The sequence below is a fragment of the Mauremys reevesii genome, linkage group 1 (genome assembly GCF_016161935.1).
Source record: "Mauremys reevesii isolate NIE-2019 linkage group 1, ASM1616193v1, whole genome shotgun sequence".
In the NCBI taxonomy this organism is placed as follows: Eukaryota; Metazoa; Chordata; order Testudines; family Geoemydidae; genus Mauremys; species Mauremys reevesii.
Genome location: NC_052623.1, coordinates 277,464,506 through 277,586,401, shown reverse-complemented (window position 1 = coordinate 277,586,401; position 121,896 = coordinate 277,464,506). Strand labels below are relative to the sequence as shown.

Sequence of the window (121,896 nt, the reverse complement as noted above, 5' to 3'; positions counted from 1 at the left end):
GGATTGCATTTTTGCAACTGTTTTTTTGCCTCTCAGTCTAGCCCAGGGGTGGGTGGCCACTGACTCTGCCCGGCCAGGTCCCCCCCCCCCCCCAGCCCTGACCCAGCTCCCCTCCCCCCCCCCCCCCGCCTATCCCCGCTCCGCAGCCTCAGCCTCCACTCTGGCCGCCGGGGGCGGCTCGCCTGGGCTGGGGGGCTGGAGCTCCTGGGGCAGCAAGCCGCGGTCCTGGCTGCCCCTGCCCTGGCGTGCTGGGCGTGCGCGCCAGCCAGCTGCCAGCCAGCGCCAGCCAGGGCCAGGCAGGGTGGGGTGGGGGGGGACAGGGAGTGAGGGGGGAGCAGGAGGGGGGGGGGGGGGTGTGAGGTGGGGGGAGGGGGGTGGGAGTGGGGAGGTGGGGGGGGATCGCGAGCCACATCTGGGCCATCTGGCCCAGCCCCTGCCCCTGCTCCTGCTCCCCCCTCCCCTGGCCCCCCTCCCCCCCTCCCTCCTCCCGCTGTGCTGGCAGGCTCGGCAGCTGCGGCCTGGCTGGGGCTGGGGCGGCTGGGCGCGGGGTGCAGGGCAGTGGGGGACAGGACACAGGGTGCCTGGCAAAGGCACAACACACAGGGCAGGGGGGGGGGCACAGGACTCAACACTGGCTGCACTGAAAAATCATATGCAGGGGGGGGCGGCAGATGGGCGGGAGCGCAGGGCAGCGGCGGGGAGAGGAGGGGGGGGGAGGGGGGAGAGGGCAGCGGCGGCCAGAGAGAAGCGGGAAGACGAAGGCCTTCTCTCTGGCTCTCTGCCGCTGCCCCTGCTCCCCTCCTGTCCTCCGCCCTGTTGAGTCCTCCCGCCACGGGGGGAAAGGGGTGGTGGGGGGAAGATGGGGAAGGGGGGGGGGTCAGGGGGGGGGGGGCAAGGGGGGGGGTCCTGGGGGGGTGGTCAGGGTGGGGGGGGGGGGGAGGGGGGGGGGGGGGGAGCAGAGGAGGTTGGGTGGGGGTGGGTGTTTAGGGGGCAGGGGGGTCAGGGGGCAGGGGGTGGGGGGAGGGGTGGGGGGCAGGCTGTGGGGGGGGGGGGGGGGTCTTCCTACCTGGCCCCCTCCACATGTTTTTTAACCCCCAATGGCCCCTTGGGCCAAAAAGTTTGCCCACCCCTGGTCTAGCCCTTAGTGTTTTTCCATATGCCATAGTGTACAACTTGATTCTCAAATATTCAATGAAGGCAGTATAGTATCTCCCATAATGTCTTTCTCCCTGCAAAAAAATGTATGGTAATTTTTGCAGAAAATTAGAACTGCCATCGTGGGTCAGACCAATAGTCCGCCTAATCTAGTATCCTGTCTTGTGACAGTGGCCAGTACCAGGTACTTCTAAGGCAGTGATTTACACACACACACACACACACACACACACACACACACACACACCCCGATTTCCCCGACACCCTCGTCAGTTTTGTGAACTAGTTACATGCCAATTTAGTGACTGTTTGGAAATTTGAATTGAAATGGAAACATTACTACACACTTTAAAAGCATATACAGTGTATGATAAAATACATGTATCTGAAAAAGAATAATAGATTTGAAAAGTATGAACATAGACTAGCTTCCTTATACAGCTGTTGTTTTTTATGACAATGTCAGTGCATTCATTTCGGTGATGTTGGCTAACCTAATAATTTCAAATGATGATTTGTAAGCCAAGTCTAAATAAGCTCTCCCTGACAGCTAGTGATGAGCTGGGCTGGGGGGAAAGGCTTCAGGACCAGATTGTATTTACATTCACACCTAATCTACCTAGGTAGCCAGCGAACAGCTGTGTTGCCCAAGTGATAGATTTTGGCTGGGGTTGGGTAACAAATCACTTGAATGCAGGGGTGGGGGAGGGGCGGGAATGAAATGTTGTTGTTCTTATTGAATGAGTAAAGGGCAGTAGAACTGTACTTAGCCTGTGCTGATTGAGGGCATCAAGAGACAGGGTGGGGACCTGTCCCTCTCCACTGTTTAAAGACAGAGCTGATTAGGCTCCATAGATAGTCTTTTGTTCTGTTAAGTGACCACTGCAGCTGAAATCACTGATAATCAGGTCTAAGTGCTTAGTCCTGCTGTGGGGACAGTGTTTCTGTGGAAGAGACAGCCCAGACTGTTGGTCTCTTGAAGTTCCCCCACTGAGAGCTCAGCTGAAATCACTGAGAGCTGGTGGAACCTCAAGAGACCAACTCGCAGAGGTCACAGTGGCCAGGTGGCAGCAGAAGGTGACTGCGCAGGGCCATTGGCAACAGAGTGGTGGAGTGAACGGTGGCACAACAAACAGCAGTGGCCAGAGCAAACAGTGAGCAACTGGAGGAACGAGCAAGGTGCCTTCTTGCCCCCCACCTGGGAGTTGTACTTGTGTGAAAGCACCTCTGAACTCTGAGTCTTCACTGACCAAGGACAACACCGGTGAGTGGGGTGCAGTGGAAGGAAAAGTGAGGGGCACGTTACATAAACATTTGTTTGTTGGACTATATTTTAGTGACTTTGCTCCAGAATGCTAGATTTGTGACTGGGAATGGAAACTTATATAAATATGTTTCCTAGTAGGCCAAGATTTTTAAAATGCATTATTTGCCAAGGTTGTTATCTCACATTGTTGCTATCTTGAGAGGTCATTATGTTGGGGAGTTTCTGTACTGAACATTTTTATTATTATAATTAATTTTTACATAAGAATGGTCATACTGGGTCAGACCAATGGTCCATATAGCCCAGTATCCTGTTTTCCGACAGTGGTCAAGGCCAGGTTCTTCAGAGGGAATTAACAGAACAGGTAATCATCAAGTGATCCATCCCGTTGCCCATTCCCAGCTTCTGGCAAACAGGCTAGGGACACTCAGAGCATGGTGTTGCATCCCTTCCCATTCTGGCTAATAGCTACTGATGGACCTATTCTCCAGGAATTTATCTAGTTCTTTTTTTAATCCTGTTATAGTTATGGTCTTCACAGCATCCCCTGGCAAAGAGTTCCATGGGTTAACTTTATGTTGTGTGAAGAAATACTTCCTTTTGTTTTTTTTAAAACCTGCTGCCTATTAATTTCATTGAGTGACTGCTAGTTCTTGTCTTATATGACAGATTAAATAACAAAAAAAAATACAACAATTTTTCCACTCAAAGGCCTCAAAAACTAACCATGCTGAAGAACAAATCAAGAACCAAGAATATATGAACATGTCATCTGAAGGTTCAAGTGGTATATCTACATCCGACCAGCCTGAAGCACAAATACAACTACGTACTAAAGAAAGAGTGTCTCCAAAACCTAAAGGCAGTTCCCGATGTTTGTCAGTCAAAGTGTTCCCATTTATTGAAGTTACAAAAGATGGCTACTGGTGCACCTCTTGCAAAAAAACTTACGAAGAAGGAAAGCTTCCCAATGCTATAATTGGTAAAAATGGAGGAGCTTAATTTGTCAGACCGATCAGCAAAGCCAATGCTGACAAACTACGTGAAAAGGCTGCAAAACACCAGGCCTCTGGAGTGCATCAACATGCAGAAAGCCTTATAAGCCCACTTTCAAAGCCAATTTTAGAAGTACTTAATGAGGCTGTTAAGAATGCTGGAGACACAACACAGTTCATGCGAACAAACATGGCTGTGGCATCCTACTTTCTATTTAAGCAAGAGATACCACACACTACAAACTGGAGGCCAATGTTAAGTGCATTGCCACTTGTTCATCCTGAAGTTGAACACTGGTTCCGAACAAGACCAGCAAATGCTCACTATCTTTCTGCAAGAAACTCAACTGACTGGCTAGAAGTGTGCGGTGCAACAGTGAAAGACTCAACAGTTGAAAAAGTGAAGAACTCTCTCACCACATTCAAAAAATTTGCATACATGGCTGATGAATGCACCGATGCAAATGGCCATCAAATATTAAGTGATTGTGTACGTTATCTTGATGTCAGGGGTACGCCAGGAGATGCATTTCTAGATGTTCAAGTTTATAAAAGACACATCGGCTGCATCTGTGACAACCCGCATCTTAGAAGAGTTAAATGCTTGTCAATTGGACCGCAAACAGATGGCTGCTTGTGCATTTGATGGAGCTGCAAACTTCTCTGGAAGACATGGTGGAGTACAAGCTTTGCTCAGAGAAAAGTGTAACCCTAATCTCTCCTATACACACTGTAGAGGCCATCTATTCCAACTAGCACTAGTACGAGCTGCAGAATCTTCAAAAGACATTTAAAAAGCTATAAATTTAATGTCTTCGTTATATTCTTTTTTCAGCAAGAGTCCAAAAAGACTGAATATCTTGGAAAATATAGAAGATACACTGGGACTGAAGTTCAAATTAGTCCAACCTGGGAAAACTTGCTGGCTTTCTCATGTGCGATCCTTGGCTGTTGTCTTAAAATTACTCCAGTCGTTGTTACTGGCTTTGGAAAGTATCTACCAAGATGGGATGGATCTAAGTAATGAGGCTGGTGGATTACTTTTGGTACTAGGTTCAGAGAAGACTATTGCCATGCTCTCTTTCGTAAGTCTACTGTTGAAACCACTTGGGTCATTAAACAATGCCATCCAGGCATCTGCTACAATAGTAGTAGATCTTTGTCCAGCAATAGAAGCTACATTTGGATCAATCAGAGAGCTATCCATTGAAAAAGTACTGGAAGAAGCAAAGACTTCAGTCTAGAAGTTGACCAATGAAGACATTTATATTGAATCCTTAAGTGAAGAAGACAAGAAGTGTTTCTTAAGACAACTGAAAAAGTACACAGACTTGATTCTTAAAAATCTACAACAGTGACTTCTAGATTCTACTCAACCTCTATGTAGCTTTTACAGATGGCTGTCCTATAAAACACCAACTGTTGAGTGGAGTGAGGAGGCACTACCAGCAATGAGGCTGCCATGTGATCAGGACAGAATAGAGAATTTGAACACAGAGTGGAATATCATACGATGAATGAATGAAGATTTGACTTCAACTTCTTTTTTTATCATCACTAGTGGCTTGACCCAATCTTTGTGTTATCTTTCCTGGGATGAAAGAAGTAGGAATTCATCTCTTGCTACTCCCAGTCACAACAGCTACAGTTGAGTGTTCTTTTTCATCATTGAATAGAATTTTGTGTTCTGAAGGAAGTCGCCTTCTGCCTGATCATGTGAATGAACTAATGACCATATCAATTGAAGGAATGGAAGTACTGGACACATGAGAAGCCCCAAAGATGAACACATTGCATTCAAGAAGTTCATTAACAGAGTTGTGCAAAATTATAACAAGAAACCAAGAAGGATGTCTACGTAGTGCTTCACAGAAGGCTTGAGTAACCAACTTTAATTTGTGTGATGATTTTAAAACATGAGTTAAATCTAATAAAATGGTCATGAAACATTTTTCAGTTTTTACTATGGTGCCATACAGCCCACCTTCACCCTCACAGTCTCACCCCTCATTGGCCCTGACACCCCCCACCACTGTAAATTCGAACACCCTCCCTAATTTCAATTCCTGGGGAAACCACTGTTCTAAGGGAACAATCAGACCAGGCAGTGACTCAGTGAACCACCCCATTGTCCACTCCCAGCATATGCCAGTCGAAGGATGGTTTAGGGACATGTAGCGCATGGGCCTGCATCCCTGATTATCTTGGCTAATAGCCAAGGTACTTATCCTGAGGGACTGAGCTAATTCTTTGTTCAACTCATTCATAGTTTTGCCTTTCAAAATATAATGAACACACATCTACAACCCCAAGATACCTTTACAACCGCAAGAATTCTAAAATCATGAGTTATACACCCTTGAGTCAAGACATTTTAATAAATAAATGATTTTTTATGTGCCTCTTTGTTCCTGAGCCTGTAGGGTGCAGTAAGGCCAGTTCCAATGCCTTGAGGCTAAACACCTGAATGAATCTTAGTCTACCCTCATATTGTTCCTGTTACCTCTCCCAAACATTTCATGCACCTAAGGCCATATCTACACTTTAAGTGTGGGTTAACTCAAGTTATGTCAGCACAGAGTCACTACGGTTACTATGTCACTTGTGTGCATCCCTCCTCAACTCCTGGTCTCAGCAGTCAGGGTACTCACCAGAAGCACTTGTATAGATTCAAAGTGAGGTGCACCATGAATAGATATCCCACTGCCCACCCACTGTATTTTGGGAAGCTTTGGTTTGGCAGTGTATGCTGGGTACCAAACAGGTCAGACAGGGGTGGTTGTGGCCATGGGATCCAACTTCCTATAACGCATTGTTAACCATCCACTAATTTTATATGTATCCCATACATAAACGTATAATGTTTACACCTTTTTTTTCTAAACCTACAAACCTGCCTGGCTCTCCTCACTGTCTGCCATCTCACACAGAATTATCGAGCTTGCATAGCTCTGCCTATTGTCATGAGCATTTCAACCCAAAGGTGCATGCTCCTTTACTATTTGCAGATCAGCAAACATGCATGTGGGGTGTGACATTATACTCTATTCTTTATGAAAATATGCTTATGATATGGATATGACATAGCTAATATGTACTTTATGCAAGAGGCTGATGTGGGGTATCATTGCAAAACTTAAGACCTATTGACTTATGCATGTAATGTTTGTATCTGAGGCTAGAAATATTGACCATGTCTCTGTATTTCAAATGTGCTCTGTTGGATGAGGCCAGACAACGTTAGTGGCTTATTGAAGGAATGCACAAACACATAAAGATTACCCCAGGAATCTACAGGTTGCAAATTGCTAGAGATAGCAGTCTCACATCCCTCTGGTGTGAGACACTGCTATCTGTAGGAATTAACTTAATCAGACAGCAGTGTTACAGGTAGCACATCCCTACAGTTTGCAATTTCTTACACATATATCTGTGTGAAAATGCTATCTGTAGGACTGTGCTACCTGCAGCAGCAACCAGGGCTGGCTCCAGACCCCAGCGCGCCAAGTGCGTGCTTGGGGCGGCATGCCGCGGGGGGCGCTCTACCGGTTGCCGGGAGGGCGGCAGGCGGCTCCGGTGGACCTCCCGCAGGTGTGCCTGCGGAGGGTCCGCCAGTCCCGCGGCTCCGGTGGGGCATCCGCAGGCATGCCTGCGGGAGGTCCACTGGAGCCGCGGCACCTGCGAGCGGCAGAGCGCTCCCCGCGGCGTGCCGCCGTGCTTGGGGCGGCAAAATTGCTAGAGCCGGCCCTGGCAGCAACAGGTCCTACTTTGCTAAAAAAGGCCATCTGGTGTAGCTAATTCAAGCAGCCTCACATGTAAAACCAACCTGATAGTTTTGTTTAACAATGTAACAAGCCTTGTGGATGAGGGGAATGCCTTTAGTAAGACTTTTGATACTGTCTCCCATGACTTTCTTATAAACAAACTATGGAAATGCAACCTAGATGGAGCTAAAATAAGATGGGTGCAAAACTAGTTGGAAAACAGTTCCGACAGTAGTTAACAATGATTCACAGGCTCAGAGGGCTGAGTCATGCTGAAAGGGCATAACGAGTGGGGATCTCCAGGGATCAGTTCTGGATATGTTTCTATTCAAAATCTTAATCAATGATTGAGATAATGGCATAGAGAGTACACTTACAAAGTTTGTGAATGATAACCTAGGAAGAAGTACTGTGGAAAGGGATCTAGGGGTCCTAGTGGACCACAAGTTGAATATGAGCATAACACTGCTGCAAAAAAACAGACCATCACTCTGTGATGTCTGCTCTACTCTGCGCTGATTAGGCCTCAGATGGAGTATTGTGTCCAGTTCTGGGCACTGCATTTCAGGAAAGATGTGGACAAATTGGAGAAAGTCCAGAGAAGAGAAAAAAATGTATGGTCTAGAAAACATGACCTATGAGTATGAGGGAAGATTGAAACATAACAGTTTTCAAGTATGTAAAAATTAAGCAGCATCTTTTTACAAAAGCTGTTTCCTACAATCTATACCAGGGGTAGGCAACCTGTGGTTTTCAGTGGCACTCACACTGCCTGGGTCCTGGCCACCGGTCCGGGAGCTCTGCATTTTAATTTAGTTTTAAATGAAGCTTCTTAAACATTTTGAAACCTTATATACAACAATAGTTTAGTTATATGTTATAGACTTATAGAAAGAGACCTGCTAAAAACATTAAATTGTATTACTGGCACACGAGACCTTAAATTCGAGTGAATAAATGAAGACTCGGCACAGCACTGCTGAAAGGTTACCGACCCCTGATCTATACGTATCAATAACTGCTACAGGGAGTTACACTTTTCAATCAGTAGCAATTTCACATATATCAAAGTGCAAGAAACTGCTACCTGTAGGCACTTGCTACATCCGGTAGCAGTTTACTACCATAGCAGTTTCTTACACTCTACACGTATCAATAACTGCTACCGGTAGCACATTCCCAGGCGGAGCAGTTTACTACACTGCATCCCGCCAGGCGCCGCCCCGCTGCCGGAGCGCTAAGGGGAGGCGAACGCGCTCTATCCCTTTTGCCCTCTCTGGGCCGCCGTACACGGAGTCGGCGGGGGGAGGGGGCTCGCGGTGGTTGTTGGGACGGGCTGTTAAGTTGCAAGAGGCGCGGAAACTCCGCTGTCGCCGCCCCGCGCCTCGGGAGAAGGGGCGGGCAGGCGCCAGCCGGTAAGTGCCTCGCGGGGCCCGCTGCCGCTAGCAACGCTCATTGGCTGGAACCATGAGTCGGACCCTGAAGAGGACTCCGAGTCGGGGTGCCGCAGCCAATCGGAGAGGGCCGCGGGGCGGGGTCTGAGCGCTGTCGGGCCAGGCGCCTGTTACCTGGGCAGCGGCTCCCTCCCGCTGAGCCGGGCGAGCCGGCTCCCCCTGGCCAGTCCCCTCCGCGGTCCGCACTGGCCATCGGTTCGCCGGCAGGTGAAAGCCCCAGGGGGCGGGGGAGCGCGAACGAAGTTCCCGGCAGCCCCGGGGCCGACCCATGTGGAGCCGGGAGGGAGCAGCTGGGGCGGGGGGGCTGCCGCCTTGTTTAACCCTGAAACCCCCACGCCGCGCGCCGCTCTGCGACCGGGATCCGGGTGCCCTCGCCCGGGGCGTGCTAGAAACCAGCCCCAGGCCCGGGGGGGGGGGGGAGCGAGACTTGCACTCGGGGGGCGTCGCTGAAATGTCACGGCGCGGGGAGTTTGCAGCCATTGAAAACTGGCACCGTTCAGCATTAACCCGGGTTAACTTTCTGTAAAGCTGGTGAAAGGCCGGAGCCAACTGGGTTGAGATTTAGGCCTGATCTACAGCTAAAAATTATATCAACCTACTTACATCGCTGAGGCTGTGAAAAATGTCAGACCTAACTCCTGATGTAGATAGACTCAGCTAAGGTAATGGAAGAATTCTTCCATGGACCTAGCGACTGCTGCGCTGAGGGAGAAATCCTTCCCTGGGATGTAGGAAGCGTCTACACCACTATGGTGCTACAGCTGCTGTGGTGCTTTAGCATTAACCTACCCTTAGATTGTGAGAGTTTGGTTCTGGTGTTCCAGGTGGGTGCATCTCTAGTAGACATTAGAAGAGGAACTTGATCTAATCGGTAAAACTCAACAGGGAATATTGCCATGGCAGGGATAACTGAAGGAAAATGCACGCTAGTTATCATTTACAACCAAAAGCGTTGAGATCTCTGTTGACTAACAGGAGTAGTAACTTGCTTTTATAGCATCTTTCATCTAGAAAGACCAAATAGCAGTTTGCACGCTTAACAGATATACACAATTTCCAGTATTAAGAAGACCACCACTCTCCCTTTCTTATGAGGAAGCGCAGCCCCCTATTGGGTGAAATCCAGCAGCTGTTAAACAATACACAGCAACACTCCATTACACATATACAAGTTTAGGCTAATTAGGGGGAAAGGATTTGAAACTCAGTTAAAAGTACAGGGAAAATTTTAGGTAGACAGAGTATGTCTGTTGCCAATTTGTTGTGCCATAGACTCTTAAATGAATACAAGTGTCATAGGCCTTGAGTCTTATGTCTAACTTTTTTTTTTTTTCATATTTTGCACGTGTGGATTTTCTTACTTGAATTTGATTCAAATTATTTTATCAGTTTGTTTAGGCACAACAACCAAAGAGCATATGGAAATATTTCTATAAAAAATCAAAAAAGAAAATGCTATTGCATAAGTTGCTGAAAAGGAAACTGATTATAAACAAAAGTGAAACCAAGTAGTCTGTTTTTATTGGGGAAGTTAAATGTAGTACAAACCAAACAGCATTGGTAGTGACAGTAAATTAGAAACTTCAAATTCTTTTGAATGATCTGTGTCATTAAAACCACAGATTAAGATTTTCCCCCATCTCTTTATATGATCTGGGATGGGGGAGGCACTGGAGTGCTTACAGTTCAAACTTCCAATCCTTGCAGGAACAACTATTTTATTTTAGCCTGAATAGCTCCATCTGCTGTTTCTCAAAACAGGTCTCTGAAAATACTCATGGTTCAGAATGAAGCTGTTATGAACTCAAAGAATTAAGCATTTAAAAGAGGGTGGGTGGGTGGCAGGCAATGGGGGGTGGTGGTGGTGGCAATTTACCATCTGTAGTGCTTCAACCTGAACAGTTATGAGTTATCAGCCAGTCAGATTTAATATCATAGGCTACAAATTCCATCTCTTTGACTGTTTGTATAATGTCAGCTTGATGCTTTAATTTGTCATTTTATCAAGGAAATCTTGTAAGTAATAGTGGATGGAATCCTTCCCTTTAATTTACAAGGTGAACTGGAGCTGACTTTTCTCCCCCCCCCCCCCCCATGCTTTTTTTAGGCCTATAGGTGCAGCCATGCAGGAAAGCATCCGTTTTGCTTCATCAGGAGATGATATTAAAATATGGGACTCCTCATCTATAACAGTGGTGGAACAGTTCAACCCACATACTTCGCATTCAGTCAACTCACTATGTTGGGGCAATAATAATATCCTTTACTGTGTCTGTATTTCTGCAAAACTCGATTGAACTTCTGGATGAAAGTATATGTAAATATCAGTTTTCATTTAGTCTTGATTTGAAGAACTGCTTTTTTAGTTTTAGGCAAAGGTTTTGTACACTGATGCAGAAAATATTTAGAGTTGAGTGATAAAATATGAGATTACATGGGAGACTAAGCTGTTTAAATCAGTGATACTCAGACTGAGGCCTGCGAGCCACAAATGGCTCTTTAATGTGTATCCTGTGGCTCTTTGCAGCACGTGATATTAAAACACAGTGTGATTTTAATTATTAACCAATCAGGATACTTTTATTATGTTGACCAATTATAGTTGATAAAATAATACTTGGTCAGTCATTTTGCTGTGAAAATAATATATACACATTTAATAAAAACAAAATATTTTCCGTCATACTGTTTAAATATAAATATACAGTACTATAGTAAATGAAACAATGAATTCACACTACTGTGGCTCCTTTGGGTCCTGAACCCCTGAAGTTTTAACTGTGCATGAGAGAGAGATGAGGCAAAGGTTACAGTAACAAAGGTGTGGATGAGGATTTTAGTAGTGGAGATTGAGGAAAAGACTGACTAAAATAGTGCAAATACTAACCCAGAGCTCTGAAGGGATATAGTCAACTTGAATTCTAGACAGTTTAAAACAAAACTAAAGTATTTTAAAAGCGGCAAAAAGTTCTGTGGCACCTTATAGACTAACAAATGTATTGGAGCATGAGCTTTCATGGGTGAATACCTGCTTCGTCGGCTCCAATACATTCGTTAGTCTACAAGGTGCCACAGAACTCTTTGCTGCTTTTACAGATCTAGACTAACACGGCTACCCCTCTGATACTAAAGTATTTTAGTTACTACACTTGCCTCTGAATCCCTCTTCCAATCTTTGTGGGATTTTACAACCAGGTTTTCCTAATTTTTTAAAAATAATATTTTTGTCCTTTGTTTCTGTGTGAAAAGTAGATATAAGCAAAAAGGGAAATTGTGGGAAATCATGGAACTGCTTGTGTGCAACTGCTATCAAATACACAGTGCAAACTGGAAAAAATATTTAAGTTGTCTCTTAATCAAAGGTGGTGTTTGTGACAATAATACATGGCAAAAATCATACTTCTGTGTGCAAGTTTAAGCTGAGTTAACTCGGTGTCAGAACTAGGGAATTACTTGTCCCCCTTCTTCCCCCACCCCCAATGCCATATGTGTGCGCTTTTTCAGATGGCAGAGGGCTGCTTCACTATTTTAAGAGGAGAGATTTAATTTTCTTGGGTTACAAATCCAGCTAACTAGATTTGTATTTGTTTACTTCAGTTACTAATCCTCATATCCACTGCCCTGGAGATGGCTATAAGAGGGACATGTGTCTCAGAAGGGATAGTTACTCTGGTTATTTCAAGTTTGGGGAGTGGGGCACTCTGCACTCCTTGGGCTGGGGTGGAGGGGAAAAGATGTTATACTTCTCCCATTTACACCCACCTTGATCCTGTGTATTTTATCCCTCTATTATCTTCTCTGCAAACACTCTGTGAGAGGAGAGCATAGTGGTGAATGCCATCTTATATATCTGTTTTATGTCAAAGGCTGTTCTTACTATTTTGTATGCCTGAGCTGTTAAAAAGAGTTTTGTTATGCTACAGCTAGTGAAGATAATCCTTGCATCTTTGTTATTTGCTCCAGACTATATTTTGTCCTTAAGCTACTTTGGGTGACGACTTCTTGGCATTGTGGTCATGATAACTGCAACAGTTGCTAATGTACTCTGGTGTTAGTTAAGTCCCCCAAAGGGCTCTATTCTGAGTTTTCTCTTCATTCAAAAGGTTTAGGTAAAGCTTATATCGTATTATAATTAACTGTGGGATAATGATAAATCTCCCTTTCACAGTACTTGTACTGTAATCTGATTCTGCTTATTATGAATGCAACAGATACCTAAAATACTCATTTTCATAATTCTAAACACAAAATAACTTATTAGAAGTATTGCATGGTTTCCCTATCCAGAAGGAGACCACTGGAAACTAAACCACGGTAACCAGTGTGCTGTTCCTAGAATATAGCACAGAATTGGATTAATGATTGTCATGAATAGGGGTTTTCTCTAGATTTCTAGGCTTACTAACGGTAACAAACATTGCTTGGAATTTTGTTTAATGGTAACTAGAGTTGTGATGAAGGCTAAAAGAAGTGAGGGGGGAAATGTTGTAGGGATAGATGGGAGAGAAATATTGATGGGTAGGCAGCCTAGCAGGGTGGAGCTTTAACCAATAAAAATAATCCAAAAACCCTTCTCCTCCCCCCCACCCCCAATTTTCCTTGGTTTTTTTTGTTAGGGTTGGGAGGCAATGGCATCACATAGGAGAATCTACTTCAGGAAAAGGCAAACTGTTTACATAACAGCTGCTTAATGAAATTCCCTAAAAGAGAATCAAGAGCAAGAAACCTCACTCCATATCTTTTTATTTCCCCCCCTCAAAGAGCAATGTTTCAAAGCAGCTATGTCATTTCAAGGTATAGTACTTTAAGCCAATCTATTGAACAGGTACAATAATGGGTAGTACCTACACTTGCTTGCCAGCAGCTGTACAAAGTTTCATGATCTATATTCTATGGTCCTTAACTTCCAATTCAGATAATTTCCTGGTCACTGCGTCTACCATCGGTGATAAAATAGTTGTTTCAAGCTGTAAGGGTAAACCTGTTCCACTTTTTGAACTAGCTGAAGGGGTAAGTATAACTTGTGGCTTTGTTTTTTCTCTCTCGTATTTGCATTATGTCTGCTCTGCTCACTTCTTTTATTTAGATACCACTTATAATTAAGTACTGTTAAGGTTATTACACACAATGCCAAGTATCAGAAAATTGAGCAACGTATATAGTGTTTAGCTTGTTACCACTTTATTAACTTGAGTTCAGTGGGAGAAGACAATGTATCGTTGGGTTACATTAGGCCAGTAACTGCTACCTAGTTGCAGGAGCAGAAAATGAGGCTTAAACTTTGTTCTTAAATTTTTGCTGGGTTGTCATGACTATAGGCTCTTTTAAGTAAATGTGTGTGTGTGTAATCACTCGATTTTTGTAACAACGGTTAGGTCCCATCCCATATACATTATAAAACTTACTATGCCGGAGAGAGGGACCCACTTATAGAGTAATACTCTGACATGGCTGCTTGAGTAAACTGCTGGAGTGCTAACTTGTTATAATTGGGTTCTGCACTACTGTAGCTCTTGTAATCATAGGACTGGAAGGGACCTCGAGAGGTCCCTGACAGGTGCTCTTAAAAACCTCCGATGATGAAGATTCCACAATTACCCTAGGAAATTTATTCCAGTGTTTAACTACCTGGATGGGAAGTTTTTCCTAATGTCCAACTTAAACCGCCCTTGCTGCAATTGAAGACAGTTACAATCCTCACAGGTTAAAGAGAACAATTTTTTCCTGTCGTCCTTGTAACAACCTTTTACGTACTTGAAAACTGTTATCGTATTTCCCGCCCCCCCCCTCAGTTTTCTCTTCTCCAGACTAAACAAATCCAAGTTTTTCAATCTTTCCTCATTGGTCATGTTTTCTAGACCTTTAATAATTTTTGTTGATCTCCTCTGGACTTTCTCCAATTCGTCCACATCTTTCCTGAAATGTTGCACCCAGAATTGGACACAGTATTCCAGTTGAGGCCTTATTAGTATGGAGTAGAGCGGAAGAATTCTGGTATCTTGATTACAACACTCCTGCTAATACATCCCAGAATGATTTTGCTTTTTTTGCAACAGTATTATACTGTTGACTCATTTTTAGCTTGTGATCCCCTATGACCCCCACATCCCTTTCTGCAGTACTCCTTCCTAGGCAGTCATTTCCCATTTTGTATGTGTGCAACTGGTTGTCCCTTCCTAAGTGGAACACTTTGCATTTGTCCTTATTGAATTTCATCCTGTTTACTTCAGACTATTTCTCCAGTTTGTCCAGATCATTTGGAATTTTAATCCTATCCTCCAAAGCATTTGCAACCCCTCCCAGCTTGGTATTGTCCACAAACTTTATAAGTGTCCTCTCTAGGCTATTATCTAAATCATTGATGGATCACTGATCGCTGTGGGACCCCACTCAATATGGCCTTCCAGCTTGACTGTGAACCACTGATAACTACTCTCTGGGAATGGGTTTTTCACCCAGTTATTCACTCACCTTATAGTAGCTCCATCTAGATCAGAGGCAACCAAGGCCCATGGGCCACATCTGGCCCGCGGGACTGTCCTGTCCAGCCCCTGAGCTACTGACCTGGGAGTCTAGCCCCTGGCCCCCCCTCCGCAGCCTCAGCGCCCCCCGCCGCCAGCGCAATGCTCTTGGCAGCGGAGCAGCGAGCTCCTGGGGCAGCACCACTGCAGAGCCGGGACCTGACCCAATGCTGTGTGCTGCATGGCGCAGCTGCCTGTCCTGGTGCAGCCACACCACTAGCCACCGGTGCTCTAGGCAGCGTGGTATGGGGGCAGGGTGCGGGGGGGGGGGAGGGGATTGATTAGAGGGTAGGGGAGTTTGGGGGATGGTCAGAGGCCAGGGATGTGGATAGGGGTTGGGGTGGTCAGAGGGTGGGGAACAGGGGGGTTGAATGGGAGCAGGGGTCCTGGGGGGGCAGTCAGAAAGGAGAGGGAGGGTTGTATGGGGTGGCAGGGGGCAGTTAGGGGTGGGGTGTCTGTGGGCAGTCAGGCAGAAGGGGTGGTTGGATGGGGCAGGAGTCTTAGGGAGGCAGTCAGGAAGGAGAGGAGGGGTTGGATGGGTCGGTGGCGGGCAGTTAGGGGCAGGGTGGTCAGGGAGAAGGGGTGGTTGGATGAGGAGGGGTGTCCGGGGATGGGGGGACAGAGCAGGTGGGGCTGTCAAGGAATGGGGGGGTTGGATGGAGTAGGAGTCCCGGGGGGGCTGTCAGGAGGCAAGAAGCGGGGTGGGGGGGCAGATGGGGGGGGGGGGCTGGGCCATGCTTGGCTGTTTGGAGACGTACAGCCTTCCCTAACTGGCCTTCCATACAATTTCACAAACCCGATGTGGCCCTCAGGCCAAAAAGTTTGCCCGCCCTGATCTAGATTGTATTTTCCTAGTTTGTTTATGAGATGGTCATACAAACCAGCATCAAAAGCCTTACTAAATCCTGATGGAAACTAAAATAATGGTACAGAAGTGTATAAAGGCTGGGCTCTTACTTATTTGGGGGAATACTGGTGAAATAACAGTGAAAATGTCTGGTTTTTAGACATCCAAATACAGTATAGCTATTTTTAACTCCTTGATGCCAATGATTAGAATGAGTCTGATGGAAAATAAATGGACTCTTCTTAGTGTTCCCAGACCCAAGAACTTCAAAGTGAATCTTTAATAATAATAATAATAATAATACATTTCTGTCTTCAGTGTAGGTGTGTCATTAATTTTGCCCCCCCCCCCCCCCCCCCCCCCGAATTCAGTGCTGCAGTGATTATTTTTAAAAAGAAGCATTTTGTGGAATTGGAAGGCTTGCTACTATAATATTCTCTGTAATGTTTAAAGAATATGAACTTGGAGACCTAGACAGCTTTGCAATGTCTTTTAAAGGAATTTGTTTTTGAAATTCTTATCCCATTTGTGCACAGTAGCTATTGTGTGAGATGAGAGATGTATAGCATCACTTCTGGGAGCTATACTGCATAGGGAAAATGCATATTGAAATAAAGGAAACCAAGGTGGAGGCAACATAAATGGGAAGGGGGAAAAGGTGGAGTGAGAGGTTTGAGTCCATATGATAGGTTTAATATTTGTTAATTAACATACATAAGTATAAGTAATCACATAATTAATCATTGGGTGCACCAATAGTTTCATTTAAGTCAGTGGGACCGCTTGTATTGGTAAAGATTAAGCCCTTGAGTATTTGTATGATATATAGTCTGCAATAATAAACATTTCTTATGCCTATTTTCTTTACCAGGCAAAACAGACATGTGTGAGCTTAAATTCCAGTTCTATGCATATTGTCAGTGGAGGCCTTGATAACACTGTTAAAATCTGGGATTTAAAGTCTAGAAGACTTCATCGATGCCTTAAGGTAACTATTTTTTCTTTTGGCTCTGATAGTTAACAGGGGGGAAAAAAAAGTAGATCCCATATTTTCTAGCTTTTGTTAACCATCTTGAATGTATACTTTCTAGCTAGCAAACAAGATACAATTTACCACTCTGATCCTGCGAAGACTCTGACATGCTTAATTTCATGCTCTATAAGCAGCTCTGTTGAAATCAGGGACGCTACTCATAGGGCCTAAAGTTAAGCACATATGTAAGTCTCTGCAAGATCAAGCTCGGAATAACAAACTTTTTGTGATTTCAAAATGTTTTAAGCAGGATTTTCATATTGGAAGAAACTGGCAAGTAGCCAAGTCCTAAAACAAATCATTTCAAGAACTGCACTTTCTATTATTCCTGCCTTATTACAGCCTTGACCCTACAAATACAGAAGGACATACATAACTTCCGATATGTGCTTAACTTTAAGCATGTATGGAAGTGTCAGGTTTGGCATCTTAATGAGAAAAGGTGTGTGTTAAAGCGAGGTCATTTTTTTTTTCCCCCGTTACCAGTCCATTTTGGTTTCTCAATCCTACAGTGAAGCCATAATGCAAAAAAACCCTGTGATAGTCTCATTTATTTCCATGACATCTTATGAAGCTGCAGTAGTACAAACTTCATAATTAAGGATGTAACCTGCTTGTTTGTTTTTACCAAAGTTGCCTTCCCTTTTCCTACCCTCTCCACTGTCCAAAAAAAAAAAAAAAAAGTCAGCTTAATCAACTAAGATGTTTTGTCATTGTGAATGTTTTTGAAAATGAGTTTTTATTTTGTGGAATTAAAGAAAAGCCACTGCTCAAAAAAACCTCATTCTACCAACTTCAAATTTGTTTTATTTATCTATACTTTTGTTTGCAGCTAGAGCCTTGGTGCAGTGGAGCTTGACAAGGAAAAAGGCTGTATGGCTGGCTGCTGAAGTCACTTGCTAAGGGCTTTATAATATCTGTAGAGTCTAAAGTCCGCACTTTTCTTGAAAACCTTTGTCTCTTCAGGCTAGTCTCCATGCATCATAAAGTCTGTCCAGGCAGACATATCTTAAATCTGTGAACATAATTTTTGAAGTAACTTTGGCTTGGGTCTTGCAGATGGGAAGCCAAGATAAAAGACACAACCTATGTTGTAATCTTAAATTCTGTAAAGGGGGGGAGGTTCCCCACATTAGGAATATTAATAGCTTTTTATTATCAGCTATAAAATTAAATTCAGACATATGGTATTAAGATTGTCATGGTTTTTCTTAATTAAAATCAGGGAAAATTTTGCCAGATTTTCAAATCATAGTTAAGGTTCTGCTGCATCCTTAACTCTAATCCCATATCAGTGCCAGTCATCCATCTACCAAGCCCTTTAAAATGTACTGCTATAGCTGTGAACCTCAGCTATGATTTTTTCCTGACTTTCAGACTTTTATATCTGCAGTATTGTAAAAAGTTTTTCTTTCCAGGTAGTGGATACATGTTACAAACTTATACTTTTTGGGCTGGGAATATGTTACCTGGACATTTTAGTTTAATGTACAAAGACAGGATGATGCCTTCACTACCAAAGAGAGAGCTGTTGAGCAAATATGTTCAATAACAGAAAAGCTACTGAAGGGGGAAATCTGGCAAAAGTAGACTGCTCTTAATATAACTCTGTTAATCTGGCAGTTGTCACTGAAAGATTTTACTTTGATATTTGTGTCCTAGAGATCTTTACATTATATAATTAACATACTATTGATACTCTAGTGAAGAACGTGTTGGGTTTTATAAAAGAACCTTCTGAAAAATCTAATCAGGTGTCGGGTAAATCAATGTCCAAGTTAAACCTGAAATAATTTTGCAAAAAGTCACCTTTGTTACAGAAGAGGCAAAACAAAAGCCTGAGGCTGATGTGTTTCTATAATAGCATGGAAAAAACGTTTTGTCTTCTGCTAGAACATTCATCGGCACTCTGTTTTAGTTTTGTTTCTTTCTCTTTCAGGATCATAAAGATGAAGTAACTTGTGTAACATTTAATTGGAATGATTGCTACATTGCTTCTGGATCTATGAGTGGTGAAATTATTCTACATAATGTTACTACCAATTTATCCAGCACTCCCTTTGGTCATGGTAGCAGTCAGGTACAGTATATGTATAGTGCAGTAGTAACTGTCTTGGGTTTGGTGTTTAATCTTAGATTTATTGAATATTTTACACTATCATAAAATGGTGAACTTTTGTTCTGTAAAGTTTTAGGTTTGTAAGTCATAAATATGAATTTAAAAATGTGTTAAGAACTCTTGTTGCTTATTAATCAGCATAGCCTCTAGTAGTAGTAGTAATATTTTAAAAGATTAAATTACTAACCTACTGTTTCCTTTCTGGAAATTTATAAATGTATTGACAGGGATGAGAATGGAGGCTTTTAGCTCTATTCCAGTTCGCAGTGGATGGCAGTAGAATATGAAGAGTCAAAACTGAACAAGTTTGAAGTACATTTCTACTCAATGATTTGTTTGGTTTTTTTTTTTAAAACCCAAAGTTATTTTGGGTTTCTGTATTGGCTTCAGTACCTCCAGATTAAATTTGCTCAATTTGTAAGACATGTAGAAAAAACATCAGCCAGATGGGGCAGAATATAACTCTGTATTTTGAATTTAGCTAACATTCTGATACTCAAGTCCAAATAGAATTTCATTCAATCTGCATAGCTCTTCAAAAGGAGTAAAAATAAAATCTGTTTCTTATGTGTGTAGATAGGACTGGATACACACGAAGTGAAGTTCATCCCTGTGCAAAGAGCCAGTGCAAAGCCTATGCGCCACTTAAAGAACCCAGCTGTAGACTCTCCTTTCTGCAAGCTTGCAGAAATTGGGAAAACTGGGAGATTTCCTTGGGGAAATCCCCCTCTTGTAAATTTCTCCTGTGGAAAAATAACCAGCAGAATGCCCCTTCGCCACCCGCAATGTAGCCTTTGGTATAGCGATGAATTAGGCGCATAGCCAGGAATTGGAAGGAGCAGTTGTGGAGAGGCAGGAGTCGTAGCTGGAGCACATCCCGAGAATAAAGATAGAGCCTACTTAGGGCAGTAATTTTCAAATTGTGGGTCGTGACCCAGTACTGGGTCGCGGATTGGAAGGCACTGGGTTGCGGTGGCTAAAAGTCCCGTTGGCGGTGCTGCCCGGCTAAGGCAGGCTAGTTCCTACCGTTTTTTGACACCGTGCTGTGCCCTGGAAGTGGCCAGCAGCAGGTCCAGCTCCTAGGCGGGGAGGGTCTGGGACTCTGCGCGGTGCTCCCACCCTGAGCACTGGCTCCACACTCCTATTGGCCAGGAACTGCCAATGGGAGCTGGGAGGGTCTGTACCTGCGGGTGAGAGCCACGCAGAGCTGCTTGCACGCCTCCACCTAGGTGCCGGACCTGCTGCTGGCCGCTTCTGGGCGCAGCATGCTCCACGGTCCCAGGGCAAGCAGGAAGTCTGGCTTAGCACCCCTGCAGTACCACTGAACAGGAGTCACCCGAGGTAACCCGTGCCCCAATCCCCTGCCCCAGCCCTAAGCCCCCTCCCAAACCTGGAGCCCCTTCCTGCACCCCAAACTCCTCATCCCTGACCCCACCCTAGAGCCTGCACCCTCAGCCCAGATCCCTGACCCCCAACCACACCCTGGACCACTCATTTCCTGCCCCACCCCACAGCCCTCACCCCTGTATTCGGACCCTCTGCCCCAGCCCTGAGCCTCTCCCACACCCCAAACCCCTCATCTCCAGCTCCGTTGGGTCACAGGCATTAACAATTTTCTATAATTGGGTTGCCAGAAAAAAAGTTTGAAAACCACTGGCCTGGGAGATGGGCAAAGTTGGCACTTCTGCCAAGCTGCCCTATTCATGACCATTTGCTGAATCCCAGTGTGTCTGCAGCACCAGTGAAGTGGTGGCATGGCTGCTTTCAGCTGTTGTAGCTGGCATTTCACCTCCCTTTTGTGCTGGCATAGAGCTGGAAGTGGTCCTCTTGTCTAACACTGAACTTGTATCACTTAATGAAGATCTAGTAAGATTTTTCATGGGGAAAAAAGATAGTGTTTTATAAACATTGGGGTGAAGGAAACTACATAAAATCATTTAAAAAAAGTTCAGTTTCTAGTGTTGTAGTTTCTTCAATGCATCATTATCTACCATTTATATGTATGCAGAATTGTCCTTAATACTCAGTTTGCTTTTTAAAAAAGCAATCCATTTATAAAGCTAGTAAATTTGTCATATTTGCACTGTCTAGATGGCTCATCTTGGGGATTATCTTTGGCGGTTATTTATGGACAGTGTGTGGTCATTAAGACTATAACAGTTAAAACAACAGGAAATGTGGATTTGAGAACCAGCGACAAGGAGCTGAAAAACTTTCAGCTGGGTTACACTGTTCAAGTGGTGTTTTCAGTAGGTGCCAAATTGATACGCCTCTATTGTAGCGGCTATTTATTCAGGTATATTTTAACTTTTCACTGAAGAGAGATCAGATTGCTTTTCCGGTGCTTGAGGATGATTAGCAATAATACAGTGAATAGCCATTTTCTTGATAGAGATGAAATCAAGAGGTCAGACAACTAGACAGGAAGATGGCTAAAGATATTGTAGGTGTTACATGAAGGTAATTGCATACATATAGCTAGTACTCTTTCTCACTAAGGGGCCTATGATATTTTCTGAGGTACTGTGATGGGTACTTGATTGCTGTGTTTTTGTGTCAAAATGGAATTGTTTGGGAATTATGTAACATGGTAGCTATTTAGATTTCCAGTTTATCTACATATAGTGCATCTTTTAAAATCGTTTTGCACCTATACCGATATAGTTTTATTTTTGGTTTGGATTTTAATTGGAATTTGTAGAAAATTGCAGGATTATACAGTTATATTAGTATCTAAACATACATATAGTGCTGTTACAGAGCTTAAAAAAGACAGTGCCTACTCCAAGAATTTGTAGTCTAAAGGTCTAATTCTGTAAGGGTGAAGTTTCCAGGGCAAACAATGTATTGTACCTCTTGATTCTGGCACAGGTTCTTTGGCTTAGCTAAGGAGGGATGACGCTTTTTCAGGCGGAAAAACTGCAGAAAGTTAAGCATTTTTGTTGTGAAGCTGAGGCTGGACTATATAAAAGTGTCAAGTATTAGAGGGGTAGCCGTGTTAGTCTGGATCTGTAAAAGCAGCAAAGAATTCTGTGGCACCTTATAGACTAACAGACGTTTTAGAGCATGAGCTTTCGTGGGTGAATACCCACTTCGTCGGATGCAAGTAGTAGAAATTTCCAGGGGCAGGTATATATATGCAAGCAAGAAGCAAGCTAGAGATAATGAGGTTAGTTCAATCGGGGAGGATGAGGCCCTGTTCTAGCAGTTGAGGTGTGAAAACCAAGGGAGGAGAAACTGGTTTTGTAGTTGGCAAGCCATTCACAGTCTTTGTTTAATCCTGAGCTGATGGTGTCAAATTTGCAGATGAACTGAAGCTCAGCAGTTTCTCTCTGAAGTCTGGTCCTGAAGTTTTTTTGCTGCAGGATCTCGGGCATTGGCACTCTCACTGAAGGACTGTCTGGATATGTGGACTCTCTACTCAGACCCTATGCCACCAGCACTCCCAGTTATCTCCGTGACACCACTGATTTCCTGAGGAAACTACAATGCATTGGTGACCTTCCAAAAAAACACCATCCTAGCCACCATGGATGTAGAGGCTCTCTACACAAACATCCCACACACTGATGGAATACAAGTTGTCAGGAACAGTATCCCTGATCATGCCACAGCACAACTGGTTGCTGAGGTCTGTGCCTTTATCCTCACACACAACTATTTCAAATTTAATGACAATATATATCTCCAGATTAGTGGCACCGCTATGGGCACCCGTATGGCCCCACAATATGCCAATATTTTTATGGCCGACATGGAACAACGCTTCCTCAGCTCTCGTCCACTCACGCCCCTTCTCTACCTACGCTACACTGATGACATCTTCATCATCTGGACCCATGGGAAGGAGACTTTGGAAAAATTCCACCACGATTTCAACAGCTTCCACCCCGCCGTCAACCTCAGCCTGGACCAATCTACACGGGAGGTCCACTAGACACCACGGTGCAAATAAGTGATGGTCACATTACCACCACCCTATACCGAAAACCTACTGACCGCTATGCCTACCTTCATGCCTCCAGCTTCCATCCCGGGCACACCACACGATCCATTGTCTACAGCCAAGCACTGAGGTACAACCGCATCTGCTCTAACCCCTCAGACAGAGACCAACACCTACAAAATCTCCACCAAGCATTCTCAAAACTACAGTACCCGCACGAAGAAATAAGGAAACAGATCAACAGAGCCAGACGTGTACCCAGAAGCCTCCTACTGCAAGACAAACCCAAGAAAGAAACCAACAGGACTCCACTGGCCATCACATACAGTCCCCAGCTAAAACTCCTCCAACGCATCATCAGGGATCTACAACCCATCCTGGACAATGATCCCACACTTTCACAGGCCTTGGGTGGCAGGCCAGTCCTCGCCCACAGACAACCTGCCAACCTGAAGCATATTCTCACCAGTAACTGCACACCGCACCATAGTAACTCTAGCTCAGGAACCAATCCATGCAACAAACCTCGATGCCAACTCTGCCCACATATCTACACCAGCGACACCATCACAGGACCTAACCAGATCTGCCACACCATCACCGGTTCATTCACCTGCACGTCCACCAATGTAATATACGCCATCACGTCCACCAATGTAATATACGCCATCATATGCCAGCAATGCCCCTCTGCTATGTACATCGGCCAAACTGGACAGTCTCTACGGAAAAGGATAAATGGACACAAATCAGATATTAGGAATGGCAATATACAAAAACCTGTAGGAGAACACTTCAACCTCCCTGGCCACACAATAGCAGATCTTAAGGTGGCCATCCTGCAGCAAAAAAACTTCAGGACCAGACTTCAAAGAGAAACTGCTGAGCTTCAGTTCATCTGCAAATTTGACACCATCAGCTCAGGATTAAACAAAGACTGCGAATGGCTTGCCAACTACAAAACGAGTTTCTCCTCCCTTGGTTTTCACACCTCAACTGCTAGAACAGGGCCTCATCCTCCCTGACTGAACTAACCTTGTTATCTCTAGCTTGCTTCTTGCTTGTGTGTGTGTGTGTGTGTGTGTGTGTGTGTGTGTATATATATATATACATATATACACACACACACACACACACACCTGCCCCTGGAAATTTCCACTACTTGCATCCGACGAAGTGGGTATTCACCCACGAAAGCTCATGCTCTAAAACGTCTGTTAGTCTATAAGGTGCCACAGGATTCTTTGCTGCTTTATAAAAGTGGCTTGTCTTCACCTGATTCAGCAAAATGGAATGTAATCTCTTGACCAGTTAATATCTGAAACTGTATAGGCTCTACGTTTAGTAGCGTAGCCCATGGTCATAGTGCTTTCAGTGATATGAAAAAATTGTATTTCACCTAAGAAGAATTGTCCTGTTAGATGTGAATTTACGGTCACAATTATGTGCATTATTAGAATTAAGTTCTTGCACTGAGCTGTATGTAGACCATCTAATCCTAAAGTCTTCAATTGCTTTTTTTAGATTTTATTAACGCTACTAGATTTTATTTGTTTGCTGTGTGAGAATGTATTGAAGTCTGTTTCAAAAGAAAACATTTGTTCAAATCTTGAATGCCTAGCACTGTTCTCCCAGCAACAGGGTTAGTTTAGCTGTTTGAGCAGCTGGTGATCTGTGAAGATATGTGATGGCTTCTGTTCTTTTCATACAGTGAAACGATAATCATGAGCTCCACAGACACTTACTTTATCTACCTTATTTGTCCCCTTTATGATGCTGTCCATTGGGATATGGAAGAGATTAGCCTTATGCAGTTACACAATGTCAGTGAATAAACTAATCAATGAGGCTAGAATGGTTTTGGCTTTGGGATATTTTTTCTCCCCTAACTATTGTTTGCATTTTTTATTTTACTTTTTTGCCTTTGGTATGTTTTCTTCCAAGATTGACTAATTCTACCAAGAGGTGAGGTTTTTGTTTTGTTTTTAATCTGTATACTAAACTCTTGCATTACGGTTAAGGTGGGTTGTTTTTTGGTAGTGGATTATGAGCCAGCATTTTTCTAACATACACGTTCCCCACTGGCTGCCTTGGCAAAGAGTCCAGAGATAAAATGTGTTTGGGCTTGAATGACCCTCTCTTCCAATCAGAGCTGGGGCGTAATGGTGTGGGGAAGCTTGTGCTGTGACAACCTGTATTGCATTGTTTTTTGTGACTCAATAAAGGACTTCATTTTCCATTTCTACCAGTCTAGTGCCTTGCACTAGACATACATTTTTGCAAGCCCTCCATGTACAGAGCTCCCTAAAGTCAGTGGGAATTGCGTCCACCCAGATACTAAAATCTACTTCATACTTCACTTTTTTTTTAAGTGTTCAGTTTTGTTGCTTGACCCTCTTCTATGCATGCTAACTGCATACGTGTTTTTTCCAAGGGGGAGCTGCTGGGTGCTCAGCACTCTTGAAATCATTACACTTCTGAATAAGCGGCTAAACTGGGCACTCTGGCCCCAGTTCAGCAAGTTGCTTAAACACTTGCCTAACTTGACTTAATGTTAGGCACATGGTTATTATTTATAAGTGTCTTCATAGATTTTAAGGCTAGATGGAACCATTAAGACTAGTGTCACTTCCTGTATAAAAAAAGTCCACAGAATTTCACCAGGTGATTTCTGCATGGAAGCCCATAACTTGTTGTTGAGCTCAAGTATATCTTTTTAGAAAGATGTTTAAAGTCTTCAAGTGATGGAGAATCTACTACATCCTTAGCTGAACTCTAATTACCCTGTTTATTAAAAATTTGTGCCTTGTTTCTAGACTGAATTTGTCTATCTTCAACCTCCAGCCATTGGATCTTACGTTTTTGTCTGCTACATTAAAGAAGTTTTACTATCAGGGCTGAATTGGGTCAGTAGTTTTTTTTAAGTCTTGGCAGTAGAACTTTATACTTGCCATCACTTGCTACCTTAGGGCTTGGCAAGTGAAGTTCATTGCTGATAAATACAAAGTAATGCACATTGGAGAGAAAAATGAAACTATTCACATAACTGACGAGTTTATATTAATTGTATCAACTGAGGAAGGGGACTTGAACATCACTGTAGACAGCTTACTGAAGGACCGCAGCTCTCAATGTACATCTGCACCCTCCAAAAAAATAACAATAATAATAATTAAGCAAGATGCTAGTATGTATAAGAAATGGGATGGAGAATGCTGTTTTATATAAATCTGTGGTGCAGCCTCTCCTGGAATACTATGTGCAGTATTGGGCACCCTATCTTAAAAACAAGATCGTAGAGTTAGTAAGGGTTCTGATAAGGGGTTACAAATAATCACGGGTATGGAAAAACTCTCTTGTGAAGAGAGACTGAAAAGATTGAAATTCTGTATCTTAGAAAGGAAACGAATAAGAGGGGATATGATAAAGGCATATAAAATAACTGGTATAGAGAAAGGTAGGTTGGGAGTATCGATTCTTCCTTGTCTCATAACATGAAAACAAGGGATATTCAATGTAACAAATTTAAAACCAATAAAATAAATTAATGTTTTTTTCCACACAATACATAACTAAAATTAATGTGAAACTCATTGACACAGAAATATTGCTGCTAAAAACCTAGCAAGATTCTAAAAAAGATTTGATATTTTTGCTATCCATATAAAACATTCAAAGTTACAATAATTAATGATAAATGACGAGTATTAGGGAGAGAAGATCTAGTGCTTCAGAGGGTTTAGGCCAGTGGTTTTCAACCCACAGGTCATTTGCAGCCCAATCAGCACACAGCTGCGGCCCATGTGCCATCCTCAGAGCCATACAGGTAGTACATCTATTGTGTGAATGCAGCCCATGTAATACAGAGAGATCTGCATATATGGCTCACAATGGAAAACAGATACTGGTTTAGGCTAATTTCAGTTATTGGAGATTAGGAGGTGAGCTAAAAAGGGGGTCAGGTTATTCCACATCTTTTCTGCTGTGGGGTGTCTTGAACCTTCCTCAGAAGAATTTGGTGCTGAGCACTGTTGGAGACAGGACACCAGATTAGATGATCTGCAGCTCTGATCCAGTATGGCAATTCCTGTGTTCCGATACACTAAATCTAATGGCCTGTATAGCTTCCAATTCATTTAAAATAAAAAACAAGCACCATTCTTTCTGCAGACATGCCTGTTTTGATAAGGTTCTTAAATTCTAATTGTATGTCGTCACTGCAGAGAGTCCTGGACAACAGCTCTGCAAACTGTTCAATATCTGAAAGACTTTTCTTGTAATAAAGCTATAATGGAATGCCAAAACTTGAAATGTAAGGGGTTTCTAGTGTTACTTTTATTGGCCCTTTCTCATTCCAAGATACGGTGTTGAATTTAATCTTTGCCGTGTTAGGAATTATAAGTAAAGTGTTGATAGCTAGGATGCATCATATGTGGTGCAGGCTGTACCACCTTAATTAAGATTATGTCATGATTAAGACCTCTCTTCAGTTGCTTATAACTTTGCCAGACTGTAACTGTTAGGGTGAAATTTTCCATGTCGGGTGTCTGCCACGGGCTGAATACTTTGGGAAAGTTTCAGATAAAATTGTTCAGCTGTTTCAGAGAATGATTAGGAGAAAATACACTGCTTTTGCCCATGCTTGAAACTAAAAATCTCTTGAGCACGGGTGTGCACAGGAATAAAAATTTGCCTGCTTTTGGAGAGGCACTTTCTGTGCCCCCCAGGGCCAGAGGAGCTGGCTCTGCCCCCTTCTCCTGTGGTCTCAGGGCTGGTTGGTGGAGCTCGCTCTTTCCTGGCAGGTGGAGCTGGATCTCCCTGCCCTGGAGGATTTCTGTGCCCCTGCTGATTTGTGGGGGGGGCTTGCTCACTCTTGCACATGCCCCTGCTCCTGTGACTTCCTACTGTCTCATTGAAAATCTCTTGTACCTCTGTGCTTTGGAGCAGGAACTTGAACTTTGACTTGGTGGGGAGGTCACACTAGTGTCAGGGATGTGTCTTTTGCTGTTTGAAGGAAAACTTGTCCAGATTAGAGCTTCTGAAAAATGAGTTCACACATGCTTAGAGACTTGTTGGTATCTTTGGCCAATTTAACTGCTTAACTATGCCTGCATTAAATATGCTTGAGCCCAGGGCTGTAGGGGCTAAGCAGAACTTCCCTGTAATTGCTCCTCTTGGTTGCTGTGAGGCCAGGAGACAGGGATGTCTATGCTTTCCCTGCTAGTGCCTAAGCAGGAAGCTGCCTAACTCAGTAGCAGATGGGTGAGGAACAGAAGGAGGGGGAAGAGTTGTACTGAGAAGGGAGGGTGGAAGGATAGGAGCAGGAGGGCAGAAGGACAGGAGCAGAATGAAACAAGATGAAGGGAGATGAGTTGTGCAAAGGTAGAGGATAGAAGTGTGGGAAGGATGAACATAGGCAGGAGCATAGGGGTATGGGGGCAGGCGCTGGAGAGGGAGGGATAGGAGCAGAAGGGCACAGGAAGGGGCTGGAGGGATGGGGCAGAATGGTCTAACCACTAGAACACCCTTCCCTACAGAACCTAGAATGAATCATAGTATATTTGAGTCCCACATTCTTTTGCTGTCTAGCAAATAGCTGTGAATCCCACTGACAAAGTGTCTCACCCCATCCCTGTGTCGTGGCAGGTCAACACAGAAGTTAACCCAAGGCTTTATGTGGCCCTGCTACCACTAGAGGGGCATAGAGCACCACATGAGTCACTGTGAATTACACACTTTCCCCAGGAGCACTCAAATCCCAAGCTTTGTTTCCATAAGAAAGACACACTCTGAGTGACTTCTGCATCTGAACACAAAATGGCAACTGGCTTTGCAGCAGTGAAATGAGTTCTCTCCATTTTAAAGAGAGAGTACTCAGAAAGCTGATGGAAGTCACATTCACCACTCACTTCAGAGCAAAGACTTAAAATCATGCACTAACTCATCTATTTATGAGGTCACTGGCTGTGGGGTGGAACTTAGCATGCAAATTTAAAAGACAAACAGGATATGCCTTGGTCAACTTAATTTCCTCAGTTACTGTATTTACACTAATGTATAGTGCCCACATTGTGTCCTTGGACATCAATAGTAAAAATATACAGCCAAGTCTTCTCCCCCTAGGTTACAAATGCTATATCACATGCTAGTTATAACTTCCTCCTCCTTCATGTTTTACCAAATTACGTTCACATCACTGTGGTGTATTTAAAAAAGTTCCACACTCTTGGTAAGGTAGCAATTAGTAAAATTATAATATTGCTTTTCACTTGTCTAGACACAGGCTCCATAGACCAACTGATGCCTTATAGTTAACTTTATGATACAGGCATTTTTTAAAGTTTCCTTTAATTATAAGAGATATTGGCATAAAATCAGGAATTTTTTCTCAGGAGTTTCTGTTGCTGCTTCCTTAACCCTCACTTTTTGACTGTGGTGTAAGCTGAGCAGCATAGTGGTCAGGAAGGAATTTTCACTTCACACATACTGCATTACGATACCGGCCAAATGCATTATGAGTGGTTTTTTGTTTTGTTTTGTTTTTTAAGCCACCTTCCTCTGAAGCATCATGTCTAAGAAACGTGATGCCAATCTATTGATTTATGGCCTGTTGAATTATTTCAGCTTTTGCGATTCTAATTCAGATTACTTTTTTTGGTCTGAATGATTTAGACTTGTTTAACCTTAACTTTATATACAGATATATTGTATGCATTTAATTTTGTAATAATTTTTAAGTTAAGAGTGCATTTTGCATGTTTGGTTTATTTTACAGCCTATTCGACACTTGAAATATTCTTCCTTTAAGAAGTCTCTATTGGGCAGTGTGTCTGACAGTGGAACTGTAACGCTGTGGGATGTAAATAGTCAAAATCCATACCATAACTTTGAAAATGCTCACAAAGCTCCAGCCTCAGAAATCTGCTTTTCTCCTGTCAATGAGTTGCTACTTGTCACCATAGGTTTGGATAAAAGAATCATTCTCTATGACACGTCAAGTAAAAAGTAAGGCTTATGTAACTTTTGGTAAGCATTATCTATCAGTGGATTGGGAATTTGACTCAATTCTTGTAACTCCAAGAAGTACATTTATCTGTGATTAGAGGTTGTTAGTGTTTATTTTAAAGTCAGACCACATTAAGAATGATAACTTCTAGATTGAATTCTCTAGAAAATAGTGGTTGTGCTCCAGTTAAATTCCTTTTTAGGGTGTGTATATATAATATTTTGATAATGTGTAAGTGTACAAGCTTCACTAAAGGCTTGATCCAGTGCCCACTGAAGTCAATGGGAGCCTTTCCACTGACTTAAGTAGGTATTTATCAGTCCTTAGAAGAAGAAATATATTGCAAATCTGTAGCTGAATTACAAAAATCTGTAGTATATAGTTTGCTGTAATTCTTCAGTGCTGTTGGGGAAAGTCTAATTAAAAATACTTTATTTTTATTTTTAATTATAACATCTTCCTATATTTCTCCTGTCTGAAGACTACTGAGAACTCTGGTAGCTGAATCTCCTCTGACAGCAGTAGATTTTATGCCCGATGGCACTACCCTGGCTATTGGCTCTTCCCGTGGAAAAATTTACCATTATGATCTAAGAAAGCTGACATCACCAGTAAAAACAGTCAGTGCTCACAAAACCTCTGTGAAGTGTATACGCCTTCAGTACAGTAGCACTTGTTCAAAGGTAAAACATTTCCTTCTTTATTACTCAGACTTAGGTTAATAAAAGGAAAACATTAACTTTAAGTCTTCTAAAGAAATGTGTATACTGAACTGTCAATGTATTACAGGTGTCAACATAAAGGAGAATCAGATTTGTCAACACACCAAGAGAAATTGTATAGAAAACAAACATGAATTGTAGACATTATCCATTTAATTTTCTTCTCATTTTTAAGTACAGCTTCAGCATTGCTAGTTGTCTTGTGTAACATGAGCGAAGTTTAGTCTTAAACTCCTTTTGTGTGTGGCTATAGTGCTGTTCTGGGCCTCAACTTCACCCAAAGGGGAGTCTTGTGACACATCAATGTCTCTCTTAGGGCATGTCTACACTTGGAGTGGGATGTGTGATTTCCATCTTGCATAGACATAGTCATGTTAGCTCTCACTGAGCTAGCATGCTGAAAATAAAAGTGTAGCTGGGATAGCATGGTGAGTGGTTGCACGGGCTAGCCATCTTGAGTTCAAACCCCACTGAATCCCATGGGTGCGTACATGGCATGCCTAGCCCATGCCACCAATCACTGCTGCCCATGTTACCATGGCTACACGATTACTTTTAGTGCTCTAGCATGATGAGAGCTATGGCAAGTATGTCCATGTGACATGGGAATCACTCCCCCAGCTCCTAGTGTAAACATACCCTTAGACTGAGTCTCCAGGCTTCAGCATCCCAGTTTCTCACTGTGACTCTCCTAGCAGGGCTTGTTCAGTTTGCTCCCTGCAGAAGTTTTCTCTCCAGGGAGCTTTATAATCAGAAAATGTTTGCAGCAACACAAGTCAACCTTTACCAAACAAAGTGGTGTTTATTAGTCAACGGGAACAGTGTATTGGGGAAATAAGGTAAATTAACAGAGAAGGCCTAGTCTCATGAATCTAACCTAAACTTTATTCTCTCCTTGCAAGTTTTGGATAAGTTCCACACAGGCCAGATCTCTCTGTTCCTGGCCTGGCCTGCAACATTGTTCTCATTGTACCTCAGTCCGAGACTTATCTCCAGCTGCTCCTGCCCACTTACCCCGGCCCGCTCTCTCTGCTGGGGTCTTTAATGGTTTTGTGTTTTGTTGAGCCTAGTCTTAGGCCTCGGAAAAATAAACCCACAACTCTGACTGGAGCTAGGCTGTGGGCATTTCCCTATTTAAATGGCTTCTCAGTAAGGACCCTCAGTATTCTCTCTGGAGGTATTTTATCTCTGCTATTGTTCTATTTCCTGTTAGTGGGAAACAAACAAACAGCCTCCTTTGATTTAACTCCATGCAGTCAAGCAGAGTAATAGCAAGCAGGTAAAATGAGGCACACACGATATTAATAGAAATAGTACAAAATCTCCCATGTTTGCTTGAAGACATCTGACTCCCTACTTGTAATCAGAAACTGAGAGGTTGCATTTGTTTAGACCAATTTCTTGCAATTTAAACATTTTGTGAAACTTGTCCATGTTTTGAACAGGAAAAAAGAATTTGCGTATTTTTTTCCTTTAAGTTGGAGCACTAATAACTTCTTAAATTTGCTATTTCTCTTCAGTCCAGCTTTAATAAATGTTCTTCAAATAAACCAGCATCCAAAAGAACAGATGTTAAAGCAAGTAGTAATGTTGGAGGAATTCAGAATACTGGCATAATCAAAAATCTTACCTCTAACACACCAATTACAGTTTCACCCCAGCCCATGTCAACAATTGAGAGTAAAGGAGCAGATGTTGTTCAGGACAAAACAGGTAAGGAATCTGGTTTTTAGGATAGGAAATTATCAGAGTTTGTGAAAAAAGATCTGGGAGCAATACTTCACATGCTTTGGCCAGCCTTGCAGAATATCATTATGTCACTGTGAAATATTATTTGTATACGTTTGTGTATATAATTGGATTCAGCTGCCTTAACCATGAGACTATCCTTTCTCTTCCCACAGTTCCCTACCTCATTCACCACAGGCCTTCAAACTGCTGCAACAAATCAGGAAGGTATTGACCAACAACAGCCCCATTGCTAGATAACCTTAATTCAATCCCAAACTGGGTCCATCCTGTGCACTGAATGAGGCAGGCTTCCTGTGGGGAAAAAACCAGTATGAGATCATGTAATTAAAGGCTGTATCCTATTGCATACACACAAGGGGGCCAAATTAAGGCCACAGGCAACATTAATTCTAACATTTTGTAAGTTTTTGACTTCACAACCTTAATTTTCTTTTTAATGTAGTGGTTTTTTTTTTAATTGTAATATTTAGCTTAGTACAGGAAGTGGCCGTTTTGCTTATTTACATTGTTATTGATACAGGCAGTGTCAAACCCCAAAACAAAAGAATGTAAAAGTTTCTAGCCTACTTAGGGCTTGTCTAGACTAACAGTTAGTTCATGGCAAGCTGGGTTGTAAATCTACCTCTCACTGTCTATGTAGACCCTGCTGCTGCTCACTAAAAGTTCCCTCGTGCGCTTTGATGTACATCTCCTTGAAACGAGAATAGATCAAAACAAGCTAGGGAATTTTTAGTGCACAGCAGCAGGGACCCTGTGGACAATTAGAGAGGTAGATTTACATCCCAGCTTGCTGCGCACTAACAGCTATCTAGATAAACCCGCAGTGTAATAGGTAAGGCGCTATTTGTTTTTTCCATAAAATTGGGAGCAGCCACAATTTAATCACCATTGTGTCAACCTTGCACCCTAAAACTGCATGTGCATATGATAGAATAGCTATGTATGAGCTGAAGGAACTGAGAAAGTCACTGGGTCCATGTGACATTACCCAAGATACAATCTGGACAGTTGAACAGCTGTCTCCTTAATTCTCTAGCCAGGGGTGCCTTTTACACTGCTTTGCTGTCAGAACATCCACTCTTTCCCTGTTCTCACAGCATTTAGCATGCAAATTCACTCCCAGCTAAAATACATGAGCACTCTGACCAGTCACTCATGAATAACATACAGTGCAACACCCACAAATTCTTAGTCCTAGCTGTGTCACCCCAGAAATGTGCGTCTTGTATTGTCCAGGACACTACTGAACAATGCAGGCTCATAAAAAGTCGCCATCATTTCATCAAAGGAAAATGCTATATGTACTAGTTTTATCCCAAATGGAGTTTTCCACAAACTTTAATCCAAACACACTGGTTAAGATAAAACAATATAAGTTTATTAACTACAAGATTTTAAGTGATTGCAAGTGATGATGCATAAAAGTCTGGAGTGGTTACAAATAAAAAAGTAATACACAAGCTAATACCTAACTTAGCTTGTTAAGTGAACTTAAGATCAAAGATATTATATTTTTTTTGGTCTCACCACATGCTTCTATAAATTTCACAGGCTGGGTCTCGTTTCAGCCTGAGACCACTCCCCCTTAGCTGAGCTCTTTGAGAGTTGTTGATGTCAGGACAGAGAGCTGGGAGGAGGAGAGGTGCAATCAAGTGTTTTCCTTCCTCTTCAGAATTCAGTTTCTTCAGCTAGAAACCTCCTTGCTGAGTCATGGTGACATGCAGTTCTCTGTGAATGTGAGGTTGAAATCATGCCTGGGGTGAAATGTAAACTTCTTGTTTACACCTTCCCCCCCGCTGCTGGAGGATGGCCGCCAAAGTAGGTGATGTCCCTTTAACACCTGTCTGGGGTGATAGTGTGTCTTTTTGTCTCTGAAAAACTGATTTGTGGTGTTACCCCAAATTACAACATATTTCAGTAACAATCATACAGTAGAATCTTATAACTTTGCATTTAGTGTCGCTACACATAATTTAGCAGGTTAACGATATTCAGCAGATTATGACTTTTTTTCAAATACCACCTCACAAGGCATACTTTGTGCAAAATTTATCATTAGTCTTTTAAAAGTGGTGACCATAATAGTAGCCCATCACAGTCCATTTTATATAATTAATCTTGTTGAGTTTAATTGTGTTAGAGTGATATAAAAGATTTAGATTACCTGTAGACTGTTTAGGTTCTGCATGAAATTATAAAAACATAAGAATGGCCATACTGGGTCAGACTAATGGTTCATCTAGCCCAGTATCCTGTTTTCCAATGGTGGCTTGTGCCAGGTGCTTCGGAAGAAACGAACAGAACAGGGCAATTATCAAATGGTCCAATCCCTGTTGTCCAGTCCCAGCTTCTGGCAGTGAGCAATTTCGGGACACCCAGAGCATGGAGTTGAGTCCCTGACCATCTTGGCAAATAGCCATTGATGAACTTATCCTCCATTAACTTATCTAATTCTTTTTCGAACACAGTTATGCTTTTGGCCTTCACAACATCCCCTGGCAATGGGTTCCACGGGTTGACTGTGTTTTTGTGAAGAAGTACTTCCTTATGTTTGTCTATTAATTGTGTATTAATTTCATTGAGTGACCCCTAGTTCTTGTGTTATGTGAAGGAATAAAATAACATTTCCTTATTTACTTTCTCCAGTCCATTCAAGATTTTATACACCTTTATCATATCTATCTGTCCCGTGTCCGTCCATCCATCACCATTAGCCATCTCTTCTCTAAGCCTAGCTTAGAGGGCTCCGTGGAAAGGCATTTCTCTGAGCTTTTTATTGTTAGTAGGGTTTTGTTCTAGGTGCAGTTTTTGTCCAAGCGGCTTAAAACATGGAATGCTTTGCAGGCTAGTTTTGGGGGGGAGGGGTTTGTCCCCCGACCCCTTTTCTAGCTCTCACTAGAAAGATAGCTGGGGACTATAGGATGAGAGTTAGGTTAGTTAAATCTACCAGGGACTTTTGGAGATCTTTGCCTTTTACTCAAGAATTCAGATTATATTATATATATATATATATATATATATATATATATATATATATATATATATATATATATATATATATATATATATATATATATATATATTATATATATGCCTGATGCTAACAAAACAGAAGAAGAAAATTATGGTGCAGCATATTTTGTGATATTTGTTTTAAAGGTATGCTCCAGTTTTTTGGGTTTTGTTGTTTTGTTTTTTAACTTTTGCATGAATAGTGTTAAGCAGTTCCAAGTCTCTTGCTTTTCATGCCACAGTATTTGTAGTGAAGAGAAGGCTAAATTGGTTTTCTCATTCCTCTGGAGTTTATGCATCATACCTTGTACTTTGGCTGAGAGAAGTACTTACAGTTAGCGCTTAAATGTGCAGGAAGTTCTTTACATTTTTCTTCTTTTAAAATAGAGCTCACCACAAAGGCAGTTAATTCATGTGCCCTTGTTGCATTTTTTTTTTTAACATTGTACATTGATTTGACAGAGGAGATGATGCTAACTAAACACAGCACTTTTAATTAGCTGCTGTTTTGTAGAAGTTCTGACCCTTACTCTGCAAGGAGGTAAATGCCATTGCTGTCTGAGGTATAACTTATTGAAATTTAACTTGAGCAAATTCAGTTCTGAAAAAATATTCTCAAGTCTATTGAGCAAGTCTTTGAGGGGTTTCAAGATTCAGAAGAAATTTTTTAATGATTTTTTTATGCTGCTAAACTTTCCCTCTTTTTAAATTAGGAGAAATATGTTTAACAACATTTATTAAGCAATAAGCCCCTGCAGTCTATAGGGACACTGATTAATTAACCCTCTTGTGCATGCAGTGCAGTATGAAGTGAAGTAGAATGCTTCCTGTGTACCCAAGAAGTGTCACTAACATTACTGCACTGTCTGGAGAGTCTTCCTTCAGTTACAACATGCACTTATTAAAAGCATTCATCTTTCCTATTTAAAAACAATTAATTTTTTTTTATGATTGAGTCCTAGCATACAAACAAGACCAGTTAAATATTTAAAGAGTGCATGCTTGAAATTGGCATCTGGGTAATGCTATAAAATAGCATATTTTCTTGTATATGAGCCCAAAACCCTGTGCTTAGGTTTTATGGATACTCCTTTGGGTGTTGGTGAGAGTAAGCCTAGTAGGTGAAATAGTACACTTTTATCGCAGTATTACATGTAGGATAGAGTGGAAAGGAATCTAAGCTCAGAGAGAACACTATATGTCAAAATATATCAAACTGAAATTCAGAATGTGATCCAAATTACAGGTTTATGGATCTGATTATGCAAACGTACACGCGTATGAGTAACTTCACACACATGCATAGTTACACTGAGTTTAGTTGGACCACTTGCATAATTGAAGTTACTGGTGCGTAAATGTTTGCAGGACTAGGCCCTGTGAATGGATTTCACCCTGATTTGTGATAGATTCGTAGGCATATGCATTGTTGTAGTCATGTTGGTCCCAGGATATTAGAGACGCAATGTGGGTGAGCTGCCTTATTTCAACTGTGATACTCAAACCTGAAGAAGAGCGCTATGTGAGCTCAAAAGCTTATTTCTAACCAAGAAAAGTTGGTCCAATAAAAGATACATCATTCACCTTGTCTCATAGACTTTAAGGCCAGAAAGGACCATCATGATCATGTAGTCTGACCTCCTGCACATTGCAGAACCTCACCCACCTGCTTAACCTCTGGCTGAGTTACTGAGTTCAAACCATTAAGTGACCTGTGCCCTATGCTGCAGAGGGGCACAACCACCACCACCCGCAGCATCTCTGTCAATCTGCCACGTTTAGGGTTGGGAAGGAATTTCCCCTCAGGTCAATCAGTTAGATACTAAGCATCTTGGTAAGATCCACCAGCTAGACACCTGGAAAAGAATTCTCTGTAGTAACTTAGAGCCCTTCCCATCTAGTGTCCAGTCTCTGGCCATTGGAAATATTTGCTACTAGCAGTCGCAGATGGGTCACCATGCCATTGTATCAAGTATCAGAGGGGTAGCCGTGTTAGTCTGGATCTGTAAAAGCAGCAAAGAGTCACCCATGAAAGCTCATGCTCCAATACGTCTGTTAGTCTATAACATGCCATTGTAGGTAGTCTCATCATACCATCCCCTCCATAAACTTATCAAGGTCAATCTTGAAACCAGTTAGATTTTTTTTGCCCCCACTGCTCCACTTGGAACACTGTTCCAGAACCTTATTCCTCTGACAGTTAGAAACAGTCATCTAATTTCAAGCCTAAACGTGTTGGTGACCAGTTTATATCCACTTGTTCTTGTGCTAACATTGTCCCTTAATTTAAATAACTCCTCTGCTTCCTTGGTATTTGTCCCTGTGATGTATTTATAGAGAGCAATCCTATCTTTCCTCAGCCTTCGCTTGGTTAGTCTAAACAAGCCAAGCTCCTTGAGTCTCCTGTCATAGGGTAGGTTCTCCGTGGCTCTGATCATCCTAGTAGTCCTTCTCTGCATCTGTTCTAGTTTGAATTCATCTTTCGTAAACATGGGAGATCAGAATTGCACTCAGTATTCCAGACGAGGTCTCATCAGTGCTTGGTATAATGGTAATAACACTTCCCAGTGTCTACTGAAAATATCTCACCTGATGCATCCTATGGTTACATCCTATGGTTACATTTTATCACAGCTGCATCACATTGACGGCTCATAGTTGCCCTGTGGTCAATACACCCATGTCCTTCTCTTCCTCTGTCACTTCTAACTGATACATCCCCAGCTTATAGCAGAAATTCTTGTTGTTAGTCCCCAAGTACAGGACCATGACTATTAAATATCATTCCATTTCTGTTGTTCCAGTTTTTAAGGTTCTCCAAATCTTCTTTTATAATATTCCGGTCTTCCTCCATATTGGCATTACCTTCCAACTTTTGTGTCATCCACAAATTTTATTAGCACATTTCCACGTTTTGTGCCACGGTCATTAATGAAAATGTTAAATAAGACTGGTCCCAAAATTGATCTTTGTACTCCCACTAACAGCTGCTCTCTAGCCTGACAGTTCATCTTTCAGACCTGCTATAGTCTCCTCTTTAACTAGTTCCTTACCCACCTTTCAGTTGTCATATTAATCTCCATCTTTTCCAATTTAACTAATAATTTCCCATGTGGAACTGCATCAGGTGCTTTACTGAAATTCAGGTAGATTAGATTTACTGCATTTCCTTTGTCTAGAAAATCTTATCTTCTCAGAGAAAGAGATCAGGTTGGCCTGGCATGATCTACCTTTTATAAAACCATGATGTATTTTATCCCAAAATACCTCTGTCTTTAATCAGAATTTGTTCCAAGACTTTACATACAATTGATGTCAAACTAACGGGCCTGTAGTTTTCTGGATCTTTTCCCACCCCTCTCCCCTTTTCTTAAAAATAGGTGTAGTATATTAGCAATTCTCCAGTCATGGGGTATGACAGCCCAGTTTATAGATGCATGAAAAATCCTTGCTATTGGATTTACAATTTCATGTGCCAGTTCCTTTAATATTCTTGGATGGAGATTATTCAAGTCCCCCAATTTGGTCCCATTAAGCTTTTTTAATTTGACTTTCACCTCGGATGCGGTCATTTCTACTTCCATATCCTCGTTTCCATTATCCACCCTGTCACTACCCTTAAACTCCTCATTGCCCTTATTAAAAACTGAGGCAAAGTATTTGTTTAGGTGTTGAGTCATGCCTAGATTATCTTTAATCTCCACCCCATCCTCAGTGCTTAGCAGTTTCATTTCTTTTTTCCTTGTTTTCTTTTTATTTGTATGTCTAAACAACTTCTTGCTATTGGTTTTAATTTCCTTTGCAAGGTCCATCAAGTCAAGCTTTTCTGTTTGGTTTCGAAAGGTCTGCTTGTATATTGAGTAGCTAATTATAGGCAGGGCTGGCAGAGGTCTGTATGGTAGATCTAAAGGTTCCAAGTCTGCTGACGACCATATGGATATCATTATGATGCCACATGATGGAATTCCTGTTTTTCAGTTTGCTTTTTTGGAAACCTAGGCAATTACACACATACAAAAAAGTTAAAAGAACACTAAAAAAAATTGCAGTGTTAAGTACTCAGAAGTTTGGAAATGCCAGAATTAAGGTTTCAAGCCAACATTAATTTGCCCCCTTTAATTACATGATCAATACTATTTTTTCCACAGGACCCCAGCCTCATTCAGTGTTCAGGATGGGCCAGCTCTAGGCACTCATAATTAGTGGAATAGGGGTATGGAATTCAGACGCTCAAGACACTCCTAATTCAGTCTGTAAACTTATTTCCCAAAAGTGGGCTTCCCATTCCATGGAGGATGTGTTTTCTTTTGATACAAGTCTTAAAATTTGCAGCCCAACCCTCCCCCAAAAAAACAAAAACCAAAGATGATTTGCAATGGGAATTTCAGCCGGGACGGAAAGAGACCTGTTTGAAGGGATGAAGATAGGATCAAAATTGGAAATGTCTCCTCCTTCACATAGAGTCCCTGTGGGCATTCCCTTCACATGCGCATGCATCCATGTGCCTTTGATTGGAAATTTTTATTTGGAGTGCTAGTTTGGCCTGCACTTTCGCTCTAGTCCTCCTTGTGCTGTGGTCCAAAGATATAGAGAGAGTTATCTGGGCAAGCTGCCCTCTGTTCCGTCTCAATTCCCCTTGGCCTGAGATGGAGCATCTAGTGTGCCTGCATCTTGCTTAGTCTCTAGTTTAGCATTACTGTTTTTGTTTTAACCCATTAGTTTTAGTATATTTCAGTTTTTTTGGTATGGTAGTTATTACACAGAACCCCCCTGTAAAATATTTCCTCCCTCACCAGGGGAGCTTCGGTGGCGGGGTGACTTTTTTTTGCTGGGGTGTTCTGGGATCCTCATGATTAAAACGTTGGCTCTTCTGTGGGAATCCATCCTGGTTAGTGACAGACACTGTTGGTGAATCCACTCTTTAGGAGATACTCACATAATTTGCAGAGTGCAAGATCTGCACCTCATTTAACAATAGATTAAATCAAGTTTCAGCTCCTAATGATGGGAACAGGCTTTGTGACCAGCCTCAGGCCCAGGGAATCTCTCTGTACATTGGCATCTGAGTACTCTTTACTGCCCTGTTGACCTCCATTTCTTGGTCAATCCTTGACAGAAAAGACTGCAGAAGGTACCCCCCAGGCTCCTAAGAAAAGAAGTTCCAGTTCTCCTAGTAGAGAGCCTTCATCAAAAGGAGTCCGGTCATCTCAGAGACTGTTTGCCCCAGAGACCTCCGGTCCCAAAAGGTGTTCCATGAAGGCTCCAAACTACTCTGGTACTGGAAATTCTTTGAAGACTTCCAGTTCTTCAAAACACCATGGTACCAGTCATACCTTGATACTGAAACCAACCCAGGTACTATTAAAGCATGATAGATCTAGCAGAGGCTCCAAGCACTCTACTTCACAGAAGCCTGTGCCATCTTCAGACTCTTCAGTGCTGGTATCTGAGTATCCCAGATGTTGATACCCATAGAAGAGAGGCTATCTTCATCCTTGGTACCAGTCTCATCTAACAGGAATGTGTCTCAAATGTCAGTGCCGTCAGTATCTGCCCCATCTTCCAAGCTGAGATCACAGAAGCAGGTAATTCTCTTGGTACCAACACCAATTTCTGCAGAGCCTTTATCTATTTTGGCTCATTTACACTTGGTACTGCAAGAATTTAGATATTCTAGAGCCTTGGTCATATAAGACAAGCCATAATCCCTCTTGTTAATGGGTTCCAAGTGTTTGTCTTCACCAAGATCCACTTGGTCTCCAAGACAATATCTTTCACTGATATATCATAGATCTCCAGTACCAATTGCAACAGACAGGCAGTTGCATTTGCTTCAGGTGTCCTCTCCACCTTTGGACTAAATCAAGGATTCTCTGTATAGGGATCCCCTGACTGTTCTACAAGAGGCATTCCTCCATCTTTCTATCCTGCAGGGAAATCTCAGAGGACAGATAATCTTATGCCCCTCTTTACCTGCATGACCAACATTGCATCCTCCTTCCTTTGCCTTATGGTCAACCTCAGTGGCCATACTGGAACCTCCGGGCTGTCTGCTATCACCAGTTCTTGAAGCCTCCCAGCTTCTCCCATGGAGATGGTTTAGGGACACTCTGCCCTGTCCTCACTCCCTCCTTAAAATCCTCAGAAGGAGTCTTTTGAAGACCATGAAGCTAGAGCAGACAAGGAGGTGACATCACAAACTAATATTTCATAAACCTCATCAAACAAGGCCATAGTGCCACTTTCACCATCTCTTGCTGAATACTTTAAGCAGTTTTAGGAATTGATTAAATGTATTTCTGAATCATTATAGATTCTGCCAGAAGAGGTCCAGGAGTCCCAACATAAGTTTTTTTACTTTTTATGTACATCAACTTCTGGCAGAGAGGCTCTACCAGTGAATGAAACAAAACTGGACCCTAACAAAACCATCTGGCAAACTCCAGCCACTGCATACCTGCTTGCAAATGGGAGGACAAAAAATATTGCATACTGGTGAAAAATTCAGAATTCGTATTCATTCACCCAGGCAGTGAGCATAACACACAACATCAGATGAAGTCAACACACTGTGTCAAGGAACAAAAGCATCTTGACCTATTTGGACTTGAGCTACTTGTCAGTGACTCTACAATTACCAAGTCCTGATGGCAAAATACGACTACATCAATTATGATAAATTCAACAATTGTATTGATCATATCCCAGTAGAACACACTCACTCCATCTCTACTGCAGTCATTATGCATAGAACACCGGGCTACAACTGTTTAGCTTTTCTAGGGAGGTCCAAAATACTGTAGTGGATCTTCCTTTCTGTGAGCTTAAGCTCTTTTCTCAAATGGACCTCTACTCACTTGAAAAGATTCTAGGGCCATGCTCGTAAGTAAGAGAAATTTAGTAAGTTGTACTCGGCATAGAGAGCTCATCTGGTTCAATACTCTTTCTCCCATAGATCCACCGAACCACCTAAAAGAAACCTAGCTATCAAAAGAAGACTATCCACTGTGACTATTGTAACCTTCATTACCTAGCAGTCCTTGTCCTCCAAACATCGATAGAATGGTGCAGCTGAAGATTCCGATCTGCCTCCCTCCCTTTGAAAACTGATTCTCCCATTTCCAACCAGCCTGGGACCAAATCGTATCCAGCAAGTGGGTTTTGGAAGCCATAACACTGAGTTATTTCATTCAGTTCACCTCCATCCTCACCTTCTCCATCCCTTTTCAGGGACCCTTTCACAAGCACCTGCTGAGACAGGAAGTCCAACTCTCTCCTACGTATAGGGCCATAGAAACAGTTTCAGCTAAACACAGAGGGAAAGGTTTGAATTCCAAGTTTTTATTCTGGTCCCATAAAAGAACAGAGGATGGAGACCAATATTAGCTCTTTGGCTCCTAAACACCTTCATGAAATCACAAAAATTCAGGATGGTGACTCTCAGCTATAATTCCATTGTTAGATTCTGGGAATTGATTCTTAGCCCTCAATCTTCCATGTTTCAATTCACCCCTCTGACAGGAGGCTTCTTCGCTTTCTAGTCAGCAAGTTTCTTTCAGTATGAAGTATTCCCTTTTGATCTTTCCTCTGCTCCAAGAGTGTCTTCAAACATCATAGCAGTGGTAGCTGCTCATTTGCGTTATCTGGGAATAATAGTCTTCCCTTACTTTGGTTGGTTGCTGACAAAACTCAGTGTCTCTGCCATCCATCTGATAACGTCTGTCTTCCATAGCTTAGGATTTCAACTCAGTATTGACAAGTTCACCTTGACTCTGGTTTAGCAAATAGATTTCATAGGGGCTTCTTTGAATTACATAACAGCCAGAGTTTATCTTCTGAGGGGCAGATTTATAACTCTAACAAACCTAATTTCCAAGCTGCAAGTAGGTCCCCAGACTTCAGCAAGAAATTGTCTTCCTATGTTAGTTCTTATGGCAGCATGTATTTTTGTAATACACTACACCAGATTATGCCTTCGCTCCTTTCAAGGATGTCTCAAACAGTCTATATTCTGAACATACAGTCTAGACAAGCTCCTGTGATTCCCTCACAATGAATTGGACTGACTCAGTGGATGGAAGGACCCCTCTAAAGTCTGTGCAGGAGTCCCATTCTTTCCATTTCCTCCCACTGTCAGTATAACATCAGATGCATCCCTTCTGGGATGGGCAGTGCACCTAGGGGATCTTACTAAGTGAGGGCAAGTGGTCTGCCCAAGAATCTTTTCTACACATTAACATTCTGGAACTGAGAATAGTCAGGAATGCCTGTATCTACTTCCTTCCTTTAATCAAGCACAAGTCTATCAAAATCATAACAATATGTCCTGCTTGTTTTACATCAGTGGGGAAGTGAGATCCCCTTTTCTTTGGGCTGAAGCCATAAAGCCATGGAACTGGCACACAGGCAGTCACATCCTGATGTCAACATCTTACCTACTAGGCATACAGAACACCAGAGTTGACAATCTCAGCAGGCATTTCTCCCAAGATTACAAGAGGGAACTGGACTCGAGAACTCTCCATTGTGTCTTTCTAACATTCAGTGTCCGAGAAGTGGATCTCTTTTTTTCTACCACTCTCAACAAAAAGGGCAGGAACTTTTGTTTGAAAGGAAGTCTGGGTCCCCATTTTTTAAGTGATGTCATCCTTATTCTGTGAACGACTGCACATATCCTTCAATACCATTGCTTCTGAGAGTGCTCATAGAGCAACAAAAAGCCAGAGTCATTTTAGTTGTACCAACTTGGCCCAGACAAGTCTGGTACCCTTACCTGATTTGCCTCTCTTCTTGTTCACCTGTTCCCTATGTGCTGTGCCAGGACCCTGGCTGCTGTCTTCAGCCCAGCTCCTCGGTGATTCTTGGGGATAGAGACTTCCTCTTCTACAGAAGTACAGCAGAAAGACATCTATGAAAAATGCTTACCTTCAGAAGTGGAAGAGATTTCATCATTCCTGTGTCTGATGACAGACTTTTTCTGTTTACTCTTCCCTTTCTGCTGTCCTTGACTATCTGTTGGAATAAAATAAATCAGATCTTGTCATGGTTCCGTCATGGTTCACTTGGTGGCTATGACAGCCTTTCATTTGTCCATGGAGGTTTTTCAGTTTTTGCTCACTTCACGATGACAACATTTCTCAAAGGACTGATGAATTTTTTCTTATGCAGATTAAGGAAGCCACCCCCAGTATGGGGTGGGAACTTGGTCCTTAACTGTCTAATGAAGCTGCCTTTTGCACTTCTGGCTACCTGTGCACTACTCCACCTGTCTATGAAGTCAGCCTTCCTGGTAGCCATCACTTCTGCCTGAAGGGTTGGATAAATGGGTGTTCTAAAGGCAGACCTCCCCACTCACCATGTTCTTCAGGGACAAAGTTTCATTACAACCACATCCTAGATTTCTACCTAAAGTTTCTTCTGAATTCCTTATTAACCAGGTTTTCACCTGGCATGGCTTTTGAAAGAAAACTGGACCAGAAAGGAAGCAGCCTTACATTCTTTAGATGTCAGAAGGACACTGATGTTCTATTTAGATAGAACCAAGCATTTCAGGAAGGGTACGTCTATACTACCCGCCGGATCGGCGGGTAGCAATCGACTTCTCGGAGTTCGATATATCGCGTCTCATCTAGATGCGATATATCGAACTCCGAACGCATTCCCGTCGGCTCCGGAACTCCACCGCCGCGAACGGCGGTGGCGGAGTCGACGGGGGAGCCGCGGACTTCGATCCCACGCCGTGAGGACGGGTAGGTACTTCGAACTAAGGTAGTTCGACTAGCGTAGCTGAAGTTGCGTACCTTAGTTCGACACCCCCTCCCCCCCGCCCAGTGTAGACCAGGCCGAAGTCTCCTAGACTTTTTGTGTCAGTTGCTGACAGATTCAGGCCTGGTCTACACTAGGCGTTTAAACCGGTTTTAGGAGCGTAAAACGGATTTAACGCCACACCCGTCCACACTGAGAGGCCCTTTATATCGGTATAAAGGGCTCTTTAAACCGGTTTCTGTACTCCTCCCTAACGAGAGGAGTAGCGCTAATATCGGTATTACCATATCGGATTAGGGTTAGTGTGGCCGCAGATCGACGGTATTGGCCTCCGGGCGGTATCCCACAGTGCACCACTGACCACTCTGGACAGCAATCTGAACTCGGATGCAGTGGCCAGGTAGACAGGAAAAGCCCCGCGAACTTTTGAATATTTCCTGTTTGCCTAGCGTGGAGCTCAGATCAGCACGTGTGGCGATGCAGTTAAAAATCAAAATAAAGAAAGAGCTCCTGCATGGACCATGCGGATGTGATTGCTGTAAGGGCAGGCAAATCTGTTCTATCAGCGCTCCGTTACAGAAGATGAAATTCAAAATCATTTAAAAAAAATCTCCAGACAGACGCCATAGCAGGGGCTCAGCGCACTGCTGCGTGACAAGCGTAATGGAAAGCCAAAGAATCAAATGGATGCTCATGGACTGGAGAACTCAAACTATCCCACAGTTCCTGCAGTCTCCGAAAAGTATTTGCATTCTTGGCTGAGCTCCAAATGCTTCTAGGGTCAAACACAGTGTCCGCGGTGGGTCAGGGCATAGCTCGGCAATTTACGCCCCCCCCCCTCCCCACAGAAGTGAAAGGGAAAAAAATCCTCTCTTGACTCTTTAACATGTCACCCTATCTTTACTGAATGCTGCAGATAGATGCGATGCTGCAGCACTCAACACCAACATCCTTGCTCCCCCCGCCATGGGTGGCTGATGGTGCAATATGACTGGTACCCGTCCTCATCATCAGCCTATTGGCACATGGGGCAGTGCAAAAGGACTGGTAACCATGCCGACTAGCATCAGTTAGGTCAATCAAGGGTGCCTGGCCCTAATTTTTCCTGGTAGATGGTGCAGTATGGCTGAGAACCATCGTCATCATAGCAACAGGGGGCTGAGCTCCATCAGCCCCCACCCTTCATGTGTAAAGAAAAGATTCAATTGCCCCTGGACTAGCAGAGGGATGCTGGGCTCCTCTCCTCCACACTCCTTACTGTCCTGTCTGGACTATCATAGCAGCTGGAGGCTGCCTTCCACTCATTTCTCACTAACAAGTCACTGTGTCTTATTCCTGCATTCTTTATTACTTCATCACACAAGTGGGGGGACAATGCTATGGTAGCCCAGGAAGGCTGGGGGAAGAACGGAATCAACAGGTGGGGTTGTTGCAGGAGCACCCCCTGTGAGTAGCATACAGCTCATAATTTCTGTGGGATCTGACACAGAGCAGCTGTGCTCTCTGGTTCTATGATACAGTGGTTCTCTCGTACACTTGCCCATATTCTAGGCAGGACTGATTCTATTTTTAGATACCAAAAAGGAGGGTTTGACTCAGGGAGTCATTCCCAATTTTGGCTTTTGCGCCCCTGGCTGATCAGCCAGGGGCACTTATGACAGCAGCAAATGGTACAGTGCAAAAGGATTGGTAACCACGATCATCTTATTACCAATTTATGGTATGGTAGATGGTACAGTATGGCTAGTAACCATCTCTGCTGTCATGCAAAAGCATGCTGCTGTGTAGCGCTGCTGAATCGCCTCTGTGAGCGGCATCTAGTACACATACGGTGATAGTCACAAAAGGCAAAACAGGCTCCATGATTGCCATGCTATGGCATCTGCAAGGGCAATCCAGGGAAAAAAGGCGTGAAATGCTTGTCTGCCGTTGCTTTCCCAGAGGAAGGAGTGACTGACAACATTTACCCAGAACCACCCGCGACAGTGATTTTTGCCCCATCGGGCACTGGGATCTCAACCCGGAAATTCCAAGGGGCGGGGGAGGCTGTGGGAACTATGGGATAGCTACGGAATAGCTACCCACAGTGCAACGCTCCAGAAATCAACGCTAGCCTCGGACCGTGGACGCACACCACCAATTTAATGTGTTTAGTGTGGCTGCGCGCACTCGATTTTATACAGATCTCAGTTCCACTTTGAGAGTCTTCAGGATGAATTATCTCTTATTAAGACAATGTTCTCCCAGTCTACTTCTGTGGCTTTCATTTAATGATATTCTACACCTTTTCCAAACATTATGCTCTGATTCATTCTTCTAAAGCAAATGCTGTGGTTGGCAATGCAGTCTTCAGTGTTACATTCATCTCTATCAAGGGATACTGCTTGGATAAATCGATCCCCAATAGATCGATCACTATCCGCCGATCCAGCGGGTAGTGTAGATGTACCCTTAGGGACACTACTTGTAGAAGGAGAAGTTACTCACCCTGTGCAGTAACTGGAGTTTAAGATGTGTATCCCTGTGGGTGCTCCTCAATCAGCTAGAGATCAATAAAGATCAGTTCCCAAGCCATTATGGACAGAGACCCTTTATATTACTGCAAGTGATCTAAAGTTATATTTAGCTTTGTTTTTCTATGCTGCTTTTCTAGGTTTAAAAGAAATGTAGAGGCTGACAGGCTTAGCCCATCCGTAACTCTATATAAAGTCTGAGTTGGATCAATCTTGGAATATCCACCTTTTTACTTCCAGTGAAAAATGACCACCTTTGGAATAGAGGAGACTTCAAGAATAGTTATCCTTTCTTTTATGTCTGTATCTTTCATTTCTTCTTCATTCTTGTAGAATTTTCAATTGAGACTCTTTTTTTGGTTAAACTTTAAGATGACATAAGAATGGCCATACTGGGTCAGACCAAAGGTCTATCTAGCCCTGTATCCTGTCTTCCGACAGTGACCAATGCCAGGTGCCCCAGAGGGAATGAACAGAACTGGTAATCACCAAGTGATCCGTCCCCTGTGCCCATTCCTAGCTTCTGACAAACAAAGGCTAGGGACACCTAGCTAACTGCTCATTTTCTAAACACTAGTTTTAGAGCTGGGGGTGGGGAGCAGCTTGAAGATACACACGCATATATTTATATATAATTTTAAATTGAACATTTAACAACTGTATATTTAAGCAGAGACTGCTTTTATTGCTGGATAACGTTGATAGGTGACTTTTCTCCTCCAAGCTTATAAAAGTACTTTACTTTTTGGGGAGTGGGGTGGTTTTTTTTTTTGTGTTGTTTTTTATTTTACTAATTTCCATTAATCCTGACTGCATCCATCAAGTAAACAATACATTTTGTGGTGTTACTTGTAAAACTTAGTTTGAGCATTTGTCTCCATTAACAAGACTCCTTGTATAAAAGGAAAAAGTCAACCTATATTTTTCTTTCACGTGTGTGACTGGAGGCTGTTAATGAGGTAACTCTCTCACATGGAGGAATGTACAGACAAAGCTATCAGAGTTGGTTTTCTAATTAGAATTGCTATAAGACAGCACAATAAAAGTACAGCAAACTTTGTTTTGCCTTTTGTTAGGGAAACTGCTTGGATTAATGTTCAGTTAGAGATTTTGTAAAGCAAGCAGAGTCTTTTTTAATTTTATTTGATGTAATGAAACAGTAAATCCCTAATAGAACATTGTTGTTATCTTAAGGTTTTCCTCGTAGCGGCAGCATGGATGTAATTCTATCTAAAGAAACAGATCATGGGAAGAGTGCCAATATGACTAACTTTGATGATCTGGGACGAGATAGTTTGGGTGACATGTTCTCTCCAGTCAGAGATGGTAAGTTGTTAATATTGAAACTTGTAAGATTAGTTACAATGCAGATGGGGGAGGAGGGGGAACGAGAGTCTCTAAGGTGCCCCAAGGACTCAACAAATGTATTTGGGCATAAGCTTTCGTGGGCTAGAACCCACTTAATCAGATGTATGAAGTAATAGCACAGGAGCAGGTACAAGTACATGAAAGGATGGGGGTTGCTTTACCAAGTCTTGGGTCAGTCTAACGAGATAAATCAATTAACAGCAGGATACCAAGGGAGGAAAAATAACTTTTGAAGTGGTAGGAGAGTGGCTCATTACAAACAGTTGACAAGAAGGTACCTGCTCCTGTATTTTTTATTTCATACGTCTGATGAAGTGAATTCTAGCCCACGAAAACTTATGCCCAAATAAATTTGTTAGTCTGTAAGATGCCACAAGGGCTCCTCGTTGTTGTTTTTGCTGACACAGACTAACATGGCTACCACTGAAACCTGTCACAATGCAGATGAATTCTTTCTGTGTGCTCTGTCTGGCATCATATTGTGCAATACTTCTCCTTACAACAAGGCTCAGAGAGCTTAATGCTTTTAGTCTTGCACATATTGCACAGGATCCTATCTTTTTGCAGGCTTTGGAAAACTAGGATTTTTAATTTTTTTTTAAGTAGGCAGACAACAAACTTTCATCAGAGCAGTTGTAAAAATGCAAGAGTTGGCTGTAAGAAAACATCAGTGTCAAGTATCAATAAAAATACTGCCACTGTGGTCATTTGAATACTTCTTGTCCGAGATGGGCCTATGGTGCACAGTCCAGATCCAAAGTTCTGGGATCCTAGTAACATCTCAGACTCTTTCCCTGTGATGTATTTTTAAAACTTATTAGAAGCAAAAGTATGAAATAGACTAACATGATGCTCAAATACCCAGAAGGCAAATTAATAAGAAAACAATCAGAGGCATTATTTTTATTGATTTCTAGGAGCTTATGTTGATGGAGAAGTTAGTGTAGGGCGTCTGCTTTCACCTTTGGGCTCTGATTCTGAAAGCACATGCACTAATGTGGATCTCTGCACCTTTGTGCAATCCTATTGGAAGTCATGAATCTGAATAAATAGAGCCCTACAAGTCTGCGGACCACTTTTGGGGATCGCAGATCAGATGCGGATACAAATTTTGTATCTGCTTTTATCTGTGGACCATTTCTGCGGATCGGATGCAGATACAAACTCTCTATATCCGTACAGTGCTCTATGTATGAGTGCAAGAGTTCAGAATACAGAAGCTGTTCCTGTTTCATCATTCAGTTAATTGCTTATTATTAAAATACTGTGTTGATGTAGAATACTGACACAGATTCAGTCTATGCAAGTTTTAAATTAACCTTTATTTTTGTCAATATTTTGTAGATGTTGCAGTTTACAAAACAAATGATGATCTTCCAGGAAAAGGAGATGGTAAGCATTTTTGCAGTGCATTTCTGTTTACTGTCAAGGCTAAAAACAAAACAAAAGCCTGGTTAGCCATGGCATTATGCCAGTTTTATGCTGATATGATTCCATTGAAACCAAACCATCCATGCAGTCAAACATCAGTGGAACTGCACTGGTATAAAATGGACGTAATAATGTCAGGGCCCAATATGTATAATGTTTGGTGTGCAGTATAACAGCAAATCATAACTGTTTTAAGAAAAGCATTCCTGTAGGTAATCAGTAGTGCAGGATATGGGTTTTCTCTCCATGTTCGCTTGTTTATGTGTTAATTAATACTTCAGTTAAGCCAGAAAAACCTTTTGTTTTCTCTTTCCCTTTCAGGTTTGGATTTTCAGCCCTACTTTCCTGGTTTGGATTTCCTCCCCCAATTCAACACTGTGTTTCCCATAAAAAGAAACACAGTAGGTGCTTGCATGCAAGGGACACGTTCTAGCCCATTACATGCATTTGTGGGCTCTCCTATTAAAGAAGAAGATGAGCATCCAAATCAAGATGCTGAAGCTACAAAAATAAATATTGGAATACAGGAATCTAGAGAACCCTTGAAACAGGTACTCTATGCTAATTCCTCTCATAAGTGATTGGTTTTTGTTTTGTTTTTAAGTGTCTGCCTGTTGCCTTTTACCCGCAATAAATACTTTTATTGGGAATTTGCCAAAAAAATGTTCCAGGTAACGTGTACTAAAAGGACTGCAAAATAACCCTTAGATGTCACAATAACCTTGCAGTATCTCTGTCTTACTCCAGTTTAGACCATTCAGACATTTAAAGAGATCAAGAATCAGACTTAAAATGAATCGCTTTTGAGGAGTCTCTTGTGGCCTTGAGCAACATGATATATGAGTTTACATCGTTTTTAAAAAAGTCCTTGACATTATAATACATTGAAACCAATGAAGACAAGCTATACTACCATGCAGAATATTCTTAATTTCTGAATATTAGGGAGCTATTATTTCTTGACTTAGAAAGCATTTTCCACAAAACTCATAGGACCTAGAAAGGGGAAAGGTGTCCTTTCTTCTGAGGTGGTCTCTGCTTACTCCTCTTTATGAAATCTGCTTCCACTTCTGTTGCTGTTGAGATTCAGGCACTCTCTCTAGAAAGCAATGCTTGCAGCACTGAACCTTTACAGCTGAATTTACAAAAGGCCCACGTCACTCCAGTTCTTTTCTTTCTGTAGGTAGCTCTGAGTATGAGCTGGTTATGAGGCTGATTTTTTGAGTCTCAAGAATCTGTTGTTGTTATGGGTCCTCTGTTAGTGCCAGAATCTACCCAGATAACAGAGATGTGGTACTAAGCCAGCACCTGTCAATCATCATCTTCCATTGGAACAAACCATAGCAAGTTTTCCCTCAATGTCAGGGTTTTCTTAGCTTTGGAAAAGTCTGTTGCAGCACAAGACTTTTGGGCACAGTCCCCTGAGTTTCCAGCAGGTTCTCTATCTGAGGATGTTTCAGGCATGTCCTCATGAACAAAGGTAAGAAAAACTGAGAGGTCTTCAGTGCCAGAGGTCTTGGCACTGTCCCGGAAAGGGAATAAACACATAAGCCCAAGAATTGTTTGGCCAAACTACCTCCAAGAGCACTGTTGAGTCTGAAGGTTCTTTTGGCTTTTCTTGTATTGCTAACTCCCTGTTTTTCTGCAATTGTGGCTCATATGGGTCCTGCAGCACCATTACCAGAACATATGGCTTTGCTACTGGCTAGAGGAGAGAGTTCTCTTCTCTTTTTAAGAGAAGAGAACTAATTAATCTGCCATATTTTTTCTGCTGAAAAGAAAATATTGCATTAGTCATGAACAGTGTCTATTTCCTTCTACAATGGTAAGTAGATACTGGGTTTTACCATTCTAATACTAATGCAAAGCCAAGTTTTTGAGGTCAGCTTCAAGGATATGCTGTAAATATTTGTATTTAAATTTTAGTTTGCATTAGTCACTAGAGTTGGTTGGAAATTCTTTGTCTAAACACTTTTGTTAAAAAATACCAACTCAGCAAACCAATCTTTCTCCCCAGAAACTTTGTTAGGAACGTTTCAGAGAGGAGTATCTGTGTAATCTGATGTTTAGGCCACTCCTGATCTGGAGCAGGTCTCCTACATCCCAGGGGAGTTCCCTAGCCGTTAGGCTGAGTATTCTGGGATTGGTGCTCTCATTTCTGTGAAAAATGTCAAAAGGTCTCAGTTTTGTTCTGATGTGGAACAAAAGCAAATTCCAAAATCTCAAAATTTTGGGGGAAATGGAATCATTGTTTTCTAGCAGACCTATTTGTTCCAGCTTTCCAAACAAAAAAATACATAAAAGAGGCAATGTAGATCTTAAAATGTAAACAGTCATTAAGTACAACTGAAGTGTTACAATTATTACTGTTTTTAATTTGACTTACAAGCTTTCAAAATTGAGCTCATCGAATGCTGAGTCTGGACATTCAAATACTCCACCTTTGCCCACTGTAATCAAGACTCCGGAAGCAAATGAGAGGCTAGGGAAGAATATTCAGGCACTCTTGATGTCCGATTCACCAGTAAATGGTACTACCTCAGCAAGTAAGTGTATGGAAGTTGTCTGGTTTGACAAGTGGTTATTGTGTGTTTATAATACCTAATGTGAAAACTGTCACAGAAGTGACTTTAGCATTAAAACTGAATTAAAGGGCAAGTAACTGTGAATAATTTTTTTTATAGCGTACTAAGTATAACTTGAGCTGCTTATATGTAGGATAAAATAATCAAGAGCATCTAAGGGCTTGTCTACATGAACACTTGGTTTGTGGCAAGCTTGGGTGTAAATATAATCCGCTGAACATTAAGTGTCTCTCTATGGACCCTGCTGCCGTGCACTTAAAGTTCCCTCATGCATTTTGGTCTACTCCCTTTTCAAAGTCGGGTACCTGAAAGTGCACTAGAGAACTTTTAGTGTGCGGCAGACTTACACTTCAGCTTGCAGCAAACTAAGTGTCTGTGTAAACACTCCCAAATGATTTGGGAGCCTAAAGGCCAGATATACAAAGGTATTTAGCTGGTTAAAGATGCAGGTAGGTACCTCGTAGGATTTTCCAGAGCGCCTGAATTAGACCTATATCTCAAGTGGTTTTTTAAATCCCACTAAGCACCTAGCCACATCATTAGTACTTCTGTAGATCTAGCCCTTAGGCTCTCAAGTCACTTAATCTTGTGGGTGAAATATTCAAAAACATAGACTAATAGAAATATAGAGCTGGAAGGACCCCCATAGATTATCTAATCCAGTACCCTGCACGGAGGCAGGACTAAGTATTATCTGTTGTTGTCAGTTGATTGTTTTGTCTAACCTGTTCTTAAAAACCTTCAGTGATGGAGATTTCACAGCCTCCCTGGGTAACTTTGTTCCAGTACTTAACTACCCTGACAGTTTTTCTGATGTGTAACCTAAATCTCCCTTCTTGTATTTTAAGACCATTGCTTCTTTTCCTGTCCTCAGTGGATAAGGAGAACAATTTATCACTCTCCTGTATATAACAACCTTATATGTACTTGAAGAATATTATGTCCCCCCTCAGTCTTCTCCAGATTAAACAAACTCAGGGTCTTTCCTCAAAGGTCATGTTTTCTAGACCTTTACTCATTATTGTTAGCCCCCCCCCCCCGGACTTTTTCCTGTTTATTCACATCTTTCCTGAAGTGTGATGCCCAGCACTGGACACAGTACTCCAGTTGAGGCCTTTTCAGTGCTGAGTAGATAGAACAACTACTTCTTATGTCTTGCTTACAATACTCCTGCTAATATATCCCAGAATGATGTTTGCTCTTTCCCCCCCTCTCCCCCCCCCCCTCCAACAGTATTACATTGTTGACTCGTTTAGTTTGTGATCCATCTCTCAAGACAGATGCTTTGTGGAGTAACAGAAGTTTTCTCATAGTCTCCTTCTCCATATTCACTCTAATACTCTTCATTTTTCTTCTATAGCTCCAAAGATAACTTCCTCTGTCACTGCGGGAGTTGCCAGTTCATTATCTGAAAAAATAGTAGACACCATTGGAAGTAATAGACCAAATGCACCATTGACATCAGTTCAAATTCATTTCATTCAAAATATGATACAGGAAACACTAGATGACTTCAGGTAAAGTATGTTCATGCAATGTTTTTGGAATATTTCATTGACTTAATTTTTTTTTCAATTGACTTTTGTAACTTCATATGAAGCGTTTAATACAAACTCTGGATGGCAAAACAAATAATTCAGTTTTGTATAATCAGAATTCAGCTTTTCAACTAAAGTACGGTAAACATGCTGTAGATTTTTTTTCATTGGTCATCAACCTGTCTAACTAATATTAGGGTTTCTGTTAGGACTGTCAAGCAATTAAAAAAATTAATTGTGATTAATCGCGCTGTTAAACAATAATAGAATACCATTTATTTAAATATTTTTGGATGTTTTCAACATTTTCAATAGATTGATTTAAATTACAATACAGAATACAACTGCTCACTTTATATTTATTTTTTATTACAAATATTTGCCCTATAAAAAAACAAGAAATAGTATTTTTCAGTTCACCTAATACAAGTACTGTAGTGCAATCTCTTCATCATGAAAGTTGAACTTACAAATGCAGAATTATGTACAAAAAACTGCATTCAAAAATAAAACAATGTAAAATTTTAGAGCCTGCAAGTCCGCTCAGTCCTACTTCTTGTTCAGCTAATCGCTCAGACAAACAAGTTTGTTTACATTTGCAGGAGATAATGCTGCCAGCTTCTTGTATACAACGTCACGTGAAAGTAAGAACAAGCATTCTTGTGGCACTGTTATAGCTGGCGTCACAAGATATTTACATGCCAGATGGGCTAAAGATTTATATGTTCCTTCATGCTTCAACCACCATTCCAGGGGACATGCATCTAGGGTTGCCAACTTTCTAATCACACAAAACTGAACACCCTAGCCCTGCCCCTTCCCTGAGGCCCCGCCCCCCACTGACTACATTCCCCCTCCCTTGGTGGCTCGGTCTCTCCCTCACTCACTTTCACTGGGCAAGGGGATTGGGGTGCAGGAGGTGGGTCCAGGCTGGGAGGTAGGGTGAGGGATTCGGAGTATGGGAGGGGGCTGCGGTTTGAACAGGGGGTTGGGGTGCAGGAGGGGGTGTGGGGTTCCGGCTGGGGGTGCTAGCTCTGGGTTGGGGCTGTGGATCAGGAGTTTAGGGTGCAGGAGGGGGCTCCAGGTTTGCGGGGCCTCAGGGCTGGGGCTCAGAGCTGGGAAGCGGGCTTACCGCAGGTTGCTCCTGGTCAGTGGCACAGCAAGGCTAAGGCCGCTCCCTGCCTGTCCTGGCTCTGCGCTACTCTCTGAAAGCAGCCAGCAGATCCAACTCCTAGGTGGGGGGGTCAGGAGGCACTGCATGCTGCTCTTGCCCACAAGCATCGTCCCCACAGCTCCCATTGGCTGTGGTTTCTGGCCAATGGGAGTGCAGAGCTGATGCTCGGGGCGGGGGCAGCACGCTGAACCCTCTGCGCCCCCCGCCTAGGAGCTGGACCTGCTGGCCGCTTCCGGGGCGCAGCGCAGAGCCAGGACAGGTAGGGACTAGCTTGTCTTAGCACTGCCAACCGGTTTTGAAGTCCACTTAGTCCTACTTCTTGTTCAGCCAATTGCTAAGATAAACAAACTTATTTATATTTTGTTGGCATAGCTGTCAGGAAGGGGTGTGGTTTTTCAAACCCCTAACCCACATACCTATGCTGGCAAAACTTTGTAGTGTAGACTTGCCCCAGTAACTTTATGAAGTTGTGCAGTTGTGTAGGGTTTTAACAATACCTGACTGGGTTAAAAGGGAGAGAGAGTGGTTTTAGATGCCTAAAGGGTCTCAAATTAGCTGTGACAGATAGTTTAGCTAAGGATTTAGCCACACCTGGAAATATTCCAAAATATCTATTGCTGAATAATTATTATAGATTGGTCCCTCAATACTCCAAGTCTGGTTCAATTGTACTTAGTGTTTGATCACTCATTGCCGGGAGTTCTCAGGGTTCTGGAGGAATTAATTTAGGGCTTGTCTACATCTGAGAATTTACCAAAATAGCTATTTTGGAATAATTATTCAGAGATAGTTATTTTGGTATAAGCCCCCATGGGACTACTTATTCCAGACTGTGAAAGTGCCGTTGTAAATTGGAAGAAGCCACTTTTATTCCTGAATAAGAGTATCCACATGGGGACTTATCCCAAAATAACTCTTCAATGATTATTCTGAAATAGCTATTTTGGTAAATTCTCAGGTGTAGACAAGACCTAATTTAATCCCTCCAGATCTCCAATGGGTTTTTTGTTCTTCTGAGAACTTCTATCAGTGAGTGATCAATGGTAGAGTTGAACCAGACATGTGCAAAGGAGGACTATTGAGGGACCAAACTATGATGTGATGGGGTTTTTTGTTCTTGTTTTTTTTTTTTAATTTGCATCTCAAAATTTTTGGATTGTTGTTGTGTGGAGTGTCTGTATCCCCCACTTTTTCTCCCATTTTCTTTAACAAACTTGGGTCTAACTTGTTGTGCAGGATCACCTCAGGTCTTCCTTATTCTTTTCAGCCGGCACCAGCATTCTTATGTTTGTGTTGGCTTTGGTTTTCTCTCCTCCACAATCCCACTCCTTGGACTGAGTGCCACTTCTTTCCAGCCACCCATCTCTGAAAATGAGCCCTGTCTGGTGTTGATTTTTATTTTTTTAAACAGACCCTTTGTGTTTAAAATTATTTTTTTTCCATAGCACTCCCTAATGTCGAAGGGGGGTGTGTGTGTATGTATATGTTGTATCTTCCTACTGTATTTTCCACTGCATGCATCTGATGAAGTGGGTTTTAGCCCATGAAAGCTTATGCCCAAATAAATTTGTTAGTCTCTCTAAGTTGCCACAAGTACTCCTCGTTCTTTTTGCTGATGCAGACTAACACGGCTACAGCTCTGAAACAGGTTATTTTGTATGTCTTTCAAAAGTCGTTGTATATTATTTCTATAGGCTGTTTATACAAACAGAGATGTGGCACTGGTTTCTATTTTCCGTCGAAAAAATTGCAGTCCAATTTTATATAGGTGGAAATTAATAATTTCACACAATTTTATTCTAACTAGAAATGTTGTAAATTGTTTTGGTTCTTGTGATAGTCTTTTTGTCTTTCTCATATGTATACAACATTGTATAATAGTTCTCTTTTTTTGTTGTTCAAAACGTGTTCTGGTGTCTCACAATAGCTTTGCTATGATGTGACAGAACTATTGGAATGCTACTAGCAAAAACTATTTATACTATGACACTGATTACTTCTTTGTGTCGTAGTATCATTCCACCTACTCCAGAAGTGCCCCCCTCTCTCTCTCTCTCTCTCTCTCTCCTTTTATAAGTATTTCAAGAGAAAATACCATAGCTTCTTATGTTTATAACCTCCAGGATTTAATCAAGAAATATAATAAAAACATATATTTTTCCCCCTCTTGGGAGTCTTCTTGTCTTTCCCTTTCTTGTCTTTCTTAAGAACCCCCAGTTCTTAAGAAAAAGGTTCAGCTTCCTCTTCTGTGACACTAGGGAAGTCATCCCTAGAATGAAGAAAACCAAAGCAAAACCTTTTAGTTCCTTATCAAATAAACCAGTGAGCATGGAAGGAAATTGAGGCCAGGCGGCTAATGGTGGAAGCTCATTGTGTGACAGGAGGAATATGTTTGAGTGAGGAGAGAAAGGGGTAGATATTCCCTGGTGGAGGGAAGGGATGTGGTGTCCCAAAATGGGGGAAAGAGAGCGTGTCACTGTTTGGGTGGGGAGTACCTGCCACTCTTGTTACAGCCACTACATTTTTAGCAACAGCACAACCTAATGGTATATATTACCTCCAATGTGTCTGATAGATTATTTCTGCATCTTTTAAAAGGCTCTGAAAGTAGGAGTCTGTGGAGGGCACTTAGTTTGTGGAAGCCAAGGGTTTGAATCTCCTACAACTAGCTTTTAATACAATTTTGTTTGAACATTTCATTGCCAAAGGAAAAAAAAATTAAAAAACGGGGGGAAATCAAAGAGAAATAGCAGATCTATAATTGTCTGTGACGCAAGTCTAATATATTTGCATGTATATTGCGACCCAGCTCCCACTGAGTTAGTTTTAGATTATTGATATTTATAGTGGGAGAGAAGCAGTCTGAGGCTATGACCCAAAAGTTTTGCCCCTTTCATTGTAGATTTATTCATCGGCCTCTTAGAGAGGGTACAGAACTCTTTGGTCAGTTCCTGAGATTGGCATGTATGCACTTGTGATCCAAATCTTTGGATCTTTAGAGGAGTCTCTGCCTCTAGAGAACACCAATTAAAACAAAATTCTCTCTTACCATTCTTCCAGCCTACACCACTGTACCCTCCTAATGTATTTATAATTGTAGTTGAATAAAATATAAGGGCCATATTCTTTTGCACTTTCAGACTTTGAAATGAAATGTGAGTAGTTGTTTGTGTAACAGGGAAAAAACCCACCCACAGTAGCATCAATTGGAATAGCAGAAGCACATTGTGATGTTACTTTCCAGGCTCAGGTTTGGAAATGATTTTAGGGATAGCACTCCTCAAACAGGTAGAGATTAGTCAGAATCCCTTTGTACCTTCATTGGTGATGCTCAAGTCTTGTTGAGTTTATAGAGCTTTTTTGTGTGGAAACATTTGTTGCATACTTAAGACTGTGGAATGTTTTGCACGTAATGTCTTTATTTATGAAAAATACATAATATCCTCTCCAAAATTCCGCACTTATTGGGTACATGTTTTCTGAGAATTTATAGATAAATCTATTAGTTTGAGTTAATTTTAACTTAAATGGATCTTTTAAGACATTTAGCATTTGATGTCAGACTCTCTTTTGTCTTTAATGATTTTAATAACTAATGCAGAATCAAGCTTCCTATATAGTTGATTCCTATGTGCAGCATTAGAAGACTTTAAAAAAAAATAATGGCCATTTTTGCTGGTTTTCTTTTTTTATGATTAACGCTTATTTCAGCAAAGGTTGAGAATTGTTTTACTACAGAGAATCTCACAAATAACTGCTCTCTTTGAAAATGGCTGCCATCTCCAATTGTTTTCAATGGAACTAAGGCTGCAGGCTGCCCTTAATAACGATGGCCATTGACTCCACTTACTTGCTTTGCACAGTGCAAATCTTTGCTTTCTGACAGCACACAGGGTTCTATGTTGCCAGAGAGCAGCTTGGCATCAGTTCTATTGTGAACAAGAAGAGGAGGCCATTTTGAAAGACAGTTCTTTGAATGATTTCTCCTAACAAGAGGATCATTATTCCTCTGCTCCTGTAATGTGCATTCATGAAAATAGTGGCAAAAATTACAATAATCCTAACTGCCTTTCAGAAGCTACCCGTTGATTCATGTCCCTTCAACAGAGGGAATACTTGTGTGCATGCAGGGGAATTTGGGGGGATCAGAAGGTGAAATTGGAGGGTGGCGGCATGTGTGCAGGGGACTATGGAGGATGAGGGTTTGGGGAAAATGGGGTGTACATGCTGGCTATTTGTGCTGCTCTGACAATGCAAAGCATCTGCAAAGTATGTTTAATTGGCCAGTGTGTTCTCGCTGCTTTGAATCTGCCTCTAAAAGATACTGCATATTTTCAAAGCATTGGCAATATTACATGTAACATCCTCTGAGTTGTTTGTTTTGTGTTTATCTATGAATTTTTTAATTAAAGAAAAGAGTTTCTCTGGAAATTTAAGATGAAGCTCATCAGTTCACTACGAATGGCAGATCCCTTTAAAGAGCCGACGTTTAAGGAGTGCCCATTTGTAAAATACATTTTCTTGCATCAAACCTAAGGTTCATCAGCTGGGGCCTTGATTGGGAGACTCTGCTCTGATCCATACTTTATGGAGTAGGCTAAGAGTTTTTAGGACAAATTCTAAGTCAGAATAAATTGTGAGCCCTTACTCAAAATCCCAGACTCTGGATGCCTCAAAGTTTGGTGCCAAGAGATGCTGACTGTTGAGGTGGGTTGAATGGTGTGGAAGGCTGTTGCCTCGGACTCCCTTTTGAGTATTCTTCAAGGACTAGAAATTCAGAGAGGAAAGATGATGGAATTACACCAGTCCTCCCCAGAATCCATTTCACCTCCAAGTAAACTAAAAATAGTGGATTCATTATGGTGCCAGTACTGAGATTCTCAGGTTGCCAAGTGCAAAATTCTCATTTGAGGGACTTCTCTGTGCTGGGAGATAGCGCCCAATGCCAAAGATTAAGAACCTTTCCAGTTAAAGATCTGTTCTGACACTACTCAGAAGGGTTGTGGGGGAGAGGGGTTACTTGCCAGTAAAAGGAGACCTTCAAATACATCATCAGTACAGATTCATATTCCCCACTCTCTTGGAGTTTACTATAGATTCTTAGGAAATGAGAACAAAGAGGTCATGCCTTCTTACATCACTTGACCTGAAATGTGTTGTGGCAAAGTCTGCATGGCCCATCCTAATCACTGTTCTAGACCATAATGCAATGTGGAGGTACCTTCCAAAAGTTTGGACCTGTACTGAAAATCTTCTTCTTTAATTCCAATTACAGGCGAATGACTTTCATTTATTGAGCATCATCGTTGTGCATCGTATTGTGTGACTGAAGGAGGCTTTTCTCCTCCAACAAGGTTAACATTCAAATTGAACACTAAAAATACAGTACAAATCTGAGATAAACCTATGATGCATCAGATGAAAAAGGCCAATCTTTTTGGATCACTGACTAAAAGTAAAAATGTATTTCTATTGGCATTCCTGATCCTGTTAGCAAAAAGAGGACAAGCTCTCAAATGTTCTGCATTGTTCTGCTCTTAAAATCCTTTTTCAAGGACTATGAACAAGGATTCATATAATCACTGGATGAACTGTTCTTGCAGAAACTTGAGAGTATTAAGAGACATGGGCCATCCTGAATGACTTATTACAATTCTACTTGTCTTTCTGCACCAGTTAGGAGTGGGGATAGTCATTGTCCTTACTCCTGTGTCCAGGATATCCCATAGTGTTATAAGAAAGTTGGTTTTGTGTGTGTGTGTGTTGGGGAGTAGAGGAAAACTAATGTCTTTATGGAATTGACAAGAAAGGTATCATTTGGGACTTTTTATACTTTATTTCCCCAGAGAAGCATGCCATCGAGACATTGTGAATTTGCAAGTGGAGATGATTAAACAATTCCATATGCAGTTGGTATGTACAAAGAACAGTATGAAAATATGTATAAGTAATGCTGAAGTGTGCCTGCTGCTTTACAGACAAAACTGAAAGCTAGATGCATGCCTTACAACCTAAATAGAAAACCTACAGAGAAGGGGTAGGAAACACCTACATATTAATATATGTATTAATCTGTTTCAAGCTGAACAACTGAACTGTTGAAATCTAGTAGACTACCAAAAGGCAAATTAAATTAATCAATAATTTTTTGATACATGCGATACCAACAAGAGAAATTGACTAGCATTGGTTCTCTTCTTTCTCTCTCCCTCCCTTTTATAGGCTCTGCTGAATGCTAGGAGAAGCAGACCTATTTTTATGTTCTCAGCTAGTGCTAACTATACAGTATAACACAGAACATTGCTCCATATGGTGATGGTCTTCCTACTTAATATCCTAAAACAAAATCAAATTACTTGATTTTTATGTTCTTAAACTATTTATTTCTTACCTTGTCCATATTCATATGGAGAGAGAGCACTGGACTAGGACTCATGAGATTACCATTGACTCTGAACTACTGTAGTGCAAACACTAAAAAGAATTCACATTAACTATATTTTTATTGAGTTTACATGGGCTCAGCTCGAAATGACTCTGACCTCTAGTCTGGCTTTCTTGGTTTTGCTGTGAGCAGAGGGGGAAACAGTGTTTCCATTAATGAGGGAGGAAGGTAAGTCTGAGAGGGAATGTGTCTCTGCCTTCACCTCTTCTCCAGTGTTTCTCCTCCAATTTGGAGTTTGAAGGAAACTCATCTGTTTAATGGCTCCCTTTTACAGAGGATAGGATGGTCAATCAGGCTTTGAGGCCGCCTTTCATGTGGGAGAAGGGAGGATTGAACTTGGAGAAGTCAACGGCTCTCCCCCTTATCTTTTGAAGAGGAAGAAAGGGATTTTCGCCAACACCAGCAACGTTTTGTCTGGTGTTTGGAGTCATGGACAAAAAGAAACTCCCTAACCATGGGGGAGAGACTCCACTTGTGATCATGTGAGAGTGGGTGTCATACAGGAAAACTGTATGTAGGTGGGAACATCTTTATACTGGAGCAGGGTGGGAAGACAGACAGAGCAACTTGGAGTGTGGAGCACATGATGATGATTTTATTTTAGATGCTCAAGGGAGTATTTGTTTGAGGTGTCAGCATAGCCCTGACGATCTTACTCTGTTAGGCTAGATCCAGCTAACGGATTCATGTGAGCAAATATCTGGGCACGTGTGAAGCCCCAGTGACTGCCATGGATCTCGGCACAGGCACGGTAAATTGCAAGATTGGGGCCTTTACTTTCATTTATTGGCTCCAATAAATTAAAGTAAAAAAACAGACTAGGAGGAGAAGAAGAGAGAGGAAGGACAAGGGTAAAACTAAATAAATATTGTTAGTTACCTTGGAAACAGAGTTTACTTTTAACAACCATTACAGTAGGACACTATATCTGCATTAGTTGTTGCTGTGATAATTATAGCATCTGAGTGCTGATTAAGATCCTGGAACTTGTAGAACATACTCATTAAAACAAAACTATGATGCAAAATATAATTTGAAATCATCCAACATTACAAATCTTGGGTTTTATAACAAAAATGAGAAGAAAGTTCACTCAGCATCTTTGGGTTTTTTGCTTGTGGTTTGGTAGTTTTAAGCAGAAGAATCAGCTAGCAATTGAATGGGTTGTTTACATGCTGAAATGGAGTAAGGAAATACCTTACGAAATTGAAAGTCTTTCATCTGTTCTTTTTCAAGTTTAAGCTAATCTATAAATTTATTTTAAGATTTTTCTGCTATTTGGCCTATATAAAATAAATTTTTAGTATCCAGCATTGGTCATTCTTCTTTTAGTGGAAATTGAAAAATATATATTCCCCTTCTTAAAACTGGGACAAAAGCGTACTTTTGATAAAATATTCATTAAAGAATAAGGAATTAATGACGGAAGTGCTGTACACCAAGGGGAAAAAACCTCATGTTAATAACTTATCAAAAGTTTTGGGTTTTTTTTTTATTTCTTTGTGAAAAAGATACAGTTTCTTCTCAGGTTGTTGTCATTTATATTAATTTTCATCTGTTCAAACGAGGAAACTGTAGAGAACAAAATTTGAAAAGTAAACTTTAGCTGTTAAAAGGGTTTTTCTCTCTTCTCTAGAATGAAATGCATGCCTTGCTTGGAAGATACTCTGTAAATGAAAGCTTAGTAGCTGAAATAGAGAGACTACGAGAGGAAAACAAAAGACTAAGGACCCACTTCTGAAAGGTCCACACCAAGCTTATTTTCTTGGCATGAACATAATGAATTTTGTACTTTAACCTTCAAGATGTCATCCGCCGAACACTGAAGTCGTGTATGAAGACCAGTATTGTTTTCTTGAACTCAGAAAACCTCTTCTTTTAAATCAATGTTATAAGACACAATACTTAACTGTAAAATTTTTAACAGAGATAAATCTGCACTAATAACCTCTGTAAAGAATGTGTTTGTATCTTTATGGTGAACTGACTTGAAATACATGTGTTGTCTAACAGGATAAGTATTTTATCAGAGCTTTAGCTGTCCATGAAGTGCCTTTTATAAATGAAAAGGAAACAGGACAAATGTATTTTCCATAAGAATTTTTTATATATACCTACTGTCAGAACTGTGTAGACTGACGCATTATTTTACACTTTTGTCAGCAGTAGTTTATTTTAGCTTCAGTATTTCGACTATTTTTGTGAAAAACTATATTGTTTTCAGTATAATATTTGGAGTTTTGTTTCTGCATAGCTGGGAAAAACAGGGAATCTACTAGTAATTATTTGATTAACGTGCAGTTATAGATAACTCAAAACTTTTTCTATATGGAGCAAAACTTGGGTTCAGTCTTGGAAATATTAATGAATATGATATCATCCTCTTGCTTGTGGGTTTTTTTAAATGTTTTTTATGAGAAATGTATGCTCTTCTGCCACTGATTCTTCCTCTCCCATTGCTCCTCTCCCCCGCTTATAAATGTTAAATTTTAGGATGAATTTTTGTTAAAATTTAGTTGTGTAAACTAGAATCCTTTCACTTACATAAGTATGAATATTTACATAATTTAATGGCATATTGAGTAACTTACCCAGTTTCATTGAATATAACTTATAGCCTTTGAAATGTTCTGTGTGAACACACTTAACCAGTAGTACTATTTACCACTACTGTAACTTTCTTTTGGCCATGCTGAATACCAAATTAATTCATTTGTCTTAGCTATAAGCTAACATGGCTGCATGTGTCATGCCAGTACTGACTGTTAGTTCAGCAGTATAACACTGCCAGGCCTATTCGTGCAGTCCTTAGTGAGGCAAAATATCTGAAGTGAAATCCTGGCCCCGTTGAAGTCAATGGGAGTTTTGTCACTGACTTCATTGGGGCCAGGGTTTCGCCCACAGTCTCACCAGTGAAAGTGTTGCCTCAGCAAGGGCTGATTAGGCTCTGCTACAAGTGCCTTTTGCAGATGATGATCTGAAGATCTTAAGATACCCACAACCATTACATGATGTTCCAGTTGAAAAGAAGATTTCAAAAAAGAAAATACTGAGAACACAGAGTTCATTAGCTACAACATGTAACGTTTATCTCCAGCATGACATTCTTCCAATAAATGAAAAAGCCATGACAAAACACTGTCTGTCACTTACTTAAAATAATACATTGCAAAGTATGAAACATGCAAGAAAACTATTTGAATCTTGTCACCATCTTTAACGTGATTTTAAAGAGGGAAGCATAAGGGAGTGGCTCCTGTATTTTTTTACAAGCTAATTACTTATTTTTTTCTTGTAAAAAATTGAATAATATTGGTGTAACCTTCAACATTATGATCAGGACTTGAATATCAGTTTGTAGTTTATTGCTACCATGTTCTAAGAGCTTTTAAAAAGTGTTTCTATATTGAGTTGAATTCAAGGAAGCAGAATAAATTAAACTTATTTTTAGTAATTTAATGCAAATGTACAGATAACAGTATTTTGTAAAGCTTTTGTAAGTTTGTAGAATGAGTAAGCAATTTCTGACACTCAAATTACAAGCCACAAACTTGTGGAAAAAGATGGTGGTTAAAAGTATGGCAAATCTTTCACAGTTCTACAGCATGCATTGTTAAGCTGATGTAGCACCCAAACATGCCCAGACTCTGTTCCCAAGGCTTTCACACCAGAATGGCCATAAAATAGCAGGGAGTTGAAAGAGCATCCTAAGTATTTGTCTGCAGATGTCACCAAGACTTCTACTTTTTTATTTCAGAACCTTAGGTAAACTTCTGAGCTTCTGAACAAAGGACATCGCAACAACAGTGATTGAAGGAAGAAAAGGTTTTGACTTTTGTCCTGGGGCTTGTTTCCTTATCTCAGGATTTATGTGGCACTGGTGACTGGTAGAGGCACTCCAGCAATCCTGATAGCCCCTAGGGGGGCAAATAGCATGTTTTACTTGTACACAGATCTGAACTGTATTTTAAAATAAAATTGTTTATTTTAACTCTTAGAACAAAGCACTTGTGGTAACAGTTTTTTTGAATAATGATGCAGAAGTGTGTCTGAGTCAGGAAGAAGACTGCAAACTAGGGACGGGCCACGTCTTATGGAAGATTCTCAGCTCCAGAAGTCTCATTGAATCCTACCTTGGAATCCCTTGTTGAGTCTAGCTTTGCAGTATCTCCCTCTACTTTTGAATGTGGCAGCCATCTAAAGGAAGTGGTGTTATGGAAATGTTCCATTTATGCCATGTGATTCTGGAGTAATAGATATATCTGACTTGGAAATGAGTACGATTATGACAGGATCGATGGCCGTTGCTGAAGAGCACTTTCAAATAAATGTTTTTGAGAAAGGCAGAGTGCATGTTCTCTACCCCCGTTCTCAGGTACTGGTGAGTCTGGGATCCTGGACTCTCCTCTCCTCTCTCCTGTGCAGTCATTTCCTGGACTCGTATACGCTTCCTCTTCCCTCCCTCTGTGAAAAATAAACAGTTTAATTTTTTCCCCTTGTCTTGGTTTATAGCAAGATAGGAAATACTCATCCTAAAATCTATCTGGGAACCTGGATTCTGGAATTTGACCTATATATAATCAAGCGTCTATATAATATATATGCATTTTTAAAATGAGCTTGGTGTCAGGCTGATTTTTTTTTTTTTGACAGTGCTAAGAAATGTGATAGTCTTTTAAGAAGATTTTTACTTAAAAAAGGCAGGATCATTGATTAAATATATTTGACACCTGTTAAGATGCAAACCGGTACTATTTTTCCAAGAGGCTGTCCACTATATTTTAAGGTTAATATTTCTCAGAATATTTGAACTGTAGCATGTACTTCATGATCATTTGGTGGATGTTTGGGGAAAAGAGGGTGAACATTCAGTTTGGGGCCAAACGTATGTTTATACTACATTAATCTAAAATGTTTTTGTTTCAATAATAGCATGAAGTAGAATTTCATCTTAGGAATAAAAATTGTTAGATGATGATGATATTTTGTTAAGAATAATCAGTACTAAGCAGCTATTGATGGTAGACTTGTATCAGAGGGGTAGCCGTGTTAGTCTGGATCTGTAAAAGCAGCAAAGAGTTCTATGGCACCTTATAGACTAACAGATGTATTGGAGCATGAGCTTTTGTGGGTGAATACCCACTTTGTCGGATGCATGGTAGACCTAAATTTACACTAGGGAAAAGGAAACCCATTAAGATGTTAAAACAATTGTAAATGTAAAATTAGCCTTTTTATATTCTCTATGAAATGTATTCTATATAATGTCAAATATAATAAACTCTCAGAAAAGGTGATTGCCCACAGTGCAAGGGGCATATTTCAAATGTAGGAAGTTATTTCAACAGCAGTGTAAAAGTACATCTTCAGCCTTATGAACCCATAAACTCTGGTAGTGGTGGATTCATGTAAAAATGTATGCATCTTTCACTTAGAAAGGCAAAATCACTGTGATTTGGTGACCATCACAGCCACTAATGATGAAATAATGGTTCCAAGACTTGGAATTAAGCTATCTATCTGAGGAGGCATGCTAGAAAACAAGAGGACAATTTGAATGCATTTTGTCCCAGTTATTAACTATATGAAAGATGACTACTCTGACCAGAAGATAGAGCCACAAATTCTATCTTACTAGAAAAAAATGTGCATTTGGATCAGTAGGACTAGCAAGCTGTACAGTTGCACAGAAGATAGCCTTAGCATAATGAAAGACCACCCATCTAATCTTAGATAATGACTATACCATTCAAATGACAACTGTTTTTATAGCTTAAAAAAAGTTACAATACTAATAAGCTAAACATTGTTACCAGTCTGAACTCTAAGTTGAAATAATCACTGTTACAGCAGGGTTTAAAAAAAATATGCTAGGTCCTCAGACTGACCAGTTCTAGCTGCATTGACTTCACTGGAGTAATTGAAATCAGAACTGGGGCCTGTGACAGATGCCTGTGATCTCAATAAGGATGATTAATCTATGTCCCAAAATATGATTTAGGTTCAATGTGTTAAAACAGCAATTCTCAAACTGTGGGTCAGGACCTTAAAGTGGGTTGCAGCCCCATTTTAATGGGGTTGCCAGGGCCAGCATTAGACTCCATGGGACCCAGGGCTGAAGCTGAATCCTGAGTGCTCTAGTCTGGGGCAGCAGAGTTTGGGCTTGCCCCCACACACGCTCCTGCTCACATAGTAATTTTTGTTGTCAGAAGGGGATCGCAGTGCAATGAAGGTTGAGGACCCCTGGAAGAAGAGATTAGACAGTATTCACCCACTGGTGAGATACTCACAAGTGATTTCAAGGCATTAAGCCTGAATGAGTTAATCCATCTAGCCCAGCATCTGTCTACCGACAGTGGCCAATGCCAGGTGCCCTGAGGGAGGAGTTAAGAGACAATGTCAAAGTCTAATGGCTGTCCTAGGGGAGTCTCAAAAGCAATTTAAATAGAGTGAGTCAGACCTGGGAGAAGCTCTTTGAGAGACCTTGAGACTCACCAGGAGGTTTGGAGTTGGCTGAGAGAATGTGGAAGTCTGTTCTTCCTGTAACTTAAGAAGAAACCCTATCTAACTGTGATCCAAAGAGGAAGCTCAAGAATTGATGTCCCAGCTTCTTCTAATCTTCTCCCCTAGGAGTGAGCATCAACGTCAAAAAATCAACTTTGCAACCTACTTGGTTTCTGAAATGCGTAAGAGTTTGCATTGATGCGACCTCCCTACAAGCTTATCTGGCACGGGACAGATTCCAGACCCTACTGGACCAAATAGCCCTGGTAACCTCCAACCATTTGGTCTTGGCCAGGAACCTGCCTCTCCATCCTAGGGCAAATGGCGGTGTGCACATATATCATGCCCTTCACCCGCCTGCACCTTTGCTATCTAAGCTATGGCTGCAAAGAGTCTATTCTCCTATGCACCAAACCATGGACACCATACTCAGTGTTCCACTAGAGGTCATCTCTTTGGTGGTGAACAGCCTGCTACAAATCTGCTCCGGAATGCCATTCCTCCCATCCTCACTGACTATGACAGTCATAATGGACACATCACTTTCAGGCTGGGAAGTTCACATTGAAGAGCACATGACACAAGGCACCTGGACCACAGGAGAGACCAGGATGCACATAAACACACACAAACTTTGTGTAGTATGCAAAACATGCCACGTGTTCTTACCAGCTATCCACTGTTGCCACAGTGTACTACATAAACAAATAAGGGGGCATGAGGTCCCCAGCGCTGTATATGGAGGCAATTCACCTCTGGGAATGGTGCATCACACATCATATCCTTTTGGCAGCCGCCTATCTGCCTGGCACAGAATGTGATCATAGATTCTCTCAGCAGGTACTTTGCAATTGATCACAGATGGGAGTTGCATGACATGATAACTGCTGACATCTTGGGGTACACTAATCAGATACCTCTGCATCACACACCAACTTCAGGACTAGCTCTCAGCTCAGTCAGAGTGCATGCAGCCACCAGTGGAAGGACATTTGATTTTTACCCAACCCTTGACCGCCTGACTCTGGGAGAGACTTTTACATAAATATCTACCAATTCAGCATATTGCTCCCCAATGTGCCCTCCACCTAGACCTTACCTCTTTAATTAAATTCCTTTGAATTGCTGCCCTCCTGGCCCCCCCCCTCCAGGAAAGTTGCTTTCCTTGTTGCCATTACCTCAATGAGGAGGGTTGGTGAGCTGGGAGATATGGCAACCCCCCTTTCACCATGTTCCATAAGGACAAGGTGTCACTGCAACTACATCCCAAGTTTCTGCCAAAGGCAGTTTCCCATTTCCACCTCAACCAACCCATATATCTGCCTACCTTCTTTGCAAAACCACACGCCTCAAACAAGGAATGGCGGCTTCATTCCCTCAATGTGCATAGAGCCCTGGCATTTCACCTATAAAGGACAAAGCTGTTGTGGAAGTCTTCCAGGCTCTTTGTTGCCATAGCGGAGGGAATTAAAGGACAGGCCATTTCTACCTAGAGAATCTCTAAGTAGGTCTCAGGGTGCTTACACACTGCTATCACTTATCAGGATGCTCCCCACCAGATAGGATACAAGCCCATTCCACTAGAGTGCAAGCATCAAGCATAGCTGTGCTCTGCAACATGCTCCTTGCAGACATATGTAAGGCGGCCATGTAGAGTTTGGTACACACCTTTTCCTCTCACTATTCTGTGGTACATGATTCTGCAACTGATGCCTCATTCAGTGCTACAGTCCTCTGTTCTACAGTTCTGCCATCTTCCTTGCACCCTTCTCCTATCTAGGTACTGCTTGTCAATCGCCTTCAGTGGAATACAATAGAGACCATCACTCAAAGAAGAAGAGAAGGTTACTTACCTGTAACTGGAGGTTCTTCAAGATCTGTGGTCCCTAGCTGTATTACACTTCTCATCCTCCTTCCCCGCTGCTGCGGCTCTGTAGGTCTGCAGTGGAGAAGGAACTGGCAATGCAGTTGGTCCATCCGTCCCACTCTTTATAGCCTCTGGCGAAACCGCAAGGCAATACAAGGGCACATGTATGGACCAATAAACAATACTTTGAAAAGTTACCACTGCAGGCACATAGCTCCATAGTGGGCAGGGAGAGATAGCTCAGTGATTTGAGTATTGGCCTGGTAAACCCAGGGTTGTGAGTTCAATCCTTGAGGGGACCACTTAGGGATATGGGGCAAAAATCAGTAGTTGGTCCTACTAGTGAAGGTAGGGGCCTGGACTCAATGACCTGTTAGTGTCCCTTCCAGCTCTATGAGCCATAGGCACCTCTCTCTCTCTCTCTCTCTCTCTTATATATGCATAACCCTCAGTGGAATGCAGATAAGGAACACACATCTCAAAGAACCTCCAGTTAAGGTAAGTAACCTTCTCTTGCAAGTTATACATCTGGACAACATACAAGTTAGTTCCCTGTCTACAGACCCATTCGTAATTGGCCAGCTGCTGGAAAGGATTCATTCTAGTTTTTCAAAATGAAGAACTTTTGAACCCAATGCATATAATTGCTCATCCAGACTCAACAGAGTTTTACCACCATAGTACAGACTTGCAAAAATCCCTAACTTCACTGCATCAACCATTTCCCATAGCCACTCATCTCCAGCAGCTTGGATTACTGGGGCATTGGGTCAACCCCCAAGTGCAGTTTTCAAAATATGCCAGCAGAAATTCCTTCTGAGACATGGAACTAATGGGAATGCAAAACTGTGTCATTCCCTGGACACATCCAAATACCCCTTTGTGAGAGGTATGTATAAACAACATGCTGACAGCCGAGCCAACTTTCACTCCTAGACCCTCGCATACTCACTGCGGAAACAAGCATTGTTGGGAGCATACCAAATACACTGAGTACACATCCTTTAGATCACTTTGACAACTCTATCAGTAGTCAAGTATCAGAGGGGTAGCCATGTTAGTTTGGATCTATAAAAGCAGCAAAGAGTCCTGTGGCACCTTATAGACTAACAGACGTTTTGGAGCATGAGCTTTCGTGGGTGAATACCCACTTCGTCGGATGCACCCACGAAAGCTCATGCTGCAAAACGTCTGTTAGTCTATAAGGTGCCACAGGATTCTTTGCTGCTTCTATCAGTAGTGTGTCTAAAAAAAAACAAAGACATGTAGACATCAAATGCAGTATCAACTGGTACTGACCATAGTCACAGATATATTTCAGAAGAAGGTGCAAAAACCCATCTATTGGGCAGTTACGGTACTCACAGGGGAGGTCTCCTACCTCCCATTGGAGGTTGGCTTATGATTGAGGGATAAGTGTTTATATCCCTTCCAAAACCAGGGAGTAACCAGAGATCAAAGCTTTTCCAGGGACACTGAAATAATGTCCAGGGCAGAGAAGAATCTGTTGCTTTTCAGGAAGGTTCACATGAAGCATACAGAAAAGAGAGAAAGGAAGAGCGGAGGTTTTCCCAATCTTCCACTGCTCCAGAAAGCACTTCAGACTTGATATAACCAAGGAATCTCCATTATACCTTCAGAAAATATCTGACCTCCAGAAGCAGAGACTCCTTCATCTGAACCTGGGTAACCTACAGTTTACAGCGTGGGCATCAGAAGTGCAGTGTAATTCAAAAGTTTCTACATTAGTCTATCAATACTTTTTAGTGTCCAGACAGAAATCAAACAGGAAATCTCATTCATTCATTCTGGTTCTGGTCATATTATAGTGTCAGGGAAACTAATATCTTCAGGGCAGGGACTGTCTCTTTGTTGGTACAGTGCCCAGCACAACGAGGTCCTGGCCTCTAGACATTTACCATTATACCAATAATAATAATCACAGAGTTCTGGTGATCTCAGCTACATTAGAATTTCTCCAGGATCATTGATTGGAGTCCTTTGACCATGCACCATAGAAAAGCGGGTACTAGCCCTAGTGGCATTCTTTAGGCAGGCACAGTGGGCTCTCTGACTGAATCCCATCAGCTGTCAAGACTAATTGGAACAGGGCTGCCCAGAGGATTCCGGGGGCCCGGGGTCTTCGGCGGCGGGGGGCCCTTCCGTTCCGGGACCCGCCGCCGAATTACCGCCGAAGCGGGACCCGCCGCTGAAGTGCAGCCCGGTCTCGGCGGTAATTCGGCGGCGGGGGGTCCCCGCCGCGGGTCTTCGGGACACTTCGGCGGCGGGTCCCGGAATGGAAGGGGCCCCCCGCCGCCAAAGACCGGGCTGCGCTTCGGCGGCGGCCCCCGCTTCCCGCCCCGCCCCCAACCTCTTACCCCCGGCTCCCTCCTCACCCGGAGTCTCAGCGCCTCGCCGGAACAGCCGCAGCGTGTGGCTGGCGGGGCCTGAGCTCCGTCCCGCTCAGAGCCGCGTGGGGAGGGGGCGGGGCTGGGAGCTCCACGCCGAGCGGAGGGAGCCGAGCTCAGCCCAGAGCTCCCAGCCCCGCCCCCTGACGACGCGGCTCTGAGCGGGGCGGGGCTCAGGGGCCCCGGCGGAGACTCGGCGTTTGATGCGCTGAGGCTCCAGGAGAGGGGCGGAGGCGGGAGCCCCCGCTGTTCTCTTGGGGGCCCCTGCGGAGCCCGGGGCCCGGGGCAAATTGCCCCCTTTGCCCCCCCCCTCTGGGCGGCCCTGAATTGGAATGATAGATTAGACAAGCCAGCACCTCCAAAAGACAGGGTTTGGAATTAGTTCTTCTAGCCCCAAGAAAAGGTTATTTTTATAGCTCCAGAAACCTTTCTACAGCTTTTTGGGAAATACTTTTCCTATCCTTTTGTTCCAGTCCGAGGCACCCTTTCAAGGGGATGTGGCGTAAATGAGCATTCCTAGAGCTATAAAGATAAATCTCAAGCATATGGAGTACACATGCCAATTGTATTCTATTCACCTCATATTATCCAAAATGCAGAGTCTCTGGGTCTGTAGGCAATCTGTTAAAATCCTGTACCAGTTAGCATGGTAGGTATCTGGGAAAGTATTACCAGGAGGAGTCAAGGTTCCTGCTGCAAAACTCCCAATTGACTTTGTGAAAAAAAGTGTAGAGGAAGACTTGGAAGGTAGGTTTCCATTCTGCTGCAGAGGCATCCTATGATAGGAAGATGCTACTGGATTGATTCCCAAATAATTCCTTAAATAACAAAGCTCTTGTTTTACATGATAGTTTCGGGGAGGACTTCCTTTCCTGCCTATTATTTTACTATAATAATAATTAAAACTTGGCATTCTCCTTTCCCTTCCCGTTTCTGAGGTTCACTTCTGGCTACTTTCCATTAGCGATGAAAGAGGAGAGAAGCTGTGCAGAAGAATGAGAAATTTCTTACCTGATAGTTTTCTTTCTGTTAGCAGCTTCTCTCCTCATTAAAACTACTTTAATCCACTGGTGAAGAAAAATTTAATTTGTAACAATTGCAGTTCTTCTCTAAAGGGAGACTTGGGCATATTGCCTTAAGGTTATATATATATTCCATCAAGCTTTTGTATTAATATTAACAATTGGTTGCTGGAATATTTTTACAGCTCTGGAAGAACTCTTCTAATGGCCTTCTACCTAGTTATTAACATCTTGTTACCATATCTCCTGTGAAGAACCACTGTACTAATTAAGGCCAACATTTTCAAAAGTGACTAGTGATTTTGACTTTTGGGGTGGGGGGTTGTTTGGTTTTGAGCATCTAACTTTTGGGGTGTTTTAAATATGTTTGATCACCAGAGGTTGAATGCCCCATACTTTCTGAAAATCAGATATCTTTAGGGTGACTCAAGTTCTGCACCCAAAAATTAAGGTATTTAAAGAGCCTTCAAATTCTTTGTCTAAATGTACCTAGCACTGCTATTTCTGACAGCAACTTTTATGGGTGTCGTCGTAAGTTTAGTAGCCCTCGTGAACTCTGGGACTCCGAACGTACCTATCCCATTGCTATTACTGGAAGCAAAAAATGTATGGGTAAATTTTTTAGGGTAAATTTCAGGTGGAAAAAAGTGGTGATTGAGAGGGGAGGGAACTGTTACAGGTCAGGGTACTTGTACCAGTATTCCATCTCTGAGGTACAGTCAGAGCACCAGCTCCCCAGGCTTCCAGCTCCCCTACCTCTGTCACCTCTCTTGGGTGGAGACATGTATCTCTCTCCCTCCTGACTGGAGTATTTCCAGGCTGCACAGCTCCCTCTGTACACTGTGAAATTCCCAGCAAATCAGACTAAGCAGGCCTGCTTTAGTTTTCTCCTCAGAGATAGTACACAGTAGCACATTGTCACAGTTAAGTTACCACATAGTTCTTTCTAAGCAAGGACATTCATTCTTAAGGTAAAAGCATTAGAAAGTAAAAGTATTATATATAGAAACAATAAAAGAACTTCCAAGCAGGGGCGGCTCTAGACATTTTGCCGCCCCAAGCATGGCATCATGCCGCGGGGGGCGCTCTGCCAGTCGCTGGCTCCAGTGGACCTCCCACAGGTGTGCCTGCGGAGGGTCCTCTGGTCCCGTGGCTCCGGTGGACCTCTGACAGGCGTGCCTGCGGAGGGTCCGCTGGTCCCGCAGCTTTGGTGGAGCCGCGGGACCAGCGGACCCTCCGCAGGCAGGCCTGCAGGAGGTCCACCGAAGCTGTGGGACCAGTGGACCCTCCGCAGGCATGCCGCCGAAGGCACCCTGCCTGCTGCCCTCCCGGCGACCGGCAGAGCGCCCCCCGCGGCTTGCCACCCCAAGCACGTGCTTGGCGTGCTGGGGCCTGGAGCTGCCCCTGCTTCCAAGCATGCTCATAAGCTTGCCACAGATCACCCCAACTCCAACATGGGCCCTGACCAGTGAACAGCCCTTTAAACCCCACCAAGGGCTTTTCCTGTGGTTACAAGTTCATAACCACTTGTGCTCAGAACAAGAAAATGTATTCAACTGTGAGTTACTCCTTTATGCTCTTTGGGCCTCTTGATCCTGGGAATAGATAATTCATAGACAAAAGTCCCTGCCACACAAAAGATCAAGTCCATAGATCAGTATTTGCATTCCCCTCCTCCCATTTATTTCCTAGGAAATCAACTCAACTAACAGTATATTTTTGTCTTAGCTCATTGTTTTAAAAGATCCTTTGAAGCTCATAACCTTTCCCAAGCTTTATATTAGTCATGTCTCCTGGACAGGTCACCTAGAATAACACAAACATTTACATTTTTAATAAAATATGCCCCTTAGATACTTCAACTTAATTCAATAAGCTTTGTCCAGGAAATTCCCATCTCTATCACAGGAACTATCTGATTTGTTCCATGGACTTAACCTGCATAGCTTCCCTTATGTGCTGAGAAGAAAGTGTTATAGATTTGTTCTGTTTCTTACTTCAAATTCTTCTGTTTGTTATCAGTCCAAATGCTCAGACAATTTGTTAACCAGGTCTCCTTGAATAAATAAGATGGACAGAGATGTATCAAATGCTTTAATAAAATTCAAGTGTACTACATCTGCCATTTACTATCATGAACAAATTTTGTAATTATTAACATGTCAACAGGAATGTTTAAAATAAATAGCTTGGAAAATGGGTTTCAAACTTACCAAAACAAATATGCGAAGGATGGGCCCCCTAATAATTGTCTATAAGGCTATCTTCACAACAAAAAATGCTAGAGATTTTTAAAAAATAAACACCACAAACTTAGATTAGAGGCAATAGACTTTGCAACAGCTACCCAACCTCTCAAGGATGTTATGACACATACAAAATTCTTCACATGCCTCCCTGGTATTAAAAAAATCATCCTCTAATAACTAAAAACCTTTATATTCCAGCTTGGCAAAAATACTCCAATGTAATATTTTTCATAAGGGTTAATATATAAAACAAGTTTTCATTTTACATTGCTCTTTGAGTTAAAAGTGGTCAAAAAGTGAAAAGTCATTACATTAGCCAGAATCCCATAATTCTAAATTGGCTTCTCCAATTAACCTCACACTTTCTTTAAATAAACAACACAGTTGGCTTGTGGACAAAGACAACTGACAAATTTTAGGCAGAATAGAGGCTTTTTTGGCCCCAAAAATGTTGGTGAGGGTTCCGAAATCAGGTTTAGAATGGAAGACATCTTCCAACTTTAACTTTGTCATCACTGCCATGATTTCATAACATCTCAATGCTTACGCACGCTGCATCTGTGAGGCTGCAAATCCTAAATCCTGTATTTCCCCACATCATGAGGGAAATCTCCCAGTTTGTGACAAATCTCACTAAACAAAGTTAGTGCAAGGGAGTCCTATGGGTGTGGAACTCAACCCCTCAGTATCAGCCCAATATCAGCAACCTTGGAATCACTCAACAGGTACTTGCAGGCCCTGTTCCCAATAGGGAGTTGGCCACACTCCCAAGTCCCTTTTCTGGTGCACTACAAACCCTCATCCTGCATACCCTAGCTGCAAGGGCTCCCTTTATCCTGCCCTATTGGTTCCACTGCAGCCAGGGACATATTTATAAGCCCCCATAATATAAATTTCAAACTATTCTCTAAATTGTTTTCATAGTTGTGAGGGGGATGGACTAGATCTGGAGGCCCCCTACTGGTGGCCTCGTGGCCCTGCCACCCCCTGCCCCAGAAAAGGACAGTAGGGAGGTCCTCCAAGCTACCTAGAGTGGCTGTGTGGAGAGCAGCCAATCCTGGCCCAGTAGGCTAGTATAAGAAGAGCTGCAGGGCTAGCCTAAAATCAGTTCTTTATTAGACCTGGAGGTTAGTAGATGGTGTGTCTGACTGGCTGAGGGTGCTACAGGACCTTGGACAGAGAAGTGCTGGTAGAGGCTGAGGGGAACATGAAGGAGCTCCAGGCTGGCTGCTGGGATTCCACCAGGATGAGGCCCTTGGGTAAAGGTGAAGAACGTGCTGGAGCCACAGGGAAGTGGCCTAGGGAATTAGAGCAGTAGTGTGGGTTAGATAAAGGGACATGGCATGGCTGCTATCTATAGGGTCCCTGGGCTAGGACCTGGCATAGAGGGCTGGCCTCAGTCCCACTCACCAGCCATTGGGAAAGTGGCCTGAACTTTGATATACCCCAGAAGGGGAACTGAACTCTTTTAGTGGCCCAGCTGAAGAGCTGGGGCCAGAAAGGCCCTAAGAGGGCAAAAACACTATCTCCAGTGAAGGAGCCCTGGGGCAACACTGTATACCAGAGCAGGGACAACTTGAGAGAGACATTAGAGGGCACTGAGAGAGGCCTCTGTTAGACTTGTACCCTGGAAGGAGTTTGCTTTGCTTTTACCTCAGACAGTATATGACTTGGCCAGAGGGCTGAGTCAGTGAAGACCCACCACAAACAGAAAGAGAGAGTTCATGTGCAAGCACATGAACTGAGAAAGGGGGTGCTTGTGACAGGTGAGTGTACCCCATCACAGTAGTGCATTTATGGGTTGAGTTTACTAATTTCCACATCAATGACATCCTTTGTCATAGTAACTAATGCAATTCAAAAGGGAAAAAGCAGACTTAAAAAAAGGAAAAACGTGAACAAAATAAGCTATGTGAACAAGAGGAGATGCTGTGTGTTGTAAATGACTCAGACACATTTGGACTGGCCACATTATCCAAAAATGCCAGAATTCCAAGTGAAATAGGGAAATGTTCCAAAACAAGAGACATTAATCTTTATAGCAGCCCATGCTGTCAGTTGTTTTTGCTGCTTACTTTAGTTCACTTTAGGTCCTTTTACTTCTCTTTTCTGAAGTACATTTGTTACCATGGAAATAATTGGGGTGGCTATCCCTAAACTCTTCATGTGAGGTTGTTTAATTTCATGGTTGGAAAGCTATACCATGATTGTAGGCGGAGACCAGGGTTCCCTCTAATTCTTTTATGTCTATGTGCGGAATGAATTGTGTTATGCACACCAATTTGGAAGTGATGCGTGTGTGAAGACATCACCTTCATATTGGTGCACATAACAATTCATGTGGTGGGTTCTCAGGGCTGGGGCAGAGGGTTGGGTGTAGGGGGTGAGGGCTCTGGCTAGGGGTGAAGGCTCTGGGGTGGGGATGGGCATGAAGAGTTTGGGGTATGGGAGGGAGCTCAGGGCTGGGGCAGAGGGTTGGGTGTGGGCTCTGGGGTAGGGCTGGGAATGAGGAGTTTGGGGTGCAGGCTGCCTGGGGGGCTGCAGTGGGAAAGAGGACTCCCTCTCTCTCGCTGAGGCAGCTTGGGGCTGAGGGAGAGGTGCCCTGGCCACGGCAGCTCCGGCGGGTCCATGCTGGGGCAGGCAGCTGGAGGGATGCCTTTCCCTGCTGCAGCCCTGAGCCCCTGCATAGGGCTTAATAGGCAGCTGTGTGGCCATGCAGCTTAGAGGAAACTTAGGCGGGGATGCAGGAGTCTGATTAACCACAACAAATGTGTGAGCATTAAAAAGTTGAACAATGTTTTATCTGTGTCCTGCAAGATTTTCTTTCCTCCACTATAAAGCTGAGGTGTACATAAGAGTGGAATCACTTGAAAAGTAATTTCCTTAATGATGGATTATTTGTCAGTGAAATCTTTTTAAAAACCAACAAGTAAACTCACCACTCTTAAATCCATTTTAATTCTCACTACCTAAAGGCAAGTTCACCTAAAGCTTGTCATTTAAGAGTTAATGTTGATTCTTACACTTTCAGCTACAAGTGGGTGTGTGTTGTGTATATACTTACTGTAGCTTGAAATATTTCACTTGAATAGGGCTCTCATCACTGGTTTAGAATAGTGATAGCATTGCATGGCATACTTCAGAGGAAGACTTATCCTATACTGAGTCAGCGCATTGGTCCAAATGGTCAGTATCCTTTTCCTCCAGCAATGATCAATATTGGTGCTTTACACTGTGCGGGGGGAGGAATCCCATCATACAGCTAGCCATTTGTGTAATGCCGTACATGACCAGGGAGTCTTGACTACATGACTAAGGGTCTTGGTGCAAGATTCTGAGTCAGAAATCTCAGTTCTAATCCTAAATCTGCACTGATAAATTTGCCTTATCTATGAATTTCTAGTTATTTCATCACTGTAGTCTATAGGCACCAAATATCAGAATTAGATGCGAAACTAATGTGTAACATTAGTAGATCTGTAACAGGACCTCTCGTTATCAAGCCTATTTTGCCTTTCTGAAGAGTTATGTTTAGCTGTTGATAAGGAAGGTGGTGTCAGTCTGTTTAGTAGCTTCCTTTATTGATGGAAGGCTTTTACAAAAAGGAGAGTCTAGTATCATACTTTGACCATGAGAAGACTTGATCTCTGCATGAGCTAAAATGCCAAGAAACTTGTGTGTAGCTCATGCCCTAATCTCCCATGCATCTAAGGATGGAGTGTGTCAATCACTTGGTCCCTGTTGATCATAGCATTCTTAGAATGAAGCAGGAGGAAAATTCTATAGAGAGCAACTTATTGACATGCTAACCCATATTAAAGATGATGACTTTGAAGCTGGTCTGGAGATGGAGGGAGGGAGAGTCTGGAGTACCAATGGAATACACTCTTGTCAATTTGTATAATTGGACGTTATAAATATTCTGATTTGTTTATTTTTATCACAATAGTTTCTCCTTTCCTTTTAAGATTGTCTGCTTCATGTTGTTCTGAGCAAAAGTTACTTTGGGCCTTTGCTCCCACTGTTAAGAAGAATGCTTTGTGTTAGCTTTGCCGAGAGGTAACAAAGGCTTGGGTAGATGTGGAACAACACACAGCTAAGAGGAAGGGGAACAGTCTTCAGGCTAGCCCCGGGGTCGGCAACCTTTCAGAAGTGATGTGCCGAGTCTTCATTTATTCACTCCTGATTTAAGGTTTTGCATGCCAGTAATACATTTTAATGTTTTTAGAAGGTCTCTTTCTATAAGTATATAATATATAACTAAACTATTGTTGTATGTAAAGTAAATAAGGTTTTAAAAATGTTTAAGACGCTTCTTTTAAAATTAAATTAAAATGCAGAGCCCCCCGGACCAGTGGCCAGGACCAGGGCAGTGTGAGTGCCACTGAAAATCAGCTCATGTGCCGCCTTTGGCACGCGTGCCATAGGTTGCCTACCCCTGGGCTAGCCAAATGTGAAAGCAGACCTTTCTTTCCACTGTTGCTGTTTGTATGTCTGAGGCAATAACTCTCTAGTAGGACACAGGCTTTGCCTCACTTCGACAACCATAGGGCAAATACTGTCAACAGAGGGTTCAGTAATAGATCTTCCAATTCCTCCAAATACTCCTTCCAGTAAGCATCCCTTTCCAGGTTTAAGCACAAGACAACTGTTCTTCATCTATAAGCTTATTTCATTCAGACATGGGTTCTTCTGACTAATGCCATTGCCTTGCTCTGTTAAGAAAGAAGTAGAGATGGCTGTTATCTGCATCTTACAATATCCCTTACTGAAATGATATTAAGGCACGGTTAACACTTTCTCATCCAAACTTTGACAGAAAATTGGTGGGGGCAGGAGGAGGGCAGAGAAAACAAAAGGTTTTGTGGAAAGTGTCCAGACATCTTTGATGAAAACAGTACGTGTTTCACTTTCTTCAGCATTTTCTGTGTGGAATCATTTCCTGACCAGTTCAACCTAACATTAGTGTCAGACAGAAGAGATAGAAGGGAGGGGTTCTGCAAATGAGAACTCTGGCAAGAGGGGCAGCTTCTTATTGCTGTTTTTTGGGATCTAGCAGACATGGTATGAGCAATACTATCGTGTGTCTGTATCAAGCTCAGCCAGAACTTGTAGGTAGGTTAGCAGTAGTTTATGCTTGACTCTGTTAAAGGCTGCTGCTGGATCTAAAAGTATTAAAATAGATGTTTGTTTCTTAATTTACTCCTGAGGGTGTTCTGTGCCAAAAAACCTTAAATTCTGGGCACAATATTCTGCAAATTTTATTTTTGTCAAATGTGGAGGCTCCAGCATGGTATTGGGGAGCATAGGCCACTGGGTGCACAGAGATGGGAGATCACTGAGCAGCTCTTCTTCCCCCTGACCTCTGCAGACATGGACTCAGTGGTGAGGCTGCACTCCACCCTGATACAGTGCAAGGACCAGGCTTGCTCCAGACACACCCCGGAGCATTGCCCCGCCATGCCAGGTGCACCAGTTTTGGGAGGCAGGCTCAGCAAGGCAGGATCCAAATGTGGAGGGGCTTAGTGTAGGGGGAATCCAGGTATGGGTTGAGAAGGTTCTGTGTGGGGCAATCTGGGTGTGGGTGGCTCAGTAGGGTATCTGGGTGCACAGCTGTGGGAGGGGGGCGGGTTCTGGGAGCAATGGTAATGGGACGCTGCAGGGGAGTCCAGGTGAAAATGTTTGGGGCTCAGCAGGGGGTCTGGGTGTGTGTGTGGGGGGGGGATAGGGATCAGCAGGGGTCTGGGTGTGAGGGGCTCATCGGGGTGGTCCAGGTGCAGGGAAAGTGTGGCTCATTTGAGGGGGGAGGGAGGTTTCTGAGTGCAGGAGGGGGTAAAGCTTGGTGGGAGGGTCTGGGTATGAGGGGGTCTGGATGCATGGGGGTTGGGTGGATAAGAACAGTCATACTAAGTCAGACCATAGATCCATCTAGCCCAGTATCCTGTCTTCTGACAGTGGCCAATGCCAGGTGCCCCACAGGGAATGAACAAAACAGGTAATCATCAAGTGATCCATCCCTTGTCACCCATGGATCCCTGTACAGGGATCCCTCCCCCTGCAGCTGAGGAGCGATGGGTGCAGGAAATGGTGGTGGGGAAGGGGAGAGTTTGCAGAGCTTCTTGCAGCCAGTGGAGAAATCTGGAGGTGGGTCTGACCCAGCCCCAGATGCCATGCAGGGGAAGAGAAAGTCCTGTCCTCCTCAGCCCAGACTAGCAGTCATTTTTCTGTGGGGAAGCAAAGAAATCTGCGGGTGATATAAATTCTGCACATGTGCAGTGATGCAGAATTCCCCCCTTGGAGTATTAATTGTGGCTATCAACTAACACATGGCCCATGCCCTGTACTAGATTAAAGACAGTGATGGGATGGCCTAGTACAGGGGTTCTCCTCCATTCACAGCATGGTCCGCATCTTCAGACAGTATGTGTCCTGACCATTTCCCTTTTCAACTTCACAACAACCCCCTTGGCCTTGGCAACTCCAACATGTGCTTAGGTGGACAACCAGTAGTAGAAAAGATGAGACATTTTAAAACACATTCAATTGTGTTTAACAGGCCTATGCCCTCCTATTTGCACTATGTTCTGCCTTTGCTTTAAAGTATTTTTGAAGACTATTTTGAAGTGTTTTTTCACACAGTGCACAGTCAACCTGTGGAACTCCTTGCCAGAGGATGTTGTGACGGCCAAGACTATAACAGGATTCTAAAAAGAACTTGATAAAATCATGCAGGATAGGGCCATCAATGGCTATTAGCCAGGATGGGCAGGGAGGGTGTCCCTAGCCTGTTTGCCAGAAGCTGGGAATCGGTGACAGGTGATGGAGCATGTGATGATTACCTGTTCTGTTCACTCCCTCTGGGGCACCTGGCAGAGGCCGCTGCCGGAAGACAGGATACTGGGCTAGATGGACCTTTGAGGTTACCCAGTATGGCCGTTCTTGTGTCTCCTTAATAGCTGGAGGAGGGAGCTTCTACCACTTCCCCTGGAAGATTATTATGGCCCAACTAGAGTGCCTTGCCCGCAATAGCTCCCTGAGAACGCGTTTCCATGGGCTGTGCCCCGGTGTATCCCCTTCCTGCCCGTCCCTTCCTACTCCCCAGGGGCTGATGCGCTGCAGCACCAGGTCGGCCGGGCTCCCCCCGAAGGAAGTGACACGTCAGAGGTTTGGTTAAGCCCGGTTGGGTTTTACACACTGACCCGTCCTGCCACCTGCAGCCCCGTCTCGCCCGCGGCACCGCTCCGCTCCCCGGGAACAAGCCTGAGGCCAAAGCTGCAGCTCCGGGGCCCAGGCCGAGCGGCGGCAGCAGGCGGCTCAGGAGGGGCCAGAGCGGGGGCTGCCCGCCACGTGCTTCCTGCGCCGCCCGGGGAGGAGCGGGGTGAGTGCGGGGCAGATGCGCCCCCGGGCGAGGCACCTGTGTCGGGCGGCCCGCGGGGGCGGGGGCTGAGAGCGGCTCCGCTGCCAGGAACGCGGCTGGGGCGTGTCGGCGCCTCCCCCTCCCCCCAGCGCTGCCCGGAGCGGGACCTTTCCCGAGCGCCGCGCCGCCCCCAGCGCTCAGAAGAGTCACCTGGGTGCGGCTGGTAGCGCGGGCGGCGGGAGAGCCCGCGGGCAGGTCTAGGTTTTGGGCCGAGCTGGGGGAGCCTGGCGCGTACTGGCACCACCGGAGCCCCGAGGCCGCGTGTGCGATCCTGAGCTGTTTCCGTTTGGACCCGCCAGTACCTTTGCAGGCGATTCTGGCATGAAGTTTGTTGGAGGAAACTTAGCAAATATTTGGCTGGTGCATGATGGGGGGTGGTTCACTCCCAGTGGGGGAGCTGTTGTGCCCTCTAGTGCGGTGGTTTTCGATCTGCCCCAGACTCCTGGGGGTCTGCAGACTACAGGCGAGTCTCATCTTACAATGGGGTTACCTTCCGCTGTAAGCGTGTAAAGCAAAAATTACGTATAGTCAAAATTACATTGAGTGTAATGGTGGGCGGAATCACCTGCACTACAGGTACAGTATTTAAATTGTTGTTTTTCTCTTTTCTCTGGGTTTTTTTTGCTGACTGCGCAAAGCTGAATTAGCGCATGTTAAATGCGCATAAGATGAGACTTGCCTGTATGTCTAAGATTTCCAAAGGGGTCTGTCTCTCAAGTCAAAACTTTGTAGGGATCTGCAAAAGGAAAAAAGGTTTAAAAACTGCTCTAGTGCAATCAGTGGTGCAAGTAGAAATCATTTCTTGCTTGTGCGCTACACTCATGGGAGGGACACAAAGGGGGTGTATGTGATCTACCGATGTGACTCCTCCCCACCCCCAGCCTGGGGCCCCTGTGCTCTCCCCGTTCCCTCCCCATGATCCACATTCATCCCATGTTACCTGGCGGGGGGATCTGTCCTCCTCTGGTGCAGCAGGACGACTTCTGCTATACAGACCCCAGGCAGGAGGACTCAGGAGATGCAGCTGCATGGAAGGGCAGAGGACCAGGCTGGGGGCATTACAGCCATGCTGGAGGGGCTCTCTGGAACCGCAGCAGGGAAAGGAGCAGAAGAACGTGGAGCTACCCCAGTCCAGCCCCTAGCCCTTCCACGCAGCTGTGTCTTCGGAGTCCTCCTGCCTGGGGTCTATACAGCAGCTGCGCTGGGGAGCAAGGTTGGGGGTGGTACAGCCAAGCCAGTGGTGGTGCCAGTGTTCTGCTCCTTTCACTGCTCCATTTCCAGAGAGACCGCTGCGGCGAAAGGAGCAGAACGTGCAGCTCCTCCAGCAGGGTTGCTGTACCGCCCCCAGCCCTTCCACACGGCTGAGCCCTCCTGACTGGTGTCTGTACAGCAGCCCCACAGAGGACAGGGCTGAGGGTGGTACAGCAGTGGTGCTGGAGGAGCTGCCAGCATGGGGCTGCCCGGTGGCTCCACGTTCTGCTCCTTTCCCTGTTGCGGTTCCCGGGAGAGCCCTGCAGTTCAGAAATCGGTATCTGGCACAACGGGAGGACAACCCCCCTCCCAGTAATGTGGGGGTTGGGGGAAGCAGCGGGGACTAGGGGCAATGGAGGTGTAGGGGGAGGCAGTGGGGGGCTGGAGCCTGAAGCCCTGTGGCCAAAGACTGCTGCCCCGCCACTCCAGGGCTGAAGCCCGAAGCCTGAGCCCCACTGCCCCAGAAAGGTGGGGAACTCACTGGCTGCTTGGTCCTCTAACATTGTGCCCCAGGTGTCTCCATGGGGGGGGGGCAGTGCCCAACCTGTGCTGGCACCTCAGCAATCAACACCAAGGCGGTGCATCCAGGAGCAACAGGAATGGGAAGGGGCTGCTACTTTCTCTCCTGCCCCCCATAACAGTTCAGGAGGTTGTGGCTGCAAGAAAAGGCATGTGGCCATGGTGGCCGTATTTCAGAAACACTGTCTAGACTTTCATATCCAGTCTTAAGGGGGGCTATCTTAGGCCCCCAATTCTGTACCTCCCTCTGTCTTGGTTCAGGGGGCAGGGGCGGCTCTAGGAATTTGGCCGCCCCAAGCACGGCGGCATGCTGCAGGGGGCGCGCTGCCGGTCGCCGGTCCCGCAGCTCCGGGGGACCTCTTGCAGACGTGCCTGCGGAGGGTCCGCTGGTCCCACGGTTCCGGTGGAGCATCCGCAGTCATGCCTGCAGGAGGTCCGCTGGTCCCGCGGCTCCGGTGGACCCCCCGCAGGCATGACTGCGGAAGGTCCGCCAGAGCCGCCTGCCGCCCTGCCGGCAAAATGCTGCTCCAAGCGCGCGCTTGGCGCGCTGGAGTCTGGAGCCGGCCCTGTCAGGGGGCAGTCATGTGGAGGCAGTTACAGGACTGGGACCCTAAAAGGTATATTTTTGCATGCAAGCTCACCTTGAAGACAGACACTATAAGTATTTGATTTTTGAACTGCAGTTGACTTAAAAAAATTAATATCCAACTGTTATCCCTACATAGTAGTTACTCAGTAGAAGCTTTTAGTTGCTGCTGCCAAATATTCTGAAAGCTTTTGAACATCTATGCACTGAATCATTGCATTAGTAATGGTTTAATAGTTTACATAAAGAATATATCATGAAGACTTTTCTAAACCGTTGTTTGTAAAGTGTTCATACAATGCTTCCATAAGTACTGTATTGGTTTTTTATACAGAAGGTTTAATTAATACCTTTATACCCCCTGCAGAGGGCAGAACTATCCTACATCTTTTGTCTTCATTCAGCATTGCACTGTACTAGCTTTCAACTAACTGTATAAGCTTTGAACTCCTAGAATAACTTTCTTTGTAATACATATTTTCTTAAAATTCTTATTTTTCTCATACCTTAATGTTGTTAAGCTGGCTGGTACATAACTCCAGGTCTCTTGCAAGTCATTTTCAGAAAATATTGAACCCAATGTCAAAAGTTTTGACACATGAGAACATTGTATTGCAATTGTTTAGACTAGGCAGAGTGAGTTTTGTGTGCACAAACCATATATATATAATACACACACGCGCACACACACACACAACCCCTCACTTTGCCTAGTCTAAACACCCAAAGATGATATTGTAGTTTGTTTAGCAGCATCTTATTTATACATCTCAAACTACATATTATATAACCAAAAAGGCTTGTCTAAACAGAGATACTAGACTAGGCAGAGCAAGTTTGTGTGTGTGTGTGTGTGTGTATACTTTTTTGAGATCAATCAAAACAATATCTTTGGTTTTCATAAAGAGGTGATTCACAGCTATGACCTTCTATAATTTTGTAAGTGGCATTGTACAAAAATGTTTCTCTAGCTTTAGTTTTCAAGTACAGAAAATTGATATTTGTAGAAATTGTTCTACAAACACTTTCCTATGCACCTCCTTAAACTGGAGATGCCAAACACAGAATTCACATTGGAGTTACATCATAGCATTATTATGGTGTAGAATACATTTCAAATAGCTTTATTAGTGAGTTTCCTTCTCTACTGGTAGTTGTGGTTGGATTTTTAGTGGGGAGAGTATTTACTTGGCGGGGGGGGGGGGTGAGGGGAGGGGAGGGGAAGGGACTAAACCATATGATCTTGTTACCTAAGCATTTGTCTCTGTTTTGATTTCCATTAAGAACAAAGGAGCAGGGGGGAAATCGGAAGTAGTTTACACCACTATATTTACTGGTAAGTCTACAACTTAATTTTCTCCTAGCTAATACAAAATTATAATATTTGGAATAATTTATTAGCTTACATACAAAAGCTATCCAAAATGCTAGGATGATAAATACAAAAAACAAATAACACTTACTGGTCACATCAAACTAAGTGAACTCAATCCTAAAATGAATTCAGTTCACCATAAGCATCTTTCAGACCAAAGCTCATGGCCTAAATTTTCAGAAATGATCAGTAAGTTTGGGTGCTTTGTGTGGGGTTTTTTGGGGAGTGCCCGTCTCGACAAGTCTCTTTAAGGAGCCTTATTTTTAGAGGGCCAATTCACAAAATGTTCGGAAAATCAGGGTCCCTTAAAATGTCTCAGCTTGAGCACTGGAAATCTCTAGTCCGTTTTGAAACGGCTCAACGGGGGGAAAAGCGACAGAGTCCTGTAGCACCTTATAGACTAACAGACGTATTGGAGCATGAGCTTTCATGGGTGAATACCCACTTCGTCAGATGCATGGGAAGTGATTTCCGGAGCTGAGGGCCCTCCACCAAGAACATCTTTCTAGTCCCTAAAGCGTAGTCATATTCAAGTGTAAGGACAGTGAGCAAAAGTAGCCCACCATTCAGATATCCCAGACCTTTCCTACTCATGCTCCAGATATATAGGGACAGGTCTCCTGATTACTTTGGTAGACAAACTTTTGAGTTCTGGGATTGTAGCTCTATAATACTAACTTTTGAGGGTACATATTCCAACAAAATGACTTAATCTTTCCAACATTATTTAAAAAGGTGAACTAGTATACAGCATTTGTTGATGGATTTTACTTGTAAAAAATGTCAGATCAGTTGCTATCAGAAAAAAAATCTTCAGAATACAGTCCCCAAAAATTGCTTTGGACAGTATTCAATCCTAATTATATTATGTTAGCAATTATTGCTATCTGACTAATCATAGTTGGTCATGAGTCACAAAAATCAGTACAGCTACATGCTTCAGAGCTACTTCTAATGACCTAATTGTAACTTCATAACATTAATAAAATCTAACACCAGGAGAAACAAATAGGAGTGGAGGGGCTACATTTAGTTTCTGAATCCTTTTAATATTTTCTATTTATATAGGTTCTTATAGTGCCTGTCAGTTGAATCTGAGCATATCCCAAGAATTAAAAAGAAATTCTCTTTCTTCCTTTCTAGCAGATAGTTCTATCTTGGTTAGGTTTTTTTCAGAATTGTGTTTGTGTGTGAGATAATAGACTTATTGCAGGAAAGGTAAGATGGAGATGAGAGTTTCATGTGGTTCTGAATGGGGTGAGTTCTGTAGAGGTTATTCATATTTCTGGGGTCATTCGTATTTTTTGCAGACACGAGTCTCTTGGTTTTGGTATAGCTCCAGAAAAAGTTATACCCTATGTTATGCCATTTCCTATTTCCAGTGGAATATACTGTCAAGAGAGAACATTGTCATGAAGAGAGGGGTGATCTCTCCAACAGCTGGGGTAAATCACATAAAGGACTTTAAATATCAAGACAGAGACTTAACTCCTTACTCAGTCATGATCCAGAGCAGAGAACTAGGATGACATATTCGTGGTGACCTGTTCCACTAAGCAGATGGGCTGCTATCCCATAATAATGCTCTTGGCTCACAGTGAGAGGAAGGACGAGAGCCATTTCAGGACATTTCTGTTTACAGCATCTTTTGGGACAGGAGGATATTAGTTGATCAGTGGTATCAAATGCCATAGAGGGGTCCAGAAGGATGTGCATAGAATAGATATATTTCCTTTGCCTGTGAGCAGGAGAATATAATTTATCAAAGCAACAAGCTGTTGCTCTGGATTTTCTGCTGTGCCCTGGCCTGGAGCCTGACTGGAAGGGATCTAGGACACTGGCAACTGAGTGGCACTGGAGACTCCCCCCCACCCCAAGCTTATTGATTAGCTTGCTGAGAAAAAGCAAGAGTGGTAATTTGTGAGGTCTTAAGCCTCAATGCTGGTTTCTTTAATACTGGTTAGACTATTTTGTCTTTCAGAGTAGGTCAATATCTACCAAAGGAGATGTTGACAATATCTGTAAGTGGGGGGTCCCAGATGTGCCTGTGCGTGCACTCTCTCTTTCATATAAAACCAGCCAGGAGATATTCATAATGTAGGGTTGGAGGGAGTGGGGAGAGGAAATAAGCAGCTGCAGCCATAAAGGAGAAATATTCAGTTGATTTCAAAGAATAGTTCCTAACTCTGTGCGTTTAAAAGCACTTTCCTTCTTTCCCAGACTTTTTCCTCCTCTCGTTAGGCTGGCTTCAGCTTTCAATTGTTTATCAACTTTGCCCTATCACTTCTGTAACCCTTCTGCCCGTCTGAGTTGGCAGCAACAAGGGCTGGGTTCAGTATCTAGGGGTTCTGTCTCAATAACACAATGCAAAACCGGCTTGAGCCCCTACCCAGTGACCTGGAACAATTACATACATGCCTCTAAGAGGCAATACTTCCCCTCTTGCAAGCACAGAGTCTGAGTGTAGCAAAATCCTTTTATTAAAGGAGGGAAACAATGCGGCATGATGTTGGGGAAACACCACAAACAGGATTCATAACACAAACCATGAGCAAAAGGCCCACCCCCCAAGTAAGTTTGGCAGTATCCTTTTTCCCCTCAGGGTCTTAAGTCCAGCAACCCCCCCAAAAATCACCCAAAGTCCCAAAAGTCCAACACCCCAAAAGTCTCTGTCCCTGGTCAATGCAGCCCCACAGTTCAAAAGTTTATCTGCAGAGTTTTACCTCCCAGCCTGGGGAGGGTGCAGTAGTGTTAAGGGGCACCTTACGTGGTCCGAGGCCGACTGCCCCGTCTCTTCATGGGGTTCTGCTGCAGCCTTCACCGCGAGCCACTCCACCCGCTCCACTCCACCAGCTGTCCCGTGAGCTGCTCCAGTCATCCCACAAACTGCTCTGGTCCACTAGTTGCTCAACAATATATCTTCAGCACCCCCACTCCCCCCAGTACTCAGTGATTTCAGCTCTTATTAATTTTAGCTCTTTAGTGATTTCAGCTTGTAGCAGGGGAACCTCAGTACTGGTGTACTATTGGCCCAAAGCAAATTCAGCTCAGCAGCTTGTAACTAGACTCCTAATAGAATTAAAATTAGCTCTGATATTCCACAGTAGAGAGAGGAGGTGGTCCAGCTGGTATTTCAGGCCCTCAAAATGAGCCTATACTATCAGGTACAAATACCTGTCCCTAGCTACTCTCAATTCACTGGGTTTGGAACCCATGTCCCTTGTCTAGCAAGTGCTACTTAGTTGATGGCGAGTCTCTCTGTCATAAAACAGTTCCACTGGCCTTGATTCACATAGTCAGGGTAACAACACTTTATTCTTCCTGCCCCAATAACAGAAAAACTGGGATCCCACAGTAGCCAAAGTGACCATTTGAGCTGCTGTGGGCTCATGCTAGGCGGAGTGGGTGTGCCTATGCAAACAAGATCAGCCCCTGAAGTTCTTTTCTACAACTCGCCACAATTCACCACCAGATGTCAGGGTATAGCTCATCCTGACTCTGCATACACTTCTTAATATTCACTTCTTATTAAAGTAAGCAGAAGGTAATGGTTCCAGTTGAGTATAGGAAAAGTAGTAGTTTAAAAGCAGTGCACATGCATGTTTTGCCACAGTAGAAGTTTAATTTTAAAACCATTTTTGTTTGTTCATTCTATCTGGTTTTCACTTTAATATGGCTTTCATTTAGTCTTCATCTAGCACTGTGCTGGCTTTTAACTGTCACTTTTATTTTTTTAAAAACTAAGCAGAGTGATGCCTTGCTATTCTGTTTATTGGAAGAAGAGCAGAATATTTCCATTAAGTAGGTTGAATAAAAGTAAAGTAATAGATAATAACTGACACAAACAGATTCATAGAAGTGAGACTGACAAACTGGGGGAAAGAGTAACTACTTTTTTCCCCTTCCTACTAATAGTTCAGGAATATTGGATTAATCACATGGGATCAGAGCTGTAGTCCATCTAGATCAGTATGCTGTCTCTGACAGTGTCTAGAACCAGATGCCCCAGGAAGGTGCAAGGAATTTCAGAGTGGATAACTGTATGATAACCAGTCCAGAAAGAACTTTCTTTCTAACTCCTGTTACGTGGAGGTTGGCTTACCCTATCAAAAACAAGAGGGTTTATACCTTTTTATTATTAAAAAAAAAAAAAAGAAAAGAAAATGTAACTGTGAATGTTTTAATTAACTCTATAAATTACTATTTCTTTTTTTGAATCCTACTAAGCAGTAGGCCACAATGGAATAGTGTCTTGTGACAAGTTAATTATGTAGTATGTAAACAAATCTTTTTGGCCTGTTTTTAAATTTACTGCAGTTGTATTTTGGCATAGAAATAAAAACATCTGATTTACATTCTCTGTACCATTTATTATTTTTATATCTCTAGTATGACCCCTCTTACATCTCCTTTCACTTTGGTCTTTTTCTCACCAGATGACTGGGATCAAGGACATAAATGTCAAACTTGATTTTAAAATAGTCTTGGAGAGACCATCTTTTAATCTAAAATTTAATATCTTAGAGATTGTCAGAAGTAACTAGCAGTTGAGACATGCATCATCTTGATGCTCATAGCATCAATTTGCAGTGTTAGGGAAAATAGACACTGTATATTTGGTGCTATACAGCCCCGGGTTTGGAGAAGCACAAAGGCTGCCATGAGTAGGCAAAACCCAGGAGGAAGTGGCAAGTAAAAAATATGCTAGTAGGCATGGAAAGTAAGAGAATTAAATTGAGTAATGTGAGGAGGGAGAGGAAAACAAAAGTTATATGCTATAGTGAAGTAGATGTGAAGGTTGACAATTATTAGTCTTGAAAGATTACAGATAGAGACAAATCTGTGGGGGCAAAGGACCCAAAAGAGAAAAGCAACTTAAAAATAAGGTGGAGGCAGGGTCTCAGACCTACAATTTCCTTAAATGTACCGGTACCTATGTTTTAGGTATTACATATAAATGATGCCTCGTAAACATATTTAAAAATGAGTTAAAGGATAAAGAGCACCATCCTCCATTAAGGAACACCAGCTTTTAAAAATTAAAATGCTTTTATTCACTGTCTGCTGTGTTAACTGATGCTGCATTCGATAGAAGAGTGTGGCTGGATGTTAGCTGTCTGAGATCTTCAAGGCTGTGTCATGTGAAGAACAGATTTCTTTGAAACAGGAAAAAAATACAATCTCTCCACTATCTCAAAACAAATGGACCGGATTATGGTCAGGGGGCATATCTAGGAGTAGAACCCAATAATGCTGATACCCGGTCTTCTGCTCTAACTGCTAGACAACAATTCCTGTTTAAATTGTAGACTGACATGATTTTTAAAACTTGGTAGATTTATGGTGATCCACATAAAGTTTCACAAAATTATTTCAAAACACCTTTGCATTTTACATGCATTTCACCAAAATTATTTAGAAACCTTAAACAAATTAAAGGTCACATTCTTTGCTAGCAGAGCTCCATTGAAGTAAATGGAATTACAGCAAAAGAGATTTTTTTGACCCTAACATTTCTTATTTTATATTCATTAGAAAGATTGGAATACCATTATTTCCACAGTATAATGCATAACTTGATGTTGGAGGATACATTTTCAAATGATATACCAATTACTACTGAAATACTGCTGTGTATATTGCGTCCCTTGTGACATGTTCTTGATCAGATTTATTACTGGGTTCAGCAATAAAATCTTTGCATATTTTTAGTAATCTTTCTGTATTGGTAGGGTGATTTTCATGCATGCATGTTTTGAGTAATTGAGTTCACAAGGAGGTCGTTATACAGCATATAAACTTGCTGGACAACCATGGCCTACGCTTTGACTGGCTGGTGCAGTAAAGTTTGAGTACTTGTACTCTTTGGTGACCTTCCATTACGGTTTGCAGTAAGCTAAGACTGAACTGGTAAAATAGATTACATTTCATGTATTCTGTTGCAAATTGGACCTAAATTCTGCAGCAAAGCCTTTGGCATCTATGGCATTCCGGTGCAGCAGACTAGAAGTTCTTTGGCAGCTTGTTTTAAAATGTAAAAATGAGGTTTATAATCAGTTGCATATGAAAATGAATAATGTACCGTATATATTTGTTCGTAAGCTGAATTTTATTAGTAAAAAAGGGAAGCATCAAAGAATGGGGTTGGCTTATGAACGGGAGGGAGAGGGAGAGGTGGGACACAGCCCCTTTGAGCTAACCTGTTAAGATGAGCTGGGCTGTTCATACCTTTCCGACTGTCTCCAGAATTGGGAAGACAATATGGCATTGCTTTGTACTTGGTTCATGTTTAGTATCTTTACAATTATGAGGGCAAGGAGCATGTATTGATTTTAAATGAAAACTTGGATTCTGGAGCAGTTCAGTAAGGAAGGAGTGAATTCCATGAACAATTCCACAGCCACCAGATAAACAGTGCCCTAGTATGTGCACTCTAAACTTGCCATGAAACTAATTTACACTTTCCATCACAGAAGTGTACTAGTGCTTTTCTAGAGGACTTAAGCTACACATTCAAATATCTCCAAGTTTGCACTTTGGGTGTTTCTCATACTAGAATCAATGCATGGACAGCTAATCAAGTAATCTAACTGGATTATATCAGTTGTTATAACTACAAATGATGAACAGATGTGAGTGAATTACATAGTGTCAGGAGCTTGCAGGCCTGTACTTCACAGACACTTGATTTATTTTTAATGGTATGGAGAATGTGTGAGACTTCTGTACTTAATATTATGTGCATCATTTTACTTACTGTTAATCTGCTTAATTGTGCATGGAGTTAAATCAAAGGAGGCTGGGGGGGGGGGAACAAACAGGAAATGAAACAGTGGCAGAGATAAGATGCCTTCAGAAAGAATACCGGGGTTCCTTAAGGGAACACTTGGAGTCATTAACTGTGATATCTCCACCCACCCGGTTCCAGCTAGAATAGCAGGTTTATTTTCCCTAGGCCCAAGTTATTGGGATCAAAGTGACACAAAACCATTAAAGACTCCCTAAGTCCATACTACCCGCCCGGGTCGGCGGGTAGCGATCAACTTCTCGGAGTTCGATATATCGCGTCTCATCTAGACGCGATATATCGAACTCTGAACGCACTCCCGTCGACTCCGGAACTCCACCACCGCGAACGTCAGTGGCGGAGTCGACGGGGGAGCCGCGGACTTCGATCCCGTGCCGTCAGGACGGGTAAGTAGTTCGAATTAAGGTAGTTCGAGTTCAGCTACGCTATTCGCGTAGCTGAACTTGCGTACCTTAGTTCGACCCCCCCCCCAGTGTAGACCAGGCCCTAGAGTCGAAGGAGGGGGGTGAGCAGGCACTCTGGGCAGCCGTGGCGGGAAGTGCTTCTCTGACAGAGGGCAGCAGAGAGAGTGCTGCAAGGTCTGTCTTTCTGTGGCCAGGAGTAAAGGTGTATAGGTAAGTTCCACTCAGCCTAAACTTTATTTTCCGTTCCCTTGCAAGATTTAGGTAAGTTTCAGGTGTGTTGGCCTTCTTTTGTTTTAACCACTTTTTTTGAGTACTATCACAGTGTTTCTGTTGACTAATAAATAAGACTTTGTTTTGAGAAGGCAGGCTTGTCACTGCAAACATTTTCTGGTTACAGAGTTCCCTGCAGAGAGAATTCCCTGCATGGAGCAAAGACAAAGTGGCTCTGCTAGAAGAGTGAGAAATGGGTGCTGAAGCCTAGGTGGACCCAGTTAAGAGTGGTAAAATCAGGGGACTCCTCCTTTAGTGAAGTGGAGGCCTAGAACCTAACACTAGAAAGGTGTGCTTGCAAGAGACTGCAGCGGGGGTACAAGGCATGGCAAACTCTGTGCTCCATGACAGATGATAGAATCCATCTAATCTAGGATAGTTGAATGCCTGCTACAAGAAATCTGAAGTTCACATGTTTGTGGCAAATTTAAATAAAGATTAGCGTAATGATAATATGCAGTTGAGAATCATTCACTAGTAGAAATCTTTGAAATAGACAAAAATCTCTTCAAACTTAACAGCAATTTTTATGAAGGTCACCTAGCATGAAGACTGTTTTAATGAAATGTAATTAAACTGGTTTTGTTTAATGATTTTCAGATCATGAAGTTGACTTGCAGTGCTTCACCATTATTGATTTCTGTTTCTTGCCTCTTCTGTAGACCATCATATTTTTTAAAAAAAGACTGGATCACTTAATACATAAGTCTCCATTTAAATAATTACTATCCTCAGCAATAACTGAAGTAACTTCTAAGCCTTAGATACCAGAAAAAGGTGCGGAGAACAAGTTTGAGTACTATAAACTAAAACTTGTGACTTTTGTGTGTCACAAGTAAGGGTTTTTTTTGTTTGTTTTGTTTTTTTTTAAATATCAAAATTTGAATTATTGAACTAAAGCTAGGCTTTTTGATACATTTTAATGCCACAGACTCATGAACATGCAGAATTATCGTTTTTGCTGTACTCTGTACAGGGAACTTGTTATGGTCCATTGGATTGCTGATGCAAAATATAAAAGGGATTTGCACAACTAATGAAGTTGGTTAGGTAAAAGGAAAACCCACTTTCGAAAGCCTGCTTTAATTTTATTCAGATGTAGATGTCTGGATTTCATTACAGCATTTGATACCCATCTCGTGTAATACTACTCGTAAAAATAATTCACATTCGTTTGAATATGAAGATTGTTACATGGATTGAAAACTATGAAGGAGTGTAAACTGTTGGTAATGCTGAGATTTTGTTGATGTAATTGCATCCACGGATTGCTTTGAATGTTCAAATGTATAACTAATTGTAATGTATCCAGTATATGCTGCAGGGATGCTGTGTGTTAATGAACATATTTATTGTGATCAGGAAAAAGGGGTAAACAGCCTGTTAAATTTGCAGATGATACTAAATACTAGATACGAATAAGGAGAGAAGAACAATACATAGAAATTATGCTAGTTAGAAATAGGTTATTTCAAGCTCAGGGGATACAGCAAATAACACTTTTTACCCTTATTTGCACTAAATATAATATGTTTCTTAACACCACCCCCACTTTGGGTAAAATTCCTTCTTATTTTTTTAGTCTTCTCTGCTAGCATTAAGCCATTCAGGGATTTTTGTTTTGTTTTTATGTGGGGTGTCTGCAATCTCCCCTCCCCCCCCCCTACACATCTGAAACTGTCTCCATGTATCCTTGTTTGCTTGTTTCCTCACTTTACCCTTTGCCAGAGTGTCCATGTTAGAATCTGTAGCAATGGGATTGTTGGCTTTGCCAACTCCATTTCATTTCTGGTCAGTATATGTGGGGTGAGGATTCCCTGCCCCCCAAATATTTGTGAAGAAGATAGCCATCCCAAATCTTTTTTTTTTTTAACTGAAGAGAGGTTTCCATGGCTTATTTGGCAGTACCGCAGTTTGTCTTAGAGACTGGGTAGAGAATTGAAATGTTAAATGGAGAGTAGGAGTGTACACTTTGAGTACAACTCAGTGCTATGTTGACCTCTTCCAGAAAGGTGCTTACGATTTAGGGTTGTTGGATCTTTGTCTTCTACTTTTCTTTGCGCCAGGATCTCTCTTATGAGGTCACAAGACAAAGGGAAGCTCTTCACAGAACTGGACTAAAAAGTGATTGATTAGAGAGGACAGTGTATACAAATTTCCTAGAATTTCAGGGAGAATGGAGAGCCCTTTGGAACCAGGTAATAAGGAAGGTGGATCAAGGGTGAACTAACAGTACTGCAGTAACTGTCTACAGAGACAAGCAAAAGGTGGGGAACAGAGCTAGTGAGTTAAGAGATTCATGTCCTTCCTCCAACTCCTATCATCTGCCTTGGAAAATGAATCTCCTTAGCAGACAGATTAAGCCATCTGTCAATTCACATGGCAGATTGGGGCCCTTTGTTCTGAAATGTGGGCTTTTTATGGAGAAATGGGATGGCTTGAAATTCCTTACTGATGTGAACAACTTTTGTTCTGCATTAGACACTGGGCGAAGATGACTCTACCTGGATGACTTCTGTGTATCATTCACCCAGTGTTCTTTTTTTCCCCCTCACGTGCTTTTAATGTACAAATCTTCTCAGAATTCAGACTGAATAGAATACTGGCAGTCAGCGTCCATTAAATTCAATCTTAATTTGTAAACTCAGATATAGTCCAGCTCATTATCCCCAGACTGTATTGGCTCTGCAGTGCTAACAAGCCTATGGGAAAAAAATTGTGATCTTGTAATTAAAGACTGTATCATAATGGAGACAAACAAGGTGGGTGAAATAAGGTTGCACAGGTAACATTAATTCTGGCATTTTCTAATTTTTCAGTGCTTGACCTTGCAACCTGAATAATGTTCTTTTACAATAGTGCGTGTTTGTAATATATATGTAAATTGTACGCTCTTTGTGGCAGGCACAGTCTTTTCATTATGGATATACAGTGCTGAGCTGGATGGACCTTCAAACCTTGGTTATGGCTTCTGGGTGCAATCACTGTACAAATAATACTTGGGTAAGCCTTCCAGATTTTTCAGGAACAATTGTTTATACTCTTGTGGATGAGCTCTATTGTAACTTAATTCTCTGAATGTGCTGGATGCATCGTGTGCTTCCTTGTCATTTCTCTGTGAAGGAATTGCTTTGCAACTACCGTTACTGAATCTGTAAAGTTGAAGAGAGCTTGAGGGTGTTTTTTTTTTTTTTTTAACATTTAAATGTTGTACCTGCATCTCTCAGCAATTTGAGGGATCACTCGTACTGATTGTCTAATAAGAACTCATTCTCTTTGGATTAATAAAACTTCTATCGGGATAGAAATAACTGCTTTCCTCCTGCTTGTTCATTGAGGAAACTTAAAGATAAATTTAGTTTGTTTCATAGCTCTAGGGACAAAGTCTTTGTCCCATTTCAAACCTGATTTATTATTCGTGATAAAGTAACTTCATTTAGAGCTAAAGGCTGTAGCAAGGGACATCTTGAGTTCAAGAATACCAGAATAAAGTGGCATTTCTTTGATTTTTTTTCTGCCTGTTAAGTCAAAAAGGTCTGTGTGGTATCCATCCATTCCAAAAGCAGAACAATATTTACTGGACCCCGGCTATGCTACTGACTTGGCTTGTTCCTGGACTCTGACTGCCCTGCTTTGACCCCTGGCTTTCACCTGGACTCCAGCTATGGTACTGATTCTGTCCTGACTACGGATTCTGTTCTTGGTTCTGACCGCAGCCTGTCCTCAGATCTCAATTTGAGAACCACCCTTGGCACAGTCCCAACCTGATGTGTGGCTTCAACCTCCACTCCAACCACTAGGCCTGATTACAGGGGGCAGTGCCTGACAATATCTGAGTTACGATAGACAGTTTGTATGTTGTTTTTTTTCCTTTGGCCACTAAAGTATTGATTGAGTTTTGTTATATCAGACTACAGTGTTTATTCTGTAATTTTTAATTAATGTGCAAAATTAACAATATCTCTAAAGATACACCTTAAAATGACTGAATTATAGATCTAGCTTATCCTAATTATGTATAATACTGGCTAAGTCTGTATTTACTCAGGCTAATGTAGTTCATAGCTATTCATGATTTTTTTTTAAAGTGGGCTTAAATACAAAGAAAATCCTTCAACACACTACCATAGTATTTAAATTGTGACAAAAGTTAGCAAAACAAGGACATGAAAATCTAAAAGTAACAGTCTTCTGTAACTCTTTCCTTTTCTGAGTTTCTCCAAAAGGTGCTGGATGATATTTAACTGTATAAAGTATATGGGCATGATCTTCTGGGGCTGTACATTTGTGAACCTAGCCAACCTACCTAGAAGAAATTCCAGAATGGGTCCTCATTCCTGCTCCACTTCTCTGGACTGTGGATTTAAAACTAGAAGGAGTATTTTGAACAATGGACTGAGGACCTTCCAATCTTTTGGAAGTTACCAGAGGCTTTATCACTGCTATAAACCTGATCTAAGGACTTTGCAATCCTGTGTGTGTCTGTGTATATATTATCTTTTAACCATTTAACGCTCTTCTTTCCTTTTTCTTAATAAATTCTTAGTTTACTAAGGATTGGCTGACAGCATGATATTTGGGTGATATCTGAAATATTTATATTACCCTCAAGTCAAGTATTTCTACCTTTTGGGATTGGTAGATCCTCAGCATTGGTATGGTGAATTGCATTTTCAGTAATCTCTCACTGTAGAAGACCAGTTTGTCTGGATGGGAATCAAGGCTGGAATGCCTAAAAGGCTCTGTCCTTTGGCTTCTTGTTAACCATGTGATACTGCAGAAGCTCTTTTTCTGGTCACTGGTTTGGTGAATCTAATTGTAGTATAAACCACTTGTTTTGGGGTGTGCCTGCCCTTTTTCTTGCAGTCTGCCCTGAGTGTGGCATTCTCAGTGTGGTCCATTCCAAGCACCTGGTCACAGCCAGAGCTGCATCTGAAGGAAATGGTCCTCTCTTTTTACCATGCTTGGATGAAACAAAATGCCATTAGTCACCATTGCTACCTGAATATCAAAATGCAGCCCCAGGATCGAATGAGACTTCAGACTGCTAACCTAGGTAACAAATAGTGGACACGCTCTAAGTACTAGTAATCAGAAAAATTGGTGAGGATTTTAACTTCTTCAATTCTGCCAAAACTGCTTTAGTCTTGTATAGATTGAGCTTCAGCCAGCCAGTCCTTGTGCAAACCTCAGACTCATAAAGACACCGAGTCATTCATTTCACTGCACCAGTTGCATCAGATATAAATGAAATGGGGAGCAGGGAAAGATCAGCATATTAAGGACACAGTGGTCCAGGTCTCCTTGTTAACTCTCTTAGCATCTTTGTGTATGCATTGATTGAGAGAAGTTACCAATAAGAACATCCAGTACTCTGTGAGAGTCCTCATGATAAATAACTCATGAGTAAGGCTAAGATTTTGTCGTGATTATTTTTAGTAAAAGTCATGGGCAATAAACAAAAATTCACAGAAGTCATGAGCTGTTTGACTTTTGCTGTTGCAGCTCTCTGGTTTCTACTGCCACCGTGGTGCCTCAGAGCTGTGGGGTTCACCCTCCGCCCACAACAGCTGGAAGGTGTGGGGGGAGGGGCTTCTGTCCACGGTGGTTAAGAGCTGCAGTGTGTCCATATTTCCCAAAGAGAATCATAGGGTACATCCAGACTACCTGCTGAATCGGCGGGTAGCGATCGATTTTTGCGGGGATCGATATATCGCGTCTCATCTAGACACGATATATCGATCCCCGAATGTGCTCCCGTCGACTCCGGAACTCCACCGGAGCGAGTGGCGGTAGCGGAGTCGACGGGGGAGCCGCGGACGTCGATCCCGAGCGGTGAGGACGGGAGGTAAGTTGGGATAAGATACTTTGACTTCAGCTACGGTATTCCCGTAGCTGAAGTTGCGTATCTTACCTCGACACTGTCCCCCAGTGTGGACCAGGCCATAGAGGAGTAGGATTGGAAGAGACCTCAGGAGGTCATCTAGTCCAAGCCCTTGCTCCAAAGCAGGACCACCTCCAACTAAATCATCTCGGCCAGGGCTTTGTCAAGCCGGGCCTTAAAAACCTCTAAGGAAGGAGATTCCACCACCTCCCTAAGTAACCCGTTCCAGTGCTTCACCACCCTCCTAGTGAAATAGTTTTTCCTAATATCCAACCTAGACCTTCTCCACTGCAACTTGAGACCATTGCTCCTTGTTCTGTCATCTGCTACCACTGAGAACAGCCTAGCTCCATCCTATTTGGAACTCCCCTTTAGGTGGTTGAAGGCTGCTATCAAATCTCCCCTCACTCTTCTCTTCTGCAGACTAAATAAGCCCAGTTTCCTCAGCCTCTTCTCATAAGTCATGTGCCCCAGCACTCTAATAATTTTCATTGCCCTCTGCTGGACTCTCTCCAATTTGTCCACATTCTTTCTGTAGTGGGGGGCCCAAAACTGGAAGCAGTACTCCAGATATGGCTTCACCAGTGCCAAATAGAGGGGAATAAACACTTCCCTGACACCACCACTCATTCACCCGAGGCATACCCCTCCCCCACGTGAGAGTGTCACCTGTTGCTGGAACCTTGAGGAGGGCCCCCTCAGGAGTCTGTCACTTCTCGCTGGAACCTTGCAGGGGGCCCCCTGTTGCCTCTCGCTGGAACCTTACCAGAGCCCCGCTGGCTGCCAGCTCCAGTCTTGCAGCCCCTGGGGCTGAAGCAGAGAATGTCACAGAGGTCTCTGGAAGTCCTGGATTCCGTGACCTCCATGACATAAACATAACCTTACTCCAAGCAATTTCCTATAGCTTATACTTGGGCTCTTTCCAGAAGAAAGACATGGCACCATTCTCTGCTTCTGTTAGGACCCTCAGTTATGTCAATATTTCAAGGTCTGCAGTATCAAAGGCTGCTAATGGATATTAAAATATAAGCATAGTCACCTTATGCTTTTCCATTGCTAAGAGAAGATCAATGCCACTATTGAAGAGCTCTGTGTAGCTCGAAAGTGTATCTCTTTCACCAACAGAAGTTGGTTCAATAAAAGATACTACCTCATGCACTCTGTCTCCAATGCCACCAGCACAGTTTATATACATGAAATAGGGCTAACACATGATTTAACTCTTTGGAATCAAGAATTCTATAGGTGTTGTATTCAAACAACTATGAGCTTGCTATTTACAAGGATGAGGGGAGGGTGACCAGCAGTGTTATGGTCCTTCTGTATCAAAGAAGCATCAATAGCAAGATATGAAATTTAGAGTGTTGTGCAATTTAAGAAGTTAGGTTATGCTTACAAGATAGCAGATCAAACTACAATGAGTTGTGATTTGAACAAAACATTAAGATTATACTACAGAATGGTACTCTTATATTTTCACTGTAAGTATCTGAGAATATTGCCTTGTTACAGAAATTACCTGAAGGTATAACTTATGAAGAGAAGAGCTGCCAAGATGCATATACATCAGTGTGAATTTTTATTTTATTTTATTCTTTTTAGTTTTGTTTACTAGCAGTCAGCACAGAAAATACATGCAGTCATGTAATCTAGTATTTGGTCTATTATAGTTATCAATGTACATTATACATATATGTTGTGTATCTCTTATTATTAGCTTAATATTCTACCTTTATTACTAAAAATGCAGAGTTAAATTTGAATGTAAAGGCATACTTCCACCTTAAATCATATATTATAAGCAGGTTTTTTATGTAGATGAATAATAATGCCTTGTGATGGTTCTTGAGGTACTCAGGACTGAGGGTCACCTTGTTACCCCCTGTCTCTAGCATGAGGGCATCTTGCTTGTGCTTAACAGGTGTCAGCTCCTTGACACCACCAATCTATTAGCCATCCAAACAGTCTCTGCAGGACTATGCCACTCTTACTTTTCCTTGCAGGTTAACTACAGGTGAACCCGAGTCCCTTTTTGACCCATTCCTCTTTAGTGTGCAATCCCTTATCCACTGAACACTCACAAAAATACCAGGTCTGCTGTCCCCAAGGGAACAGTGTACATATCAGCTAGTATGATTCACTTCAGGATCAGCACCTGGTTTAATATCACAGCACTGAGATATATTTTATAGAAAAACATAATTATAAGTTTATTGTCAAATATTCAAGTGATAGTGAGTAAGAATACTGTAAACAAATGGTTACATAAAAACAAAATAATAACATGCTGTCTAGAGACTAAACTTAAATAGGTCAACCTCATATGTAAAGAAGTGTTTTCTGCCCCCACAGTCCTCTGCAGCGTTTCAGCTAAGATTGACTGAGCTCCTATTTTCACGAACGTAAATCCACTGCCCCTTTACTTCCTAGGTGCAGGAACAGGGGGTGTCGTCTTTGCCTTGAACTTCTACTCCCCAAAGTTCATTGTACTCAGACAGGAAAACTACCATGGCTTATTTTTGCTGTGTGCTGCTTGCTTGTTGACTTCATATCTCTTAGATAACTTTGTAATTGGGCATCCATTGTGTTAGGTGACAATACTTAATACAACAGAGATAAGTAAATACATCTTGTCTGACATAAAACCTGTTTATTCACCTCTCCTGGTGACTTGTAGCTTGATAGAGAATCTAAGAAAATATATTCAGTGTATATATACATAACTCCTTATGCAGTGATATTTCACAATGACATTAATTACCAGTATCTGACCTTGGCTTTCATTTGAGACTTCATTTGGTGAACCAGAATGTACATATTAGAATCAGGACATTCTTGAACCCCCCTTGCCAGCTGGCAATAAAAGATTCTTGTGTCACACACCTTAAACTATTGAGGCTAAAAATATTAAAATCCAATTTAGTGTTCATTTTTGTTTGCAGACACTTTATATTTTAGGTTCTCAGTACTGTAATGTTTGTATTGCAGAAGACTGCAGGGGAATGTCTATTTGAAATATCTCTTTCCATTACAATTTGAAACACTTATGTGTATACATCTTGTGAAAGCTTGCTTTTACAACTTTTAAATGGTGGCCCCAAATTTAAATGTTACTTTTAAGTTTATCCTGAGCTCAGTTATGTGTCTGGGATGGAGGAGGAGGTGCACAGTTTGAGTGGTGGTGCCTGGGGGGCATTATGCCTTTGTGAGACACGATGCATCGGTGATGAGTGTTGGGAATACGTATGCACCATGTACCTGAGATTTCTAGCAAGTAGTGTCCGTTGGTCTGTACCTGCTCAGTTGTTTCTCTTCATCCTCTGAACTAAGAATATAAGGGGCAGGGTGGACTGACACCTCTTCAGTTCCTCTTCTTACTGCTACAGGGCCTGGATGAGACAAAATGGCTTCACCTTCTTTCTGTGTCTCAATGACTGGCTCTTGACTGGCAGATCCAGCAAGGAGTCTTAATCAGCAACCCTATTTCTACTTTGACTGCTATCATCCTTAGGAATTTGTGTCAACATTGAAAAGTCCTCTGTGACTCCCACAAAGACCATAGATTTTATACAAGTGACCCTAGACTTGACTACATAGAAACCACATAACTCTTTTGGCAGTTTACCTACCAGCTGTGTAGAACTCTCTGGCAAACAGCCTTATTAGACACTTTTCTCTACAGACCATGAATGGGAGATGTACAATTCTGTCCTGAACAAGGCCATTTACTGGGAAACACCATCCTGGGATCTATTTGTCTCCCAGACTAACCAGAAATTTCCCCTCTACTGCTCCAGAGCAGCTCTGGGCTGGGTCTGCAAGGATGATGCACTTCTGCTACCTTGGACAGACCACTTCAGGTATACATTTCCTCCCATCCCACTGATATCACAAGTTCTACAAAAGATTTGCAACAACAAAGCTTGGGTCATTCTCATTGCCCAACTGGCCCAGGCAATTTTGGTTTTCAGACCTTCTGAGAATATTAACCCATCCTCCCATCACCATCCAACCCTTTCTAGACCTACTGACTCAAGAGAACATCAAAACCAGACATTCAGCCAAGGCCGCCTTCATCTCAAGGCATTGTATTTGGATGGGCATTAGACCTAGAGTTAATCATGCACGTAGGCTGTTTAACCTATTTTCAGTCAAAGCAATTTTGATGCTTTGTTCAGGGCACAGGTGCTGGCTTTCTCCTGGCCCCAGGGGTGCTCAACCCCCATGCCGCCCTGAGGCCTTGCACCCACTCCACCCCTGCTCCACCCTTTCCCACAAGTCCCCATCCCCACCCCAAGCCCACCTCTTCCCATCCAGTTCCGCCCCCTCCCCCGAGCACACCCTATCCCCTCTCGTCCCTCTCCCAGCGCCTCCTGCACGCTGTGGAACAGCTGATCTGTGGTGGGCAGGAGGCACTGGAAGGGAGGGGGAGGGGGAGGAGTTGATTGGTGGGGCTGCAGGTGGGTAGGAGGTGCTGGGCGAGAGGGGGAGGGAGCTGGAGCATCCACAGAGTTGGCGCCTATGTCTCAGGGCACCCAGAACCACAAGCCACTGTGTTACCCCCTCGGTCTCAACAAAGGAGAGCTTTTCTGGGGCTTAAACTGTGTCGGTTCCCAGACATTCCAGTCTGTCTGCCTTGTCAGCAACCCTGAGACTCTGCCAGCCTAAACCTTGCTTTGCAGGTAACAATCAGTGAACCCCAGTTGCTGAGCTCCCCAGAGACATCTCCTTGCAGTGTCCAGTCCCTCTCATTTGACACTCATAGAAATAATAAATCTGCCTCCAGACACTAGCCTGTTAGTTTGAGGACTCATACTATACGTTAGTATAACAGTACCGGGTTGGGTTATAGTAAAACTAAGAATATTTTTTATGAATAAAGATTTAAGTGATACTAAGCAAGAGGAAAAAGACATGTATGATTACAAACAAAACAAAAACATGATTTCTGGTGACTAAAGCTTAGTGTTAGCAAGTTATAGTCTTTGCAGTTTTCTCACTTACATCAAGTTATCAGCATTGCCAGCCCTTTAGGGGATCCAACTTTCACAGAATCAGAGCATTCTGTCTCCTTTCTTCTCTAAGTGATGGATAGCTACAATGACTTTTTGCTGCCTTTATATTTCCCAAAGTCCATTGTGTCTGCCTCAAGAGTCAGAAAGACTTCTTGGGGTGCAGACTGACCTCCAGTGTGCCCACTAAACTGTTTCCTCCATTGCTTGTTAGCTTGATGGCTTTGTTTACCTTATACATAAATGTACTTTGCAGACAGAGGACAATGAATCAAGCCAGTCAGACAAGTAAATCTACATTCCTTTCTCTAGTGCAGACTTGATTTAACCACTGCCTCCAAAAGAATTTGTAAGAACACATTTCCAGCATGCACGCACAACTATTTATACATACATACATACATACATCACTCGATGATATTTGTGACCAACTTGTATCAGTTTAGAGGATACCGTACAAGATACCTTTTGGATACATATTATAACAGTGTGTTGGCGGTAGTGAGTGTGAGGCCTGATATGAGTTACTGTAAAGTGGGTCCTCTGCCAGTGGGCATTGAGGGACTCTTAAAATCACACCTCCCCACTTCCAATGATACAGTAGGGTCAGCCATTTTGAATCATAACCATCTTTTCTTTAGTTTCTGTTAGTGTCAAGAGAGAGGGCCTGGACATTGTAGGGAGATGTCTCTTGGGAACTGGGGTTCACAGATTTGTTACCTTGGCAGAGTCTCAAGGAGTTTGCTGGCAAGGCAGACAGACTGGAACGTCAAGAACCTGAAACACAGTTTAAGCCCCAACAAAGCTCTCCTTTTTTTGGAGGCAGAGGGGTAACACAATGGCTTACAGTTTTGGGTGTCCAGAGCAGAGCATCCCAGGGGCATAGAAGGCAGGATTTATACACAGCTTGCTGGTTGACTCTGGTTCACACTTCAAGCACCTGTGAGCTAGATTTTTTTAAAATAATTCAGACTGAGAAGGCTGGGAACAGTCAGAAAAAGCTAGTTTTTTGTTATTTTATGTTTCCTTTTGGAGAAGGAAACACAACAAAGGAAAGTATATCAAAATGAGTAGGCAGACGACTACCAAAGGGAGTGGAGGGCAAAACACAGCCCACAGCGAGACAGTCATGCGATTCAAACTGGCTGAGATAAAGTTACAGAAGTTGGAGATTAGCAGAGTGGGCCAAAAATTTGGAGTTGGCAAAAATGGAAAGAACCAAGAGCACCAAAGCAGTGAGACTGACCTGAGAGTCAAAGACAGGGAGGCAGAAAAACAGCACCAGAAGGAAGCCCAACAACAAACAATGGAACTGGAGAGAGAAGGAAAGGCAACATGAGCTGGTGGGAAAAGCATGGACAGATTCTATAGCTTCCAGGTATGCCATCTCCCCAAGGAATACACAGTTTGGATAAATTTGTGTCAGACATCCAAAAAGATGGATTGTACTGAAGAATATTTCACTACTTTTGAGAGACTGTGCGAATTGCATAAAGCTCCAGACAACAAGAAGATTCCAGTGCTTCTCTCCAAACTCTCAGATAAAGCATTGCATGTATTTAATGAAATGGAAATTGAACAGGCTTTGAAATATACTTTCTTTTAAAAGGTTGTATTGCAAAAGTTTCAAATTACCGCTGAAGTGTATTGGTTAATGTTTAGAGACCTCAGAAATAAGATGAACAACAGAGAAAGTGTATGATGTGAAAATGGGTGAAAGGGGAAGGGACTGAGAATTATGACCAGTTATTTGACCTCTTTTGCACCAGAACACTCTCTGGGCATATGCTGTGAGGAGATCAGAGGCCATTTGGGATATATCCTTGGGCTTTGTACAGGAGGTAGCCGATCTGGCTGATTTCTATGTACCAAACCAGAGTGTTCAGTAAGTGCAAGCCACAAAAAGAAGAGCAGAAGTCCAGTGTGAAGGGGGATCTCTTTTATGCCTGGGAAAAGGGAGCATGAGTGGGAGCGCAAACACTCATCACCCCAGACCTGACTCCCTTCTGGTAATCCCAATTGCAGTCCCTCTTCACCTGAGGGACAATTGCCTTAAACAAAGGGAATCTAAGCCCACACCCCATCCAACCAAGGTTAATGTGGCTGTCCTAAACACAAGACCCACATAGGTGTCTGAGGGGCTCCTGATTAATTTTGTAGGGGCCAACCCATTATAAGTTGTTCTTGAATTTATTAAAGTTGCCAAAGTTAAATGGGAAAGAATGCCCAGGGTGGTGAGACACTGGCACTCAGATCTCTTTGATCAGAGGGCATGGTCAGGGAAACTGACGTGTTACTTGGTGAAAATTTAGAACTCTTGGCAATGGGAAAACTTAAAACCACTGTGCCTTTGGCTAAAGTGCACTTGGAGTGAGGAGGTCTAGAAGGCATTTAAAAAGTTGTTATGTTGGATTGCATTCGAGCAGAAGTTCTCAAGGGTAATGATGTATTAACTATGTCTAGAACAAACTATGTCTAACCCAAAGTAAAAAGGAATATTGCTCTGTAATCCCAGAAGGGGAATTGTGAAGACAGAGAAACACCTAAGGGAGCGGGAGACATTCCCATCCCTAACATAGAAAGCAGTGTGTGTTCAGGGAGGAGCCACTCCCAGTGGATGAGGAAGCCATCAGAGCTGACAGCAGGCAGAAATTTGCAGCAGAAGAGAGTGTAGGCCCTAACTTACAAAGCATAGGTTAGGGACAATGGGGTAAGGTTTCTGAAAGAGGAGGGAAGGCTGTATAGAGAAGCTCCTGTGGAGAAAAATAAGTGCTGAAATGTCAGACAAGCAACTGGTTACACCCGTTTAAGCTTCATAGGGAGCTAATGATGATAAGCTTATGACTGGCCTTTTGCAGGTCATTGGAGACTCAGAGGACAATATGAAAGGTTAAAAAGGAATTTCTATTGGCTGGATATTCAGAATGAGGTGACAGCCTATTGCAGGTCTTGTGACTTATGTCAGAAGTAGAAGAGGCCTATAGGGTCTCATAAATCTCCCATACAACCTTTACCTGTAATCAAGGAGGCATTTTAGGGTGGCAATGGATATTATAGGCCCTATTACCTGACCAACCCAAAGGGGGAAGAAATATGTTTTTTGGTGGTAGTGGACTATGCCACTACATGTCCAGAAGCAGCTGCCCTGTCTAGTATAGAAGTTGATACAGTGGCAAAAGCTCTTTTTTTCTCTATTTTCAGCTGAGTAGGTTTTTCTTAAGAGACTTTGTCAGATCTTGCGTCAAATTTCGTGTCCCAGCTATTGAGTGCATTGTGGAGAATGTGTGGTGTGAAACTGCTGAAGGCTGCCCTATATCACCCAGAAAAAAATGGTTTTATTGAAAGTTTTCAAGGGGACACTGAAATCTGTGCTGGGGATGTATGCTAACAAGAGGATAAGTGACTGGGGTGAACTGTTATCCTGGCTTAGTTGCTTACACTGAGGGTTCATCGATGTGGTGGAGGAGTGAGTGTCAGGCCTGATATGAGTTACAGTCTGGCCTGAGGGCAATGAGGGGGGTCTCAGGATCATAGGCAGAAAGAACTCCACCAGAAAATGCTATCTGGCCAAAAGGAGGTGTTCCTTCACTTGGACACAACAGAACCAATTATCCCCAGAATCTGTGGGAATCCTGTTATTTTAGACTGCCTGCTCACTCTTGAGACATGGGGCTTTTCTGTTAGCTCGTTACAGGTCCATCTTGCAGCAATCTGCACCTTCTGTTCCCCATTTGATGTCTCTACTGTTTTTTATTCATCCAACAACAAAAACTCAGTTTTCTGTAGAGCCTCGAACTTTCCTGCTGATGATGAAACCAACACAACAATGGAAGAGACCTTCAGAAGATATCATGTCCATCCCCCTGTACCATGGCAGGACCAAGTAAATCTAGACCATTCCTGACAGGTGTTTATCTAACCTATACTTTAAAAGCTTTCAATGATGGGAATTCCACAACCTCCCTTGGAAGCCTGTTCAAGAGCTTAACTATCCTTATAGTTAGAAAGTTTTTTTCCCCCCTAATATCTAACCTAAATCTCACTTGCTGCATATTAAGCCCATTACTTCTTGTCCCACTTTCAGTGGACATGGAGAACAATTGATCACCATCCTCTTTAAAGTAGCCCTTGACATATTTGAAAACTGTTACTGAGATGATTCATGTGGAACTCAGAAATTTAATCTGTTCACTTCTCTCCTCGTTGGAAGCATGAGGATTTGGAAAGAAGATTTCACTCTCTTGACATCCGATTGGCTTTGGCATGTTGTCTGCAGATCATACAGTCAATTAGAAAAATGCCAAGGCTATTTGTCACTTTAATGAAGCAATCTAACGGACAAGTATTATCAGCTCAGAGATTCTGTAAGTGGATCTCTGGTTACATTAGACTTATCAACTGGCACATATTCCTCCTCTGGGTGGGTGAGAGTCCAGTCCACTTTGCTAGAGCACAAGCAACTTTCCTGGCTTCTCTTCAGACATACCAATAGTGGACATCTGTAGGGCAGCTAGCTGGAGCTCTAGTAATACTTTTACAAAACATTATACATCAGTCCAGCTTCATCTGCAGATGCAGCTGTGGGGACAACAGTGCTGCACACATCTATACCAACAATATCCTCAAACCCTTTCCTGCTTGACTGTTGCTTACCAGTCACCTATGTGTGGAGTGCACATAGGGACCAGCACTTAAAGAAAGAAGAAATGGAGGTTACTTACCTGTAGCTGGAGGTCCTTCAAGATGTGTGGTCACCATCTGTATTCAACTACACACCCTCATCAACCCTTCACTCCCCACTGCTATGGCTCATGACTGAATTCATGGTAAGAAAAGGAACTGGAGAGGTGTCGATCCGCACTGTTCCTTATGCCTTTGGTTTGGAGCATGAGGTGAACAACTGCACAGCTGCAGCTGATGGACACTACTTGCTAGAAGTCTCTGATCTCGGGCACAAGGTATCCACATGTGTGGTCCCTATCAATATTCCACCTTTTGAAGAACCTCCATTTCTCTTTTTCCTTGCCCTTCAATCCAATCCAACAGGTTGGAATGACCATAATCGGGTCCTATATAATTTCATGTTTGTAAAAGCTTTTTAATAATGCTATAAAATACTTTTTATTTGTGTACCTTTGTGAATATTTTAATATAAATTTCAAATACCGCAAATGATTCAGAAAACAGATGGTTTATTTTCATTTAGATTTCTTCTCACCACCTGTGATGCTTTGCTATTTGTGTATTCTGTACCTTAGTCATATAAATGAGACATGATGCATCTAGCAATATAAAGTTTAAATTAAATGATCTTTAAGTTCCATTTTTAAGACCATTTTTGAAGACCAGGTTGCAAAGATTTGATCAGCATAAGCAATGCTAGTAGTAGAAATAGAAACAATTACACACCCAGAGAAAATACTTGCTAATCAAAGAACTGATTGACAAGTGGAGAATTTGTTTGGCTCCCAGTTCTTACCATCAGAAAAACAATGTTAGCATATGTCCTGTGATCACTGGAAAACTATACAGTGACATTCAGAAAACTCATTCATAGCTTGTCAAGTTTACTTTCAGCATAAACAATAAGCAGAGTGTAAATTAATGCGTTTTTGACTTGTTCGCAATATGTTTTTATCTTCTGATACCATGGCACTTCTCTTGTCATCATCTTTTGCATTTTTTTTTAAACTTGCTTACATTTTGGGTCAAATATAGATTGGTGTGAACTAGTCTGTCCTTGTAGCTTTGTCCTTTAGCTCAGTGCTCTCTTTCCTGGTAATTTCTTTTACTATTAAAACACAAATTTAGTAGAAGGTATGTGTGAAAGAACATCTTATTCTGCTAGAGTAAAGGAATTTGAGATACTCTAAGCTAGTGTGATAGTGAGCTTATATCAGTTGAGGAAAGGGGGGCGGGGAACAGGGAGAGACGGGCTTCTAAAAGAGGAAGCATAAAGATATGGGTGATTTTTGCCCCCATAGGCAGCAGTAGAGGATGTTGTTGGAGGAAGAGTGACAGAACACGATGATCCAAATCCTGTTAATCTAGTTTATATGAATAAGGCAAACAGGACTCAGTTCTAGATCTAATTAAAAAAACAAAACAAAAGCAACTTTGTTTCCTATATCCTTAAATGCTAGATACTATATGGTGGGCAGTATGGAGGTGTTCCCCTTTGTATACAGTTGTATATGAAGAGACGTGCTACAAAGGAAGAAATTCAATTTTTTAAGCTTCTTATCAAATTATTTCCACACTGTATTGTATAGTGCCAGCATGATTCCATGCAGCAATTTCATTGCTGATTGTCTTTGCAAAAGAAAGAAACTAAATTTGGGAGTAAGGGGAAGGTTCAGTTCATTAACAGTGAAACTGAAACATCCCAATTATGCAGACAGACACACAAGACCAATATAATTATTCCTTAAACAAACATAAGATTCAATAGGTGAATCAGAAAAGCTCACCACATAAAAGTACAAAAATAGCTAGAAAGGAGGGAGGAATGTATGAATAAAAGCTTAAGAGTTCTATGTAGGTTTGCCAACTTTCTAATGGCACAAAACCGAACACCCATGCCCCGTCCGTTCTGAGGCCCCGCCCCCCCTCCAGGGGGGTTGAGGTGCGGGGAGGGGGGGCGGGTATGGGCTTGGGGTGCAGGTTCCAGATGGAGCTGGTGATGAGGGGCTTGGGGTGTGGGAGGAGACTCCAAGCTGGGCAGGAGGTTGGGGTATGGGGTCCTGGAGGCACTTACTGTGGCTCCCAGGAAGTGGCTGCCAAGTCCCCGCAGTACCTAGAAGCTTGGGCGGCCAGGGAGGCTCAGTGCGCTATGCTCTTGCCTGCAGGTGCTGTCCCCGCGGCTCCAATGGGTCGCAGTTCCCAGCCAATGGGAGCTGCAGAGCTGGCACTTGGGGCAGGGGTAGCGTGCGGAGCCTCCCTGGCTGCCCATGCACCTAAGGGCCTCAAGGACAGGTGGCTACTTTTGGGAGCCACGCAGAGCTAGGGCAGCGCTGCTGACTGGACTTTTAATAGCCTGGCTGGCAGTGCTGATTGGAGCTGCCAGAGTCCCTTTTCGACCGGGCGTTCCAGTTGAAAACTGGACGCCTGGCAACCCTAGTTCTGTGATCTTGCCAGTACCACATTCCGTTTCTCCTGCACTGAATTTTATGCTTCTAGTGGAGGGATAAAGATTCTATATTTTAAAATAAGCAATCAAAGCTTCAGGACAACTCTGACTCTATGCAATAAGTCCTTGTATTCCATAAAGGCATAGATAGTCAAGCCTTTCAGATATGGTTTGTGACACTTGGGGCATAATCTTGCTAACAGTTACATGCATGTAACTTTGTGGAGTTTCATTGACTCTATGGGCTTCTTGTAGAAGTAACTATATACGTAGTAGGTAGCTTCTTGCATAATTTGGGCTTTGATTTTCAGCTTTAGCTTTAATATAAACCAGGTTGGGATGTTAAGAATGTTTGCAACTTGAAGCAGACGGTGCTTGTTTCTTTGGAGGACACTGATCAGAGGGAATTGTAATTCAGTCCAATAAAGTGGTTGATAGGATATCACTTTTGTCTTTTCAGAACGGTCTGCAACAAAATTATGACCCTTATCCTACAAATTTGGTCATTTGATTGCCATTGAAGTCAACGGGACTTCTTATGAGCACAGTTACAGATGTTTGCAGGATTTGGGTCTTAAATTAAAGACCTGGAATAGAATTTTCAGAAACACCTTTGTCCCATTTTCAAAAGTGACTCAGGCACTTGGGACCCTAAATTCCATTGACTTTCAATGAGGCTTAAGCTCCTGAGGGCCAGAATTTTCAAAGGTATTTAGGTGTCCAGCAGGATTTTCAAAAGCACCGAAACAGGTTCAATGCCCATTGAAGATTAGGCACCTAACTTGCTTAGGCACCTAGTAGGACTTTCAAAAGCACCTGCCTGCATCTTTAGGTACCTAAATACCTTTGAAAATCTGGCTGTTACTTTGAAAATGGGACTTGTGCTTAAATGACTTAAGAACCTTTTTGAAAATGTTATCGTAGTCTAATCTTAAAACAGCTCTCTAAGGATTTAGTCTCAAGACTGAAATATCGCTTTACTGTTAAACAGTAGAAGATAGACCCTCCAAGGCAGGAGGCAGTTGTATTAAAGGATGGATAATGGGAAATACACAAGTATAAATGTCTTTGTGCTCACTAGCTTGCATTTAAAAAACGAAAAAGCAAATTTCCTAAGTCCACATGTCAGAATTTCTCAATTTTTATTATCCTCTCTTTGGAATTTAGACTATATAGCAATGACCCCTAAAATACAAACCAAAAAAAGGCAAAATGTTTGTTTAGGAATTAAATACTTGGAAGATTATATACTTGTCTTTTTTTCTCACCATGGTGGGAGGGAGGGACAGAGAAATTTACCAACCCTTTCCATCAAATATTGCATATATAACATTGAGTATATTTCAGCTGATAGAAATGAGTTAAGCTGTTTGAAATTGTATGAATTTGTCAGTGTGTACCCCAGTAGGTCAAAAGGTTAGGAGCAGGCTTCCATTGCTACGTATTCTCTAAGATAAGCAACTTAGTACATCATAGTTCAGTATCCTATGACCATTACAAAAAGGTGGTGATTCATGTTTTCTTCTCCCCCTAGCTGTCGGGGAATATTCAACTAGCCTGTGTTCAGGCTATGTAAAAATGGCCAATTAAAGTTAGCACTGAGATATTAGAATTCTAATATACATTAAGCTTTGTGTTATGAACAACAGCATTTCAAATTGTGACTAAGAACAGAAAACCATTTAATATGCAGTCTCTATGCATTTGTGCATATTCTTACTAACTAGCATAATTACTTAACATCATTATTTATTTTATATAGCACTTTCACAGGTTTCAAAGTGCTTTCCAGAGCCTAACAAAATGAAGCTACACAAATTACAAAAGGAATTTGAAATCTGGCACTAGAATAAATAAGATAGAATTATCCGTGTGGGTGCGTTCCTTCCAAGGAGCTTGTTTCTTGATGATCTGTGGATGATTAGAGTTGATGAAGTTCCCATATTTCTTTAAATATTTTAGTTTTTATAAAATCTGTTCCTTGTCAATTACTTTTTCAAAATGTGACATGGGAAATTGAACAGATGTTTGGATAACTGCTTATCTAACACATGTAAGAAATACACAAAATGGTATTTTTTTTATTGTTTTATTAAAACGATTACTGCATCTACTTGTAGGGTTTGAATTGGGTTCTTAATAGGGACATGTTCAACTGGCAAAAAATTAGATGTCATAAAACAACATGAAGTTAAGATCATGAAAAATGTATCGCTTAGTAATGTTTGCATTATTCACAGTTATACACCTACAAGTGTCTGCCCTAATCCCTTGCCAATATGTTGTCTTGGTAACCAGTTACCTTCACACCTGCTCAGCAGCTATAAGGACAAGAGCATGTATGGCTATTGGCCACATTTAGTATTGAAATAGCAGAGAACATTCTTACAAAATATTAATATTTAATACAGCCACATTTTCTAACTTTAATGTTCTGTTTAGTGTGTAGTAGAATATTTTATATTTAAAAAAGGAGGGTTTTGGACTTCATCACCCATGTTACTTCTCTCTATGCAAAGCAAGAAAAGTCAGTTTCGTATTCAAGAATCTGCTAACATAAGGGTAAAACTTTTCAATGTGTATTTTAAAATTTGGTAGTATGTTGCTTGGATTTCTGCTGAATATTTTTGGAGAAATTAGCTGCTGTTGGGTTCACCACTTCTTTAAAGTGTTCCAGTCTTAAAACTGTTCCCATTTGTTATCTCTGCACAGCTTTCTTGGTCAGTTCCATAATGATTTGAGTTGCATAATGATATGGGCTTCTGAACTTAAATCTGAGGATGAGGAAGGACAAAAAGCTGACTGGACTGGAACAAAAAATCTTGATCTGCTTTGACTTAAAAGTTTACTGACAAATCCTTTCTTTAACTTGAAATGATTTCTCCCAGTATGAATAATGGTTTAAACCAAAGCCCTCAAGCCTTATCAGCTGTAGGTGAACTAGCACTTTGCAAATGAGTGTTCTTCAGCACTGACTGCCAGACAAAAATTATTTTTATTCTTGTATTCCATAGGTAGCCCTAGGAAGAATCTGGAAAAGCAAGAAGTCCAGCAGAATATATAATTCATCAACATGATTGGAGTTTGAGCATACTCATTCAAATTACACATATACGCGTGGACACAGAACATAATGGTTTTTCACTGGCCTGGCTGGCTTTTCAGCAGCTCTTCCAGTTGCAAGGTGACCCTTTTTTGTAGTTTCCTCCCCCTCCCACACACACACTTAGCCCTGGTCTACACTACGAATTTAGCAGTGTTAGATCGATCTAACCCTGCACCTGTCCACATGACACAGCCATTTTTGTTGGCTTAAAGGGCTCTTAAAATTGATTTTCTGTACTCCTCCCCGAAGAGGGGATTAGCGCTGAAATCGACATCTCCGGTCAAATTTGGGGTAGTGTGGATACAATTCAGCGGTATTGGCCTCTCGGAGCTATCCCAGAGTGCTCCATTGTGACCACTCTGGACAGCACTCTCAACTCAGATGCACTGGCCAGGTAGACAGGAAAAGCCCTGGGAACTTTTGAATTTCATTTCCTGTTTGACCAGCGTGGCGAGCTGATCAGCACAGGTGACCATGCAGAACTCATCAGCAGAGGTGACCATGGAGTCCCAGAATCGCAAAAGAGCTCTAGCATGGACTGAATGGGAGGTACTGTATCTGATCGCTTTTTGGGGAGACAAATCCATGCTATCAGAACTCCGTTCCAAAAGACAAAATGCCAAAATATTTGAAAAAATCTCCAGGGGCATGATGGACAGAGGCTACAACAGGGACCTGCAGCAGTGCTGCATGAAAATTAAGGAGCTTAGACAAGCCTACTGAAAAACCAAAGAGGCAAACGGCCGCTCCAGGTCAGAGCCCCAGACATGCTGCTTCTATGATGAGCTGCATGCAGTTCTGGGGCGGGCACTACTACCCCACCCTTGTCCATGGACACCTGCAAGGGGGGAGTCTCATGCAACAGGGATGAGGATTTTTGGGATGAGGAAGATGAGGATAGCGCACAGCATGCAAGTGGAGAAACCATTCTCCCCAACAGCCAGGAACTGTTTATCACCCTGGAGCCAATACCCTCCCAAGGCGGGCTCACGGGCCATGAAGGCACCTCTGATGAGTGTACCTTTGTAAATATAATGCATGGTTTAAAAGCAAGCATGTTTAATGATTAATTTGCCCTGATGACTTGGGATGCATTCACGGCCAGTACAGCCCCTCCTTTTAAATGGCCAACCAAATGGGTGCTTGGTATGGGAAAGGAGGGCGCTGCTGTTTGAAACCATTCTGACATGTTATGAAGGTTGAAGAAGCTGAAAGACTGTGGCTTACCATGGCTGCCTGAAAGCCGAATTACGTTGCCCGGCCCTGCGTGTTGTGATCTCTCGCACCAAACCGGCAGGCCCTCAATATAAGAGGCAAAATGCGACCTTATACTGAAAGCACATGTGCTATGTAATGTTAACAGGTTGGTTCACCGTGAAAGAGTCTACCCATTGTTCTCTAAAATGTGTCTTTTTAAACACTACTCTCCCTTTTTTCCCTCCCGCAGCTGCAAATGTTTCAATGCTCCCCCTATCATCTCCATCCCAGAGGCTAGCGTAGATAAGAAGGCGAAAAAACCACACTCGCGATGAAATGTTCTCTGAGCTCATGCAGTCCTTCCGCACTGAAGGAGCTCAGCAGAATGTGTGGAGGCAAACAACGTCAGAGTCCAGGAAAGCAGAAAATGAACATGAGGACAGGAGGGATGAATGAGATGAGAGGTGGTGGAAGCAAGATGAGAGGTGGCGGCAGCGCGATAAGCAGAGGCAGGATGCAATGCTGAGGCTACTGGGGGAATCAAACTGATATGCTCCGGCGTCTGGTGGAGCTGCAGGAAAGGCAGCAGGAGCACAGACCGCCACTGCTGCCCTTCTGTAACTGCCCAACCTCCTCCCCAAGCTCCATAGCCTCCTCACCCAGAGGCCCAATAATGCAGGGGGAGAGAGGAAGCCTCCGGGCACCCAACCACTCCACCAAAGAGGGCTGCCCAAGCAACAGAAGGCTGGCATTCAATAAGTTTTGAAGTGCAGTGTGGCCTTGTCCTTCCCTCCTCCCTTCATCCACCACCCTGCCCGGTGCTTCCCTCCTCCCCCATCCCTCCCAGGCTACCTTGGCAGTTATCCCCCTATTTGTGTGACAAATTAATAAAGAATGCATGATTTTGAAACAGTAATGACTTTATTGCCTCTGCAAGCAGTGATCGAATGGGGGAGGGCGGTTGGCTTACAGGGAAGTAGAGCGAAACAAGGGGGTGGATTTTCATCAAGGAGAAACAAACAGAACTGTCACACAGTAGCCTGGCCAGTTTTGAAACTGGTTTTCAAAGCTTCTCTGATGCACAGAATGCTCTGCTGTGCTCTTCTAATTGCCCTGGTGCCTGGTTGTGTGAAATCAGTGGCCAGACAATTTGCCTCAACCTCCCACCCTGCCATAAATGTCTCCCCCTTACTCTTACAGATATTGTGGAGCACACAGCAAGCAGCAATAACAATTGGAATATTGGTTTCATTGAGGTCTAACAGAGTCAGTAAAATGTGCCAGCGCACTTTTAAATGTCCAAATGCACATTCTACCACCATTCTGCATTTGCTCAGCCTATAGTTGAACAGTTCCTTACTACTGTCCAGGCTGCCTGTGTATGGCTTCATGAGCCATGGCATTAAGGGGTAGGCTGGGTCACCAAGGATAACTGTAGGCATTTCAACATCCCCAACAGTTATTTTCTGGTCTGGGAAGTAAGTCCCTTCCTGTAACTGTTCAAACAGACCAGAGTTCCTGAAGATGCAAGCATCATGTACCTTTCCCGGCCATCCCATGTTGATGTCGGTGAAACGTCCCTTGCAGCACCATTGAAAAGTACCCCTTGCAGGTGATAAATATAATGCTCCTATTGAAAATGCATTTAGCTGTGACAGGCTAATTTATTTTATAATGTAAAGTTTTTAAAAATAACCAATGATACAAAGAAGCAGAGCACCTGATCTGTAGATGATTTGAAGAAACAAACTGGTATTCACTTTTTTAGAAAAAGTAGAATATTTATTTTAAAAAATTGTGAGTAAACATCTTGCATTCTGGAACTGGCATTATTATTTATGTATGTTCCAGCAACATGAACAATTTGAGAGATACTGCCCATGCATAACAAGACAGTCTCATTGCATTAATTCTATTGATCTAGGTAATGTTTACTTTGTTTCTTGTGCAAGTGATTCATATAATTAGGGGTCTTTCTTATAGTTTAAATCTTCCATTTCTCATAAGACACACGGCATATGCAACTTTTTAATTTCTGTAAGACAACAGAGCAAGTTAAGATAAACCAACTTTTTTCCTAAAGATGAATTGCCAGAAAATTATATATATACACACACAACTTTAGCCTCCTTACCATCACACAGTTATAAATAGTCTGTGTATATTAAGTGAATTAGGTGCTGGTGAAATTTGTTGTGTTGGAACCTCCTGAGACAACAGTACTGCACCCCTTAATTGGGCCCTTACCTGATTTTCAGGGTCTTTTTGAGTAATTTTTTTGTTTACTGCAAACATACTTGTTAGTTACATTATTCTATTTGCTGATAGATTTGGACATGACATGAGCGAAGAAAAGTTTTGGTTCTGCTTCTTTATGGGTACACTGCAAGCATTTAGACTACCATATTGCTTTCATAGAATCGCAGGACTGGAAGGGCTCTAAATATCTTTCAGATTTACATCTAATACTATGTGAATAGTTGCTCCTTTATTTTTGACAGTCTGAATTTTGTAAAAAAAAAAAGTTATAAAATTTAATAGTATGTATAAATTGCAGCCCTCTAATTCCAAATGATAAAGTATTCACTGGAGAAAGTACAGCTTTTTATTTTAAATTTGCTCTGTGGCTGCAACAATGTGGGACTATCTTTGGAACAATTATGAGTCTAGCTAATTTTGTATACTTGGGTATGTCTATTGCAACTGTTGCATACAGACAATATAGTTATCATGGCAAGTGCCAAAATATATTAAAGTCCATCAATCTTATGAATCCAAGTTTTAATTCCTTCTCCTATGACTGCAAAAGGTCAGAATTGTTACCTCTAATATAAAATACATTTTTCAGATAGTTTTAAAAAATAGCAACTTCTGTTATTTAAAAAGAGATTTGAAAATGACTTAATCACATCAGAAAAGGTACCAGTAAAGTTGATATCAATCCTGCATTGGCAGGGTGATGGATTAGGTACCTAACAGTGGTGTCCTACCGCTAATTCTCATGATATAGTATTAGCATTTCTATTTTGGGCATTAGTACCCTGAGTCAGCAAAATAAGTAAGTGTATACTTAAACTTAAGCATGTACTTGAGTTCTTCCTGGTTCTTCAAGTCACAAACTTGAAGCATGTAAAGTCAATGGGAATTAAACACATGCTTAAAATGAAATACTTAGTTGAATGAGGATGCAGAAAAGTTACCTTTTTGGTCTGGAATTATTACTATGAGATGGAATTTTTAAAAGAGCCCCAGGAAGCAATGTCTAACTCTTTCTTTCAGTATGAAGTGGGTGCCTAACTCCCAGAGGTATCTTTGAAAATTCTTACCACTTTAATAGAAGAGGTTCTAGATTCACCTCAAGAGAGCATTGGATGTTAGTCCTTGGAGCAGTAGTCTCCAACCTTTTTAAGCACAAGATCACTTTTTTAATTTAAGTGCAACCTCGGATCTACCCTGCCCCTTCCCTGAGGCCCCACCCCGCTCACTCAATCCCCCCTCTCTCCATCACTCGCTCTCCCCCCACCTTCACTCACTTTCACCGGGCTGGGGTAGGGGGTTGGGGTGCGGGCTCTGGGCTGGGGCCGAGGGGGCTCCAGGCTGAGCCTGGGGCAGCGGGTTGGGTACAGGAGTGGGTGAGAGGTGCAGGCTCTGGGAGGGAGTTTGGGTGCAGGAGGGGGTTCAGGGTGCTATCTCCGGGAAGGGGCTCAGGGCTGGGGCAGGGGTTTGGGGTGCACGCTCCTGCTGGGCAGCGCTTATCTCAGGCAGCGGGGTTAAGACAGGCTCCTTGCCAACCCTGGCCCCACGCTGCTCCCAGAAGCTGCCAACACGTCCCTGCGGCCCTGGAGGGGGGGTTGCAGGTGGCTCCACGCACTGCCCCTCCCCTACAGGAACTGCCCCTGGACTTTCCATTGGCTGCAGTTCCCCATTCCTGGCCAATGGGAGCTATGGCGGCAGTGCCTGCAGGCAGGAACAGTGCACAGAGACCTCCTGTCTCTCCCCCAATCCCCATGCAGGGATGTGCCGACTGCTTCTGGGAGCAGCTCAGGGCTCGGGCCTTAGCCCCGCTGGACTTTTAGCGGCCGGAGACTGTGAGGCTCTGGCAGAAGCTCTGCGACTGACCAGTTGATGACCACTGGTTTAATGACTATCAGTCCTGAAATCAGTGGACTGCTTGGTAGCTGAAGCTACCGATAGGTGCTGTAGTTATCCAAAGCTTAAATGCATAACATTAACTGAGGCCTAAATGCATAGCACAGCATGTGACACCACCACAAAATGAAGAAACAAGAATTAGTAGATTACAAAGCCCAAATGGATGTGATTCATTCCTTTAATAATATTTTTTGCACTGTCAGCTTCCTGATGTAACCAATTTTCAGTATTTATGGGAACTCCAGCTTGGGACAGCCCAGAGTTAAACTTGCATCAATAAGGAGGGACAACTGAGAAAAGTATGTTAAGAGCTGTAAGGGCCTG

The 121,896-nt window shown here is 42.6% G+C and overlaps 1 protein-coding gene and 1 long non-coding RNA gene across 3 annotated transcripts; both read left to right on the top strand.

The window, feature by feature from the left end:
* Nucleotides 1-8,452: 8,452 nt before the first annotated feature.
* On the top strand, nt 8,453-64,791 carry NEDD1 (NEDD1 gamma-tubulin ring complex targeting factor). Of its 2 annotated transcripts, none has more exons than XM_039519302.1 (15): nt 8,453-8,596; nt 10,743-10,891; nt 13,551-13,645; nt 16,875-16,991; nt 18,976-19,116; nt 29,877-30,106; nt 30,589-30,790; nt 32,350-32,542; nt 49,066-49,197; nt 50,584-50,631; nt 50,992-51,221; nt 53,060-53,216; nt 54,616-54,772; nt 61,814-61,880; nt 64,049-64,791. In XM_039519302.1, the coding sequence occupies exons 2-15, from the start codon at nt 10,759-10,761 to the stop codon at nt 64,151-64,153; spliced, it is 2,007 nt and encodes a 668-aa protein (XP_039375236.1). In that variant the 5' UTR covers nt 8,453-8,596; nt 10,743-10,758; the 3' UTR covers nt 64,154-64,791. The 2 variants fall into 2 exon arrangements, with proteins under 2 accessions (XP_039375236.1, XP_039375231.1); XM_039519297.1 differs by lacking the exon at nt 8,453-8,596 and adding an exon at nt 8,689-8,842.
* A 19,250-nt stretch (nt 64,792-84,041) lies between these two features.
* On the top strand, nt 84,042-99,573 carry LOC120391574. Its single transcript, XR_005591390.1, has 4 exons — nt 84,042-84,205; nt 87,520-87,571; nt 97,997-98,095; nt 98,619-99,573. It is a non-coding gene; the product is annotated as an uncharacterized LOC120391574 (long non-coding RNA).
* Nucleotides 99,574-121,896: the final 22,323 nt, after the last annotated feature.

What these genes read in the sequence shown, in the direction of transcription:
- NEDD1 (XM_039519302.1), top strand. Translation starts at nt 10,759, where the DNA reads ATGCAGGAAAGCATCCGTTTTGCTTCATCAGGAGATGATATTAAAATA. An exon ending in TGTTGTTCAGGACAAAACAG is followed by an intron (nt 32,543 to 49,065) that starts GTAAGGAATCTG and finishes TGTTATCTTAAG; the next exon opens with GTTTTCCTCGTAGCGGCAGC. An exon ending in AACAATTCCATATGCAGTTG is followed by an intron (nt 61,881 to 64,048) that starts GTATGTACAAAG and finishes TCTCTTCTCTAG; the next exon opens with AATGAAATGCATGCCTTGCT.